This window comes from Mytilus californianus, unplaced genomic scaffold (assembly GCF_021869535.1).
Source record: "Mytilus californianus isolate M0D057914Y unplaced genomic scaffold, xbMytCali1.0.p SCAF_25, whole genome shotgun sequence".
Taxonomy (NCBI): Eukaryota; Metazoa; Mollusca; class Bivalvia; order Mytilida; family Mytilidae; genus Mytilus; species Mytilus californianus.
In genome coordinates, this window is record NW_026262674.1 from 4,878,122 (window position 1) to 5,022,300 (window position 144,179).

The following is a 144,179-nucleotide window of genomic DNA, read 5'->3' on the forward strand; positions in this document are numbered from 1 at the left end:
TGTAAAACCCATCCAAAACAAACCCTCCAGCCCCCCCCCCCCTCTTCCCCCCACCCCCAGAATATCAAATGGTCGTCCCCTAAAGTGAGGTGTCCGTTTGGCTGTGCGGGATGTATAAATACGCAGCCATGTCCGTTCAAAATGGAAACTGGAAACTTGAATCCAACGTCTTGTGTAACGCTCTCTTGCACGTTAAATATTTATTGTTTATTTGTTCTAGTCCTTAACATGCATGAAATAATTGCACTTTAAGCAAACATCAATCAATCATAAATACAACTGTTGTGACGTCTTGTGGAAAACATTCTTTGTTTTCAATTTTGCCACACCTCAACTTTAAAACAGACATAGCTTAAAATCATAAATCAAATATTCAAATTTAGGGAAAAGTTATTCCAAACAAGGCCCTTATCACACCCTGTTCTTTAAACGAATTGTGGTCTTTCGGACAATGCATGTCAATCAGCCGACGATACATCTGTTTTTATTCTAAGTGTATGTATAATATCAAAGATGATCCAAGTTTTTATTTTTTTTGGATTAATAATTTCAATTTACACCAGCGGGCGAAATGGCTTGAGTCATTAGAAAAATAAGAAAACATTTGCTCTCCCATTCTTTCCCTAGCTCGACAAACTACTTCCTCCGGCTCATAAGTTTCAAACTCACCACTCGAGTAATCAAATACTGAAACGGATCCATTAAATGGAACTTTCAAAATACCACTTTGTATTTTGTTCTGTGTGAACGGTCCCTTGAATGCATAGTGGGCAATCTCGCACTTAATATATTTTTCTTTACGTTTAATGACATCCAGAACCACTGAACAATGTAGAAGTCCGTAATATCTATACATAATTATGTCCCCTTGGTGTATGTCTTCTTTTTGTTGAACTTTCTTCCTTGTTATACTTAGCAATTTCTCATTTCTCTCGAAGCACATTTTGCACAGCATACCATGGTCGTATTCGACCTGGTTTCTTAATAGTTCGTTACTTAGGCCACGAAATTTGTTTCGTAATAGTATTTTGAGAACAACTGTAGCCTTTCTTATTTGAATGCTGAGCCTTCTTCCAGTAACGCACCAAGAAGCAAAATGTTCGCAATTATTATCAATAACACTGTACCGAAATTCATGTTGATCACCATCTAAAGCCTCAGATGCCCGTTTAACTACTTCGTCGGGACTTTTCGGTTTTATTCTTCCCCAATATTTACAAATCATTACTGTTTTTAAATCGACTGTTTCAGTTTTACGTTTTAATTTGACAATTCGTTCTCTACGACGAAAAATATCCCTAATTGCACCCTTGTTTGTCTGATGAATCAATTCTAAACTAATCTGCTGAGTATTATCATCCTCTGGTTCAATTACTTTCACTACAATTGCGTGATGGTCATAAAAACTCCTTAAAAGAATTATATGGTCGCCTTTGTTGATTTCCTTCCAGTTTTTAACTTGTACTGGTTTAATACAATCCATACAACTTTTACCAACCTCACTCTCATCATGCGGTATCGATTGTAAAGATGTGTCTAAATCTTTTGAATCCGTACTATCATCAGGAACGCCCAAAGACAATCGGTCTCTATTCGGTTCTATCCCATCAACATTTTTTGTTTCGAGTAAATAATTGTTTTCGTTTTCCACGAGTATTGATTCTGAGGTTGATTCAATGTTTATGTTGAATGGAGAGTTCCCCATCTCATTGCCCTTTTCAGTAATATCAGCACTCCCTGAATCATTCCTTTGTTTCTTTTTTGAATCATTTCTTATGAATGTATTGACCTCCTTATCACTTATTGCGTCTAAATCCAATGGTTTCACCTTTCTCGTAGGTGTGTTTTCCCTTGCCCAATTAGCAACAGTTATATGCGATGGGGGTCTCTGCATCATCGGAGAATCTTCTAGCTTAGAAATGTCTGTTGTTGGATCTAAAACATTTGGATCGCCTGGAGATTTGTCTGTTTTAATATTCTTGCCCATTTTATATTGATTTTATTTTTTGTTTTTATGATCAACATCATGATCATTTGACAGAGTTCCAATATCAGTAGCACCACATATGTCTCCAGTTCTTTGTTGTTGAGTTTCGTTTTCCTTAGATATTACAGATTCAGATTTATCGTTTATACTATAGATAAACACTTTGTCTTCTGACTGGTTTACAGTGTCAGTATCGTTTTGACCCAAAGGCTCAAACTGTGTTTCGTCATTTACAGTTTCTAAATGTTCCTCATTAAAGTCTTTCTGGTTGATAACCGCCTGCTGGCCGCTGTTAGTACTAGTGTCCCTTATTTGGTTGTCATCTTCAGTAGCATCTTTCAATTGACTTTCATTTTTACCAGTATCAAGTAAAATATTATCGTCCATGGTGTCTTCAATTTTATTCAGGTCGTATATCGTTTTAGTGCTTCCTCGGTAGTGATTTTAAGTTGATCGTTCTCTTCAGAAATGACTTCAGGCTTTTTTCTTCTTAATGCAATGCTAATTTCTCTATGACTTATCATTTGTAATTATCATGTCCATGTTGTTTTTTTTACTTTCAGTTGCATTGGTTGTGAGTACAGTTCAAGAATTTATATTTCCACTGAAAAAGAATGTGAATGTATATATCTTATAAAGGATGTCTGGTACTCTGTTTCAAAACAACAAGCTTTTTTAAAGACTTTGATACAATTAGAGTATTCATATAACAGAACTAAAAAACAAAAAAAATACAAGGACCGTGTGCTTGTTTTTGAAATATAAGCCATTGAAAATTTCATTGAAATAGTTTTCTCTATATTTTGCATACATTTAAAACTGACACCTTTTTGCTTTCAAAAACTCTGAAAACATAACGATTTTATAAGATTTTCAAAAATGACTTTTTACACCATATGTTTTAAAATGATGAAAAGAAACGTAAGGGTTAGCGGGCAAAATTTTTAATGACACCTCATTGATAAAACCAGAGAATTCCGAATATCTGGCAAATTTTCATCAGCAACCACCATTGATAAGTTATACCTTGTGGCACATTTTTCACATACTAGTATCCTCTTCCATTAGCTAGATCAATGTTTATTCTTTACATTGATGCAAATATTATTTTTCCATGTTTTCTCAGCAACACAAATAAAAGCTTCTTAATTTTGTGTACCAAGATTAATATTTAAGGATGTTCGCTTGTCTTGTTTTTTGACTTTTTGTCACAAGGTATAACTTATCAACTGTGGTAGCTAAGGAAAATGTGTCACAAGTATAAATTATTAATGGTGATCGCTGAGGAAAATGTGCCACAAGATATAACTTATAAATTGTGGTAGCTGAGGAAAATGTGCCACAAGGTTAAACTTATCAATGGTGGTCGCTCAGGGAAATGTGACACAAGGTATAACTTATGAATTGTGGTCGCTGAGGAAAATGTGCCACAAGATATAACTTATAAATTGTGGTCGTGGAAAATGTGCCACAAGGTATAACTTATCAACTGTGGTCGTGGAAAATGTGCCACAAGGTATAACTTATCAATTGTGGTCGTGAAAAATGTGCCACAAGGTTTAATTTATCAATTGTGATCGCTGAGGAAAATGTTCCGCAAGGTATAACGTATCAATTGTGGTCGTGGAAAATGTGCCACAAAATATAACTTATCAATTGTGGTCGTTGTAAATATGCCACAAGGTTTATCTTATCAATTGTGATCGCTGCAGAAAATGTTCCGCAAGGTATAACGTATCAATTGTGGTCGTGGAAAATGTGCCACAAAATATAACTTATCAATTGTGGTCGTTGGAAATGTGCCACAAGGTTTATCTTATCAATTGTGATCGCTGAGGAAAATGTTCCGCAAGGTATAACGTATCAATTGTGGTCGTGGAAAATGTGCCACACAATATAACTTATCAATTGTGGTCGTGGGAAATGTGCCACAAGGTAAAACTTATCAATTGTGGTCATGGGAAATGTGCCACAATGTATAACTTATCAATTGTGGTCGTGGGAAACCTGCCACAAGGTATAGCTAATCAATTGTGGTCGCTGACGAAAATGTGCCACAAGGTATAACTTGTCAATTGTGCTCGCTGAGGAAATTGTGTCGCAAGGTATAACGTATCAATTGTGGTCGTAGAAAATGTGCCATCAGATATAACTTATCAATAGTGGTCGTGAAAAATGGGCTTTAAGGTATAACTTATCAATTGTGGTCGTGGAAAATGTGCCACAAGGTTTAACTTATCAATTGTGGTCGCTTAGGAAAATGTGTCACAAGGTATAATTTGTCAATTGTGATCGCTGAGGAAAATGTGTCACAAGGTATATTTTATCAATTGTGATCGCTGAATAAATTGTGCCACAAGAACACACTAGCAATGTTTCTGAAAGAGTAAACCAATATGAACCTTGGAAACAAATATCATATCTAGAAACTCTGGTTTGTTGTTGCAAAAAAATAGTTGACACAAATGTGTTACAGGCGGACGGACGAACCGACGGATGGACATAGGTAACCCGGTATATCCCTACTTTGGAGATATGATGCAATTGTATGTTCTCATTGCTCAATTTATATTTCTAATAAACTATATATTAGAACGCATAAAATTGATTCCGGTCGATTGATAAGGTTTAAAAAGTATATTCACATATAACCGACAAACCATTAGTAACCATGGTAACACTAGACTGTTTTGATGGATGTGCTTTCTTGAAAAATCTACATCGGGTAAATGATACTGTATTTTACAAAAGACGTGTGTAGTCCCATATCAGGTAAATCAAAATGTTTAAAGTGTTCTACAAAAGATGTGTGTAGGTTCATATATTATGAACGTGGTTAAATCAAACATCAATTGTATCCAAAGTTTATTGACCGTTTGAACATATATGTTATTTTGAAGTTATTCAACTGAAAGTTATAAACAAACACATCGATGTTTTATTCACGCAAACACAAGTTTAACTAGAGTATGAGGTTTTCCTATAATACTATTTGTTAAATGTGTATGTCATCTATATGGGTCAACTATTTAATGAATACCACAAAAATGTATTAACAACCGTACTACAAGGTAAATCCAAAAGGGTTATACAAACTGACAAAACCAAACGCAAGACTATATATTAATCAAAATGAACAGCATACATTAAAAAAACAACAAACAACTCCTTCTGTAACAACATTATAGACATGGAAACAAAGAAAAACGAAAACGAAGAATGGTACAGACAGTCTGAGACAGGCTGTATGATAGCACTCTCAGACATATCTATTATACTCCTTATACCGGTCACTTTATGACTTGAAAGTGTTAATTAATTGTAAACAGTATGACAAGATAAGAAAACATCTAGTAATACATTTAAATGAAAGCATATTGCACAAAATGTAAATTAACAGAAGAGAGAGAGATTGAAAAATCTTACCGATCTACAGCATGGATAATTCAGAATGATTTCTTTCACTAGATATAAATACTAATGCCTTTGATAACTTGTCCCGCAACTGACTTATCCTACATGTTAGTTTACACACATATTCTTTCATAACGACAATCCTTGAGAAAGTCCTGTGAATCATTTGCTACTAAAAATACTCTCTCATAATTATATCGATTTGAGTTTCACAATGTGTTGTTCAAGTACTACTCTGGTGATAAGTCTTATTCGGTAGGTCACATTCGCGGAAAAGAGGACAGGATAGTGGTTTCGACAATTTGAACATAATTGTCTGTTGTCATTTGTAAAACAGATATTTCATAAACTTTACATCCTTTTTATCTGTCCAACAGCAATGTATATCACTAGTTGACACAAAAAATGTTATATTGATCCATGTGAAATTGTGAACTTGTTCCTAAACCATTGGCAAATAAAATAAAGGACGAAAACGAAAAGATGAACAAAAACATTTACATACGAATTTTTAAGGTGCTAGTTAACAAAAAAACAGTCCGCAATAAAATATGCTATGTTAAAACTAACAAATCATCTGATTCCGCGCGCACCAACTAATTTTTGTTTGTCGTATTAAATAAAGATTAAAAAGTAACACATGCCAATTTTCGAATCATGGGGTGCTTGCACGTGGATCGGATAAAACATTTATAAGTGACAAGGTTGCTATACACTATTTTCCGCTAAGGAAAGTTATTTCATCCTCTGCATACCGACTGCCTCGCATAAGTTTAACCTAATTAAAGCACAGATATAACAAACATAACAATCTGGGTATGAATTCATTACTTTTTAAGCCTTAATTTCACAAAATCTTCCAGAAGTTGTAGTATGGGAAAAGGATATAAAATCAGTTTGTGTATTTTAGATATTACATTGTAGTTTTAAAATTAAAAAAAAAATAAAACCAGAATAATTACAAAATATTTCATGTAACTAACATTATAAACGTGCAGTCATAAAATTAAGCAGAACATTAAAGCAGCCCTATGTTGCAAGGGTGAAATTTAAACATATAGATTATACACACAGCATTTAAAATGGTTTATATATAATCTAAAAAAAAAACAACAGTTGTATACATTTAGAAAAATACAGCTAAGAAATTTAAATCTGAATGATGGCACTACATTTATATCAGCTACCACACAACTGTTTAATCAAACTTTTAAAAATGACTTCTTGAAGGTTTAGTGTGTTTCATTCAGTGCATGCAGGTATAGCTTAAAATTTCTATCTTGCTTATATATGCATGTTAAATAACCAATTGCAACAACAAATTGCCCGTCCTTTATCTTATTCGACCTATCGTGCAGAGAATCCGGGTCGGTTCGCCCTAGTTCCAGTTTGCCCTAATACCTGTTCATCCTGGGCCTGTTCGATTTTATATCTGTTCTCCATGGGTCCGTTCGCACTGCTTCTTATTTAATTTTATTTTCTTGTTGTATATTATATAAATAAAGTATGTTATATTGTGTTGATAATTTTGAATATTTATGCTTTGTTGCTGCAACCAGATAATTATTTTCCTTTGATTTGCATTGAAGTCTACACGAAATAAAAGCTTAATATTGAAACTTATATCGTGCAGAAAATGTAAATCATTATGAGAATGAGAATGAGAGGTTGATTAATCTTCATGATCAAATGTATGGATTATTCAAAATGATTTATTTTAACGTGACATACTAATGCCTTTCATTACTTATCCCTCATCCATCCGACTTATCCTGCACCTTTGTTTTACACATTTCAGTCAACTAAGAACATTGCATAACAAAAATCCTCGAGAAAGTCCTGTAAATCAATTGGTTGCTAAAAAGTAAAATAACAAAAATACCGAACTTTGAAGCAAATTCAAAACGGAAAGTCCCTAATCAAATGGCAAAATCAAAAGCCCAAACACATCAAACGAATGGATAACAACTGTCATATTCCTGACTTGGTACAGGCATTTCCTTATGTCGAAAATGGTGGATTAAACCTGGTTTTATAGCTAGCTAAACCTCTCCATTGTATCACCGTCGCATAAAATTCCATTATGTTGACAACGATGTGTGAACAAAACAAACAGACACAAAATAGGTGAAAATGTCAAAAATAGGAGTACAGCAGTCTACATTGTGTTATAATCTTAATCACTATAAAAACAAACAAATATGTCAATAAAGAAAAACAAAAAGGCTGATAGACGAAGCACATTAGCAAAAACGAAAGACAAGAATACAAAAACTTACCATAGCACAATAACACGATGACGGGATATATAAGTACCGAGCCATGATTATGTCGATTTGGATCATATAGTGTGTTGCTCAACGATCTTAATTTGTATTTTATGGACCGTTGTTTGAATGATCCTCTTTTTTAATTAGTTGTTGTTTGTTTTTCTTTGAATTATTTTTTTTATTGCCCCTTCGTTTATCTCCACTAGCTTTCAAGCCTCAAATTATCGGTTAGTAAATTTATTATATTTTACATTTTGATCTAGCCAAGCTAAGTTTTTCAAATCACTCCGAATTATAAGATGTCAGGAGACAAGTGATACAAATCTTTTGATTCCATTGAAAATGAAGGACGGGGTTATTCAACATTGAGTTTAAAAATTATCCTCTATGTTATAGTTTTTTTTTATTAAAGTAATAAAAAATGGATTGTCCCAATAAGATGAATAGTTAGTACGTTTAACTTTAAGAAAATCGTTCTATTGATTTGGAGAACTTTGATAGTTCTAAAGATGTCACGATTAAGCAGGCTAAAACAGCCTAACAATAGGCGAAAAAAGAATTTAAAGAAATGATTGATTGTTTGATTGATTGATTGTTGGTTATGTAAAGGCCAGTGGTAAAGATTTCATGCATGTTCAGGACGAGAACAAATTCACAACAAATACAAGTAGGTCCTGTAATAAAGGCCGTCCGAGATGAAGATCGTGGCCATTTTGGACTGCCATTGGGAAATAAGAGTATATTGGATAGGGACAGAAATTGTTGTAACTTGCAACAGGACCCCTCAAAGAGTTGTTGCTAAGGTTTTTAACTTGCAAAGTGCGTGGCACTATCTCTAAGAGCGGACGTGGCTGCATACGTGTACATCCCGTTCAGCCAAACGGACGCCCCACAAAAGATGTACGGCCGATCAGAAGGAGACCTAAGTGACCATATTTCTATTCCCCAGTCACCAAAGGGGACATTTTGGAAATGAATAGTCTAGACTGGTACTAATCGTAAAAAAATAACCTTGTCCAAGAAATGGTGAAAATGAATATTTTGTTCTACAAAATGCAGGACTTTGCATGAAAAAATTGTGTAAAAATAGTGTGAAAATCATTTTCGCGCTACATAAATAAGCCGTACTATCAAGTGATGTAAAATGAATATTCTATTCGCCGAAAAAAAAAAAACCTCCCACTGAAAATCAAATGGTCCACTAAGGCTATTGAATTTTATCATATTTTAAACCGAGCATTTTTTTTTAGTTTTTGTCATATACATAGGTAAAAAACTTACTTCATAATATTATTATAATAATTCTTATTCAATATAAGTAACTATCCTTAAATATTCATAATGAAATCCAAGTTCCTAATATCTAGTGTAATGTTCGCATAACCCACACAAGGCCTACATAGACTATTGACTGCATGTAGTCAAAACCTGTTTTTTAACAATATGTAAACATTGATGTTTATCAATGGGAACGTAATATAGTTCAGTTTAAGTGTTCAATACACCTACACCAGACCGGGTTTAGCTCAATGGGAACACGGCCTCAGTCATCGTAATCGCTCAGCCTTTTATACATAATACAAAATGTACAACATATATAACATAGAATCAATTTTATTAAAGTTAAAAAAGTTTAAATATAGAAATATGTGGACTGTACCTCCCAAATCTTCCTTAAAGGCAAATACATGTAATAATTAATTCGGCTACAACTCTGGACAAGAAGCCTGATTTTATATACGTGAATTATTGATCATGTTAATTACAGTATTGAAAATACCTAATGAGACTGACACACGATACCCGATGAGACTGACACACGATACCCGATGAGACTGACAAACGATACCTGATGAAACTAGCACACGATACCCGATGACACTGACACAGATACCCGATGAAACTGACACACGATACCCAATGAAACTGACACACGATACCCGATGAAACTGACACACAATACTCGATGAGACTGACACACGATACCTGATGAGACTGACAAACGATACCTGATGGATGAGACTAGCACACGATACCCGATGAGACTGACAAACGATTCCTGATGACACTGACACACGATACTCGATGAGACTGACACACGATACCCGATGAGACTGACACAATATCTGATGAGACTAAAATATGATACCTAATGAGACTAACATAACACCTGATGAGACTGACACTAAATACCTGACGAGACTGACACACGATACCCGATGAGACTAACACTAAATACTCGATGAGACTGACACACGATACCCGATGAGACTAACACTAAATACTCGATGAGACTGACACACGATACCCGATGAGACTAACACTTAATACCTGATGAGACTAACACACGATACCCGATGAGACTAACACTAAATACTTGATGAGACTAACACACGATACCCGATGAGACTAACACTAAATACTCGATCAGACGAACACTAAATACCTGATGAGACTAACACACGATACCCGATGAGACTAACACTAAATAACTGATGAAACTAACACACGATACCCGATGAGACTAACACTAAATACCTGATGAGACTAACACTAAATACCTGATGAGACTTACACTAAATACCTGGTGAGACTAGCACACGATACTCGATGAGACTGACACACGATACCCGATGAGAATAACATTAAATACCTGATGAAACTGACACACGATACCTGATGAGACTAACACACGATACCTGATGAAACTAACACTAAATACCTGATGAGACTAGCACACGATACCTGATGAGACTGACACACGATACCTGATGAGACTAACACACGATACCTGATGAGACTAACACGCGGTACCTAATGCGACTAACACTAGCTACCCGATGAGACTAACACTAAATAACTGATGAGACTAGTACACGATACCCGATGAGATTGACACACGATACCTGATGAGACTGACACATGATATCGTTAATTATCACACGATATCGTTAATTCTGACACATGATACCATTAATTCTAAAATATTTGTAATGTCTGTAATGAATAAAATTATGTCAAGTAAAAGTCAATTGATATCTTCCACTTCATCGTCACTTAAAGTAAAACTTAAATTATGCACATATCGATGCTTTCAAGTTAAAGTGTTCTTAAAGCAACACACACCGTCAAACATGTCCCATAAACTTCCACAGATGATATGAAGTTTACATGCATAAATCGATTTTACACATGTTTATAGAATATGAAATCACAAATCAGTATCTTTAGGGTAGTTTTCTTTATGAAAGTCTGACAAATTTGGCAATAAAAAAAACATCAACCAAAGCAACAAATGGAACAAATGTATAATATCTGTCAAAATTCTCGTCCTGAATATGCATGAAGTAATTGCTAACAGTTCAATTTGTTATATTTCTGACAATATTAACGGTATCGTTTTAAAATTGAAGGGAAAATCATACTCATTAAGCACCGATGATATCTTATATATACATTATTTCCCAAAGATATGTTTACTTTTTTTTCAAATAACTACAACGGACTCATTTTTCTAGTAAAACTGATAAAAGGGACGTTCATTATGTTTATAACTAGGAAACTTAAGTTTCATTACTTTTCTCTTCAAACAATCCCTACGAGTAAACAGTTGTTCTTGTCCTCTGCTTCTGATTTGTAAATTGGTCCCCACACTTTGCTTCCTAAGTATACTAGTCCATGTTCCATGTTTTGCAAGACATATCTTAACAAAAGTTCTCAGAAAATCAATGCAAGACATATTTTACTAACTGCATACTCAAATTATATTTATGTGGACAACTGATCGCTGATTTATTTCGAAATTCTGTCTCTCAGACAACGAAGAATTATATATATACATGACTTTATTGTCATTCTATCTCACTTGTCATCTGTAACTTTCCTAGTTATTATAATCTAAAGTAAGTAACAGTATTCCATAATTATCTGGATTTTTCGTTCGAACCCTCCAGTAAAATACTTGGTATCTATAAAGTTCGAGTACATATCTTTTCACTACTATATAAAAACCACACACGTTTCATATATATGATGCCTTAAGTATCCGTTATAAGTCTATTGCGCAGGTGTTTTCGACTTATGAGTTTGAATGTCCCGTTGGTATCTTTCGCCTCTTTTTTAAATCAACGCCTTAACAACTGGGCAGCAAATCTATTTAATAAATATGATCAAGATGTGTATTTCCTGGTTAAACGTGTGTGTGCGTGTGTGTGTGTGTGTGTTTGTGTGCGTGTGTGTGAATGTGGTTGCTTTTTAAGGAAATTACCTGAAGCAGGTAACTTGACTGTTTGCATTCCTCGTTTAAATGCTGACTTTTAAGTTTTATACAAAAAACGTTAGGTATTCATCACATTCGCACGAAGCTTTATTCATTCTTACATTCATCCTCTGTACAACTTATGTTTGAACACAGCTGTTACAAACCCCCATTCGTCCAACAAAACTTGCAGCTATGATTTCGGATATTGCAAGTCAGTTTTGAATGTCCCTTTGGTATCTTTCGCCTCTCTTTCATAGCCTTTTCAAACCAGTTCGCATTGGTTAAGATGAAAAAGAAAAAAGGTCCTTTCTAAAACTCTCCTTTGCAAAACAAAGGTCTCGATGCCATCAACTTGGTCAATATCCGTCATCATAAATCAGTTCACTCGAAAATACCTCCTTGTTTTAAAGGTCAGTCTGTACATATCATGTCTTACAACTATACCAAACCAATTACAACTAAAATGTGTAACTACAAACACGTGTCGCAGGATCTCAATATTGACGACTTCAAGTTTAAACCTCCTGCTTGAACCTGTGCTAGTTCCCCGTTCATATATAATCCAATTGGCCACGTTATTACTGGTGACCTAAACATTGTCACTTCTCTGCGAAATGTGTTATCCAAAGGCCCATACATATTGCGAGCCTTAATCCATCAATTTGAAACACAACTTCAAAATACTGATGGACTCAGTCGAGGATTATACCAGGCAATGGGTTAAACTCGTTCCGAATGGATTAAGGCTGTGAGGTCGTTAAAACAAATCAGAATTAAAAAAACTGAATGGGTCTATGAATACCCATGCTATATCAATCTTTTTAAAGCCCCAAATGTTGCAAAACACATGTCCTACCTCCATGACAAATATGTTGTTGTCCCCGCATATAAAGCCCCAAACAACATCGTTTTGGTGTGTAAATCACATTACATTAACACATGTTTCATATGAAGATACCGCGAAATTTGTGTTTTATTGTCTTTGTCTATTATATATGAAACTGTTTTGTCGATTTTTGGTTATTAGTTGTATGAGCGAATATATTGCTTGACGCAATCGTCACCTCTTGTCTTTTCTAGGTTTCTGGCGCCTATCAGTTGTTGTATTTTGTTGGTTCTTAGGGTTGTCAATATGTTGTGCAAAGACCTACCGCAAAAGCACAGGCCGAACCCTCTCTACCAGTAACGTAAACGGTTGAGCTACCGGGGTATAATTCCATGAGACATAATATAGACGGAATATCCGTTTACCTATAAAAACCCGTTGCAATACATTACGGTAAACTTTTCATTTGTTTGCCTTTAGGCTTTCCTTGTGCAGATGAGTCAAGAGGTGCGATTCCGACGCATGAAGTAATCAAGTTTCGTTTTCATTTTCTTTACACTTGTATTTATATTTTACTTAATTTGTACCTTATCGGAAAATTATGTTTTAATTAACTGTATGTAATATCAACAGCAAAAACGTTTGTTGCTTTTTTGATTTTTTTTTGGCGTCTTTGTTTTTGTATGTACTATCAATATCAAGGACATTTTTTATTTGTGTCTTTGTCAGATTTGTTTTTATGTTTGTTTAACCCTTTTAATTCAGCTGTATAGTATGTCTGTAATGTATGTTTGCACTGTTTTGACTGCTGGAATCCAATAATTGTCACATTAACCAATTATGATTGTTTGGGTTGCTCGCCCAATTGTGTCTTTTTAACGGAACTATAAACAACTTGCATACAAGTGAGAGGTTTTGCTAGCTATACAACCAGGTTTTACCCACCATTTTCTTTAGATGATGTCTGTACCAAGTCAGGAATATAACAGTTGTATTTCCATTTGTTCCTTCGGTTGATATAGTCCTACGTTTAATTTTTTTAGTTTTTACGGACTTGTCCCTTTTTCGAATTTACCTTGGAATTCGGTATATTATGTTCATTTCAAGATTTAAGCACTATGTAAATGAAAATTTTGTGTGCAAATCATTCTAGTTCATTTCGTATGAAATTGATTAAGTGTTAGCAGAAATAATCGAAAATTAAACCATCCGTTTTCAATTCGTTCAAATTGATAAAAAAAAGCATGATAAGCCGAGGTGATTTTTTTTAAGGGATACTATCCGTATCTTCATCTCTTAATATTGGATTATCAACCATGATTTTCCATTGGACTGATCAATGGAAGTTTAGTACAAACTGCTATCCAGATACAAGAAACCAATTTGTTACAGTATTTTTTCATAAAGATTATTTTATTCACACCATTATCATCCTTTCCAACAAAACCAATATTTGTTTGCAACAATTGGATTCTCATATAAAAATAACTAATGGAAATGTGGTATGATTGCCAATGAGAGAGATATCCCCAGAGTTCAAATGACATTGCTGTAAGCAATTATAGGTCACCGTACAGCATTATGACAAAAAAGACCTACCATATAATCAGATATAAAAGGCCCCGGCATGAAACATTTGAAACAATTCAAACGAGAAAAACTAACAGCTAATTTAAAACAAATCAATTTGCGAAAAAAAAAAATATGACACACACGAACCAAAACTTGTAGATCCTCAACTAAGAGAACATATGTTAAATGTCCAACACTTATATCTCAAAAAGTAATAAATATCCTGACGAATCATTAGAAACATAGAATTGAATGTTTTAAGCAATAAATGCTCTCATTTTTACGAAATTAATTTTTGAAATTCGTTATATTTTCACCCACAAAGTAAGCATTATCAAGTCCTTCTGTCGTTATTTAGTTTGTCTGCGAGTCGGCTGAACTAACACTCTATTTGACGGAAATGAATAAGATTTCTACTGTGAAAATGCACCGCATATACAATTGAAATGAATCGCACCTACAGTGAAAATGAAAGTTATGTATCATTATTCGACAGTTAACATGAATCGCTTAACGTAAGCAGCACAATGGAATTTAACTCTATCAACAAACTAAATTAAAAAACCTGTTTAAAGTTATACAACATTGATGATTATGTTAAAAAGTATATTTTTCTGAAAATAAAACTTTACAGCTGATTCGAAATCTCCTGCACGCTCTGTTCGTGGAATATTCTCGATATCTACCTATTTGTGTATCGTTTTTACATCTGGGTGGCTGTAGGAGTGGTATATACCCGTTTGCATCTCTTACATGCATCATGAGTTATTAAAACAATCCATTTGATATATCATTTATCATTTTATTCCAAAATGATAAATTTTTCGTCTGTTTATTTATCATTCTACATTAGAAATGTATGGCATATACAGTGAAAATGGTATTTCAGGATCCGCACTTTATATACACTGGTCACTAGCAGTCTATTTCTACGAAAATTATTTGGACTGTTCCTTACATAAACGATTATGTTAACAGATTTACCATCATACTTAAGTAAGGCCCATCCTAAGACCATATTAGGACACCTAAATTGTTGTCATAAAATTTTAGGACAATTCCATATGAAATTTCCAAAGTTAGGACATGTTTGATAAGCCCACTTAGAACAAAGAAACGTCTTAAGACGATCTTAGGACATGTCCTAGTCCTAGTCCTAAGACCGCTTAGATAAACATCGTACATGGTACGAATATGTCTTGTACACGAACAGACATGCATGAGTAATTCATTACTTTGTGGTAGTGGTATTAACCATATGTGGATTCTAAAAAAACTCTAAAGAATTTCTGGATAATTTCAAATCTAGATCTTTCTCTGAAATTAATTCTATTAAAACTTTTGATTTTTCAACCCTGTAAACCACCATTCCCCATGTGAAATTGAAAAATCGTCTAAAAGAAATAATCCACTATGCTTTTGAATATAACAATGGTAGCTTACGCTATAAATGTATTACTTTGGGATACCATACGGCATATTTTGTTAATAGTGAACAAAAAGGTAAAACATGCTTCACTGCTGATGGCCACCTCCGAGTGCGGGATTTTCTCGCTGCGTTGAAGACCCATTGGTGGCCTTCGGCTGTTGTCTGCTCTTTGGTCGGGTTGTTGTCTGTTTGACATGTTCCCCATTTCCATTCTCAATTTTATTCACAGGGGAACAAGTGATCAGTATGCTCATTCGGTATTCAAGAGCTTGCAGCTGCTACTCAGACTATATAAAACGTCACCAGTGTTTGAGTAAAAAAGTTGATGAACCAGGGTTATGTCAAAGAACGTCTCGTCCTTTTTCTAAAAAAGTTCATCGGAAGATACCAAGACCTGGTTGATAAATATTCCGTATCAACTTCACAAATAATACATGATGGTCTTGAAGTATAAGTTCTAGGTACTGACGTTGTTTATCATCTTAATTACGTGTCATACTGTTCTTTTAATAGTCTTTGTAAATTATTAACCTTAACTGTTTAGTACATTTTTGGTAATATCCTTTTGGCGTGGTTCGGTACTTATACATCCCGCCATTGTGTTATTGTGCTATGGTCATTTTTTTTTGTATGCTTGTCTTTCATTTTTGTTTATGTGATTTGTCTATATGCCATTTTGTTTTTCTTTGTTGACATATTTGTTGGTTGTTATAGTGATTAAGATTATAATACAATGTTGACTGCTGTACCCCTATTTGTGACATCATTGCCTATTATGTCTGTTTGTCTTGTTCACACATTGTTGTCAATATAATGGAATTTTATGCGTCTTTCATACAAGTGAGAGGATTAGCTAGCTATAAAACCAGGTTTAATCTACCATTTTCTGCATAAGGAATGCCTGTACCAAGTCAGGAATATGACAGTTGTTTTCCATTCGTTTGATGTGTTTGAGCTTTTAATTTTGCATTTGATAAGGGACTTTCCGTTTTGAATTTTCCTTGGAGTTCGGTATTTTTGCTATTTTAGTTTTTCCTATCACCAGCTTCGGTACTGGCATGAAAATACGGATATTGTGTTATTAAAGATTTTATTTCAAAATTTTGAAAATTATTTTAAATTAAGGAATATATCTCCCTCATGCAAAGCTCTGATCCCATGTCGTCTTTGGCTATACTTTTTGTCCTTTATTTGTTTATAAGCTCTTCATTGTTTCAATAAGTTTTTGGATTTTCAAATATTTTGGCCTCGAGCAACACTGAAGAGACATTAATTGTCAAAATGAGCATCTAGTGCACAAACATTGGTGCCTTTAATATTATTCCTCATACAGAGACCAGATTCTATATAAATGTAATACCATAGTTCCTCTTTTTTAAAACTTATAGGGGAATATGTACTTATATCTTTATATTTATGTGTATAATGTATATTGTAAATTTTAATAACGATCCTGTAATATATAATTAGAAATATCTGTATTCGTATGCATAAAGCAAACAGGAAGCATATTAAAAATAAATCTGACAAGAAGAACACTATAAATGATGGACAGACGGAAGCACGAACGAACAAACGGACATGTAAACCATTATATCCCCTCCTTTGAAGATGAGGTGTATTTATATTGTCTCATTGCTCGATATCGCTAATTAACTAAATAATGCATGAATTCAGTACAAATTGCCAATGTTATTAAATGTTTTATTTCCACAAATTAAATTTACAAAGGTTTGGGTAAAACTTTTCGCAAATGCATAGATTCCCATCGCCAACATAATACTAAAACCTCAAGACTTGACACCGTTTAAATAGAGTCGTAAAGACTAATTGCCTATTAACAATAAGTATATATATTGTTAAATTAACGGTGTTACGGGAATTCTTTAGCTAAGTTCTATGACATACTTAGCAAGGGTCCCTTCTCAAAAGTCTTCCTATTTGAAAGTCTTGTTTTTGTTAGGTGCTCTTTCAAATTTTTACTGCGTTTATATGCTATGATAGGCATTTCTTAGAATGTTTTACAATATTCATCTCTTTGCCAAATCTGCCAAAATTCATGGATAAGTGTACGACAGACGAAGTTCATCTTCTACATCTAATAGATAGATCGTCCGAGAGTTTGCCATGCAAAATGTCAACAGAGTACACAAAATATATTCATCAATTAAACGATACAATTTCTTCAATTTCTCGGTAGCATGTATCAGTTGTACGCAACCATTTGAAACATGGCATACAGATTGGGTTTGGTCTACATCTCACTAAATGATGTTAATAGTCCTTGATTGTGTTGAAAATAGTTCGTACTACCTTCCTGATTTTCAAGTCGATCTATGTGAATATACATATTTCCCATTTATATGTTCATGCATCAAACAATCAGTAAGATCTACACACATTTAAAAAGACTCCTTTAGTAGAAACATCCGGTAATGGGCAACACTTAGGTATCTCATTTATCTCACATGTCGCTTAGATATTTGGTATATGATATCAAACAGTTTATACGCTTTTGAAACTGACCCTGTTTTACCAAATACTTTTCCTTGTAAGAGTTATCTCCCCGAACACTGTTTTTCTTGTTATTTCTAATACTTCGCAACCGTAAAAGAAACCGACAAATTTATTTTTCCAAATTGCTCGTTATATCCTCAGGATGTTCTGTTTAATTTTGACCGAAGCGGTATAGAGATTCCATATGAGAGTTATTTCCCCTTCTGTATTTGATATAAGTGAAATGTATTTGTAACTGGTAAACCATAAGTGATAGAGACCTAGGGTCTTTTGATTTGAGGTCCTTGGTCCATTTAAAAGAAAATGAGGTCAAGGTCAAAGGTCAAGGTCATGTTCTAAATTTTGATTTTGGCTTGTTATCATTTATTTTCAGAAATTGTATAAGATATCGACAAAATATTTTTACAGAATTGTTATTTGCGACATGTCGTACTTAAATTTTAGTTGAAAGGGTATGTAGCCATTAAATGGGAGTTTTCTCCCCTCTTATGTCTTATTTTAGCTGTATGGTAATATAACTTATTAACGATATATAGTAGAGATCTAGAGTCTTTTGATTTGAGGCCCTTGTTTTATGACCTAAAAATTGGGGTCATGGTCAAAGTTTGATTTGACGTTCTAGATTTTCACCTTTGCGCTAACTTCTTATTGGTTCAAGATAAAGTCAAAGGGTCTTTTACATTGGGTTACAGATATATATGACATTGATAAAGGTCAACCGGAAGTGACCTTTCGTAATGTTTGCCTTACTTCATGTATAATTTACTAGAACTTTATATTTTTGGAATCTGTGTGAAGTAAGGTTCAAATCTAACCGAAAGTAGCATTTTATAAACCAGACGTACCTTCTTATCTCCCTTATTTTTCGCAAAACTATAATAAAACCATATATATTTTTGGAATCAGCAGCATAAATTAAGCTATTATCTTAAACAAGAATAGACATTTTAAACCAAAATTTATTTTTTTCCCATCTAGATTTGTCTATTTAGGGTGGAAAACCTTAAATTGTTCAGAGTTTTTAATTATTATTAGGTCTTTCCACTTTTCGTGGAAAGACCTTTTGCTTTTCTTCTGATTATTTTTTTTTTCTTCTGCCGTCTGAGATGCTTTATTGTTTTACAACATATCGAAAGGATTTTTTGGCCAATGATGTCGTACAGTAATGGGAATTTCAAAACTCACCCTGTGTAACCGACCACTTATTCGTATAGGAGTTATCTCCCTGCGTCCCCTTTTTCTTGTTATCTACATATCTCTTAAACCGTAAAAGATTTAACAAACTGTTTGCACCAAATTGTTCGTCTGCTCTTAAGAATGTTTTGGTTAACTTAACTGATGTGATTGGATGACATCTTATGGGAGTTATTTCCCTTTGAAAATTTAACATAGGTGATATGTTTGGTAAATTCATACATAAGTCATAGAGGCCTAACGTCTTTTGATATGAAGTCCTGTGTCCATTTGAATGAAAATTGAGGTCAAGGTCAAAGGTCAAGGTCATGTTCTAAATTTTCAATTTTGCTTGTTATCTTTATTTAAAAGAAACCGTAACATTTAATGATATGATGTGTTTGCCAAATAATTGTTTACGATAGGGCGCAACTTCAACCCATTTAAGTCGAAGTGTTTTGGTCAACCCTTATAGGAGTTTTCTCCCCTGATGTATTTGAAATCAGTATTACTCCGCAATCATACAAGTGAATGACCTGGGTTCTTTTGATTTGAGATCACTGACCTATGACCTTGAAATTGAGGTCAAGGTCAAAGGTCAATTTGACGTTCTAGATTTTGACCTTTGCTAAAAATTCTTTATAAAACAATTAAGTCTTCTGCATTTGGTTGTAGATATTTCACCATTTATCAGGTCATCCGGAATGACCGTATTTTAACCGGAAGTAGCCTATTTCAGACTTATCCTATGAAAAAATATCAGAATTCTTATTTTTTAATATCAGTTTTAAGCAACAAATTACCAGGAGTGACATTTTCCAACACCGTTTTTTAAATTTCATTGTTTATTATCGAGGTGGAAAGACCTTCAATTGTTCTCTGAACAATTGGTTTTTAATTATTATTCCTTTTTTTTCCGCCAAACTTTGACAAAATTTCCCTCAGTAACGTACAACATGTCGCGTTCTGGTTCACACTTTGTATCGGTGACATATATACCTATCCGGAACTCACCCTGAGAGTCGTAAAATTTTGTCGGTCCGGAGTTATCTGCCCAAACCTGAAAACCTTGTTATCATTCAAACACCGTAACAATAATTAATAAGTAGAAAAAAAAACGAAGGAGTGGAATTTGTTCAGGACCAAACCCTGGGTCTTCGTTACATTTGGATCGAAAAGATTCAACGACTCATTGGTAAGGTTATGCCCTTTGAAAATAAACCGATGTCGGTTGGCCACTAAAACTCAGAAACCGTAAGTAGTAGTCACCTAGGATCTTCACCAATGAACATCAATAAATGTGACCATGAAAATGCCTCAAGGTCAAACTTTTACGTTGACTTTGACCTTTTACCTAACACCTTGTTATGGGATGATCACAGAAACCATGATTATACTTACGGAAGTCTTGTATAGCGGAAAATGTTTGGGTCATGAAGGCGCAACTTTGACCTTGCCGTAAGTGGCATAACCCCAGTTAACGGTTTCTGAAAAGACAAAATAAGCTTTAACTAATAAACTAAAGGTCCTAGACCCATGGGGGTCTTTGCAATGACATCGGGGACCAATGATCTTGACAGAGGTCACAAGGTCAAAGGACACGGTCATGTCCTAGATAGCAAATTATGTGTTTTGACCTTATGAATTGTTTTATCTGTGTTTTAAAACTTTTTTAAGGTTGACCTTGACGTTTGACCTTACTACTTGTTTTGGGATATCTCAGAAACCCATATTTGTACAGGAATCGTCAATAGTAAAAAATGTTTGGGAGAGATTTGACCTATCCGTAAGGGGCATAACCCCCGTTTACGGTTTCTCAAAAGACAAAATTAGCTTTAACTCATAAACTAAAGTTCCTAGACCCATGGTGTCTTCAGCAAGGACAACGGGGATTAATTACTTTGACAAAGGTCATAAGGTCAAAGGTCAAGTTCATGACCTAGATCCCAAATTTGTGTCTTTGACCATATTAAGAGGGTTTTATGCGTGTTTAATGCTTTTCAATGCATTTACATCTATTTAAACATATATTTTACATTTCGAAAAGGAAAGACCTCTCAATTGTTCACCGTTTCTATGTATGTTGGCGTTTGTTTTTGTTGCAGTTCAGTGTTTCTGTTGTTCCGATGTTTTCCTCTTATAGTTGATGTGTTACCCTCGGTTTTAGATTGTAACACGGATTTGTTTTCTCTTAATCGATTTATGGCTTTTGAACAACGGTATACTACTGTTGCCTTTATTTATCAGCAATCAGTATTAAAACATTTGACTTTTCTACACTTTACACAGGTATTCCCCATTCCAATCTAAAAGACAAATTGAAAGAATTGGTCCTGCTTTGTTTCATCAAAAAGAATGGCCAACGTAGATACAAGTATCTTGTCTTAGGGAGGGATAAATCCGACTTTGTAAAAAAATCACTATGATTCAAACAAAAAATTCTCTGAAACTGACATTATCAAGATGCTTGATTTTTTGACAACATATTTGTTACGTTTGTAGGGCGTGTTTTTCAACAAACAATCGGCATCCCCATGGGAAAAAAGTAAAATAACAAAAATACCGAACTCCGAGGAAAATTCAAAACGGAAAGTCTGTAATCAAATGGCGAAATCAAAAGCTCAAACACATCGAACGAATGGATAACAACTGCCATATTCCTGACTTGGTACAGGCATTTTCTTGTGTAGAAAATGGTGGATTAAACCTGGTTTTGTAGCTAGCTAAACCTCTCAATTGTATGACAGTCGCATTAAATTCCATTATATTGACAACGATGTGTGAACAAAACAAACAGACATAATAGGTAAAAATGTCAAAAATTGGGGTACAGCAGTCAACATTGTGTTATAACCTTAATCACTATTAAAACAAACTAATATGTAACAAAGAAACACAAAAAAGCATATAGACAAAGCACATTAGCAAAATGAAAGACAAGAATACAAAAATTTACCATAGCACAATAACACAATGACGGGATGACTAAGTACAGAGCCACGTCATATGTAACAAAGAAACACAAAAAGGCATTTAGAAAAAGCACATTAGCAAAAATTAAAAACAATAATACAAAAATATTACCATAGCACAATAACACAATGACGGGATGTATAAGTACAGAGCCACGTCAAATGGATATAACCAAAAACAGACTAAACAGTAAAAATAATATGCATAAAGACAAATAAAAGAATACTTAAACACGGAACCAACTGTGCCTCCCTTCTTGTCGACTTGTTCCTTTATTCATATGAGGCTGACTTCATACAGGAACTTCTTAGGAAGAAAGAAAAGAAGTTAGCAGTATCCTTTAACTTTACTCTCCGCTATATAGATGATGTTCTCTTGCTAAATGATTATGTTGAACGCACCTATCCCATCGAACTTGAGATAAAGGATACAACAGATACAGGTAATTCTGCCTCATATCTTGACTTTCATCTAGAAATTGACAATGAAGGTCGGGTGAAAACAAAAAGTTACGACAAAAGAGATGATTTCATCTTCCCAATTGTGAACTTTCCATTGTTATGTAGCAACAGTCCTGCAGCGCCTGAATACTGAGTATATAATTCCCAGTTGATACGATATTCCAGGGCTAGGATTTCCTTGATGGAGGGTTGCTGCTCACAAGGAAGCTATTAAACCAGAGTTTCAAGTGGTGAAGTTGAAATCATCACTTCGTAAATTTTACGGACGCCATCACGAGTTGGTTGATCGTTATGGAATATTCGTTTCACAGATGATAGCGGATATGTTCCAAATGTCGTAACTACAATCCCGTCCCCATTTCCCCGAATGTGACCTACTGAATTGAACTTATTACCGAGTTTGTACTAACATAAGCTACACAAAGGGTGCCACATGTGGAGTAGGATATGCTTACTCTTCCGGAGCACCTGATATCACCCCAGTTTTGGTGGGGTTCGTGTTGCTCAGTCTTTAGTTTTCTATATTCTGTTTTTTGTACTATTGTTTGTCTTTTGGTCTTTTTCTTTTTTGGCCATGGCGTTGTCTGTTTATTTTCGACTTATGAGTTTGAATTTCCCTTTTGGTATATTTCGCCTCTATTTGAGTGGACAATGATACTCGTAGAAGTTTGATTATAATTGCTGTTAGGGTGTTGTGTCCTGTCAAAAATCTATATCACATGATTGTGTTTACGTGTGACCTTGGATTCAATTTATTCAAGTAATAGATACAAAAATACCTCTTTAATTAAAACAATTTAAAAATAAAAAGACATGGTATGATTGCCAATGAGACAACTGTCCACCAGAGACCAAATGACATAAAAGTTAACAACCATAGGTCATCGTACAACCTTCAACAATAAGCAAAACCATACCGCATAGCCATTCATAAAAGGCCCGGAAGTGACAAATGTAAAACAATTCAAACGAGAAAACTAATGGCCTTATTTATGTACAAAATAATGAACGAAAAACAAATATGATATACAGCAACAAACGACAACCACTAAATTTCAGGCTCCTGACTTGGGACATCCACATTAGAATTTAGCAGTGTTAACCATGTTTAAAGGCGCCAACCTTCCCCTAACCTAGAACAGTGGTTTAACAATAGTATGTTCTCTCCTAAAAATAGGCTTAATATTCCATCTTCACTTAAATATCAGAATTATTTAACAAATTGAGGCTCATGTTAAAAAAAGTAGAGAAAATCCCTAACCCTAGGTCGTAAAACATATAATTTAACATGTAAGTGCTCTGGTTTAGTTATTAAAAAGTTCTTTTGTGAAGAAAACAATAATCTTGCTTTGAAGATTTAAACACAGTTCTATAAAAGTTTTAATGAATTTGTATATTAAACTAGTAACTTTATAAATACATTCACAAGGGTGACTGTAGAATAGAAATATTATCTCTTTGGTATTCTTCTGAACGGCAGCAAAACCCTTGCTCAAGTGGGCGTCCGTTTGGCTGTGCAGGTTGTATAAATACACAGCCATGTCCGTTCAAAATGAAAACGTTAAAGCCGATATCTTAATTGTTTATTTGTTCTAGTCCTAAACATGAAATAATTGCACTGGACGTTAATCAAAAATCAATCAATCATAAATACAACTGTTGGGACGTCTTGGGGACTATATTTTCTGTTTTTAATGCTGCCACATCTCAACTTTAAAACAGACATAGTAGTATATTGAAATCATAAATCAAAATTTTAAATTTTAGTTAAAAATTATTCCAAACAAGGGCTTTATCACATCCTGTCCGAATCGTGGTCTTTCAAACAATGTATGTCAACCAGCCGACGATACATCTATCTTTTAAGTTATATGTATGTATAAAATTAAAGATGATTTAAGTTTTTACATTTCATTGGTTTAACAATTTCAATTTACACCAGCGGGCGAAATGGCTAGAGTCATTAGAGAAATAAGCAAACATTTGTTCTCCTATTCTTTCCTTGGCTCGACAAACTACTTCATCTGGCTCATAAGTTTTAAACTCATCACTCGAATAATCAAATACTGAAACGGATCCATCAAACGGAACTTTCAAAATACCACTTTGTATAATGTTCTTTGTGAACGGTCCCTTGAATGCATAGTGGGCAATCTCGCACTTAATATATTTTTCTTTACGTTTGATGACATCAAGAACCACTGAACAGTGCAGGAGTTTGTAATACCTATACAAAATTATGTCACCTTTTTGTATGTCGTCCTTTTGTCGAACTTTCTTCCTTGTTACACTAAGCATTTTCTCATTTCTCTCGAAGCACGTTTTGCACAGCATACCATGTTCGTATTCGACCTTGTTTCTCAATAGTTCGTCACTAAGACCATGGAATCTTTTTCGGAAAAATATTTTGAGAACAATTCTAGCTTTTCTAATTTGAATACTGAGCCTTCTTCCAGTCACACACCAAGAAGCAAAATGTTCGCAATTATTATCAATAACGCCGTACCGAAATTCTTCTTGATCACTATTTAAAGCCTCAGATGCCCTTTTAACTATTTCTTCTGGACTTTTCGGTTTTATACTTCCCCAATATTTACAAATCATTACCATTTTCAAATCGACTGTTTCAGTTTTACGTTTTAATTCGACAATGGGTCTTCTACGACGAATACTATCCCTAATGGCACCTTTGTTTGTCTGATGAATCAGTTCTAAACTAATCGTCTGACTGTTATCATCCTCTGGTGGAATTACTCTAATTACAATTGCATGATGGTCATAAAAACTCCTTGAAAGAATGACATGGTCGCCTTGGTTGATTTCCTTCCAGGTTTTAACTTGTACTGGTTTAATGCAATCCATACAACTTCTAACATCCTCACTCCCATCATGTTTTAGCGATTGTAAAGATGTTTGTAAATCTTTCGAATCCGTATCATCATCGGGCATGCCCAAAGACAATCGGTCTGTATTTGGTTCTATCCCATCACCATTTTTTGTTTCGAGTACATAATTGTTTTCGAGTACTGATTCTGAAGTCGATTCAATATTTATGTTAAATGGAGAGTTCTTTTCAGTAATATCAGCAATGCCTAAATCGTCCGCCTTTTCACTTATTTTGTCTAAAATCAATGGTTTCACGTTTGTCGCAGGTGTGTTTCCCTTTGTCCAATTAGCAACAGTTATGTGTGATGGGGGTCTTTGCATCATCTGAGAATCTTCTAACGTTGAAATGGCTGTTGTTGGATCTAAAAAATTTGAATTGCCTGGAGATTTGTCTGCTTTAATATTCTTATTCATTTTATATTTTTTATATTTTTTGTTTTTATGATCAACATCATGGCCATTTGACAGAGTTTCAATAATAGTAGCATCACATATGTCTCCAGTTCTTCGTTGTAGATTTTCGTTTTCCTTAGATATTACAGAATCAGATTTATCGTTTATGCTATAGAAAAACACTTTGACTTCTGACTGATTTACAGTGTCAGTATCGTTTTGACCCAAAAGTTCAAACTGTGCTTCGACATTTACAGTTTCTAAATTTTCCTCATCAAAGTCTTTCCGATTTATAACCGCTTGCTGTTTGCTGTAAGTGTCTTTTTCTTTGTTGTCATCTTCAGTAGCATCTTTCAAAAGACTTTCACTTTTACCAGTTCCTTCCCTTCGATAACTATCTCCAGAGATATCTTCAAGTAAAGGGTTATCGTCCATGATGTCTTCAATTTTATTCCAGGTCGTGTTTCGTGTTGGTGCTTCCTCGATAGCGTTTTTAAGTTGATTGCTCTCTTCAGTTTGAAGAAAAAGTTATGGAAAAAACTTAATGCTTATTTCTTGAAATCATAATTGTGTCAGTTATACGAGATTACCTATATACGTAGTTTTACTGTTATTCTCTGTGACTTATCATTTGTAATTATCATGTCTATGGGTTTTTTTTTTTACTTTCAGTTGCATTGGTTGTGTGAACAGTTCAAGAATTTATATTTCCACTGAAATAGAAAACAACATGTTTCATGTTTCATGTAGATATCTATTAAGGATGTTCGCTACTCTGTTTCAAAATAACAAGTGTTTTAAAGACTTTGATGAAATGCGAGTATTTATAAAACGGAACTAAAAAAGCAGAAAAAAATACGCGGTCCATGTGCTTGTTTTTCAAATATAAGCCATTGAAATTTGGCTTTAAATGATTGTCTCTAGATTTTTCATACATTTAACATTGACACCTTTTTTCTTTTCAAAAACTATGAAAAATAACAAGGATTTTATAACATTTTCAAAAATGGCTTTTTTAAAACTATATGTTTTAAAGTAATGGAAAGAAAATTAGGGATTAGCGGGCAACATTTTTAACAGCACCTCAATGTGGAGAATAAACACTAAGTTTTCTCAATTGAATTGTTTCATAATTTTCATGTTGGGGCCTTTTATAGCCGACTATACGGTATGGGGTATTCTCATTGTTGAAGGCCATACGGTTGCCTATAATTGCTTACAGCCATTTTATTTGAACTTTGGTGGATAGTTGTCTCATTGGTAATCATACCTCATCTCCTTATTTTATATAGACAAAGGAAGATGATACTAGTATGTGCAAAAATGTGCCACAAGGTATAACTTATTTATTGTGGTCGCTGAAAAAAATGTGCCACAAGATAAAGCTTATCAAATGTGGTCGCCTAGGAAAATGTGCCACAAGGTATAACATCAATTGTAGTCGCTGAAGAAAATGTGCCACAAGGTATTACTTATCAACTGTGGTCGCTGAGGAAAATGTGCCACGAGGTATAACTTATCAATTGTGGTCGCTAATAAAAATGTGCCAACAGGTATGACTTATTAATTGTGGTTGCTAATGAAAATGTGCCAACAGGTATGACTTATCAATTGTGGTCGCTGTTGAAAATGCGCCACAAGTATAACTTATCAATGGTGGTCGCTGAGGAAAATTTGTCACAAGGTATAACTTATCAATGGTGGTAGCGAGGAAAATGAGCCACAAGGTATAACTTTTCAATGGTGGTAGCTGATGAAAATTTGCCACAAGGTGTAACTTAATTATCAATGGTGGTAGCTGAGGAAAATGAGCCACAAGGTATAACTTATCAATTGTCGTTGCTGAAGAAAATGCATCGACAATTTTTAATACGCACATCAATGAAAAAAACATACATGTATGTGGCAAACAGGAGGTAAATAAAAGGCGGATCTGAAAATTTGATACATGATTTAGCTTAATTACCAATGTGCAGTTTGGTACATGTACTAAATATCATGATATTCTGATTTGCTGAGAAAAAACTTCTTCTACCGAAATCAATGTAAAAAGAACACACTAGAAATGTATCTGAAAGAGTAAACCAATATGGACCTTGGAACCAAATATCAAGAAGCTTTAGTTTGTAGTTGCTAAGAAAAATGAGACACAAATGTGTTACGGGCGGACGGACGAAACGACGGATGGACATAGGTAACCCAGTATACCCCTACCTTGGAGATATGATGCAATTGTAGGTTCTAATTGCTCAATTTATATTCCAAATGAACTATATATTAGAACGCATAAATTGGATGCATATTGAATGACAATGATTATAAAGTATATTCACAAATAGCCTACAAACCATTAGTAACACTGGAATCTGTTTTGATAGATAAGATAATCTGAACAATCCATATCGGGTAAATGATACTGTATTTACACAAGACGTGTGTAGGTACATGTCAGGTAAAATCATAATGTTTTAAGTGTTTTACAAAAGACGTGTGTTAGTCCATGTTATGAATGTGGTTACACCAAACATCAAGTGTATCCAAAGTTTATTGGCCGTTTGTACATTATACATATAACGTGACTGTATTAGTTTGAAATTATTCAACTGAAAAGTTAACAACACATTGATGCTTCATTCATACAAACACAAGTTCTGATTACTCGATAGTATTATATATGTGTTAATGTGTTTATCTAGTTGTAATCAATATGGGTCAACCATGTATAATAAATAACACTACACTGGGGGTCTCATTGGGGGGTTCTGATCCCGCATCCCGCTTACTGTTTTGTCAGATTCCCGTATCCCGCTTACACTATGTACGTAAGCAATTCTCATTTTTTTGGTAATTTCCCGTATCCCGCTAGACATCATTTCCCGTTTTCACGGCACAATAATTTGACTTTCACGTGTCACGCTTACAAAAAATCGGCAATCCCGCGTCACGCTTAGACCCCAATGAGACCCACAACACTGTATTGATAACCTATGACGTACTACAAGGTAAATCCAAAAAAGGGGAAGTCCATAAAAACCGTCAAAAAAGCGCAAGACTATATATTAACCGAAATAAACAACATACATAAACATATAAAGTGGTAACAGAGAATCAGCTCAACAGACCAAACTCCTCCTAACCAACAAAGAAAAACAACAATGAGCAATACACGGACATTGTACAGACTGTGTCAGAGATGCTGTATGATAGCACTCTCAGACATATCTATTCTACTCCTTATACCTTACACTTAGTTACTTGAAGGTGTTACTTATACATGTTATAGTCAAATAGATAATTGCATGACAAGATTAGTAACGTCTAGCTATAAAGAGAGAGAGAGAGAGAGAGAGAGAGAGAGATTAATAAATCTTTCCGATTTACTGCATGAATAATTCAGAAAGAGAGAGAGAGAGATTAATAAATCTTTCCGATCTACTGTATGAATAATTCAGAGAGAGAGAGAGATTAATAATTCTTACCGATCGACTGTATGAATCATTCACTAAACATATACTAATGTAAGATAAATCATGCCACACGTTAGTTTACACACATAATACCGATATTCTTTCATAACAAAAATCCTTGAGAAAGTCCTGTGAATCATATATGTTACTAAAAATACTCTCAAAATTATATCGATTTCGGTCACACAGTGTGTTGCTCGACGATCCTTACTTTTCTGTGTTGTGTTGAACGACTTATTTTTTACAAAGGTATTTTCTGAGGGTATGGGTGTGGTTCCTTCGTTTCTGTATTCCTTCATTTTTTAGGTTATTTTTTTTTTTCTATACTTTATACTTTTTGCCGAATATTCTCTATCTTTATATTTTTAAACCCCCATTTATATTCCCTATGCTTTATTTGTTTGCCCTATTTTTCTCTATTCTTTATTTTTTTATCCATTTTTTTGTATATTTGGTCCATTATTCTGTATTCTGTAAACCCATCCAGACCCTCTTAAATGTCTGCAGTTTGATTGCTTTCTCGGTATATTTTCCCTTTTTTGTGAGCATAAAATTCCCTCTAAGGGTCAGGCTACAGTACATGGGCTGTGTTACAGATTTTGGTAAAATTTTGCATACAACTTTGGCTCGGTCATCTATATGAACTGACAATCGAAAAAATAATGCATTTATACATTTATCTTTTTTATTATCTAAAATATCACTGATTGAATTCTTTCAAAATCGATAAACATTTGTATAGAAAGCACATAAAATCGGCGAAAATGTTTTTAAATTTGTCTTAAAATCATAAAATTTCCAAAGATTTTTCTTTTAATCTATATGTTATTGATACATAAATTTCTGTTTTTAATGTAAGTCATCAACTTCGTTTTTACGGTATACATCGTTGAAAGAGGTGATCTCTAGGTGAATAAAATAATACCACAAAACGCCGAAATATGCGTAACGTCGTCCGTCGGGTTGTAGGCCGTAAAACGTCGATTTTGTTAACGTTTCTTCACTACCAACAAGGTAATAGATTGGTTAATAGAACAAAAACGAAGTCGGTGACCATATAAAATTGAGAATGGAAATGGGGAATGTGTCAAAGAGACAACAACCCGACCAAAGAGCAGAAAACAGCTCAATATAAAAAAAAAACATGTGGTATGATTGCCAATGAGACAACTCTCCACAAGAGACCAAATGACACAGAAATTAACAACTATAGGTCACCGTACGGCCTTCAACAATGAGCAAAGCCCATACCGGACAGTCAGCTATAAAAGGCCCCAATGGGTCTTCAACGCAAGGAGAAAATCCCACACCCGGAGGCGGGTTTCATCTTGCCCCTAAACACAAATGTGTATTAGTTCAGTGAAAATGGACGTCACACTAAACTCCGAAACATATAAATGAACTAAAATTAAAAAAAAAACCATACAAGACTAACAAAGGCCAGAGGCTCCCGACTTGGGACAGGTGCAAAAATGTTAAACATGTTTAGTGAGATCTCAACCCTCCCCCTATACCTCTAGCCAATGTAGAATAAACAAATACACAGCAGTACATTTATGTTTATTTTACACCATTGAAACAGAAATTTATGTATCAACAACATATATTTTTTTTTTAAATCTATGGATTCAACTTGTTCATTACTGTTCCTTGACCTTAAACGTAATCTCATGTCAATAAAAAAAGTTGAAACAGGAAACAACGACAAACGTAATCTCATGTGAATAAAAAAGATGAACCAGCAAACAACGACAAACGTAATCTCATGTGAATAAAAAAAGATGAACCAGCAAACAACGACAAACGTAATCTCATGTGATTAAAAAAGATGAACCAGCAAACAACGACAAACGTTATCTCATGTGAATAAGAAAGATGAACCAGCAAACAACGACAAAAGTAATCTCATGTGAATAAAAAAGATGAACCAGCAAACAACGACAAACGTAATCTCATGTGAATAAAAAAGATGAACCAGCAAACAACGACAAACGTAATCTCATGTGAATAAAAAAGATGAACCAGCAAACAACGACAAGCGTAATCTTATGTGAATAAAAAGATGAACCAGCAAACAACGATAAACGTAATCTCATGTGAATAAAAAAGATGAACCAGCAAACAACGACAAGCGTAATCTCATGTGAATAAAAAAGATGAACCAGCAAACAACGACAAACGTAATCTCATGTGAATAAAAAAGATGAACCAGCAAACAACGACAAACGTAATCTCATGTGAATAAAAAAGATGAACCAGCAAACAACGACAAGCGTAATCTCATGTGAATAAAAAAGATGAACCAGCAAACAACGACAAGCGTAATCTCGTGTGAATAAAAAAGATGAACCAGCAAACAACGACAAACGTTATCTCGTGTGAATAAAAAAGATGAACCAGCAAACAACGACAAGCGTAATCTCATGTGAATAAAAAAGATGAACCAGCAAACAACGACAAACGTAATATCGTGTGAATAAAAAAGATGAACCAGCAAACAACGACAAGCGTAATCTCATGTGAATAAAAAAGATGAACCAGCAAACAACGACAAACGTAATCTCATGTGAATAAAAAAGATGAACCAGCAAACAACGACAAACGTTGAATAAAAAAGATGAACCAGCAAACAACGACAAACGTTATCTCGTGTGAATAAAAAAGATGAACCAGCAAACAACGATAAGCGTAATCTCATGTGAATAAAAAAGATGAACCAGCAAACAACGACAAACGTAATCTCGTGTGAATAAAAAAGATGAACCAGCAAACAACGACAAACGTAATCTCATGTGAATAAAAAAGATGAACCAGCAAACAACGACAAACGTAATCTCATGTGAATAAAAAAGATGAACCAGCAAACAACGACAAACGTAATCTCATGTGAATAAAAAAGATGAACCAGCAAACAACGACAAACGTTATCTCATGTGAATAAAAAAAAATGAACCAGCAAACAACGACAAACGTTATCTCATGTGAATAAAAAAGATGAACCAGCAAACAACGACAAACGTAATCTCATGTGAATAAAAAAGATGAACCAGCAAACAACGATAATCGTAATCTCAGAAACGAGAAACACTTATGAACCACATCAACAAACGACAACTACTGAACATCAGATTCCTGACTTAGGACAGGTGCAAACAAATGCGGGTTATATTACATTTCAGCGCCCCATTATTCTCTATTCTTTACATTTCAGCGCCCCATTATCCTCTATTCTTTACATTTCAGCGCCCCATTATTCTCTATTCTTTACATTTCAGCGCCCCATTATTCTCTATTCTTTACATTTCAGCGCCCCATTATCCTCTATTCTTTACATTTCTGCGCCCCATTATTCTCTATTCTTTACATTTCAGCGCCCCATTATCCTCTATTCTTTACATTTCAGCGCCCCATTATCCTCTATTCTTTACATTTCAGCGCCCCATTATTCTCTATTCTTTACATTTCAGCGCCCCATTATTCTCTATTCTTTACATTTCAGCGCCCCATTATTCTCTATTCTTTACATTTCAGCGCCCCATTATCCTCTATTCTTTACATTTCAGCGCCCCATTATTCTCTATTCTTTACATTTCAGCGCCCCATTATTCTCTATTCTTTACATTTCACTTTACATTTCAGCGCCCCATTATCCTCTATTCTTTACATTTCAGCGCCCCATTATCCTCTATTCTTTACATTTCAGCGCCCCATTATCCTCTATTCTTTACATTTCAGCGCCCCATTATTCTCTATTCTTTACATTACAGCGCCCCATTATTCTCTATTCTTTACATTTCAGCGCCCCATTATTCTCTATTCTTTATTTTTTTGGCCTTTTTTTCTATTCTTTATTTTGTTGGCCTATTTTTCTCTATTCTTCATTTCATTGCCCTTTATTCAGCATCTTTTGTCTATTTCTCACTTCTGTTAATCCCATCCAGACCCTCATATAAACATTCAAGCTTCTTAGAGTAATTGAATGTCGATCCCTTAAGTTTAAGTTGAAGTATAGAGGAAATACGATAATCCTATAATACATCATCACACTCATAACTAGGTTCGTATAACATCCTCTTAAAAACCGTTAAATAATATTAAAGACGATCTGTGGTTTAGAAAGTAACTGAAAATCGTGTGAAAATCATGTTTCGAAAAACCGTCAAAATGCGGGATTTTGCACTGCATGATTTTACCAACAGACCCCTACCGCAAGGACAGGTAACCAACTCCTTGTAAACTGTTGGCCACGGGCCTGAAATATGACGTCCAACTGAACACTTTTCCACGCTAGTCTGATTTTCCTAAATAAGAAGTCGTGAAGGCTATTGGATTTTTCTATCAATAGCACTTTACATCCAGATGCTTTTAACATATATATAAAGCAAATATTTCCGTAGGATTTAAATATGACAATGTGTGCAACATATTCAGATTGATTTCAAATGAAATTATAATAAATGATTATGATTTTTTCCAGACTATCTTCCCATAAAAGGACCATGAACATAAACCAGGCCGTTAGTTTTCTCGTTTGAATTGTTTCAAAATTTGTCATTTCGAGGCCTTTTATAACTTGCTATGCGGTGCGGGTTTTCCTCATTGTTGATGGCCGTACGGTCACTTTATTTTAGAGAGTTATGTCTCATTAGCATTCATGCCACATCGATCCTCCGTTGAATTTTTATATTGAAATCAACTTGAGCTGATATTAGTATATATGCATTGTTCAACGATGCAAAACGTACAAAATAGGAATATCAGTCATGTCAGTGCATAAATTTAATTTAAAAAATAATCGTAAAAATGACACGGTCTTTATTTTTCTGTTGATTTTGCAACGGACAAATTGCATATTCACGGCCGACACTCGGCTAACCGAGAGATTGGTCGGTTAATCTATATTGAGTATGTGGCTATATGGGCGGTTGGTCTGTTAATCGGGTCGGTTATACGTCTGTTAAGAGTAAAACGCACAATTTAAATGTTCAACTCTGTTAAATATACAGATTTTTGGCATATTATAAGAACCAAATAAAAAAAAGAAAAGTGTCTGACAAAATGATATCTATTTTCCACTTGTAAAAACATTTCATAGTCTGCGCAAACTTCAGTAAAACTAAAAGGCGTCGCGCAAGTATGTGGTATTTATGCTTATACGCATAGCAATTGTTTTAATAAAAGGCGAAACAAACAATTTTAGATATCATTTAAAGGACACAAAATAGTACTTTGGTTCTAAAAAATAAATTGACATTAGTAAATATTTCATAATTGTAATATAACGTGAGTAATACCACGTTTTAGTGACTATTACGGGAATAAAGTCTGTTAATGGGTTGGACAATTAAAATTGTGTCAGTTAAGAGTTATTTAGCCACGACAATAGTTTTGCTACCTTTATAATTTCCCATTAAAAAAGTTAACAATGAGATGTACTTGAGTAAAAAAAAATACAATACGGTGCAACAGTATCCTTGTAGTAAGAGCATTTTTATTTTGACTTTCTTTGCATTTTATTGAAAGGTGTGTCACTGCAATATAGCGTGATATGGATTGGCCGCTGGAATATGCATGAATTTATTATTAACGTTTTCAATCAGCCTTGATTTTTGTGTCTGTTCAAAGAAGCACGTTCAAAAACCCGACTGAAAGTGTCTATCTTATACAACACCGGGTACATATAACGTGTTGTCGTTCTCATATGGACATGATATTTGCCACTGGACGTTAAAACCTTATTCGTCAGCATCATCCAATTGGTTCTTTTGTTCTATTACTTAATCATATGTTGTTTACAAAACATTCTAAAGAAGTAAATGGAAAGAAGCGAATGCAGCTACATTTGATTTTCTTAAGTTTTAATTCATTTTATTCCGTTTAGTTCCTTTCTACATAAGTGCAGAAGAGAACTGCAGTTGTGCGCTTGTAAAATTCTAGCATTTGTCACCAATTTGAGTACATCGCAATCCGTTACTGTTTCAACCACCCCCTCCCCCTGAAATTTTGTTTTGTTTGCACTTTACAATATTTACTGAGCTATCAGATTCAGCGGTTGACAGGAGGCCAATGTTTATCGGACTCCAGTCTCAAATAACATAAAGTAATATACAGTAAAAAAAATTGCAAAGCATCTATATAGGTATCGTTGTCTATACTATTAATTTAAAAATAAGGAGATGTGGAATAAATGCCAAAATTGTTTTAACAATCATCTTGGAGGGTCTAAATAGTAAAAAGGGGTGTTTCATGTCTGTATTCATAAACAATTGTTATTTTTCTCTCTTTTTTAGCAATGCATCACTCTTTACTGTCCTTATCTATTATTCTATATTCTGCGTCTCCATCCAGATTCTCGTGTATACCATGAGGGTCCGGATTGGGGGTGTTGTTTATTTCTGTATTCTTTAAATTGTTATGTCACTTTTCTCTACATTTTAATTATTTTTCTCATTATTCTTTCTCTATTCTTTATATTTAAGCATCGCAATATATTTTACTTACTGATGTTTAATTTAGTTACATTACGACGTTTATCTCTGATATAAAAAAGCAGATGTGGTATGATTGCCAATGAGACAACTCTCAACAAGAGACCAAAATGACACAGAAATTAACAACTATAGGTCACCGTACGGCCTTCAAACAATGAGCAAAGCCCATACCGCATAGTCAGCTATAAAAGGCCCCGAAATGACAATGTAAAACAATTCAAACGAGAAAACAAACGGACTTATTTATATATAAAAAAAAATGAACGAAAAACAAATATGTAACACATAAACAAACGACAACCACTGATTTACAGGCTCCTGACTTGGGACAGGCACATACATACATAATGTGGCGGGGTTAAACATGTTAGCGGGATCCCAACCCTCCCCTAACCTGGGACAGTGGTATAACAGTACAACATAAGAACGAACTATAAAAATGATGTATATACTGGTTACCAATGTAGATGACAAATTGGTGTCATTCATAACAACGAAACAGAATTCACATGATATATGCGACCATTCTTGAATGAAATTAATATTACTTTAATATTACACTTTTTGAAACCATTTTTATCAATTTCCAATTTCCATTCTCTAAATTTATGTTTCATTGTTCATGTGTTGTTTCCGTATATTTTAGCCACTCGTCTTGAGCCTACCCATTTGATCCGATAACTCCCCATAAAGCAATCAAATTATATTTTCATTGCCATTCATAACTCTTAACAGACCAAATAACAGACCGGGTTTTATACATCCGACCCATTAACAGACCAGGTTTTTAATAAAAATTGATTAATATCACCAAAATACAGATTTTCGTGTAGATTTTTCACACAATGATATTAATATGGTTATCAAACATAATGCCTGTCTTTTTTCGATGTTCAAAATATTGCATGCAAGTAAATTCAGCCAAGTTGTCATTTTGTGTACATTTTGTGTGTGTAAAATGTGTATAAATTTATTGATGAGTAACCCGCCTTTTCATTTTATTGATTGTTTATCGAAGCTAGAAAAAAAATAATTACACCACTGGATTCAGTACATTGAATTGTTTTGTCAGACATGAATAATTTTTATGATAAAAAGTATATTTAAAAAGTTATACAATGAAACATACTGAACTTGCAAGTATTTTCTCAATAACACCTGATTAACAGACTTTAGCCAACCCAATTAACAGACCAACCGCCGATATAGCCGCATACTCAATATAGATTAACCGACCAATCTCTCGGTTAGCCGAGTGACGGCCGTGATATTTGGGGGGTAAACTTTAAAGGTTGTGCTTAATACATTGGTCCAAGGCAAAAGTTGAAATTCATACGATGAGAATAAGATCCTTTATTTAAGTCCTGGATCAAGTGGCATAACCAAATGACATGAACATTGTTATCTTGATCCATGTCAAATTGTGAACTTGTCCCTAATGCCTAGTTCACACGTACATTTAATTCGAATTGAATTCGAAACGAATGCGAATCGAATTCGCTTATCGCGTTCACACACTCTTCCTTTTTAATTCGAATTGATTCGAAGTGGCTAATTCGCATTAACCAAATCGCATTAGAAATCCGTTTTGTTGATACGAATTAAAAGTTAACGTCGTTCGGACAGTAACTAGCAAACTTTGACGCGTATTGCAATTCGAATTAGAATTAACGTTTGGACGTAAAACGATTCGAATGCGAATTAAACTAATTCGAATCAGTTAATGCGAATCGAATTCGAATTACGTGTGAACGCAGCATAAAATAAGTACTTCTTCGGTTACAGATACCATCAACGTACTGATGTTTACTTTCCGATAATAGTATAATGACCAGTGGTTTAACGTCCAGTGGCAAATTCAATACATATATTCAGTACGAGAACATGTTACTGTGATACGAATATGAAACCTCATTTGGACTTGACCGTCACTGACGCCTAGTCGGATCTGTGTTGTGATAGTTCACAAGGTAACAATACACAAGAAGACATGTCACCCTTCCTGGACAAATATAGTCTGACTCCACGTTAATCAAGTTTTTGTTTGTCCTCTTGAATACTACGTGCGAAAAGAAAAGCAGTAAGTACCAATTTTAAAATCTTGAGATGACCTGGACGGTGATCGTTCCCACGTCCCCCTGCACTCGAGGCGAACACGCTACCAGTACGGGTAACAGCATTGATTAGTAGCAACGTTGCGATACATCATTTTCCGCCAAAGAAGGTTGATTCGTCCAATGGACCCAGGTCTAATATACCCGTTGGCTCGATTAAATGTTAACCGAATGAAAGCCATAAAACCTGCACATAATTAAGAAACAGCTAATACATTCCACTAAAATCTTTTACTCAAAAGGAATATCAAAGATTTTGGTAAAAGAGTTCAACATAGTTTAATTCCAGGTTGTGTCATTTTTATTTAATAGTTTAAAAAACGATTTCATAAGAAAAACAGAATAATTACAAAAATATTCATTTCACTAACATCATAAACGTGCAAATCTAAAAATTAAGCAGAGCATTAAATCAGCTAGTACAATGGTGCAAAAATAAAATTAAACACCTATAGGTTATACATGTTATTACATACGCATAGCATTTTAAATACTGTACATGTAATTTTAAAAAGACTATTGACGTATAAATTTAGCATAATACAGCTGGGTGGCGGCTCTTCATTTGCACCAGCTACAACACAACTGTTTACTACACTTTTAAAAATGACTTTATCTTTGATCTTCCGAGTCTTCTTGAACACTAATATAGTGTGTTTCTTTCAGTGCATGCATGTATAGCTTAAAATGTTCAGAGATCGCATATCTCCATGAACGGCTTCGTGTACCTTGCCGCACTCTCTGCAAGTTCAATAATCAATTTTTACAACAACGTTTCCGCCCTTCAAGTATCCCATTCGACCTATCGTGCAGAACAAACACTTTGTCCCTAATTTTGTTCTTAAATATATTCTCTAATATCAATTAATAAAGCGGTAATATTTGCCACTCGGGATGTAAACAATGATGTAGCTAGGATTTAACTTGACATGGGAACAGTTCTAAGGAGAAAGACACGTTAGCACAGTTTTTTTTATCTGAAAAGGCACAGCTTGATCATGTTTATACGTATTAAATAGAATCTTTTGAAAAAATGAATGCAATTTTGCTGGATTTAAACTGGGACAATTATACTAGTATAATAATATAATAGTCCCAGATTTAAAGTTATTTGCACTATAAAAAGCTGTTTCTAGCATCATTCGTTAAAAGGATATTTTTTTTTTTTGCTTTCAAAAGTATTTTGTAGGGGAACTCTAAATGACAGTTGTCCGCTCTATTTTGGGTTGAGCAAGCAACATTAAAAAAACAAAGATATCCTGTCTACATATGGCCTGATGAGATAGTTTTTCAGTGCAGTCTGGGACATAATAGTTTAATAGTCCGAGGAGCAATCAAGTTTTGCCACGTTTGGTTTAACAAACTCAATGCTAAAATGGATTATATCATTAAAGTCCAGATTACTATTCCCAAAAAATTAATCGCCAGGAGCAGCACAAGTGTGGTCTGGAGTATATAAAAAAATTTTTAACTTTAGACTCCCCCTTACCAGGTTCCCCTTTTTTCCTTCACCATTATTAAAACAGTAATGTGATGCATTGCTTACATCATGGGTAGTCAAGGTCGTTAAAGACCCCTTTAGTAGTATTGCATACAAATATAGCATCAATCTATTCAATTAAAGTCACGAATCTAATCGAGCCATTTAAATAACAAATCAATATGACACGTTTGTTTACTCTTTTATACGCACATGGGTTTGTTTATTTACATTTTAGGAAAAATTTTGTCACGTGATACACGCCTCCTTACAACTTCCGCTAATGAACGACAACTTTTGCAACGTAGGAATGCACAGATTCGGCAAAACTGTTCCATCGTGACAATGAAGAAAATTACAACACATAAAAAGATTGAAATTCCATGGCACAATCTGTAAACTTTACCATGGACCCCCAGGTTGGTCCCAACGTGAAAGCTATATAAAAATAACATTGCGTAATGCTATCATTATCTCTTGGCCCACAAAAATATTTGGCACAAATCACCTGATGAAGCAGTGCCATGATCTGTTAATTTGAGAAATAAGTAAAGTTTTCACCAATTCAAATAGAAAAATCCTATAAATCTCTTGTTGCACTGTACAGTTAAAATGGAAGAAAGTACTGGTCTTGCAGACTATAAAATTTTGTAATAAAAAAAAAAAAAAAAACGAAAATAAAAACAACAGCTGAACAGGAAGAAATAAATAAAATGTTCCTAAATTCCTAAGAATTCAAAATAAAATATGAATGATAGCCTTTGATTTAACTGGTACAAAATGTGTGCTGTTACATGATAAATTTGATAAGCTGCATCTCTGTGTGATTACGCAACAAAAACATTAAAAAAACCCGCTTTCGTGTCGATCCAGCCCCATATTTAGAGTCTTATTCAGCCCCAATTTATAAATATATACATACATGACATATATGAATTGTAATACATAAATTTCATCGTCTCTGTTTAAATCAGTTCTCAAACTACAACAAGCTGTGGTCTGCTTCCCTGCGAGCTGAATCTCCAGCGGGATTGCATACCTGCCAACTTTGAAAATCCCCATGGGGGTATTAGTGCGCGACATCAATTTCAAAGGTTACAATTCTTTGCGACTTTTTTTGCTCCTGCTGGTTTGTGGTCTAGAAAAAGTGTCATATTTGTATTATGAGCTTACAAGCCTTTTTCTTCTGTTTATTTGCATGATTCTAGTTATTATATCAGTAGAAAAGATAAACATGTAGCTAGAATACCAGGATATATTTTCTTGTGTAAGAATATTAAATGATTGTTGACTTTTCCAATTTAAAATTATGCACAAAGAAGAAGGACATTTATTTGGTCCTTGTGAAAAATAAAGAATAGAACATTGTACTTTAAATGATTTGGTAATTTAATTTAATAAAAAAATGACAACTGTAGTATATGATATGTTACAGCAAGTGTAATGTCAATAAGTTAGTGAATAAACTACTATTTATTATCTTTATGGTAGTACTGCATCATCAGTCCTCTACAATAACTTTTTTTCCAACTTGTCCAGTAGGACAAGTACATACCAAAACTTACTTGTCCGAATGAAATTGTAACTTGTCCAACAAAAATCTTAATAATAACCTTTTTTGCATTTTAAGTTGATTCAAGGAACAAAATGAATTAAAACAATAGAACAGAATTTGATTTATATCTTTTGAAATACCTTTTAAAAATATGAGTCGAGAACAACTGAATCTAGTCATGTCACAGGACTTATGTTCTAGATTTCATCAATGCCAAAGTCTCATCAGACTCTACACATGAGGCACCGTCTGATCATGCTGATAGGCCTGTCAATTTCCACTCATTTGATTTGTATCCTGGTTTTTTAAGTGGAAAAAAGTTTATTCAAATTCAATCAATAAAAAAAAAGAAGATGAGGTATGATTGCCAATGATACAACTCTCTGCAAGAGACCAAATGACACAGAAATTAATAACTATAAGTCACCGTATTGCAAGTATTGTTTTTTCTTCTATATATGATCAAATATGATTTGGGAATTTTATGGTAAATAATTTCTTCATTTTTATTTAAGATATATTCTTGTTAAAAAAATTACGGTATGGTTTTTGTCGAGCCTGCGACTTTTGTTGCAGAAAGCTCAACATAGGGATAGTTATCCGGCGGCGGCGTTAGCTAACTTCTTAAAAGCTTTATATTTTAGAAGGTGGAAGACCTGGATGCTTCATTCTTTGTATATGGATGCCTCATGTTAAGAAGTTTCTGTCAGTCACATGTCCAATGTCCTTGACCTCATTTTCATGGTTCAGTGACTACTTGAAAAAAAGTTAACATTTTTTGTAATGTTAAATTCTCTCTTATTATAAGTAGTAGGATAACTATATTTGGTATGTGCGTACCTTGCAAGGTCCTCATGCCCGTCAGACAGTTTTCACTTGACCTCGACCTCATTTCATGGATCAGTGAACAAGGTTAAGTTTTGGTGGTCAAGTCCATATCTCAGATACTATAAGCAATAGGTCTAGTATATTCGGTGTATGGAAGGACTGTGAGGTGTACATGTCCAACTGGCAGGTGTCATCTGACCTTGACCTCATTTTCATGGTTCAGTGGTTATAGTTAAGTTTTTGTGTTTTGGTCTGTTTTTCTTATACTGTATGCAATAGGTCTACTATATTTGGTGTATGGAATGATTGTAAGGTGTACATGTCTAGCTGGCAGGTGTCATCTGACCTTGACCTCGTTTTCATGGTTTAGTGCCTCAGTGGTCAAAGTTAGGTTTTTGATCTCCTGTCTCCTGCGTTGCCAAACTGTCTATTAAATATGTCTCCTACGGTGCCAAACTGTCTATTAAACTTGGAGCCGAATCGTTTCGAGCTGGTGAGGAACTGTCTTGTAAAGTTACCTTATCTACAAAGCGCAGCATCGGATCAGTAAGAGAAGTTGGATTAAATTTATTTTCTGCATAATAATTTAACTTGTCCCGTCGGACAAGCTTAATATAGCTTTTACTTGTCCGACCTTTTTTTCCTCTGGTACCGGACAATCGGACAAGCGTTATTGTCGAGCCCTGATCATTGAATTTTTTGTCAATCAGCCCTGCTTTTATTCTTAAGCTGAGTAGGAACCTCCTTACAGATGAAAATTCACCTGCCATGTTCACAATTTTACAAATCTGACTAACACACAGAGGAATACAACACAAGTTCAAAATCTAGCATGTCCCAATAATCTTGACAGAAAACGTTTTTGATTGGCTTATTAATTTGATCATGTGAAACACAGACTTTGATTGGCTGATCACGATTGTCTTCCCTTGGGAACAGTTCAAAATTGGGAACAATCATATTTTTCGTGTAGATTTTCACAAAATCGTGTTTTAAAGGTTTTTTCATGATCACGATCGTGCAATTGTGACAAGGGGTCAAAATCGTGTAGTACACGCCTAAATCATGAAAGTTGGCAGGTATGGGATTGTTCCTGCACATAAGAATAAAAAAGTACCAATCTTATATATTCATATTATTAATGCATTCGTATATGCATGCTACTAAACAAATTCTAATTAAAATGCATATGAGATAATTTAGGAAAATGTCCGAACTTCCCCATGTTTACCCTACACGATGATGCTGCTTTAAAAACAGTACTTATTATACTCCTTTTTGTATCGATTTAAAATAAATCATCTGAATGTTCCTCCAATATAAGGCATACTTCACTTACCCGCAGTCATTAATTATCGATACTTTGTGCAAATTCCATTTACCCTGAATCAAATATGTCACCAAATCCTCCAATATTGATATAAACAAGGATTTAAAGTTAAGATTACTATATTATTACTATATAAATCCTTGATATAAATTATGATTTATTGTCGAGCCTGCGACTTTTGTCGCAGAAAGCTCGACATAGGGATAGTGATCCGGCGGCGGCGGCGGCGGCTACGGCGGCGGCGGCGTTAGCTAACTTCTTAAAAGCTTTATATTTTAGAAGGTGGAAGGTCTGGATGCTTCATACTTTGTATATGGATGCCTCATGTTACGAAGTTTCCGTCAGTCACATGTCCAATGTCCTTGACCTCATTTTCATGGTTCAGTGACTACTTGAAAAAAAAGTTCAGATTTTTTGTAATGTTAGATTCTCTCTTATTATAAGTAATAGGATAACTATATTTGGTATGTGCGTACCTTGCAAGGTACTCATGCCCGTCAGACAGTTTTCACTTGACCTCGACCTCATTTCATGGATCAGTGAACAAGGTTAAGTTTTGGTGGTCAAGTCCATATCTCAGATACTATAAGCAATAGGTCTAGTATATTCGGTGTATGGAAGGACTGTAAGGTGTACATGTCCAACTGGCAGGTGTCATCTGACCTTGACCTCATTTTCATGGTTCAGTGGTTATAGTTAAGTTTTTGTGTTTTAGTCTGTTTTTCTTATACAGTATGCCATAGGTCTACTATATTTGGTGTATGGAATGATTGTAAGGTGTACATGTCTAGTGGGCAGGTGTCATCTGACCTTGACCTCATTTTCATGGTTCAGTGGTCAAAGTTAAGTTTTTGAGTTTTGGTCTTTTTTTCTAATACTATATGCAATAGTTCAACTATATTTGGTATGTGCGTACCTTGCAAGGTCCTCATGCCCGTCACACAGTTTTCACTTGACCTCGACCTCATTTCATGGATCAATGAACAAGGTTAAGTTTTGGTGGTCAAGTCCATATCTCAGATACTATAAGCAATAGGTCTAGTATATTCGGTGTATGGAAGGACTGTAAGGTGTACATGTCCAACTGGCAGGTGTCATCTGACCTTGACCTCATTTTCATGGTTCAGTGGTTATAGTTAAGTTTTTGTGTTTTGGTCTGTTTTTCTTATACTGTATGCCATAGGTCTACTATATTTGGTGTATGGACTGATTGTAAGGTGTACATGTCTAGCTGGCAGGTGTCTTCTGACCTTGACCTCATTTTCATGGTTCAGTGGTCAAAGTTAAGTTTTTGAGTTTTGGTCTTTTTTTCTAATACTATATGCAATAGGTCATCTATATTTGGTGTATGGAAATATTTTATGATGTACCTGTCAGTCTTGCAGGTTTTATTTGACCTTGACCTCATTTTCACAGTTCATTGCTCAGTGTTAAGTTTTTGTGTTTTGGTCTGTTTTTCTAATACTATAAGCAATAGGTCAACTATATTTGTTGTATGGAAGGATTGCAAGCTGTAGTACATGTCTGCCTGGCATTGTTCATCTGACCTTGACCTCATTTTCTTTGTTCATTGGTCAATGTTTAGTTTTCTTGGTTAAGTCTGTATCTTAGAAACTATAAACAATAGGTCAACTATATTTAGTGTATTGAATGATTGTTAGGTGTACATGTATTTCTTGTTTGGTTTATATGACCTTGACCTCATTTTCTTGGATCATGTTAAGTGTATGTGATAGTTGTAGTAAAGCTTTATATTTAGGACTATCAACATAATATCAATGATTAGTAAAGAAGGCGAGACATTTCAGCGTGTGCACTCTTGTTTATTATGGGCCGGATCGACTTGGAACAGATCGACTTGGGGCCGGAACGACCTGATACCAAAAACCCTATCTATTTGTCAATTTAAGTTTTCAAAAACCCTATTCATTTAAACATTGGTAAAGGAGAACACTGTTACAAAAATATGCGTCTTTCTAGTCGCTGTCGAGTGCATAATTTACACTAATAGATAAATTTATTTTGCATATTATTTTTTTTTTTGAGGTTGTGGGTTTGAACATACAGTCAGGGGTACTTCCTGTACAAGTAATATTTATTTACTTGAAGAAGTAAAAAAAATATACTTATATTTATATAAGTTAATTATAATGTTTGAATAATCTCCCCTTAATTTTCTCAAAAAATTCACTTGTATAAGTAATTTTTTTTTTACAATCCCACAAAAACTCTCGTTTTGAGATGTAAAAACATGCCTTTAGTGATTTTTCCCAGGTTAGCTCATAATTTTTGATTGGAGTTCAATGTTTCATTTCATTAATTCAACAAAGAAACTGATTGCGCAAAGATCTTAAGTATTTGCGCAAGGCCTTCAATCATGAGCAAAAACCCATACTATATAGTCACCTATAAAAGGCGGCCCCAAAAAAAGACAACAGTAAAACAATTCAAATGAGAAAACTAACCCTGAAAGACCATTGTTGTTTCCCAAAGCCATATTTAATATGGTCAACATGGTCAGGTACCAGTTATATTGATGATTTTGAGTACTGTAAATTCAGAAATTATTGCGATTTTTATTAATGCGAATTATGCGTCTGGGTGAATATTGCAATAATAAGAACTCACATTCTGATATCTTGTACTGTATCTGTATGCAGAGTTTCCTGAAATCACAATAATTAATCACATTTTCGTCCATTCTTCAGAAATCGCAATAATAAATGCATGTAATAATTTCACAGTATTTGTATCTTTACTAATTTGTCAATTATCAAAATTGCATTTTAGCTTCAGAAATGCCATTTTTAGCTCACCTGAACCAAAAGGCCAATGTGAGCTGTCAACATCATTTGGCGTCTGTCATTCTTTGTCAGTTAACTCTTTATAGAGTTATTCCCCTTTGATGATGATATTTTACTAAAAAGTGGCCATTGTTGAAAATGGAGGTGAGCGCCAAAGGCTCTTTAGAGCCTCAAGTTATGTTTTGCATGTTTTGTGTATAAAAACATGGCCAACTATTATTTAGATAGAGTTGTCTACCTTTTGCATAATTACAAGAACCATATTTATTGTCAGAAAATACCTTTTTATTAGTCCCCTACCGACGAAGTCGAAGGAGACTTTAGGTTTGCACTCTGTCTGTCTGTCCGTCCGTCTGTCCATCTGTCAGTCCGGCAACTCAGATTTCCACACTTTTTTTCTTCGTTCTTGAAGATATTGATTTGATATTTGGTATATAGTTTTATAATGACAAGTTATAGATCAAGTTCGAATTTTGTTCCGGTCTGATGATTAAGTCTAGAGTTATGGTCCATAAAAAAAATCCATAACTAATGTTAAGTACTATGTTAAACCATATATCTGTACAAAGGGAGACAACTCATTTTTTAAAAGACATTCTTTGGTAAATTGTTTGAGGAATTTTGTGGCAGGTTTATATGTTATTTTGTATAAGGCCAAGTAAATTTAATTAGTAGATTTTCATCCAAATTTTTGAAAAAAATGGGGTGGGTGGGAGGATTTTATTTTTTATTTTTTATTAGATATGAAACGCTCTTGTGACGTGTTCTTCATATATGCAAGTGTAATAATAAGGTTCTATCATGTATATACATGTATAACGAATCAAACATACAAAGAAATGCAAAAACCAAAATTTGAAACAGGATGTTATTAATGAAACGAAATTATCGACAGTTACCGGTAACAAAAATGAACAAAATCCGGAAATCGTAAATTTTTCAAAATAAAAAAAATTGGGGCGGAACGTTTTCAGAGGGGCGGGCGGGGATGAAAATCTATCAATTAATTTTAATTGGCCTAAACTAATTTTCTGAATGCTACATGTATATATATATATATATTTTTTTTTTATTAAGTGAAATCCTTTAATTAGATAATAATCTATTTTTATTAAAGTATATATTTCATTACATTACATTGTCATGATTGTGTAGATAAAAGTTGTTGACATTTTATAGATAAGTTACAAATCTATATTAGCATGATTAGTTTGTGACAAATGAAAGAAAAAAATATTTGGAACTTTTAATTATATTTGATTGTAATTCGAAAATAGATATACATTGTATTACATCATATCTAATGTTAGAGTGTTATAGGCTTTCCACACTTTTTTTCATCATGATTGAAGATATTAATTGACAATTGGTATATAGTTATATCATGACAAGTTACAGATCAAGTTCAAATTTATGTTTCAGTCTGATAATTTTGTGCAGAGTTATGATCCTTGGACTTGAAAAATTTCTCTCATATATTCAGTTTTCCACACTGTTTTTAGTCATGCTTGAAGATATTGACATGATATTTACTTTTTGTTTACACCATGACAAGTTATAGAACAAGTTAGCATTTTGTTCCAGTATAATGAATTTTTAACCGGTAGAGGACTATGTATTGCCATGCAATACTCTCAGAATGCTTGTTATATTATAAAAAGTTATCATCTTTGTTTTTTGCAGGGAAATGGTCATGCAGCTGGTTTATCAGCGAATGCAGCAGTATTTATACCTCGTAATTATGGCCCTCCGATACCACCCTTACAAACAATACCTACTTACATGACCAACTGCTTTCCGTTTGTGCAGCCAGATTTTAATGGAAACAGGTAAGAAGGGTTGTGAAGCATGTAGAATATAGTTGTCATCTGACAGTAGCTTGGTACATGTAGAATAGAGTTGGTTTTATCATCTGACAGTAGCTTGGTACATGTAGAATAGAGTTGGTTTTATCATCTGACAGTAGCTTGGTACATGTAGAATATAGTTGGTTTTATCATCTGACAGTAGCTTGGTACATGTAGAATAGAGTTGGTTTTATCATCTGACAGTAGCTTGGTACATGTAGAATAGAGTTGGTTTTATCATCTGACAGTAGCTTGGTACATGTAGAATATAGTTGGTTTTATCATCTGACAGTAGCTTGGTACATGTAGAATATAGTTGGTTTTATCATCTGACAGTAGCTTGGTACATGTACATGTAGAATAGAGGTGGTTTTATCATCTGACAGTAGCTTGGTACATGTAGAATAGAGTTGGTTTTATCATCTGACAGTAGCTTGGTACATGTAGAATATAGTTGGTTTTATCATCTGACAGTAGCTTGGTACATGTACATGTAGAATAGAGGTGGTTTTATCATCTGACAGTAGCTTGGTACATGTAGAATATAGTTGGTTTTATCATCTGACAGTAGCTTGGTACATGTAGAATATAGTTGGTTTTATCATCTGACAGTAGCTTGGTACATGTACATGTACATGTAGAATAGAGGTGGTTTTATCATCTGACAGTAGCTTGGTACATGTAGAATAGAGTTGGTTTTATCATCTGACAGTAGCTTGGTACATGTAGAATATAGTTGGTTTTATCATCTGACAGTAGCTTGGTACATGTACATGTAGAATAGAGGTGGTTTTATCATCTGACAGTAGCTTGGTACATGTAGAATATAGTTGGTTTTATAATCTGACAGTAGCTTGGTACATGTAGAATATAGTTGGTTTTATCATCTGACAGTAGCTTGGTACATGTAGAATAGAGGTGGTTTTATCATCTGACAGTAGCTTGGTACATGTAGAATAGAGGTGGTATTATCATCTGCTTGTAATTTAAGAGAACTTCCAAAAAATACTGGTTCAAAAATAACAAAGATAAAAATAATTATGTTAATATAATAGTTTGTATAGTGGATATTTAAGTCAGGTGCTTTGATTTTTATTATACGACCGCAAAAATTTTTTTGGGATCGTATAATGTCGCCGTCGTCTGCGTTGTCGTCCTAAGACACATTGGTTTCCGGACAATAACTTTAGTTTAAGTGAATGGATCTCTATGAAATTTTTGTAAGAAGGTTCAATACCACAAAAGGAAGGTTGGGATTGATTTTGGGGATGATGGTCCCAACTGTTTAGAAAAAGGGGCCCAAAACAAGAATTTTTCTAGTTTCAGGATAATAACTTGTGTATAAGTATTTCGATTGCTCTCAAATTGTTCCACAATGTTTAATACCACAAGTAGAAGGTTGGGATTCATTTTAGGGGTTATGGGGGCCAACAGTTTATGTACTAATTGTGTGTAAGTGTATGGATCTCTCTGAAATTGTACTACAAAGGAAAGGCTGGGATTGAGTTTTGGGGTTATTGCTCCAAGGGGGGTTTCAAAAAGTTGGGGGGGGGGGGGGGATTTTTTCCCCAATTTTTTTAAGGGATTCATATTTTTTTTTCAAAATGTTTAAAATTTCGAATTTTTGAAAAGTTTCAAGAAGAAATCTTCAATTGCACAGTATTGCGCAGTGGATTTTTAAGATCTTTGACCACATTTATTTTGTGTCAAAAACCTATATTATGTCAAAAATTTGATCACAATCCAAATTCAGACAGTATCAAGCTTGAATATTGTGTCCAAATTTGCCCCAACTGTTCAGGGTTCGACCTCTGCGGTCCTATCAGGCTGCGCTCAGCGAAGCATTTTATCTTGAGTCTTATTGTGCTTAAAAGAAAAAGGTTGAAAAAAAGTAGGTGAGGGGTTTAAAATAGGGTAGGTCTGGTGAAAGTGAACACACATTATTTTTATTTCTAAATCAACACTATTCATAAACACGATTTAAAATAAAATTGAAACAATTAATGAGGAAGTTTTTTTTGTTGATATGAAAAATTACGTTATTAATGAAAGATATGGATTTTGTTTTCAGACTGGGTGGAAACCATGGCAACTGGTCCAGACAACATAGACCAAACAGATTTGGAAATAGAAACAATTCAGGTTTGACATACATTCATGAATTAAAAATATGCCTGTTTAATTGATATGAAGCATAATTTTTAATTTTGAAAATTACATGTTAAAAATAAGATGTGGTATGATTGCCCAACGTCCCGTCAAAATGGGGACGTTAAATATGATGCCTCATGTAAAGAGAGTGCAACACTCTTTGCATGTTAAGAACCCTTGCAGCAATTCTTTAATGGGTCTGTAGGTGGCCTGTTGCAAAGCTAAATTTCTGTCCCTATACAATATACCCTACATGCCCTAATTTTCCCGTGGCAGTCAAAATTTCCATGACCTTTATCCAGGAAGGCCTCTATTACAGGACCTACCTATTGTATTTATTGTTAATTTGTTCTCGTCCTGAACATGTATGAAATATTTGCCACTGGAAGTTAAGCAACCAACAATCAATCAATGGTTTGATTGCCAATGATTTGTCTATTATCAAAGAAAACTATATTATATAGGTAAAAACTGTTGAAGGCAAAAATAATCAGCAATATAAGAAAGTTCTACAAAATGCCAATATCATTGGTTGACTTCTTATTTGATATATTTTCCTTAGATGATAATTTTGGACTAAATTTCAACTTTTTGTCCATTATCTCAGAAACTTTATCATGTTTATAGTTATTGCTGGTGAATGATGATTTATGGTAAACTATGATAAATAGTTCGAAACTGTAAACAGCAGAAATAATAAAAAATGTAAGATCTACTAATATGCCAATACAACAACAACGATTTTGATGACTCTGTTAAGGAGTTATAGCCATAAATGTTGATTTTTGTATCGCCTGTGTTGAAAGTCGAGGAAAGCGAAACATAGGGATTGATTTTCTGGCGACGGTTTCGGCGGCGACGGCTTCGGCGACGACGGCGTCAACAATTGTGAAAAGTTAGTTTGATAGGAACTACTTGCGATAGATCATTGATATTTAATACAAAGTTGCATTACTATCAGTACATATTAGTTTGATGACTATTTTAAGGCCCTACCCCTTAGGACAAGGTCCAGTGACTTTGAATTAGTTAGCAATTTTCAATGTTAAGTTTTCTTCTTAAGTTAGATTAATAGGAACTATTACAATTTAGACAACAATATTTCTATAATGTTACATTACTGTCTGTACATCTCAGTTTGTCGACCATATTCAGGCCCTGCCCAGTAGATCTTGGTCTAGCATCTGAATTAATAAGCAATGTTGGTGTCCATCAGATTGTCTTTTTCTGATTTTTATGCCGACAGGCGAGGCATATCTCTGTGTCAACAGTTTATTGTCTAATTTTTCTGTCTGTCATATACACTTTTTATCTCCAATGGCTTTTCCAATCACTTGGTGTCCTGCGTGGTCCATCATTAAATTTTTTAAAGATCTTCTCCTCAGAAACTATTTAACCAATTTTATGCTTTAATGTAAAAAAAATTTTCATAATAAGTGAATGATCCTAATGACTTTTAGTGTAAAGTTTGTGGTCTTTTTTCCCAGTTAGTTAAAACATGGCTGCCATGGCTAGAAATAAAACTGAGGTAAAAGGCATGAATTGTCCTATATTTTGAAAACATTAACATAACATTTAGAGAAAATCTGACATAGGCAAATATGTTCAGAATGTCAAGATCTACATACTTCCTATTTTCACCAAAATTAACCGATGACTCCTGAAATGTAGATTTATTACTAATTATCATTTTTATGAAGATTATCTCAAAAGCTATGTTAGATAGGTAGAAACTGTTAATGGCAAAAATAATCAGTGATACAAGATCTACAATAATGCCAGTATGATGGAAACCATGAGGATTTTTTATACGCCCTTTTACGGGACGTACTATGGTATACCGTTGTCCGTCTGTTTGTCCGTCGTCAAATTAACCAATTTGCATGAAACTTTGGTGAATTGTTTATATCTATTGAGGTGAGCTGCCTTTCGATTTTTATAAATTTTAGATTTTACGTTTCCGAGTTGTGGGGTTTTATTCATTAAAAATGGGGGATTTTCCAGTTTTCGGACAATAATTCAAAAACACTTTCACCAATTTGCAAGAAACTTTGGTGAGTTGTTTATATCTAATGATGTGAGCTTTTCGATTTTTATGAATTTTAGACTTTACATTTCCGAGTTATGGGATTTTATTATGGGACAATAACTCAAAAGTGCTTTGAGTAGTTTTCATGAAACTTTGGTGACTGGTTTATATCTATTTAAATAAGGTCCCTTTAGTATATTTTATAAATTTCTGATATGACATTGAGGAGTTATGGAATTTATTCTTTGAAAAAGCGACGGGCGTATCATGCGCTCATGGCGCAGCTCTTTATTAAAGGATGTATTTCCTTTAATTGATGATTTTGAAGTTTTTGCCCATTATCTTATAATCTATAACAGATACTGGTAGGTAAAACCTGTAAACAACTAAAATGATTAGCAATACATGATCATGAAATCAGTCAATATGGCAGAAATAGTTAACTTACTCCTTTTAGGAGTTATTGCCCTTGAAGATGATTTTAAATCATTTTTTTTCAAAAACTTTTTGCAGAAATTTCTCAAATAGTCAGACCTACCAAAAATAATACTTATATTTCAGCTAACACGCTGAAAACATTTAGGATAGGCAGGTAGATGAATAATTTTGACTGGTTTAAACTGACAAAACAGTTTGACTTTGATCAGTCAAGGGTCTAACTTAAATAAGTTATTAGAGAAAAATAACATACATTTGTTATTGAGGGCTAACAAATCAAAAATCTGTGATAACATATGTATGTTACATGTTTCAAAGGGGCATTATACATCCTTTATTTTGTTAAATTGTGTACTAGTTCTATTGATATTATATTTGTCTTTATGTATATTAAACTTTAGAAAGATGTAACAGCTCATAGTTTGCCAATCATGCATAACACACCCATGTTATTACAGAAAAAATATGCCTGTAATAACTAAAGGGTGTTATTACAGCTTCTCTACATCTCTTCAAAGCCTTTTCTCCTACATATATCACAATGTATTTTAATTTATTGTAATAAATAATGATAAGAGCATGTAATGAGGTTCTGCGCAAGCTTCCTAGTCATTCCCAAGTGTTTCATGTAATAAGTTAAATGCCTGTAATAACTAAGCCTTGTTATTACAGCTAAGTTATCTGACACTTAAAAGCCTTGTCTCATTGATTTACCATGGTTGATCAAAAATGTATTAATTGAATTGGAAAATGAGTTTTCAAGGTTATGTATTAAGTTACTGCGCAAGTTTCAAGAATTCCCAAGTGCCCACTGAAAATTAAAAAAATTTGGTGGTACATTTAACTGATAACAAACATATGTTACTACAGATTAAGAGAAAGTATTCGTAATAACACATGTATATTACTTTTCTCTAATAACTTATTCAGGAATCGATCGTGTAGGTAGGGTTATCGGAAACACAAATATTTTAGAAGGCCTCAAATTTTTTTGACCCATTTAATTTTTTGTTTAAATTTCTGGTTATAATCATTGAAACAATATCAAATAAATAAATGAGCAACAAGACAGATTTTGGTAACATAGTTGCCATTCAACACACACAATCCTTATAAACCTTTATTTGGTATGTAGAATCATTTCAAGGTCAACATAGGTGTCAGACATTGTTCACCTGATGTTGACCTCATTTCATGGATCAGTGATCAATATTAAGTTTGCATGGTTAATCAGTTTCCCATTATACTTTAAGGAATAGGTCAACTATATTTGATCATCATATAGACATGATAGAATGATTGTAATATATGAAATGCCCTTCTAACAGGTTTCATTTGACCTTTACCTCATTTCTTTGCATCACCTATGATAGTTGAGGGGTATTACATTTTCTGGTATGTGGATCTGTCTTCGTCTGTCCATTGATATCCCTATTAGGTTAAATTTTTTTGTTGTCACATCAACTTGAAACTTGATACCCAAATTTCTTTTGATGTTAATATTAAATTATGTGCCAATTTATGGTTATGATATAAACATAAGAAGATGTTGTATGATTGCCAATGAGACAATAATTCACAAGAGACCAAATGACATAGGTTTTCATACCATCTTCAGGGGCATCGGTGGCCGAGTGGTCTAAGTAGTTATTACTGTAATCACTAGCTAGTCAACACTGAGGTTGTGAGTTCGAACACCGCTTGTCCGGGTGCACTCGACTCCAATCTTAATTGACTAGGATTGTCAGTTTTCCTATCGAAGGTCGGTGGTTTTCTCCGGGCAGTCCAGCTTCCTCCACCAATAAAAACTGGCTGCCACGAAATAGCCCAAAAGCGGTGCTTAAAAGTGGTGTTAAAACACCAAATATCACAATCAAATCATACCATCTTCAGCTATGAGCAAAACCCATACAGCCTAGGAACCTATAACAGGCCCTGACATAATAAAACCCATACATCATAGGAACCTATAAAAGGCCCTGACATAACAAAACCCATACAGCCTAGGAACCTATAAAAGGCCCTGATATAACAAAACCCATACAGCCTAGGAACCTATAAAAGGCTCTGACACAACAAAACCCATACAGCCTAGGAACCTATAAAAGGCCCTGACATAACAAAACCCATACAGCCTAGGAACCTATAAAAGGCCCTGACATAACAAAACCCATACAGCCTAGGAACCTATAAAAGGCCCTGACATAACAAAACCCATACAGCCTAGGAACCTATAAAAGGCCCTGACATAACAAAACCCATACAGTCTAGGAACCTATAAAAGGCCCTGACATAGCAAATCCCATACAGCCTAGGAACCTATAAAAGGCCCTGACATAACAAACCCCATACATCATAGGAACCTATAAAAGGCCCTGACATAACAAACCCCATACAGCCTAGGAACCTATAAAAGGCCCTGACATAACAAAACCCATACAGCCTAGGAACCTATAAAAGGCCCTGACATAACAAAACCCATACAGCCTAGGAACCTATAAAAGGCCCTGACATAACAAAACCCATACAGCCTAGGAACCTATAAAAGGCCCTGACATAGCAAATCCCATACAGCCTAGGAACCTATAAAAGGCCCTGACATAACAAAACCCATACAGCCTAGGAACCTATAAAAGGCCCTGACATAGCAAATCCCATACAGCCTAGGAACCTATAAAAGGCCCTGACATAACAAAACCAAAACAGCCTAGGAACCTATAAAAGGCCCTGACATAACAAATCCCATACAGCCTAGGAACCTATAAAAGGCCCTGACATAACAAAACCCATACAGCCTAGGAACCTATAAAAGGCCCTGACATAACAAAACCCATACAGCCTAGGAACCTATAAAAGGCCCTGACATAACAAAACCCATACAGCCTAGGAACCTATAAAAGGCCCTGACATAACAAAACACATACAGCCTAGAAACCTATAAAAGGCCCTGACATAACAAAATGTAAAACAACTTAACCTTGGAAATAAACTTATGTACAAAGCAATAAACAAAAACCAAATATGATACACAGCAACCTGTTTTTACATTTCACTGAACATAAAAAATGTGATAGTGCAAGTAGGTCATGGTGTCCTGTGGACAGATATTCTTGGAATAAATCTTTGTGATTACTTTAGTAAAACTTTATCTTAAAGACTTTCAAAATAGAATTTAATCATGATAAAAATATAAGTAAGTAATGTTACATTTATTGATTTTTTTCAGGTCACCATGGAAACAGATTTCCTACTCCAAACAAATTTTCAGAACCACCATTGTTCCCATTCACATCACCACCACCTCAAGATCCATATTTCAATCAGTTCATGCCACCTCCAAATAATTTTCTCATCAATAATATGACATCTCTTCCTGTCATGCCCAGTGATGGAGAGTCAGGATTTGAAAATGATATCAACAGCAATAATTTCTCATCAAACAGCAGACGCAGACGAAATCAAAGAGATAAAAACAGTAACAATATTAATAACAATATATGGCGATCCAATGAGAGTATAGGAACAGATGATAGTGGGAGGAAAACAGACAGTTCTAATAGACAGGTAACATAACAAACACAGAGTTCTAATAGACAGGTAACTTAACAAGAACCTGTCTAAAATCACAGCAAAGCAGGTTTTTCTTACATTAATTAGCGGCATTGTTAAAACATTCAAGTGCCATAACTCATGTACGACTAATGTTATATTCAAAACAACTTAACCTTAATTTTGTCATGAGAATGAAATCTATAAGAATAAGGCAAGGATAATAAAGTGCCATTTGCCAATAACTCAAAAAGAAGAAGTCAAAATCTCCATTTTCAGACTTTACCTCAATTTTTGTCATCAATGTATTAAAATGAGAAAAGCATTTTTTGATAGTTATTGCATGGTTAGAGCTGAAAATGCCTGTCCACTGACTCTACACTTTTTGGACCATTAAATACAAATGGATTCCAGTTAAAATTATGCAATGCTATTTAAAAAGAAATGAGAAATGTCATTAGTTTGTAATTTATATGTTAAAAACATGCACAGAGGACTTATTTAAGTAGCATGCAATGATTTAATGATTAACTAAACATTATAATCCCAAGAAACTAGTTTCAGATGGCTTTTAAGACGTTTTCTTGTTTTTTTCAGCGAAGAAGAACAAATTCAGGCAAAAAGGGAGGAAGTAAGAAAGATTCTCCAAGAGCTCCTGTTTTAGTTCTGTATGAGCGAGAAGTGCAAACAGGTTTGCTATGTTTATTTTGGAGGATTTTTATACCAAAAAAAAACCAAATTGATTAACAGAAAAAAAATGGTGGTATAGAATTGTTTGGTTATTAAATACCAAAATTAAAAATAAAAATATTTTGCCGGCAAACTTCACTTGTAATTAGCCCATTTATACGGAAAAAAAATTAATTGTTCTTCAGAATTTTATGATGTTGAATGTAAATTCAGTTTATTTTAATTGCAGAATTAAGAAAAAGTATTCTGGTAAAAATTACATTTGTTATAAATAACAATTGATTGGTTTGTTCATTTTGTAGATTTTTCCGAGAACTTTGCATATAAGACTTTAGAGGAGCATCCGAGTTCATTATACCGTAAATCACATAGAAGAAATATGCGACAAAATGACAATAGAGAACGGGATATCAATTCAGACAGTGGTTACTCAAGTCCTCTTCATAAGAGAAACCAGATAACAATTGGTACCCAATCTGATTCTACACTGTCATGGAAGTTGACCTCTAATTCTATCCAATCAGATGATCCATCTATAGTTCATGCTGCAACAGTTCCTCAGCAAAAGTTTTCCTATGCTTTCATTGCTCAAAAAGAACCTAGTCCAAGACCTGTGATAAACCAAGATAATCAGAAGAGTGCAGAAAGTGTAAGAACAGGACAACAGAAATCATCAAATAATCAAAACAAAGGAAAACCAAGTTCTGGAAACCATGGAAATAGATCACATGATTCTCAATTAGCCAATAGGAACACTTCTAATACATATGATTTAAATAATCAACATATCAACAAACATGCCAACAAAAAATCAGAAGTTAGTGATAAATTTCAGGGAGATATTCAAACAAAAAGAAATCAGGTGAGAAAGACTGGACAAACAAACTCTGATGAGGAAACAAGAGGCTTCTCAAGGAAAGGAACTACTTCCTTAGATGAAAATGATTATGGATTTTCAAGGACTAAAAATTTACGCTTGGATAAGCAAGGTGAAAGAAAACAATCGCATGAATCAAATTTTAATAAAAACATTCTGAAGGAGGACAAAAAGAAGGAAAATGGAGAGAATTTAGAAAATGAATTTATTGGAAATGAAGCCGCAGGTGAAAGTGGAGCACAGGGCAAAAAGAAACGTAGACGACGAAGAAAACGAAAAAAGAAGAGCACAGATGACCCAGCAGATTCACAAGATGAAGCTGATCTTGAACCAAAACAGGAAGTGGAGCTACATTTTGAAGATGTGGAAGAATTTCCTGACTTAAGTAGTGCTAAAGCTTTAAGCAATAAGTCTTCTGCTGTAGGAATATCTTATAGTGCCATATTACAGACTGTAAGTTTTGATTTTTAGCCAGAGGTTAATGGAGGTTATTTTGATTTCTTTTTTTAATTGACTGAAGGCATCAGGGTTCTCACTGAGGCAAGTCCGTGAGTACTGGCATGGACTCGTGAAAATCTGTCTGGACTCATCATTTTGAAAACTGGTGAGTCCAAAGATGCATCAAAATTGTAAAATGCTATATCAACTGAGCACATCATTTTATAACAAGTGTTTATAAAATAATCTAAATTTGATATCATTTCCATGCTCAATTTCGTCTATGAGACTGAAATAATGAAAATTATAACATGTATAACAGCAGTAAAATTTCATCTTCCTACTTTTAGACTCCCCTGGAATTGCTTAAAAAATCCTTAGTAAGAACCCTAGGCATTTAATTTAATCCCATTATAATAATTTCAATAACGCATGCTTAAAAACCTGGAACTACAGGACTAAATTCTTTTTACAACATTTAGAATTTTGCTATGAGACATGTATCTGTGAAAAAATTTGGTCAAACCATGCACTACATTGTTTCAGTATGGTCTAAGGGAGATAACTCAACAAAATTTGCAGCAGTATTCTAATTCATTAAAAGTGCAATTTAAAACTTAACATGAAAATTACAGACATAAGGCAGGGACCACCACACTGTTGCTGAGAATAAAATAAAAATAAAAATAGTCATTTGAATTGAATATTGGTTTGTTGTGCTACATATATCTCAAGATTTATTCATTCAAATAAACAAGTTCTTCAATGCTTTTGATAGCATGTCTTTGCTTAACATTAGCTTATTATAGCAAAAATATTGCAAAATACAGTGCCAATATACAAGTACATGTATATATGTCATAAATGTTATGTGTTACCTAGAAATCAGGGTAGTGGGTCGAAATTCTCAAGTATCAGCTGTTTTTAAACTCATACGCTATGATCAATTATGATAATTGTAATGATGAATGAATATACCCTGATTTGTACTATAACAACATGCTCAGTAAGATTTTTTAAATGTTCTGAAGAGAAGCAGCATATTCCAATTTTTGAATCTTTGGTTTGACCCAACCTTAGCTCTAGATTGCTCTGAATTATAAAGGCCTGTTTGGAAAATGGTCAGAACAATGGCAGGACAGACCCTAGAAAACAATCTCAAAATTTCTTGGTTTATCTTTTAGGGCAAGATTTGTGCTCTCCATTGTTTATCATTCGACTGCCATGACAAAGTCATTACACTATTTACAGAATTAACTTTCATTTAATGATTGTATGGCCTACCAATAAAACTGCAATATTTTATTAAAGTAGATTTAACATTGAATTCTACAAGGGACAAGCGACAGTAACATTTGGAAGACCAAAAGCTTCATTGCACTTGTAGGATTGAATAAGTTTAAATTTTCATAGACTAAAAAATAATAATATCTGACATGAAAACTGGTCTCATGATTTAAGTTAGCAACAAAAAACAAATCTATGATTTACAAATGAAAGTAGAGTCCCTGAATTGGATACCTCGGGTATCTATAATTTGTTGAAAAAAAAAATTATAAATGACCTTGTGTTGATTTCAGGTACCTGTTAGCAGGCCTTCTACAGTAGAGAGGAATAAAACAAGTTCCTCCGAAGATTCTCCAAGAAAAGATAACTCTAGTTTGGGTAAGATAAGATAATGGTTTATATAAGTTATTATTTCTACATTACCTGTAGATTGACACCACATGCCATTGGTGGTTAATTTTGTAATAAGGCCAAACAAAAATATATGTCGAACTCAAGCCATAAAAAAAGGATCAGTCATTCTAATGTTTTTTTGGGGGAAAGTGGGAGAGCGTTTCAACTAAATCTGGAAATATTAGATGTTTTCACTAGAAAGTCCACTGCAGATTTACACAAAACTTCTTGTAATTCATGTAATTTCCAATGTTCTGACAAAACTTTCTCTTGATTATAGTCACAAGATAGTAAATCATATTACAAATTTGACTGAATAAAAGACCACATCCACAAAAATGGGCACCTGCTCACAATGGACAGTCTTGGATCCCCCAATGTATTTCTTTATTTGATTGTCCTTTATAGAGGGAATTTGCAATTTTAGGTCTGACATAAAAATAATTTCTATTTTAAAGCCTTGCATTCCTTTAATCATTCTTGATTGATTGTACAATAGCAGTGTTCCAGCTAGGATTTCAAAAGGGCAGGGAGCCAATCATGAAAAGGGCACTTTAGCACGATGATTGATATTTCAAAAAGGGCATGTCAAACATTGTCTTATGTTAACTGCAGGGGTTTCAGCTAGGAGTTTAGTCACTTTTACGCTAGATGAAAATCAACCTTATTTTGGGTAACAGTATTAAAGGGACCATGCAAGGACGTATATCACTAGCTCAGCCTTCCCTAGAACATTTGATGCATGATAGGTCTAAGGTTAAGTTGCAATGCAGAGCGCAGCGGCGTTATGTAGAATTATTTTTATTTCATTAGTGAAATGAATTGTGCATGTCCTTTAAAATACTACACTAGATCTGCAAAACTTTTTTCCAAGGGCCAGTAGAAATTTTAAGGCCCAACCAGGGTATTTTTACTACAGGTACATACTTATTTATAGTCTTGAATGTTCTTTTAAAGGCAATAATATATCATGTATATGTTTGAAATGCCTAATACATGTAGCCCAGTGTTTCTGATTATGATAAAAATAATAAATGAATTATAATAAACCACATTGAGATTTTCAGAATTAAAATCCATTTAACCATGTCTTTTCAGACTGTTAAACTTATATTTGTAATATTATATGTAAAAAATATATAAAAAATCCCCCCCCCCCCCCCTTCCTTTTCCATTTTACACATCCCTAGAGAAATATTGAAATTGAAATGCTGACTGACCGAATTAAATGAAAAAAATTATTATAATGGTCAATTATGAAGTTTCATTAACGGATTAATGAATTTTGACATGAATTTGACAGTTGGAATAAAATTAGCCCGATTATTGAGTCCTCATAAAAGTACCAAATGAACATGTTTCAACCTTTGACCTATATTATCCTGTTTTAGATTTTGCAATAAAGTTGATGGGTTCCTATAAACTAAGGTTAAAAAAAAATATCTATCAAACAAACACAAAACACATGAAAACATACAGATATGCAGGTATTAACAAAAATTAACAAGTTATGTGGTTCCATCAACAACCTATTTATAAACCTGTCTTTAAACTGCCTTCCCATGGGTGCCCTTTATAGACAGGTTTAACTGAAATGTTGTACATATGCTCTAACTATTTTATTTGTAATCCAAATTATTTTTTAGGTTTTCCCTCAAAGATTATAGACTTTGACATTTCTTTATGTGTGGGGAGGGTTATGTATCATTTTGTAAGCTTTGCAAGTAGTACCTCTAGTAATTATCTTTAACAGAAGACAAAGGTACAAGAGCAAGCAGAAGAAGAAGGAAAAGAAAAGATATACTCAATACGGCAGCTGAGAATGAACTGGCAGAGATAGGCCTAGAACAGCAAATGTTGAAAGAACAATGTCTAAAAACCCAAGGACAAAAAAGTCACAAAGATGAGAAAGGACAGACACCTGGAATATTGAAAGTTAATCCAAAAGCTCAGAATTCTGGAAAAAAATCAAAACAAAATGTGTCATTAGATCTTGGGGCTGTTATTGATGCACTAGAGGTAATTCAGTAACAAGGATTGCTTAGATGTGTCTATTTCTCATGTTTTCAAATCATCTCACTTTCTCCTAGGCTATCATGCATATCTGTAATAATAATTCTGTCATCTATCTGTATGATGATCAACCTCCAAGATGTATTAGTAAATATGAAAATAAGAAGATGTGATATGATTGCCAATGAGACAACTCTCCACCAGATACCAAATGACATAGAAGTTAACAAGTAAACATTGCAAACAAATTTTACATCATTGAGAGCTGTAAAGATTTAAAAACAAATTCATGATTTTGAAACATCAGCTTAGGGTTCCATTAAAGCGATAGGAAGAAGTACCAGTTTCCTCAAAAAGAAGTTCAGGAAATAATTGCCTAAAAGACCATTTTTATATTACCAAATTTTGACTCCAGAGCATATTGTTTTTCAACAGGTTACTTTCTCTGGGGTAGGACATTCTGGTATTCAGTCACGTAAGAGCAACTGAAAGAAGTAAATTGAAGCTTAAAAAGTAGTGCAATTTGGGATATAAATTATCTGTTTTCCAATAATTTTCCCGTGTATAGAAAACATAAAAAAGGTTTGTAAAAGGTTCGGACTGGACAATTACGAATTGATTCCTTTTTTTATTGGTAAAAAGTTAAATTGAAATTTATTAAAAAAAAAACATGTTGATCAAAATACTATTATCATTGCAGCAAAAAAAGACAATAAGTTTAACATCTGGTGCTAGAACAGAACAAAAAGTCAAAGCGGAACAACCAAAGAACAAAGAGGAACAGGTAGGTCAATATATCTAATTTGTCCAGTTGATTCAGGATATGAACAAGAAGAAAAAGGGGGTTTAACCTGCAACAGGGCAGACACCAAACAATAAGACACATAGACACAATAGAAATATTGTAATGACTGTCCCATATTAAAAGTGATTGTTTTGGAAATGTCATTTGTTAAACCTTCAAAGAATTGAATCCTTCATTTTGTAATTTTGTTGGTGCCTAAAAGCATTGACGAAATCACATTAAGTATGAAGTACAGAAACTAAACATGTGAATGTTCAACTTTTTTACAACCTGATAGATTTACAACTAGAAGCATTCAATTCATATAATTACATTTTTATTGTACAACCATTAAACTACTAGTTTGATCAAGCCTTTCATTTGTTTTTCTATGCATTGTTTTAATGTTGTCATGGATAGCATGTACAGTCAAAGATTTTATGCAAAATTGATATTTGACTTCTGGAATGCCTCAGCAAATCAAAATTACAGAATCATATGAATCTTCTATGCAATGTCAACATGGTCAAATGATACACCACAAAAATAATCCTGAAGAACAGCTGCAACTGATTCTTGACATTGGACAGGCTGAGAAATCCAGTTTTTTAACTTCCCCATGTAAAAATAATTAAACATACTTGATAAGAAATATTTGCTGTTTTTGTAGAAATCCAAAGGAAGTCACAATGTTTTAGATGCTAGTGCTCCTATAAAACGTGGAAAAGAGAGAGAAACGCCAAAGGCAAAGAAACCCAGTCCATTAAAAAAGGTTAGATTAAAACATGTGTCAGTGTCATATTTAGAACTTTTTATGCCCCCACCACTAGGCGAAGGGGGCATTAAGTGTTACACTTGTCCGTCCGTACGTACGTCCCAAAATTGGTTTTCATTCTCTACCTTTAGTTTGCCTCAACCTAATGTTATGAAACTTATACACAATGCTTATTACCAGAAAACACAGATCAAGTTCGAATTTGGATGGCATCACTTTTACAGTTCTCTAGTTATGTCCCTTTATAACGTTATATGCAAGCAAAGGCATCATCTGTGTCCCATCGACACATTCTCCATTTATTTCTTTTAATGCTGAAACCCAATTCATGTCATGAATATTACCTCAGTTTTATTTCTTTATGTTAGTATAGATACTACAGAGGATTAATGATTTATTGATGATATTTTGTAACAGCTTCTCTCTAGAAGGTATATTTATTTAGTCCAGCATCCCCCAAGTTGTTTTTGGTTCATGTCTGTCATATTTGGCTCTTAGTTTTCTCATTTAACTGTTTCACATTTTTCATGTCAGGGCCTTTAATGGCTAACTAGGGTTTTCTCATCTTGAATGCTGAATGGTGACTTATAACTGCTTATATCTTCGTTATTGAACTCTGCTAGCTAGTTGTATTATTAGCAATCGTACAACATCTCTTTATTTTTATATTTTTATGTGACCTTTTACCCCATACTTATTTTCCAATTTTTTTGTAGGTGATATTGAAAGAGAGAGAAGAGAAGAAACATTTAAAGATGTTAGAAGGAACAGAATCAGGATCAACAGAGTAGGTATTATAAAGGACAGAGTAACTCATCATAAATAATTACTGAAAAGAATAGAGAATGGAAATGGGGGAATGTGTGAAAGAGACAACAACCAAACCAACGAGCAGAAAACAGCTAAAGGCCACCAATGGGTCTTCAACGCAGCCAGAAAATCCATTTCACTGAGGCGAGCTTCAGCTGGCCCCTAAACAATAATGTATACTAGCTAAGCGAAATGGACGCCACACTAAACTCCACAATATGTAAATGAACCAAAATTTTTAAAAAAAAACATGCAAGACTGACAAAGGGTAGAGGTTCCTGACTCATCTCTTAGTCATGTTTACCTTTCAGTTTGTTGTTGGTAGAAAAACTAATATTTTTGGTAAACAACATGTGTTTTTTATTGAGTGATATATTTTTACTTACTGACCTCCTGTAGAAGAACGTTTGTTGTGTTTATTACTTGTAGAAAGACTGAAAATTGTGCATAAAAATTTAAGTCAAATAATGGTATATTTGTAATTAGGGCTATTCCATTAAAATGTATGTTAAAGGGTAGGAAGGGACTTTCAAAATATCCCTATAACCAAGAACCATTTTTATACGACCGCAAAAAAATTTTTGTGGTCGTATATTGGTATGACGTTGGCGTCGTCGTCGTCGTCTGGCGTCGTCCTGCGTCGTCCGAAGACACATTGGTTTTCGCACTCTAACTTTAGTTTAAGTCAATGGATCTCTATGAAATTTTACCACAAGGTTCAATACCACAAAAGGAAGGTTGGGATTGATTTTGGGGGTTATGGTACCAACAGTAAAGGAATTAGGGGCCAAAAAGGGGCCAAAAATAAGCATTTTTGTAACTTCCAGACATAACTTGTGTGTTAGTGTATGGATCTCTCTGACATTGTACCACAAGGTTCCATATCACAAAAGGAATGCTGGGATTGATTTTGGGGGTAATTGCCTCAAAATTTTAGGAATTAGGGGCCAAAAAAGGGGCAAAAAACAAGCATTTTTCTAGTTTCATGACAATAACTTGTGTGTAAGTGTATGGATCTTTCTGAAATTGTACTACAGGGTTCCATATCATAAAGGGAAAGCTGGAATTGAGTTTGGGGGTAATTGCCGAAACGTTTAGGAATTGGGGGCCAAAAAGGGGCCAAAAATAAGCATTTTTCTAGTTTCCAGACAATAACTTGTGTTCAAGTGTATGGATCTCTCTATAATTGTACTGCAAGGTACCATACCACAAAGGGAAGGCTGGGATTGATGATGGGGGTAATTGCCTCAATATTTTAGGAATTAGGGGCCAAAAAGGGGCAAAAAACAAGCATTTTTCTAGTTTCAGGACAATAAATTGTGTGTAAGTGTATGGATCTTTCTGAAATTGTACTACAAGGTTCCATATCACAAAGGGAAAGCTGGGTTTGAGTTTGGGGGTAATTGCCCTAAACGTTTAGGAATTTGGGGCCAAAAAACACATTTTTCTAGTTTCCAGACAATAACTTGTGTTCAAGTGTATGGATCTCTCTGAAATTGTACTGCAAGGTACCATACCACAAAGGGAAGGTGAGGATTAAGTTTGGGGGTGATGAATCATAAGGGGGTTCAAAAAATTTGGGGGGGAGGATTTATTTTTTTCCTTTTTTTTTTTCTTTTAAAATTTTCCATTTTAAGCTGGTTATTTCTGATTTATATTTAAAAGCAAATAATAATGATATGGTAGGAGATACACACCAAACAGGATGTGTAAATTATTATATAATAAGTATTGTGCAATAGCAAGAAATTTTCAATTGCACAGTATTGCACAATAGCAAGAAATCTTCAATTGCACAGTATTGCGCAATAGCAAGAAATCTTCAATTGCACAGTATTGCGCAATAGCAAGAAATATCCAATAGCACAATATTGCGCAATAGCAAGAAATTGTCAATTGTACAGTATTGCGCAATAGCAAGAAATATTTAATTGCACAGTATTGTGCAAAAGAAGATACTTCCTATAAATTGCTTATTTCTTGACCAATTTCAATGGGGTTTTATTCTTGAATTCTTGGGGTTCTTTAATATGCTGAATCTAACCGTGTATTTAGATTTTGGATTTTGGGCCCCGTTTTTAAATTGGTCCACATTGAGGTCCAAAGGGTCCAAAATTAAACTTTGTTTGATTTCATCAAAAATTGAATTATTTGGGTTCTTTGATATGCCCAATCTAACCGTGTATTTAGATTCTTAATTTTTGGTTCCGTTTTCAAATTGGTCTACATTAAGGTCCAAAGGGTCCAAAATTAAACTTTGTTTGATTTCAACAAAAATTGAATATATGGGGTTCTTTGATATGCTGAATCTAACCATGTATTTAGATTTTTGATTTTTGGGCCCCGTTATCAACTTTGTCCACATTGAGGTCAAAAGGGTCCAAAATTAAACTTTGTTTGATTTCATCAAAAATTGAATTCTTGGGGTTCTTTGATATGCTGAATCTAACCATTTATTTAGATTTTGGATATTAGACCATAATAGGTGAATGTCCAATTTAAAATTTTTAAGCTCTTAGACCACATTCATTCTGTGTCAGAAACCTATGCTGTGTCAATATTTAATCACAATCCAAATGCAAAGCTGTATCAAGCTTGAATGTTGTGTCCATACTTGCCCAAACTGTTCAGGGTTCGACCTCTGCGGTCGTATCAAGCTGCACCCTGCGGAGCATTTTATTTAGATAGTTTTGCATAATGGTAATAGACGCATACTGAAAAAAGACCCATGATCCACGTTCAATAATTAAACTTCCCTTCCTACCTGCCCACATACATTTTAATGGAATAGCCCTTACAGACATTGGTAACATCCACTTCATTTGAACTTTGGTGGATAGTTGTCTCATTGGCAATCATACCAAATCTCCTTATTTCTATATTGGTGTATAGTCATGTGCTTCTTTTAAATTGAAATAGTGCAGATACAAAACTTTACCCTTCTAATTTTGGTAATGATTGGTTCAAAAGATATTATCTGAAACTCTAAATAACAATTTTGGCTACTATATATTTACTTGACTACTATATATTTACTTGACTACTATATATATACTTGACTACTATATATTTACTTGGCTACTATATATTTACTTGACTACTATATATTTACTTGGCTACTATATATTTACTTGACTACTATTTACTTGACTACTGTATATTTACTTGACTACTATATGTTTACTTGACTACTATATGTTTACTTGACTACTATATGTTTACTTGACTACTATAATTATGTTTACTTGACTACTATATGTTTACTTGACTACTATATGTTTACTTGACTACTATATGTTTACTTGACTACTATATGTTTACTTGGCTACTATATGTTTACTTGGCTACTATATGTTTACTTGGCTACTATATGTTTACTTGGCTATTATATGTTTACTTGGCTACTATATGTTTACTTGGCTACTATATATTTACAGAGCAGCTGTTGGTATTGGTGTTGTAAGTGCTGAAAGTGATCTGTCTCAAGATGGTAAGTGCTCACAACATATCACAACACATGTATTTGTACATAGAAGATAGTAAGTGCTCACAACATATCACAACACATGTATTTGTACATAGAAGATAGTTAGTGCTCACAACATATCACAACACATGTATTTGTACATAGAAGATGGTAAGTGCTCACAACATATCGAAACACATGTATTTGTACATAGAAGATGGTAAGTGCTCACAACATATCACAACACATGTATTTGTACATAGAAGATAGTAAGTGCTCACAACATATCGAAACACATGTATTTGTACATAGAAGATGGTAAGTGCTCACAACATATCACAACACATGTATTTGTACATAGAAGATAGTAAGTGCTCACAACATATCACAACACATGTATTTGTACATAGAAGATAGTAAGTGCTCACAACATATCGAAACACATGTATTTGTACATAGAAGATGGTAAGTGCTCACAACATACCACAACACAAGTATTTGCAGTGATTTTGCTAGCGCTCGTCATTTTCGTCATTTACGAAACGGTTTTCAAAATGACGAAAGTATTCCAAATCAATTTCGTCACTTAAATTTGGAAAGAGTAAAAATATTTTCACATGAAAATACTATAATTCTACCTGTCTTATTGTTTCTGACAAGTTTATGACCCTCAGCTAATTAACATTTACAACAGGTGTTATAAGTTGTGATTACAGATAATCCGCTTATTGCCATCGGATGGGTCACTAATCCGTTAATTATTTATCAACCTCATAATTATTTTCCCCAGTAAAATCAGTCAGTCGGCATTTCAATTTCAATATTTATCAAACAAGCACAATTTGCAGTTCGTTTGTTGTAGTTTCGTCATTTGAGTTTTCCCTCAGACAGTTCGCATTTAAATTTCAATATTTCTCAAACGATCACAATTTGCAGTTCGCTTGTCGTAGTTTCGTCAAATGAACGTATTTTCGTCATTTTGATATAACTTTTAATCAAAAACTTTCGACAATTTGGATTAAAAAGATAAACTTTATTCATAACAATCAGAAATGTTTTCACGAGTCAAACAGGTGCTTCCTTTATGATGAACTGCGCATGCACGAAAGTATTCTTATGAATTTAAAGACACTAAAACGTAAAATATGAAATAATCAAGTATCAAACTAAAGGAGAGAGACAAATATAGTTCTTCTTTAGCAAATTTAATTTAAAAACTGATAATTTCCTGCCTTTTTTAAACACGAACCAATCCGTAGATGAATCCGGATTCATTCTGAATTTATTACCCACTTGTCACTTCCCGTTTTCATTTCATTTGGAAATCGAAAGTAAACGTGATCTATTCATGATAAATTTACAATTTAAAATCATTAGAATTGTTCCAATAAGGATTTGTACAAATCCTTGGTTCCAACTTTATAGAATTAATTCTAAATATCGATTTACAATGTTTTTAAGGTGCCACATCAGTCAAATCATGCAGTAACTGCAAAGTATGCCAAAGTCCTTCAAAGTCTGACAAAGATGTATAGATAGTAATATACATCCTAGGTCCCTTGTTGCTACCCAAAATAAGGTTGATTTTCATCCCGCGCAAAAGTGACTAAAGCCCTCAAAATCCTAGCTTAAACCCTGAGTATTTGTACATAGAAGATGGTAAGTGCTCACAACATACCGCAACACATGTATTTGTACATAGAAGATGGTAAGTGCTCACAACATATCGCAACACATGTATTTGTGCATAGAAGATGGTAAGTGCTCACAACATATCGCAACACAAGTATTTGTACATAGAAGATGGTAAGTGCTCACAACATATCGCAACACAAGTATTTGTACATAGAAGATAGTAAGTGCTCACAACATATCACAACACAAGTATTTGTACATAGAAGATGGTAAGTGCTCACAACATATTGCAACACATGTATTTGTACATAGAAGATGGTAAGTGCTCACAGCATATCGCAACACAAGTATTTGTACATAGAAGATGGTAAGTGCTCACAACATATCACACCACAAGTATATGTACATAGAAGAGGGTAAGTGCTCACAACATATCACAACACAAGTATTTGTACATAGAAAGAAAAATGTATCCATTGTGCTATATATAGGGTTATTATAAGAAGATTTTTCTATTTCTCATGCCTCCAGATAATCACTGATCTTTTTAATTTTAATGGTCCAAGGGAAATAACTCTAAAATTATTTATAGCTGCAGTAGTATTTTATTTAAGCAAATGTTTGCAGCCAGTTTAACATGGTTAAAGCTTGCTTGAAGAAGAATAAAACAATGTTGTCTGATTTTCATTTATTTCTGGAAACACACACATTTAAAATAATTATATAAATTTATATTTCATTATAAGGAGAGTTACAACTGTTTTATTTAATAACTTTGATGACTTGAACAAATTAAGATATTAATAAAAATTTTGACTTCATATATCCACATCATTTTATTATTACATTTTAGCCATGAGTACAAAGAGTTCAATTGATTACACTGGTACCCCAGGAAGTGCAAACCTGTCTCCAGTCAGTCAGACTTCACCTATTAGCATGAGTCCACTGTCTCCTGGAACCAGTCCATTAAGTTCAGAGGTCAATAGTCCTATAGCAGGGGCTGTTGGGAAGGATGTGGTTAAAAAGATACACAGCAGAAGATTTAGAGAGTGAGTTTATTCATCTATTCAGTTAGCATCATATTTAGAAATAAGGTGGGTTATATGGCAATAAGACAAATCTCCACAAGAAACCGGATGACAGAGAAGTTAGCAGCTATAGCTCACTGTACAGCCCTCTACAATACCGCATAGCAAGCTATAAAAGCCCCAGAAATGACAAATCTAATATAATTAAAACTAGAAAACTGATTTATGTACAAAATAATAAACGAAAAACAAATATGATATACAGCAACAAACAATAACCACTGAATTACAGGCTCCTAACTTGGGACTGGCACATACAGAATGTGGCAGAGTTAAACATGTTTGTGGGTGCCCAACCCTTCCCAAATCTTGGACATTGGTACAAAAGAAAAACACAAAAACAATCATTTTTATTTGACAGGTTGCTTTAAAAATTATTTATGGATTTTATAATATTATAGTTATATTTAAAGGTCCAATTATAATGGATTCTTTAGATAATGCAACAAGCAATAGAATAACTTGAAAGAATAAAAATTGTGCAAATAATATTTGAAACATTTTAGTTTTTTATTGTTCGTTTTACTGTCAAAGGGAGATAATGACTTGAAACTTTGAACTTTTAAATTTAATCAGATTTGAATTTTTTAATAATTTCGATGTTAAAATATGTTGATGAGTTGGAGCATGATGAAAAAAGAACAGTGTTAATTCAATGAAATAGAATTCAAAGCATGGGCTTATATTCATAGACAATATGGTCCGAGGACGCAGTCATAGTTCTTTTGATTTTAGTTGTCTACAAATATAGTTCCTAGTGTGGACAGTTTTTAACTTGCAATTTTTTTCATTCACCTTCTAAATTTATTTCTTTATATTTTATGCATAAAATATTAAGAAGGGGGACGAAATTACGTGTTAACTAAATTTTGGTGATGAATTTTTAGACAGGGTGATCATTTGGTCCAGTTAAAAAAAGGTCAAAAATTAAGTTTGTCTGAAGCTGTCAAACTGAACTATAGACCCCCTTACCATAGAATTGTCTATATTTTGAGTTAGAGTTGGTAGACTTTTCTATAATTTTGATATAATTCATCCCAAAATTAGTACACTACACTGTAAAAATGTTTTTGAGATAGAGCAAGTAGGACTTTTTTAATTTTAATTTATTATCTAAAAGAAATGCACTTCTTTTAAACTGAGTTTTACTGTGCGTATTGCTATGTGTTTCTTTATTCTACATTGGCTAGAGGTATAGGGGAGGGTTGAGATCTCACAAAACATGTTTAACCCCGCCGCATTTTTGCGCCTGTCCCAAGTCAGGAGCCTCTTGCCTTTGTTAGTCTTGTATGTTTTTTAATTTTAGTTCATTTATATGTTTTGGAGTTTAGTGTGACATCCATTTTCACTGAACTAGCACACAATTTTATTTAGGGGCCAGCTGAGGACCACCTCCGGGTGCGGGATTTTCTCGCTGCATTGAAGACCCATTGGTGGTCTTCGGCTGTTGTCTGCTCTTTGGTCGGGTTGTTGTCTCTTTGACATATTTCCCATTTCCATTCTCAATTTTATTGTAAATATAAAACACAGGAGAAATAGCTTGGTAATTTAATGCCTTATAAATTTCTGTTCTTCTATACTAAACTTATTTTGATTCAACTGACATAACTTTTAACCTGACTCAGCATAAATTGATTTTCTTTTTACAGATATTGTAATCAGGTGTTAGATAAAGATATTGATGAATGTGCCACTACTTTACTACAAGATCTGGTTAGATTCCAGGACAGAATGTACCACAAAGATCCTTCTAAGGTCAGTTGATAAATGTAATACAAAGATCCTTCTAAGGTCAGTTGTTAAATCATTACCATCATTATAGTCAAAGAGATGACATTGGAAGCACTTGTCTTTGTGGTATAGATTTTCCTGGTTTGTGAAAACACCATTGGTTGGTTGGGTTTTAAAGTTATGGTTTTAAGATTAACACTTTCGAGTCAATTTTAAAGCTTAAACAGTAAGATCTTTTAAATATGAGTGCAGTCTAAAGTCATCAAACCTTTTTTTTTTTTATAGTAAATTCTTTAGTTGGTAGTGAATTTCATGTGTTCTATATTTCAGATCCAAAAACTTTTTGAAAATTGACCAAAATATGGACTTTTTCATGATGTTACAACTGCACTGGCTCATTTGCTAATTTTAGTAAAATCCTGTATTGATATCAGTGCTGCAGTTGAAGAGTTATCACTGTTAATTAGGGATTTGACTGTTGCAAAAGCAGTTGTACTGGCAACACAGATTGCAACCATTAAAACAAATATTTACAATCATTAAATCTAAATTGATGGTGGCAACTCTTCTACTGTGATACTGTTATTCTTATTCTAATGCAAAACTGATAAATGTTCAAAATAAAACATTGACAGGAATTGTGTTGTTTTAAATGAATCTGACTAGCAACAATAGATTTGATGGAATGTGTGTGGTCCAATGAAAAAATAGTTTAACATATCAACTAAGACTTACAACCATAACTTTGACTTTATGATATGAAAATAAGAAGATGTGGTATGATTGCCAATGAGACAACTCTTCACAACAGACCAAACGACACAGACATTAACAACTATAGGACATATACCTGGGACAGTGGTGTAACAGTACAACATAAGAACAAACTATAAAAATCAGTCAAAAAGGGCTTAACTCATCAGATGGATACAAAGAAGAAATACATCTAACAAAAACACAGATTGGACGTGGCAGGGTACTTATACATCCCCACAACAAAAAGACACTAAGTACAGATCTGAGAGTACTTGCAGTTACTGACAGCTAGTTCAAAGCCAATAACAACTTATAAAAAAAATCATGCATCGAAGACTAAAATATCAATCAGTACACATCCAGCATCTAATGAATTTAGTGTAAAGACTTCATTAACAGTCAGAGAAAGACACGACATTGTGCAATGCATGTTTGTTTTCTTGTCATTTTGTCTCAATTTTCAATCTTCATGTTATCATCCATTATTAACCATAAAAGATTTATTTCAACACGATAATAACTCCTTGAAAACCAATAATAATTCAAACAAACTATTTGACAGAGAATGATTGAAATACATTTAAGTAAGTCCCCTGACTAGTCAAAGGGAGACAATCAAAACTGACTTGCATTTAGTTTGAAACTTTGTTACCAGTCATGATGACTTCTTATTTTCCTTTAGTAAGTTATATTTTTTCAGTTTGCTTAAACTAATTTGTTCATTTTCAGGCAAAGTTAAAACGAAGACTGGTGCTTGGTTTAAGAGAAGTTGCAAAACATTTGAAATTGAGGAAGATAAAATGTGTCATCATTTCACCAAATCTGGAAAAGATTCAATCAAAAGGTATAAAATTAATTTGTATCAGAAAATAAGCCTATGATTAATTTATTCAGAAGTTTTTGTGATGTTTTTATTAATTGTGGGAAATTACGACAGGATAAGTTTTGTAAAAATTAAAACTGGCATTTTAAATGTTGAAATGAGAAGGGTAGACTGTTAACCCCTGTCTGTCCATGCCATGAAATTTCCAACACATTTTTCTCAGGAACTACAAGTCAGAGCTTGTGGATAGATTTGATTGTGAAAACAGCTTTAGAATCAACATTTATGTGAGCATGATTTGTATGAGAAAAGAAGCTGTTGTCTGCTCTTTGGTCGGGTTGTTGTCTCTTTGACATATTCCCCATTTCCATTCTCAATTTTATGATGTATAGTGCGATATATTTTCACATACATTGCTCTCCAACTTTCTGTTTACTAAATACTTAAAAGTCTGGGAATTATTAGTAAGCAGTAGATCATGGTTCTACGTGTGATTTCATTTTTCACTCATTTAAATCTCCTACTGTATATATTTGTCTATATTGAAACATGGTATATGGTCCAAAAACCTAATAAGTGACAAAAATAAACATATAAGATAAAGTGTTCCATTGTATCTTGTAATAATAATAATGCCATACATGCAGCAAACAAGCTTTGAAGCACGACTAGCAAATAAGCTCCCATTTCTTAAGTTCCAACATTGAAGCACGACTAGCAAATAAGCTCCCATTTCTTAAGTTCCAACATTGAAGCACGACTAGCAAATAAGCTCCCATTTCTTAAGTTCCAACATTGAAGCACGACTAGCAAATAAGCTCCCATTTCTTAAGTTCCAACATTGAAGCACGACTAGCAAATAAGCTCCCATTTCTTAAGTTCCAACATTGAAGCACGACTAGCAAATAAGCTCCCATTTCTTAAGTTCCAACATTGAAGCATGACTAGCAAATAAGCTCCCATTTCTTAAGTTCCAACATTGAAGCACGACTAGCAAATAAGCTCCCATTTCTTAAGTTCCAACATTGAAGCATGACTAGCAAATAAGCTCCCCTTTCTTAAGTTCCAACATTGAAGCACGACTAGCAAATAAGCTCCCCTATCTTAAGTCCCATCATATTTTCCTGTCAGATTCAAATTGAGAAGTCAATTACTCCTATTAACTTTAATTAAAATCAGCTGTTTTGAGATCACAAAAGATGTATTAAAGTTTGTGAATTTGCTGTACCAAACTCTGAACATTACTGGTTCATCTTGCTCAGTCTTTAGTTTTGTATGTTGTGTTTTGTGTACTATTGTTTGTCTGTTTGTCTTTTTCTTTTTTAGCCATGACGTTGTCAGTTAGTTTTCGACTTGTGTGTTTGAATGTCCCTTTGGTATCTTTCGCCTCTCTTTTACTAGAAATAGAAGAGACAAAATGGTATAAGTTTATGGCTATCCCTATAACAAAGAATGTGATATTTTAGTAAATTTTTGTTCCATTAGTAGTTTTAGATCAGTCTTCATGATAAACTTTTAAATCCACAGGGCAAGAAGCTCAATTTTACAAACATTTTAGTAAGATTCTATTGGCCTGTATAGATGATTTTTACAGCCCGAAAGCAATGTGTCAAGCCTTGCCTGGTGGGCCTGTGCTTAAGTGTGAAGACTGTCAGATTCTATGTTATCAGTTTGTGTCATGTTTTTGCTATAATGGCAAAATAGACTACAGTGAGCTATATTATGACTTCGGTCTTTATAAAAAAATAAGGAGATGTGGTATGATTGCCAAAAGAAAATAAGGAGATGTGGTATGATTGCCAAAAGAAAATAAGGAGATGTGGTATGATTGCCAAAAGAAAATAAGGAGATGTGGTATGATTGCCAAAAGGAATTAAGGAGATGTGGTATGATTGCCAAAAGAAAATAAGGAGATGTGGTATGATTGCCAAAAGAAAACAAGGAGATGTGGCATGATTGCCAAAAGAAAATAAGGAGATGTGGTATGATTGCCAAAAGGAATTAAGGAGATGTGGTATGATTGCCAAATGAAAATAAGGAGATGTGGCATGATTGCCAAAAGAAAATAAGGAGATGTGGTATGATTGCCAAAAGGAATTAAGGAGATGTGGTATGATTGCCAAAAGAAAACAAGGAGATGTGGCTTGATTGCCAAAAGAAAACAAGGAGATGTGGCTTGATTGCCAAAAGAAAATAAGGAGATATGGTATGATTGCCAATGAGACAACTATCCACCAGAGTTCAAATGAAGTGGATGTGAGAATTATAGGCAAATGTACTGCGTTCAACAATGAGAAGTATGAAATAATTCAATCTAGAAAACTAACGGCCTAATTTATAACAAAACAACTTTGTCTGGTATAAGATATTTGTCAAACATATTGAAACTATTTGTAAATAGAAATCTCTGAAGGGCAAAAATGTTCAGAATTTCAAATTTTACTTCTCTCCATTTAGACAATGAATATTGAACTTTTGCATCATTTATGTTGGCGTTGTCAGCATAGTCGTCATCATCCGAACCCCTTTAAAAAATTCTTGGTGTACTTGGATATGCTGAATCTAACTGTTTATTTAGATTTTGGATATTGACCACATTCATTCTGTGTCAGAAACCTATGCTGTGTCAATTATTTAGTGTCCATACTTGCCCAAACTGTTCAGGGTTTCGACCTCTGCGGTCTTATCAAGTATGCTATTGTCTTGATGATTGTCTTAATATAGGTCAACATTGCCAAAATAGTCAGTTGACTCCTTATAATGACTCCTAATAAGAGTTATTGCCCTTTAATGATGATGTTTACTGATTTTGTGTTTTTATTTTGAAATTATAGTAGAAAGAGAGAAAAATATAAATGGAAAAATGCATTTGTCGCAGACTACTATCTTTCTGAAGATTAATGGTCCTTGATAAATCGTTTTATGTTGTTTTTTTGTGCCATAACTTGATAACTGTTCAATCAAATGCTTTTTAAAATTTAATTGATATATTGTTACTGATGACCAAATCGAGGTTAAGTTTGATGTAACAATTTTCAATTCTGAACATTTATAGAAAGAGCAAATCATAAATGTTCCGAATATCTACATACTGCTCATTTTGACCAACATTGTCAGACAACTTATCAGAATTACTGCCGTTAAATGATGACTTTTATCTTTTTTTTTTACAATTTTTGCATTTATTTCGAAAGTGGTTATAGAGAGAGGGCAAATTGTAAAGCAAAAATGAGCTGAAGAAGAATTCCTTGGTGCCTCTTGTTTTATGTCCAGTTACTGTAAATTAGGGGATGTGATTATGTTTTCCAGTCACTTTTGATAGTGTGAGAGGGGGATAATATAAGAAATAAGGAGATGTGGTATGATTGGCAATGAGACAACTATCCACCAAAGTTCAAATGAAGTGGATGTAAGCAATTAAAGGCAACCGTATCGCCTTCACCAATGAGAAAAACCCATACAATAATACATGTATTGCTGCTATTACCCAGCATCCATTGTAAGTGAACATTCTTGTAGACCTACCAGGACAAAAGACAGACAGCTTGATCTTAGTGCTTAGAAGGAATGATTTAGGTTTCAAAGATTTTATTTGATTACTAAATTGAGGGATAGTGAATGAAATCAGAAATCAATTGTACCTGTAATTGAACTATTATATATTCAATTTCATGATTTATTAGTTTTGTATAATTAAGACTCCTTCATAAATCAATGAAAGGTTTAGTAAATTATTCATATGACATGTTATTAGAAAAATGTTTTTCAAACAACTTTAAACAAATAAATCAATGATTCATTTATTTATTTTTTTATTTTTATTTTTTGAAAAATGATTATTGCACTGCAGTCAGTGTTCACCTTCCTACTCCATACAGTTAATTAAGTTGTGATAGTTTATTGATTAAATGAAAGCTCATTTAACATTTACCAGGAAAACTTAATGAAAGCTCATTTCACATTTTCCAGGAAACAATACAATGTCCTATAATAGAAACAGGAAATGGCAGTTAATTTTCATCTTATATCTAGGACAGTTGGAATAATCTATATTTTAACAATGAGGGAAAGCTGTGGGTTTATTTTTATCATTAACTTTAATAAAAACTTTTTTATATTATATTTCAACATTTTTTTATTTATATATATTTTACTTTATATTTTATATGTAATGCATTTTATAGTGAAAAATAAGAATATCCAAGGTAAAAAGCAATTTTTATACAACCACAAAAAAATTTTGCGGTCTGTATTGGTATGACGTTGGCGTCGTCGTCGTACGAAGTTTCATGACAATAACTTGTGTGTAAGTGTATGGATCTTTCTGAAATTGTACTACAAGGTTCCATATCACGAAGGGAAAACTGGAATTGAGTTTGGGGGTAATTGCCCAAAACGTTTAGGAATAAGGGGCCAAAAATAAGCATTTTTCTAGTTTCCAGACAATAACTTGTGTTCAAGTGTATGGATCTTTTTTAAATTGTACTGCAAGGTACCATACCAAAAAGGGAAGGCTGGGATTGATTTTGGGGGTAATTGCTTCAAAATTTTAGGAATTAGGGGCCAAAAAAGGGGAAAAAAACAAGCATTTTTCTAGTTTCAGGACAATAACTTGTGTGTAAGTGTATGGATCTTTATGAAATTGTACTACAAGGTTCCATATCACAAAGGGAAAGCTGGGTTTGAGTTTGGGGTAATTGCCCTAAACTTTTAGGAATTTGGGGCCAAAAAGGGGCCAAAAAAACAAGCATTTTTCTAGTTTACAGACAATAACTTGTGTTCAAGTGTATGGATCTCTCTGAAATTGTACTGCAGGTACCATACCAGTAACCACAAAGGGAAGGCTGGGATTGAGTTTGGGGGTGATGAATCACAAGGGGGTTCAAAAAATTTGGGGGGGGGATTTTTTTTTCTTTAAAATTTTCCATTTTAAATTGGTTATTTCTGATTTATATATAAAGCAAATAATAATGATATGGTTTGAATAGGTAAATTAAAATTTTTTTAAGTTCTTAGACCACATTCATCCTGTGTCAGAAACCTGTGTTGTGTCAAATATTTAATCACAATCCAAATTCAGTGCTGTATCAAGCTTGAATGTTGTGTCCATACTTGCCCCAACTGTTCAGGGTTCGACCTCTGCGGACGTATCAAGCTGCTCCCAGCGGAGCATTTTATTAACAGCTTGTATTTGAAATATGAATATCAAATGAAAGTAAAGCAAATTTATTTATTGATTTAAATTCACATTTTCTGTTGAAAAGGTCACAGAAAGATCAAAAGTGTGCAAGTCCAGAGTTTTTAACCTTTTAATTCTGTGAAACTATTATTTATAGCTTAAAATCAAGTCAAATAGGACTTCAGTTAGATAAAGTAATTTTTCATTCAACCGAGCTTTTGCAATCACTTGTCGTCTTCTTCTGTCTGTCTGTCCATCGTCGTAAACTTTAAAAAAAAACTTCTCCTCTGAAACTCTGGGCCAAATGTTACTAAACTTTACCTAAACGTTCCTTAGGGTATTTTGTTCAAATTTGTAACCAGGGATTTGATCCATCAATAAACATGGCCACTGTTACCAAAAAAAGAACTTTGGGGTCAAATGCAATTTTTGGATTATATCTCAAAAATTTAAGCAGTTAGAGTCATATAAAGCAAGTAGAATTGATCAACAGGTTAAGGACTTTCTCCTGAGGAAGTTGAAGAAAAATTGGACAACCCATTTTGGAGTTATTGCCCCTGAAATGTCTTTTTGTGCAAATTTCAGTTTTTGGTTATTATCTGGAAAACTAAAACAGACAGAGAGAAATTTTTTAACAGTAAAAATGACTAAAACAATAAGATCTACAAATAAGTCAAATGGTTGAAATTGTTGATTGACACCTTTATAGAAGTTATTGCCCTTGAAAGGCATTTTTTTACAGCTTTGCACACAAGCTATAACAAATAACGAGAAACAGTAAACAAGCAAAAACATTTAACAACAAACTAAAACAAAAACAAAAAACAAGAAGATCCACTAATCAGTTATAATTGCCAAAATTATCAACGGACTCTGATACTCCTTTTAGAAATTATTTTCCTGAATGAAGATTTTTATCCATTTTTTGCACTTTTGTCAAAAAATAGAGGAGTTAGAGAAAAACTTTAAAAAGTCCCAAAAAAAAAAACAGTAACAGTAAAATAAAATCAATAGATAACATAAGCCAACATAACTAATTGCAAGTAAGGAAAAGAAATAAATGTCAAAATGGCATATTTTTTACCAGGTTAGCGGTTCTGGCTCTTGGGTGCCTCTTTAAATTGAAAATTTTGCCTTTTGAGCTGTTAGTTGCTATTCTTCAGAAAAGCTTAAAATTTGTCTATGAATTTACATTATCAATGAAGTAAATCACATGTTAAAGCATACCAATAAATCTTTGAAAGAACAAGAAGTTACTACAAAACTTAGAAAAGAAAAGCTATGCAGTTACTAAAGGATTCTTTTCTTATTCAAACAAAGGAAGTTCTATTCACATAAAGAGCCTCATACCAAAGAAGCTTTATTCATGTAGAGCCCAGTGGTTGATCTAGTATAGGGCCTAGACGGCTTATCTCTTCAATTGCGAATAAAAATTAAAAATCTCATGTTTTTCATGATTTCTATGACCTTTTTATGTCCTTGCGTAGTGGAGGGGGCATTAAGTTTTACCCTTGTCTGTCCGTACGCCCCAAAATTGGTTTCGTTCTCTAACTTTAGTTTGCCTCAATTAAATGTTATGAAACGTATACACAATGCTTATTACCACAAAACTCAGATCAAGTACAAATTCGGGTAGCGTCACTTTTACAGTTCTTGAGTAATGTCCCTTTTTAATGTTATATGCAAGTGGGGGCATCATCTGTGTCACATGGACACATTCCCCATTTATTTTAGCATAAATTAGTCCAAAAGAGTATCTCTCACATTTTCAGAATTATGTACACACCCACACATCCCCCCTGCCTCTATTCCTTTTTCAAAATTCTTGGATTTGCTCCTGGAGCTTCATCGTTCCAAAAAGTAAGTTCTATTCATAGAGAGCCTCATTGTTCAAACCTATGTTTCTTTAACTCAGTATGTGGCAAATTATAAGTCCCCTACCGACAAAGTTGTTAACAGAGGGTCCTGAGGTATATTTAAAGGTCAATAACCATTTCAAATACAAATGATAAACACTAGACAACCTTTAAACCCTTTGTTATCCAGATGATAATATGTATAGAATTATAAAACACCCCTAACCAGTTGCTGCCCTGGTCAGTTTTTAGTTACATTATTTAACTTAATAATTTAGTGATAGACCTAAGAAAAAACTTAAGATAACTTGAGAAAAACATCTTAAATAATTTGTCCAACTCCTGTATCAACCACATCTACCTCATCATTTGGTCTCTGGTAGATATTTATCTCATAGGCAATCATACCACATCTATGTCATCATTTGGTCTCTGGTAGATATTCATCTCATTGGCAATCATACCACATCTATGTCATCATTTGGTCTCTGGTAGATATTCATCTCATTGGCAATCATACCACATCTACGTCACCATTTGGTCTCTGGTAGATATTCATCTCATTGGCAATCATACCACATCTACGCCATCATTTGGTCTCTGGTAGATATTCATCTCATTGGCAATTATACCACATCTACGCCATCATTTGGTCTCTGGTAGATATTCATCTCATTGGTAATCATACCACATCTACCTCATCATTTGGTCTCTGGTAGATATTTATCTCATTGGTAATCATACCACATCTACCTCATCATTTGGTCTCTGGTAGATATTCATCTCATTGGTAATCATACCACATCTACCTCATCATTTGGTCTCTGGTAGATATTCATCTCATTGGTAATCATACCACAACTATGTCATCATTTGGTCTCTGGTAGATATTCATCTCATTGGCAATCATACCACATCTACGCCATCATTTGGTCTCTGGTAGATATTCATCTCATTGGCAATCATACCACATCTATGTCATCATTTGGTCTCTGGTAGATATTCATCTCATTGGCAATCATACCACATCTACACCATCATTTGGTCTCTGGTAGATATTCATCTCATTGGCAATCATACCACAACTATGTCATCATTTGGTCTCTGGTAGATATTCATCTCATTGGCAATCATACCACATCTACGCCATCATTTGGTCTCTGGTAGATATTCATCTCATTGGCAATCATACCACATCTATGTCATCATTTGGTCTCTGGTAGATATTCATCTCATTGGCAATCATACCACAACTATGTCATCATTTGGTCTCTGGTAGATATTCATCTCATTGGCAATCATACCACATCTACGCCATCATTTGGTCTCTGGTAGATATTCATCTCATTGGCAATCATACCACATCTATGTCATCATTTGGTCTCTGGTAGATATTCATCTCATTGGCAATCATACCACATCTATGTCATCATTTGGTCTCTGGTAGATATTCATCTCATTGGCAATCATACCACATGGTAGACTTCATCTCATTGGTAATTATACCACATCTATGTCATCATTTGGTCTCCGGTAGACTTCATCTCATTGGTAATTATACCACATCTATGTCATCATTTGGTCTCTGGTAGACTTCATCTCATTGGTAATTATACCACATCTATGTCATCATTTGGTCTCTGGTAGACTTCATCTCATTGGCAATCATACCACAACTATGTCATTATTTGGTCTCTGGTAGATATTCATCTCATTGGCAATCATACCACATCTATGTCATCATTTGGTCTCTGGTAAATATTCATCTAATTGGTAATTATACCACATCTTCTAAATTTTTAAACAATTTCATTGTACAAAGATTTTTTTAAAATCTATACTCAGTAAAGAAAGTGACTTTTCTCAATTTGACTTCAATTACTATTTTCTCAGTCTTTTCACAATCAGATAGAAACCAGGAGCATTAACATTTTATCATCATTAAACGGGGGTCTAATTGGGGGGGGGGGGGGGGGGTCTGATCCCAGATCCCGCTTATTGTTTTGTCAGAATCCCGCTTATCATTGCAATAAAAGCGCTTGTTATTTCACGTGTCCAGCCAGACTTCATTTCCCATTTTCACACAAAATAATTTGACATTCACATGTCACGCTTGCAAAAAATCGTCCAATCCAGCATCATGCTTAGACCCCAATAAGACCCACTTAAACTAGTTGAGATATTTAAAAGGATAAATATGTTAATCATGTTCAATATTCCTTATGTAATACATTGTGTTAATGCATTCTGATTTGAGATTTATACAAATATCAACCATAACATGGACACAATAAGAGAGGGATTTAACTTAGTGCTAATATTGTCATACATCACACTTAAAAATAAAAATAAGCAAACTTTTTTTTTTCGTTTATAACCAACATTTTAAGTTTTCCTTTGTGTATTTTGTTGGATTTGGGAATTACTTTTAAATTGAGGGACTGCATGCTCGTATTAGCTGTCTTAAATACTGACCATTCTTCGTGTGTGGTTGGGGGGGGTGGACATAGAGTTTTTTTTTTTTTTAAATAAATTGATTGTAAACTTCTAGCGAAAAAAAAACTGCTAAGAAGGATAGTTGAAAAAAAATTGTTTCTACTGAAAGTTTGAAGAAAAAAAAATAATGTAAGTTATGGATTATACAAGATTTTATTCTACAGATTGAAAATGAGGGAGAAAAAAGTGGATAAATTAATTACTGTATCTTGTAACATATTTATTGAGATTTCTCCCTATTCTATTTGATATATTTTTTGAAATTACCCTCCCCCTTTTTTTTTCTATATGATATCCTCTACTTATTATTACATCTTTCTGCTTTGTCAGTAGATTTGACCTTTGGCCTGAGGATTGATAGAAATGAGTCTTAATTGAAATTTTCTAGAAGTCAGAATAAGTTGCCTTTTATTAAACTATTATTAAAATTATTTGTACTGTCTGAATGTAACATAGTGGAGAGCTAATTAACACTTTTCACCTAGAGTAGTGAACTTCTGTAGTACATAGGTACCTGGTGTGGACATGTGTACTGCCCAGGTTTGTATGTACTCAATTAGTGCTTTAGTTCTAATATGGATCATACCAGTGTCAAGGGGTGGTATGGTTTGGGGCAGTACCATTTGGTATATTAGGGAAGTTAAAGTGGAGCATCCTATATTTGTGGTGGGGATGATAGATACCGGTATTAAAGTATCAGTGAACTTGTAAATAGTTCATGGATTATTCCATCACCATTGAAATAACAGGACATGGATTATTCCATCTTAATATTATTGATGTAGTGTACTGGCTATTAGATGATTCTTAGATTATGTAAACCAGAAGATTAAAAATTAATCAAAAAAGGAAAGCAAGTTTTAAATATGACTCAGTGATGCAATGATGCAATATTAACAGACCAATGACTTCAGAGAGGTGGAAAGGGGAGGGTTATTTAGAAAATTAAACAGATAAATTTGTTCTGTTTAACAGACAGTTTTATTAAATAATCTAAAAGTGTGTAGATATGTTCTATAAATTTACAGGGAGAATAATAGCATCCTAATTATCTTGATTATATTATTGTGGCTTGGTAAATAACCACAATTTAAAGAAACTAAAACAGACCCCCCCTTTTTTAATGTTCACAGTCATAATATGTTGAGATGAGTTTTTGTCAATAAATAAAATCAGTGCAATCATTCCATACACCAAATAAAGTTGACCTATTGCTTATAACTTAAGAAAAACAGACCAAAACACAAAAACTGTACTATTTAAGGTTTAGTATTTGAGAGAATAATTGTGTGTGTCTGTTTATGTTATTAATATACAAATGTACATTATGTATATTAAATTCAAACTGTGACAAATACACATAAATAAAAGCCTAAAATAAGTACTTTAAAAAAGGCATAAATTAAAATGGATAATACAACAGGATGTTCGCTACTCTTGTTTCTGAATTTTTGTCAGATATTCAGAATCCTCTGGTTTTATTGATGTAGTGTTAATGAATATTTTGCCCGCTAACCCCTAATTTTCTTTTCATTATTTTATAACATATAGTTTAAAAAGCCATATTTGAAAATCTTATTAAATCCTTGTTATTTTTTCATAGTTTTTGAAAGAAAAAAGGTGCCAATGTTAAATGTATGAAAAGTCTAGAGAGAATCATTTCCCGCCAAATTTTCAATCGCTTATATCTCAAAAACAAGCCAAAGACCCTTTATTTTTTTCTGCTTTTTTAGTTCCTTTACCCATATACTTTCAATTTATAACAGTCTTTTAAAAAGCTTGTTATTTTGAAACAGAGTAGCAAACATCCTTAAGATGAGGTTGAGGGTTTATATATATATTATTATTATTCATTTTCTTAGCCAGTAAAACTATGGTTATAGCTTTGTGTTTTTTTGTATATATAAATATATATTACATGTATTATATGATCCGTTCATCCTATTTTGACTCTTTCAAAATTCAAGAGTCTATCCTAAATTGAGGTAAATCATATGGCCTTCCAATAACCGTTTCGATTCCTAACATCACTGAAGACACATTAATTGTCGAAATCTGGATATGGTGTACAAATTTGTGCACCCCCTGTTTGCGGTATACCATCTTTTCTGCAAGTTTATTGTTTTCGTCAATGGCAGTCAGCAGGGTTTAAGAACATCAGTTGTTCGACCTGCTAGTCAAATGCGTTTTGTTAAAATATACTTTTTCCCTCATTTGGTCTTTTGGAAAATGTTGTTTGTGCTGTATTTGGACCCCTCTACCAAGAAATTTGTTTTGCATGCACACGTATAAAAATTGAGGTATTTATCCAACGCAATCATAGGTTTGAACGTTGTTTTCAATTTAGACTTGTTTATATATATATATATATATATTATAAATTTTATAAATTAATAAAAAATGTTATTCAATATGGATAGTGTTTACCTGATTGGCCAAAATTTGCCAGTTATAAACCAAAAGCCAAAACACATGAGGTACATATATATAACACAAGTGTTGATCCTGATAGTTTTTGTCGAGCCTGCGACTTTTGTCGAGACATAGGGATAGTGAGGATGTTAACTAACTACTTGAAAGCTTCATATGTCAGAGGGTAGAAGAATTGGATGCTTCATACTTTGTATAACAATGCTAATATATTATGAAGTTTCTGTCTGTCAAATGTCCATTGTCCTTATCTCATTTTCATGGTTCATTGACTTAACTTGAAAAAAAAGTGAAGATTTTTTTGTAATGTTAATTTCTCTCTTATTGTGAGTAATAGAATAACTATATTTGGTGTGTGTTTACCTTGCAAGGTCCTCATGCCTGTTAGACAGTTTTCACTTGACCTCGACCTCATTTCATGGATCAGTGAACAAGGTTAAGTTTTGATGGTCAAGTCCAGATCTCAGATACTATAAACAATAGGTCTACTATATTTGGTGTGTGGAATGATTGTAAGGTGTACATGGTCCAACTGGCAGGTGTCATCTGACCTTGACCTTTTCATGGTTCAGTGGTTAAACCGTTAAAGTTAAGTTTTTGTGTTTTGGTCTATTTTTCTAGTACTGTATGCAATTAGTCAATTATATTTGATGTATGGAAATATTTTACGATGTACATGTCAGTCTGGTAGGTTTCATTTGACCTTGAACTTATTTTCACGGTCCATTGCTCTATGTTAAGTTTTTTGTGTTTTGGTCTGTTTTTCTTAAACTATGAGCAAAAGGTCAACTATATTTGGTGTATGGAATGATTGTAAGGTGTATATGTCTGTCTGGAAGGTATCATTTGACCTTGACCTCATTTTCAGCGTTCATAGGTCAATGTTACATTTTCTTGGTTAAGTTTGTTTCTTAGATACAATATGCAATAGGTCAAGTAAATTTAATGCTTGGAATGATTATAAGGTGTAAATTTCTGCCTGGCAGGGTTCATCTGACCTTTGACCTCATTTTCATGGTTCATTGGTCAATATTAAGTTTTCATGGTCGGGTCTGTTTCCTGTATACTATAAGCAATAGATCAACTATATTCAGTGTACGGAATGATTGTAAGGTGTACATGTATTTCTGGCTTGGTTTATCTGACTTTGACCTCATTGGATCGTGTTAAGTTAATATGAGAGACTTGTAGTAAAACTTTATATTTAGGACTATCAGCATAAAATCAATGGTCAGTAAAGCAGGCAAGACATTTTAGCATGTGCACTCTTATGATATGAGGCATTAATTTCTAGTCTAATATGAAAAAAAATATTCTGAAGAGACAATAGATCTGTAACCATAACTGGAGCTGCTTATGAAATTTAAAGAATATACCGGGTAATTGAAGATAGGCTGCATGACACAATGCAACAATAAATTGTTCATTTTTATAGGTGTATGATGTTTATTATAAAACATATTGTATACAACTCCAGAATAGAACCATAAAATGATAACATTTATACCTTTATACTGGTTATGTTACTGCTGATGGGGCATAAAGCAATCACCATTCATCAATCAATCAATTTATACTGGTTATACATTTCATCCTAAGTCTATAAACATCTAAGATGTAATTACTGAACTACATGTATATAAATGTTTTTTCATTAGTGAACCTTTTAACTTTAGGTATATTGGAGATGTCTAATAAATTCTGAAATATTGATTACATTGTTTGAATGATATTTCCTTGTAATTATGTGAATATCTAAGCCACCATATATATATACACCTGTCATACAAGTGAGAGGTTTAGCTATAAAACCAACAATATGACAGTTGTTTTCTATTTGATATGTTTGAACTTTTGATTTTGCAATTTGATAAAGGACTTTCCATTTTTAATTTTCCTTGGAGTTCGGTATTTTTTTTATTTTCCACTATGTATGGCAGTCAGCAGGGTTTAAGAACATTTGTTGTTCGACCTGTTAGTCAAATGCATTTTGTTAAAATATACTTTTTCACTTTTTTGGTCTTTTGGAAAATGTTGTTTGTGCTGTATTTAGACCCCTCTACCAAGAAATTTGTTTTGCATGCACACGTATAAAAATTGCGGTTTTTATTCAACGCAATCATAGGTTTGAACATTGTTTTTAATTTAGACTTGTTAATATATATATGTTTATATATGAATAATTTTTTTGGTCTTTTGGAAAATGTTGTTTGTGCTGTATTTAGACCCCTCTAACAAGAAATTTGTTTTGCATGCACACGTATAAAAATTGCGATTTTTATCCAACGCAATCATAGGTTTGAACGTTGTTTTCAATTTAGACTTGTATATATGAACTTTATATTCTGATTATTCAAATTCAAACCTTAATTGACAACTGATTTGTGACAATCTAATAGTTTAACAAACATTTGGATGGAGAGTTGTCTCATTGGCACTCATACCACATCTTCTTATATCTATTGGATGGAGAGCATACCACATCTTCTTATATCTATTGGATGGAGAGTTGTCTCATTGGCACTCATACCACATCTTCTTATATCTATTGGATGGAGAGTTGTCTCATTGGCACTCATACCACATCTTCTTATATCTATGTATAATAAAAGAAAATTATGATTATATAAGAATAATTTTAAGATAAGATATATTTTATTTCCAATAGAGGATCCTTTATGTGCAGGATTAGCACATTAAACATTTACGATATAGATGATAAAAAAGAAAACAACTCAAATATGGAATATAATATAGTTTGAAATATAAGCATGTCAAATACTAGTTGTGGTTTGTTGATGTGGTTCTCGTTTCTCGTTTTTTATATAGATTAGACCGTTGGGTTCCCGTTTGAATGGTTTTACACTAGTCATTTTGGGGCCCTTTATAGCTTGCTGTTTAGTGTGAGCCAAGGCTCCGTGTTGAAGACTGTACTTTGACCTATAATGGTTTACTTTTATAAATTTTGACTTGGATGGAGAGTTGTCTCATTGGCACTCATACCACATCTTCTTATATCTATATAAACCATATGTTCAGTGTTCGTTGACCCTGCACCAGAGGGTTGGCACCTGAAAACATATTTGACGACGCCACATTTTATGTGTGCCTGTTTCAAATCAGGAGCCTGTAGTTCAGTGGTTGTCATTGGATCATTTCTATCATATTTGTTTTTTCGTAAATTGTTTTGTTTAATATCATGTATATTAGGCCGTTAATTTTCTCGTTTGATTTTTTTCTAATTTTTCATGTCCGGGCCTTATATAGCTGACTATAAGATATGGGTTTTCTCATTGTTGAAGGCCCTATGTTTGCCTATAATTGCTTACATCCACCTCATATGAACTTTGGTGGATAGTTGTCTCCTTGGCAATCATACCACATCTCCTTATTTTTAGTCCCCTACCGACAAAGTCGAAGGGGAGTTTAGGTTTGCACTCTGTCCGTCTGTCATGCTTGAAGATATTGACATGATATTTACTTTTTGTTTACACCATGACAAGTTATAGAACAAGTTAGCATTTTGTTCCAGTAAAACGAATTTTTACCCGGTAGAATGGTCAGAATGCTTGTTATAAGATGATTTCTGATTATTTTTAGTATTAATTTTTATTAGTCCCCTACCGTCCACTCTGTCCGTCTGTCTGTCTGTCCATCCATCAGTCCGGCAAATCAGTTTTCCAGACTTTTTTTCTTCATGCTTAACGATATTGATTTGATATTTGGTGTATTGTTTTATCATGACAAGTTACAAGTCAAGTTCAATTTTCACGATTTTAGCTTTTCTCCTTGTTCAGTTAAAGCTCTTTCCCTAGAATTAAATTTTTGATGGAATACTTATAATTACTAGATTTCTGTTCAAAGGGAAATAACTCATTTTTTAATAGATTTTTAAAAGACATTGTATAAATGGTAAATGACATTTTGGATTTTTTCCCTTTTCTTTAGTAAATTGTTTGAAGAATTTAGTGGTAGGTTTGTTTGTTATTTAATGTAGTTTACATCATAACAAGTTATAGATCAAGTTAGAATTTCGTTCCATTACAATTAATTTTTAACCAGTAGGGGACTATGTATTGCCATGCAACACTCACAGAATGCTTGTTGTTTTCAGGAGGACTAGACGATGCTTTGAACAACATCTTGACTTTATGTAATGAACAGAATGTGCCGTTTGTATTTGCCTTAGGAAGAAGAGCTCTTGGTCGTGCCTGTGCTAAAATGGTTCCTGTTAGTGTTGTAGGAATATTCAACTATAGTGGCTCAGAGGTAAATAATAACTTGGGTTCTAAGAAGATAATTTACTACAAAGCTCTATCAATTTTGTGGTTCTGATGGGAATAAGAGATTGGTTTTAAATCTTGAGAAATTTAGCTAATAGCCTGGCTCAATTAAGATTTTGTTATTTTTTTTTTCATTAAAATATAATTATGAATATAAAAAGAATATGTTGAGTATATTCCAATGAAATAGCAACCCCCCAAAATTAGTCATCTAAAGGTTCACTACTGTGAAAGTACTTTTATTCGTGTAGGTTTGACGACATGAATACACCATTTGATCTAGAGAATACATCGATTATCAGCAAACACACTATGAAATATATATATATACAATTTCAGACATGATTTTACCCATATAATCATTAAAAATCATAAACTGTTCGACCATTAACCTTTTAATTCTGATGAAAAATTATTTTTGATCAAAGAAAATTCCGACTTCCGATAATGATATCATTGATATGTGATAGTGAAGTATTCTTTTTATCTATCAAAATTTTCATACGAAACAAAATAATAATAATATCTTACATTGTCTTATAGGGCTTACTTTTTTATTTCATAAATATTAATTGAATTATTCTACAATTCAAAGTACATTTGTAACATTTTTTATGTATCTGTTTTCTTTAAGTGACATGTTTATGGCCAATGCAGTTAACGCCTTTGATGATCGTTATACTGTTGATCATTCAATCTTGGGTTAATTAGTGTCATAACTTCTGATTACAAGTGTGCAACAATAAAATGTTTACTTTGTAATTTCCTTCATTCAAGATGATTTGTAAACATGTAATTTTTTTTTAAGAATCATCGTTTCTGATGGCTTCAAATTCTTCTCTCATTTTTGTCTCACCTTGACGGAGTCAAAAAGCGAGACATAGGTATGCTGTTTCCGGTGTCGGCGGCGTCAACAATGTATTAGCTTGTGATTAGGTCTAGTTTATAGTGAACCACAAGTGGTAGGTCAATCATATTTGGTATTGGTATGCATTTGTATTAGCTTTGGCACATCTCATTTCCATGGAGATAATTTGGCCCTGCCGGCCCTCAGTCATGGTCTATTCATTTTGAAACTTGTTTAGTTTACATTTTTTAGTTTGTGATTAGGTCAGTTTATGGGGAACCACTAGTGGTAGGTCAATGATATTTGGTATGCAGTTGTATAAGCATTAGCACATCTCATTTTCATGGCGAATATTTGGCCCTGCCCCCTCAGTCATGGTCTATTGACTTTGAAACTTTTGCTTAGTATACATGTATTAGTTTCTGATTAGATCAGTTTAAGATGAACTGCTAATGTTAAGTCAATGATATTTGGTATGCAAATTTATTGGCATATTAAAGTATCGTTTCTATGGAGATTATATAGCCTCACCCCCTCATCATGGTTCATTGACTGAAACTTTTACATAGTTTACAAGTTAATGTTTGTGTTTAGGTTTGTTTAAAGGGAACGACTTACGCAAGTCAATGGTATTTGGTATGCAGTTGTATTGGCATTGGCATATATCATTTCCATGGAGATTGTGTAACCATGTACCTTCAGTCATGGTTCATCGACTTTGAATATTTGCATAACTTACAAAATTGTTAAAGTATTGCTATTTTAATTTCAACATTTGCATTATCAAAATTACAAAAAGGCGAGACATATCTCTGTGATAACAGTTTATTTTCTTCTGAAAACTAAAAATCAACGAATTTAAGAACCCACAAACATGTAACTTTTGCTCAAACCACGAAAATTGGTACCCATGAATAAAAGTACTTTCAAGTAATAGTTTTCATAAAAAAAAATGTCTATACAAAATGATCCTGGGTCAAGAAATATGTCAATAAATGTTGATATACATAAGACTTTAATATAGATGAATTTCATTTTCTACTATATCCAATTGTTTAACATGATTTTACAGATATCTTTGACCATAGATGTATATACATGTACTTCTATACTTTGACCAACTGTGTTATAATGTTTGTCAATGTAAAAAGCCTTTTAGGAAAAGTATTATCATCGAGGATAAAGGCTGATCTTAATTATGTTTACTTAGAGGCAAAGAGCTTGAATTTTTTTTAATGTTAATTGGTAGTCCATGATTAATGAGTGAGCTCATGTTAAGGTCAGACAACATACTTAATTTTCTTGTCCTTGTGATTTTAACTTTTAAACAACATAATTGAATTGACATTTACAGTACATGTACTGTTTATTAAATAAGTTAATTTTAAGGTTTCTAAACATTATCATTTCCTGAATATTCATGAAACATTTGCCAGTAGAAAACACCACAAAATCAATCCTCATTCATACCAGTAGATCATGATTATACAAACATTTATATAGTACAATGTATATATAGTAATAGACCATTGCTAAAAGAGAGATAACTCAAAGGCTGAAAATAGAAGAAAAATACAAAACAATTTCACCTGGATTATTATAATATTTGTTGTCTTTCTACCTGTTGTGTCATATATAAATAAATATATAAAAAAAAAATTTTGTTCAAAAATGAATTTTTATGCCCCCGCCGTAGGCAAAGGGGCATTAATGATTACCCTTGACTGTCCGTCTTCCATCTTACTGTCCGTCCCATTTTCACTGCAAAGCTTGAGCAAGGGCATTCGTGTCGTCAGACCCATTTTTCTATTATTTGTTTCTATAGGTAGTCTGTTAGACTTATACGACACTAGATTGACCTAGACTGATCTTAATTTTGCTTTTTCAGCGTATGAAATTTCACTATATGTGCAATTTTTTCTAATGTTTACACCTGGAATTGAGTGAATTTCACATGAATTTCACCTCAAACAAGCTGATATGTGAAACTCACATGAATTCTCAAAATAAAGTTATTCAAATAACATCTAAATTTTCAAGTTTAATTAAAATCTTGAAAAATACCAATTATTTTTTGCAAAGTTCGCATGAAATTCATGTGAGATTCATGTGAATCTCATTTTGCTTGAAAATTTTTATGTGAGCTTCACATATAAGCTCATTTGATGTGAATTGCAGGTTAATTTATACATGAGATTTATGTGTGCAAAATTTGCCTGTATATGCAATGTCCAGATTGATGTTTACCCGGTAATCAGTCAATACAAGGAAACTAGGATAAATATATTTATGCTCAAAACATGGATTTTTGAAAACATTGGACTTTGATCCAGTCTTAAATCAATGTCTGTTCCTTTAACTGTAGCTATAGTCCAGTTGCCACCATTTCTGATTGAAGTCATTTTTGTCTTTCTCTTTTTGGTTCTCTAGCATGAGTAATCAGTATCCTTTAATTGCACTTATTCCAGTTATGTCACAATAGCAAAACATGAGAAAAAAAAAAACAGTTAAAGATACAAGCAACAAGTAATAATTTCAGCTCAACTGATACCAGTTGAATCACACTAGTAATGATATCTATTTTTGGTTTTCTTTACTTTTGGGAATTAATAATGTAAACAAGAAGTTTTATCAAAATATTGATATAAAATTAGATTTTTCTCTGGAAAGTTTGATAAATCTCATGTTCTATAAAAGAAAAGGAGTTGTTTTGCTAAATATAATACATTTAGAAATACAAACCGATTAGATTTACTTTAATAATTAAATTTATAAAAAAACACCTTTATTGTGTTCCTGGCTCTACTCCTTTACCAATTATACTGTTTTGATAGATTATTACTTTTTTATGCCCCCGCCGTAGCCGAGGGGGCATTAAGTTTTACCCTTGTCCATCTGTACGTACGTCCGTATGTCCATCCGTCCGTACCAAAGTTGGTTTCCGTTCTCTAACTTTAGTTTGCCTCAACCAAATGTTATGAAACTTATTCAAAATGCTTATTACCACAAAACACAGATCAACTTTGAATATTGGTGGCATCACTTTAACCGCTCTAGAGTTATGCCCCTTCACAAATGGGAAAATTGCTGAATTTTTCGTTTCCGTTCTCTTACTTTAGTTTGCCTCAACCAAATGTTATGAAACTTATACACAATGCTTATTACCCCAAAATACAGATCAAGTTTGAATTTTGGTTGTGTCACTTTTACTGTTCTAGAGTTATGCCCCTTTACGAAGGAAAAAATTGCTGAATTTTTCATTTCCGTTCTCTAACTTAAGTTCACCTCAACCAAATGTTATGAAACTTATACACAATACTTATTACATAAAACTCAGATCAAGTACAAATTTGGGCAGAGTCACTTTTACCATTCTTCAGTTATGTCCCTTTATAACTTTATATGATATGCAAGCAGGGGCATTATCTGTCCCATGGACACATTCCCCATTTATTAGTCCCCTACCGACGAAGTCTGTCTGTCCGTCTGTCCATATCCGTCAGTCCGGCAAATCAGTTTTCCACACTTTTTTTCTTCATGCTTGAAGATATTGATTTGATATTTGGTGTATTGTTTTATCATGACAGGTTACAGATCAAGTTCGAATTTTGTTCCCGTCTGATGATTTTGTGCAGAGTTATGGTCCTTGGAAAATTCACTTAAATAATCAGATTTCCACACTTTTTTCGTCAGGCTTGAAAATATTGACTTGATATTTGGTATATAGTTTACACCATGACAAGTTATAGATCAAGTTATAATTTTGTTCCAGTACAATGAATTTTTAACCGGTAGGGGACTATGTATTGCCATGCAATACTCTCAGAATGCTTGTTTTAAATTATGTTTGTAATTAGAAAGTGATGATAAAGAAATAGTAGGTAGTTTAAGATAAACTTTTTTATATTTCCAGGAGAACTTTAAACAGCTTATAGATCTGACGGCCAAAGCAAGGGAATCTTACGGGGAAATGGTGGCTGCCATTGAGATAGAAATCAAAGAATATCCAATGAAGAAACAGCAACCTACCATACCACATGTGTTTGCCCACATGGGCCACTCACGCACACCCTCGGGAGCAAGTGTACTTTCTTTTACAAGTAGTATCTTATCTGAACCTATCTCAGAGAACTACCCTCACTCTGAACCAGAGACTGATAGCAAAGGCTATGAAATAGTTAAAGATGATGCATTAATCAAACAAGGATTACCGACTGATTCCTCAGGGTACCAGACACAGATGAGGATTATTCATTCTAATACGAAAAATAACGACGATGATGGGAATGAGGCTGACAATGAGGAAGAAGGCGACAGAATCAACAAAAACAGTCTGCGTAAAAGTGAGGAGAATCTGTCTCTGGACGCTAGTGCTTTACCACACATTGATTCTATACACAGCGGTCCACATGATCTCAACACTGAAATCCTCTCACAACATTCGGGACGCACGTTGGAAAATTGTGAGGCAATGTCTACTCATTCCTCCAGAACGTTAGGTGACGGTAGCTCAACCATTCTGGCAGATTTTGGCGACCGGTCGAAACATGGCACACCAAAAAGTACCGAAAGTCCGAGTAATACGTTACAACGAGGGAAAGTTGTTGATGAAGAAAGAATACAGCATTGGGTTGATGAAACAAGTTCTAGGTTAGAGAATTTAGCCTTGGAAGAAGAGAGTTACGAGGATAGTACAGATGAAATGACGGAAAGTGACGAGTCGGACGAAAAATACAATTTTGAAATGCATAATGAAGATAATAAAAAAAAAATCATTGATTATTCTGCTGGTGATACAGAAAATAAAAATAACGAACTGCCCGAAAATTCTAAAAAGTTGTGTGATAGTAAAACTGATATGGAAAAAGTTAGTGAAAAGCTTCAGAAAATTGCTTCAGATAGTTGTGATGGCGAACAAATAAATAGTAATGCCATACCAAGCAGTTGTGATATTGTAAATAGCTCTGATAATTCAATGGTGGAGATAGAAACTGATTCTAAAAACTGTTCAGAAAAATCCGATATAGAGGATTCTAATCCCCTTTCTGAAAATTCTAATATGGCTGACTGTAAAATCAATACAGAAAAAGCCAGCACAGATATTAGTACTGGTGATGCAATAAAGTCCTCTGATCAACTAAATGTTATTTCAGATACAACTAAAGACCTTACTAGAGACACAAACTTAGATAAGAACACAACTTCACCTAAAAATGTTGAAATCCACTTTGATTAAATAGAATTCTGCATGTTGTATGTATGTTTTAGTTATAATTAACCACAATGACTACCATGACTACAGAACGTAAGTTGGAGAACAGGATTTATTTATAAATTGGCTTTAAACAAGCTATCAGTAACTGTGAGTGGTCTTATCTGTTAAATTTGAACTTTGTTTCTTTTGTCTTTATGTAAGTTGTTTGTTTGTGCTTTGTACCAATTAGCAACTGATTTTTGTCTCGCCTGCGAAGAAAGTAGCAGTATGCGAGACATAGATATTACTATCCGGCAACAGTGGAGTAAACTATTTGTATAAAGCTTTATATTTCAGAATAGAAGACCTGGATCATGTTGATGCTTCATATCTTGTATGCAGATACCTTATGTTACGAAGTTTCCATCAATCATATGTCCATTGTCCTTGACCTCATTTTCATGGTTCAGTGACTGCTTTTTGTCATGTGAATTTCTCACAGATATGAGTAATAGGATAACTATATCTGGTATATGGGTTCCTTGCAACATCTACATGTCCGTCAGACAGAGTTCACCTGACCTCGACCTCATTTAATGGATCAGTGATCAAGGTTAACAGTCAGGGATATAACTCTATAGGGTTATTACAGATACTTTCATAAGTTGTCTACTTTTTATTCCTTAAATTTTATAAATCTGTAATAACATATGTTTGTTATTTGTAAAATAAATCAAAAATATTTTAATCTATAGTGGGCTCTAGGGAACTCTTGAGACTTTGCACAGAAACTAAATGCATGGCCTTGATAACTAATTTTTTAATTAAATTAATGCATTTTTGATTAACCATGGTAATTCAATGAGACAAGGCTTTTAAGGGATAAACTTAGCTGTAATAACAAGGCTTAGTTATTAAAGGAATGTAACTTATTACATGAGACACTTGGGAATTACTGGGAAGCTTGCGCAGAACCTCATTACATGCTCTGGTCATTATTTCTTACAATAAACTAAAATACATTGTAATTAAGCATTGGGTTGATGAAACAAGTTCTAGGTTAGAAAATTTAGCCTTGGAAGAAGAGAGTTATGAGGATAGTACAGATGAAATGACGGAAAGTGACGAGTCAGACGAAAAATACAATTTTGAAATGCATAATGAAGATAATAAAAAAAAAATCATTCATTATTCTGCTGGTGATACAGAAAATAAAAATAATGAACTTCCCGAAAATTCTAAAAAGTTGTGTGATAGTAAAACTGATATGGAAAAAGTTAGTGAAAAGCTTCAGAAAATTGCTTCAGATAGTTGTGATGGCGAACAAATAAATAGTAATGCCATACCAAGCAGTTGTGATATTGTAAATAGCTCTGATAATTCAATGGTGGAGATAGAAACTGATTCTAAAAACTGTTCAGAAAAATCCGATATAGAGGATTCTAATCCCCTTTCTGAAAATTCTAATATGGCTGACTGTAAAATCAATACAGAAAAAGCCAGCACAGATATTAGTACTGGTGATGCAATAAAGTCCTCTGATCAACTAAATGTTATTTCAGATACAACTAAAGACCTTACTAGAGACACAAACTTAGATAAGAACACAACTTCACCTAAAAATGTTGAAATCCACTTTGATTAAATAGAATTCTGCATGTTGTATGTATGTTTTAGTTATAATTAACCACAATGACTACCATGACTACAGAACGTAAGTTGGAGAACAGGATTTATTTATAAATTGGCTTTAAACAAGCTATCAGTAACTGTGAGTGGTCTTATCTGTTAAATTTGAACTTTGTTTCTTTTGTCTTTATGTAAGTTGTTTGTTTGTGCTTTGTTCCAATTAGCAACTAATTTTTGTCTCGCCTGCGAAGAAAGTAGCAGTATGCGAGACATAGATATTACTATCCGGCAACAGCAGAGTAAACGATTTGTATAAAGCTTTATATTTCAGAATAGAAGAGCTGGATGCTTCATATCTTGTATGCAGATACCTTATGTTACAAAGTTTCCGTCAATCATATGTCCATTGTCCTTGACCTCATTTTCATGGTTCAGTGACTGCTTATTGTCATGTGAATTTCTCACAGATATGAGTAATAGGATAACTATATTTGGTATATGAGTTCCTTGCAACGTCTACATGTCCGTCAGACAGAGTTCACCTGACCTCAACCTCATTTAATGGATCAGTGATCAAGGTTAACATGGTTAAAGTTACACGATTAGGTCCGTTTCTCAAATACTATAAGCAGTAGGTCAACTATATTTGGTGTATGGAATGATTGTAATGGGTACATATTAGTCTGGCAGGTTTCATCCGACCTTGACCTCATTTTCATGGTTCATTGGTCGATGTTAAGTTTTTGTGTTTTTGGTCTGTTTTTCAAGTACTACAAGCAATAGGTCAACTATATTTGGTGTATGGAAAGATTGTAAGGTGTACATGTTTGTCTGGCAGGTATCATCTGACCTTGACCTCATTTTCATGGTTCATTGGTCAATGTTAAGTTTTTGTGTTTTGGTCTGTTTTTCGAATACTAATAGCAATAAGTCATTTCTATATGGTGTATGGAATAATTGTAAAGTGCACATGTCTGTCTGGCAGGTATCATCTGACCTTGACCTCATATTTATGGTTCATTGGTCAATATTAAGTGTTTGTGTTTTGGTCTGTTTTTCAATTTGCATACGCAATAGGTGGTGTATAAAAAATTGTAAGGTGTATATGTCTGTCTGACACAATTTTTCTGACCTTGACCTCATTGTCATAGATTTTTAAAAATTTTAAGTTTCTGTAATGCTTTTAGTAAAACCTTTATCTTTAAGACTTTCAACATAAAATCAATGGTCAGTAAAGCAGGTGAGACATTTCAGCGTGTGCACTCTTGTTACAGTTTGTTCTTTTATTGTGCTGTAGCACCACTTTCCCAGGTTAAGGGACATGTTGAGTTGTCACAAACATGTGGAGTTTAACCACATTCTTTGTCATTTGTTTCTGTCCGTCATATTTGATTTTTATGCGCCCTGCCTATGGCGGTTGCATTAAGTGTTACCCTTTACCATCCGTCTTTCCATCTTTCCACCTGTTGTCCATCCCATTTTTGTTGCAAAGCTTGAGATGGGGCATTCGTGTCCTCAGAGATATTCTTGAGCGGGGGCATTCGTGTCCTCAGAGATATTCTTGTGCGGGGGCATTGGTGTCCTCAGAGATATTCTTGAGCGGGGGCATTGGTGTCCTCAGAGATATTCTTGAGAGGGGGCATTGGTGTCCTCAGAGATATTCTTGAGCAGGGGCATTCGTGTCCTCAGAGATATTCTTGAGCTGGGGCATTCGTGTCCTCAGAGATATTCTTTAGCGGGGGCATTCGTGTCCTCAGAGATATTCTTGAGCGGGGGCATTCGTGTCCAGAGATATTCTTGAGCAGGGGCATTCGTGTCCTCAGAGATATTCTTGAGCGGGGGCATTAGTGTCCTCAGAGATATTCTTGAGCGGCGGAATCGTGTTTAGAGATATTCTTGAGCAGGGGCATTCGTCTTCTCAGAGATATTCTTGAGCGGGGGTATTGGTGTCCTCAGAGATATTCTTGAGCGGGGGCATTCGTGTTCAGAGATATTCTTGAGCAGGGGCATTCGTGTCCTCAGAGATATTCTTGAGCGGGGCCATTTGGTCAAGAATTTGAATACAGATTATTTCCATATACACGTACAACTGCATCAGTGGTGTTGTGCTTGTCTCGCGTAGTACAGGAGGACGTCAGGTCGATCTTCAATCAGTTCAAACAAACGACTTTGGTATTTGGTACTTGTATGCCAATCCAAGCAAACGACATTTGGAAGCAAGAGCTAAGACTGGTCACTCGAAGTGGGAATAATATGCCCGTTATTAGCAGCACGTTCACAATGACTATTTATAAAACGTAATTGCGTTTTTTTCACATTTCAGTACGCGTATAAATTTCAATTTATTCACGTGTCATTGTCCCAGTGTGTTGTAACAGAATTATTTTCTATTTGCTTATGCTATTAAACCAATTAAAATGTTGACCGATGATCGATTATTTGTTTAGCTGGAAAGAACAGAACACCGATAAAGTGTTATTTTGTTTTTAAGAGTTTGATTTTAATGAACATGCAATAAAAATCTAAATCAATGCTTTTAGAGTACACTCCCAGCCATTCATTGACATTTCAGTGTGTGCACTCTTTTTTATTTGCTTAACATCTAGTTACAATTGTATAGTAAATATTCACTGTAAGCCCATTCTGACGGCATTTGCCATCAGTTTTCATTGAGTTTAACCACCTTAATAAAGTATTCAATAAAGAACCAACTATAATCGATTGTACAATTTTACTAGGGATATTTTTACTTTCATCCTTCAGTGTAGATTAATAAAAACCAACATGCTTGGATACATTAAAGTTTTTTTTTCATTCAACTGAAATCTTTTCAGTGTTTGACCGTTCCGGAGAGTATATTGCGGTCTGGACATTTTGCTTTACGACGAGAGACTGTTCGTCAAATTATGTTTACCCAAGGGTGACTGGGGTATAGAAATGTATTCACTTTTTGGTCTTTTTCCGACCGACAGTAAAATCCTTGATAAAGTAGGGCGTCCGTTTAGTTGTGCGGGATCTATAAATACGCAGCCACGTCCTGTAAGAATTGGGGCGTTATTTAAATTCAACCTCATGTAGAGAGTGCCACACAGTCTGTACGTTAAGAACCCTTGCAGCGACTCTTTAATTGGTCCGTAAGGGGTGGACTATTGCAAGGCAAAATGTCTGTATCTATCCAAGATATCCTCGTTTTTGTGCAAACTTCCCGCCCTTTATCCCGGTTAATTCCCAATTACAGGACCTACCTATTGCATTAATTGTTAATTTGTTCTCATTCTGAATAAGATGTGGTATGATAACCAATTAACAGCTCTCCACCAGAGATCAAATGACGTAGAAGTTACTAACTGCAGGTCATCGTACGGCCTGCAACAATGGGCAGAAACCCGTACCGCATAGTAAAAGGCTCCAAAATGATTGATTGATTGGTATTCAATGCCACTTTCAGCACTATTGTGCTATTTCGTGGTGGTCAGTTTTTATTGGTGAATGAAGCCGGAGTGCCCGGAGAGAACCATCGAGCTTCGGTAGGAAAACTGGCAATCCTAATTGATTAAGATTGGAGTCGAAGATTCGAACTCACAACCTTAGTGTTGACAGGCTAGTTGTAGAGTAGTTCGACTACTCAGACCACTCGACCACCGAGGCCCCTGTCTCGAAATGACAAATGTACAACAATACAAACGAGAAAACGGACAGTGGTGTAACAGTACAGGCTAGCTGTAGAGTAGTTCGACTACTCAGACCACTCGACCACCGAGGCCCCTGTCTCGAAATGACAAATGTACAACAATACAAACGAGAAAACGGACAGTGGTGTAACAGTACAGGCTAGTTGTAGAGTAGTTCGACTACTCAGACCACTCGACCACCGAGGCCCCTCTCTCGAAATGACAAATGTACAACAATACAAACGAGAAAACGGACAGTGGTGTAACAGTACAGGCTAGTTGTAGAGTAGTTCGACTACTCAGACCACTCGACCACCGAGGCCCCTCTCTCGAAATGACAAATGTACAACAATACAAACGAGAAAACGGACAGTGGTGTAACAGTACAGGCTAGTTGTAGAGTAGTTCGACTACTCAGACCACTCGACCACCGAGGCCCCTCTCTCGAAATGACAAATGTACAACAATACAAACGAGAAAACGGACAGTGGTGTAACAGTACAGGCTAGTTGTAGAGTAGTTCGACTACTTAGACCACTCGACCACCGAGGCCCCTGTCTCGAAATGACAAATGTACAACAATACAAACGAGAAAACGGACAGTGGTGTAACAGTACAGGCTAGTTGTAGAGTAGTTCGACTACTTAGACCACTCGACCACCGAGGCCCCTGTCTCGAAATGACAAATGTACAACAATACAAACGAGAAAACGGACAGTGGTGTAACAGTACAGGCTAGTTGTAGAGTAGTTCGACTACTCAGACCACTCGACCACCGAGGCCCCTGTCTCGAAATGACAAATGTACAATACAAACGAGAAAACGGACAGTGGTGTAACAGTACAGGCTAGTTGTAGAGTAGTTCGACTACTCAGACCACTCGACCACCGAGGCCCCTGTCTCGAAATGACAAATGTACAACAATACAAACGAGAAAACGGACAGTGGTGTAACAGTACAGGCTAGTTGTAGAGTAGTTCGACTACTCAGACCACTCGACCACCGAGGCCCCTGTCTCGAAATGACAAATGTACAACAATACAAACGAGAAAACGGACAGTGGTGTAACAGTACAGGCTAGTTGTAGAGTAATTCGACTACTCAGACCACTCGACCACCGAGGCCCCTGTCTCGAAATGACAAATGTACAACAATACAAACAAGAAAACGGACAGTGGTGTAACAGTACAGGCTAGTTGTAGAGTAGTTCGACTACTCAGACCACTCGACCACCGATGCCCCTGTCTCGAAATGACAAATGTACAACAATACAAACGAGAAAACGGACAGTGGTGTAACAGTACAACAAGAAAACGGACAGTGGTGTAACAGTACAACAAGAAAACGGACAGTGGTGTAACAGTACAACAAGAAAACGAACAGTGGTGTAACAGTACAACAAGAAAACGGACAGTGGTGTAACAGTACAACAAGAAAACGGACAGTGGTGTAACAGTACAGCGAGAAAACGGACAGTGGTGTAACAGTACAACAAGAAAACGAACAGTGGTGTAACAGTACAACAAGAAAACGGACAGTGGTGTAACAGTACAACAAGAAAACGGACAGTGGTGTAACAGTACAGCGAGAAAACGAACAGTGGTGTAACAGTACAACAAGAAAACGGACAGTGGTGTAACAGTACAGCGAGAAAACGGACAGTGGTGTAACAGTACAACAAGAAAACGAACAGTGGCGTAACAGTACAACAAGAAAACGGACAGTGGTGTAACAGTACAACAAGAAAACGAACAGTGGTGTAACAGTACAACGAGAAAACGGACAGTGGTGTAACAGTACAACGAGAAAACAGACAGTGGTGTAACAGTACAACAAGAAAACGGACAGTGGTGTAACAGTACAACAAGAAAACGGACAGTAGTGTAACAGTACAACGAGAAAACAAACTATAAAAATCAGTTGAAAAGGGCTTAACTCATCAGATCGATACCATGGATAACAACCGATGTTCGATGGTTCTCTCTGGGCACTCCGGACATTGTTAAATGCCAGAGAAAAAACACGTGTGTCTACGTGTGTTATAGTGTGTCTTTCTATGTTGTGATGTTACACTATTGTTTCAGAAAAAGGGTGAAGGTTTGGTACCATTAAAACGTTTAAACCCGCTGCATTTGTTTGCACCTGTCCTAAGTCAGGAATCTGATGTTCAGTAGTTGTCGTTTGTTGATGTGGTTCATTAGTGTTTCTCGTTTCTCGTTTTTTATATAGATTAGACCGTTGGTTTTCCCGTTTGAATGGTTTTACACTAGTAATTTTTTGGGGGCCCTTTATAGCTTACTGTTCGTTGTGAGCCAAGGCTCCGTGTTGAAGACCGTACTGTGACCTATAATGGTTTACTTTTATAAATTTTGACTTGGATGGAGAGTTGTCTCATTGGCACTCATACCACATCTTCTTATATCTACGACCTTGTGCAATGCCAAAATAAAAGTATCGATAGATTGTATGACCGGGTATGTGCATTATGTGTATAACAATAATATTTAGTTTGGTTTTAATTTTTGATATGCATGCAATATTTGCAACTGCAACAGATTTGTAATTTTCTTAAGGACTGACCAGTTAACATTAGTAGAACATAAGGAAAACTATAGGCAATATTATTTTTAATAAAGAAAAGGCATCCGTACCAAATATACAATATCTTCGGAAGTCCGACGAAATGGTCGTAATATATTACATTTTGTAAATATTAACTTATACCAGAAATATTTATTGATTGAATTTTGTTTTCTGTCCAGTGGTTAAAAGTTCACGCTTACTCAAATGATGATAACAATTTGACACAATTAACTAAGAAGGGTTTGTAAAGAGGATCGATAGGGATGTGGAGTGCAGGAAATTTCAACTGCCACTTGGGAAAGAGGGCGTGTTCGAAAGAAGCAGATATTTTGCTTTTACGCCTACACACGAGAGCTGTTTGTCTGGTCAATATCCAGTCAAGAACGAGATAGAGAATAAGGAATGGTGAAATCTGTATCACAATCCGTTTTGTTCACTTTTTTGGTGTATTTTTAAAAACATGATAATTCAAGAGGTGTTCCCAATGGGTGTGTGTATTTTACTGTTATCTAATGGTTCTGACCGACTGAGTAGATCTAAAGCTTTGTTTTACTGTTACCTAACGTTCTTGAACGACTGAGTATATCAGCTTTGTTTTACTGTTATCTAATGGTTCTGAACGACTGAGTAGATCTAAAGCTTTGTTTTACTGTTATCTAATGGTCTTGGACGACTGAGTATATTTAAAGCTTTGTTTTACTGTTATCTAATGGTCTTGGACGACTGAGTATATTTAAAGCTTTGTTTTACTGTTATCTAATGGTCTTGAACGACTGAGTATATTTAAAGCTTTGTTTTACTGTTATCTAATTGTCTTGGACGACTGAGTATATTTAAAGCTTTGTTTTACTGTTATCTAATGGTCTTGGACGACTGAGTATATTTAAAGCTTTGTTTTACTGTTATCTAATGGTCTTGAACGACTGAGTATATTTACTGTTTAAAGAATAACAACAAAACAGATAATCATTTGCTTAATGTATTTTTCAGTAATTAGGTCCATCCATTTATGCTTTTCGGATCATCATGGTTGTTGTCTTTAATGAGTAGTTGTAACCCTTCCATTGTTTCCAGTTTACACCATCAGCAAACGTTGTGTGGCTTCCTTTATGATAGAGGCCATTTAAGTTGCTCTCGTGGCATGCACCATACCACCACCCACCCTTATACTTCTCAGCACAGTTTTCGCCAGATGTGTCAAGGTCTTTATCCATCGTTGAAAATCTGTTCCCATTTTGGTACCTCTTCATAGAATCACCTGCATGGTATACACGAATTATTGTATAAAAAAAACCCTAACCACATCTATTTATTATGTTCGTTCTAAACATCCATGACATATTTGTCGCTGGACGTTAAGCAACCAATACTCAATTAATGAATCAATGATAAAGAATTAGATTCGAAATGGTACCAACACAGTTACCAACACCTTATTAATTCTGTGCGTCCTACGCGCATTTCTGGATTTACCTTCATCAAGAACGATCAACATTTGAAAGTCAATATAAAAATAAGCAGATGTGGTATGATTGCCAATGAGACAACTCTCAACAAGAGACCAAATGACACATGTACAGAAATTAACAACTATAGGTCACCGTACGGCCTTCAACAATAAGCAAAGTATGTATAAGACCTGAACTCGTGAAGAGTTATATAATTAACAGGGACCTCTTTGGCATCATGAGTTCTTTTTATATTATCTCCCAAGTCTTAGAACAAAATTCGAAACCGTCTATGTTACAAAAATAAACCGAAGATTACAAATACTTAATTACTTTGTATAGATTTTCTGAAGATTACTAGCAGCAAGCAATTATATGTTATGTTCGAAAACAAAGTCATCCATTTATGTACATGCTTCGAGCATTTATGTACCAAATGGTCAATATTAATTATCTGACAGTGTGTAATTGTGTCTATGGGATGTTTGAAAAAATTCAACGGAGGAAATTTCTTGGCATGGGAGAATTCACAATTTGTCTAACCTATTATTTTTTATATTGAATAAAAAAATAATAAACCTTTCAAATATATATTTCATAAGATAAAAATATTCCCTGTGGAACCCCTCCTTTTGCTCCCTCCATTTTCACCCCTTGAATTAGGCTTTCCAATCTAATTAAAATTGAAACATTGCTTCTTAACCGATCTATTCATGTACAGGACCGGCAACTCTCTTTATCAAATAGAAAATATACAATGCCGTTATACACACGCATGTTGTCTGCTTGGAGTCCCCGCCTGAAAAGAAGTCCAAGATAATATATTCTTGCATCACGTGAACTTTACCACGTGGGGCTTACATTAGAATAAATACCGAATATAGAAAGTGAAACTACAATTAAAAACGTAGTATGCAGGACCAATTTTCTTCTAATAAAATGTAAAGTCCGAAGGCACCTAGAAGAAAAAAAAGATTTTTTTTGCAAAGGGCAGTGGCGGATCCAGGGGGGGGTGTTGTGTTCCGGGGGTTGAAACCCCCTTTTTCTGACAATCAATGCTTTTGAATGGAGACATATGATTGGAACGCCAACCCCCTTTATCCTGGGTTTTAACCCCCTTTTTAGAAATGGCCGGATCCGCCCCTAAAAGGGTGACGGGGGTACCCTTGAAATATTTGCCACTGCACCTTGTCTGTTCTATGAATTCTAACCCTGAGTTTTCTATGTTACATGCCAAGAAATCCTCGCTCAAAACTCCGGTGGACCTCCTACGGCACCCATTAGTATTTAAATGTTTGATTTCAACAAATTAATTTATGACCTGCATGTACGTGTCGCTTAGAACACGGCCATGTACCAAATGGTCCATATTAATCATCTGTGTAATTGTCTCTATAGGATGTTTGCAAAATTTCAACGGAGGAAATTTCTTGTCATGTTTGTTCTTAAGTTTGAATAAAGTGACAGTTATTCCATGTAAAAACTAAACCTTATCCTGGCTTGTGCTGAAAAAATTAACATAAATTTCATAGAATATATATAAGATCGCAATGGTTCCCGGAAGTTTGGTAATACAAAAATAGATACCTCTGATCTGAGCAACAGGCAACATATTCTTTCCTAATTTCACATTAATTATTTTGTGGTTACGACGAGGGGGAGGGGTTAGGTTTTTAACGATCTTGACTACCATCGAGGTTCTTGCACGGTCGGTTATTTAGTTAGAGAAAACTTTTATCAAGTATTTTATTTATTTACTGGGTTTCCGAACGTGTTAATGTTGTGATGTCGTTGTACAAATTGGAATTTAAAAAAAAATGGATGGGTCTATGAATACACATTCTACATCGATCTTCAAAGACCCAAATGTCGCTAGTAGCACATGTCCTTCATACATGACAAATATGTTGTTGTCCCCGCAGATAAAACCCTAAACGACATCGTTTATATGTAAATAACATTACATAAACTGCTTGATAAAGGAATAAGGTATTGACAATTCACTTGGAAACTGGGACTTGATCTTTCATCACTGTATTGGATACATAAAGTATATAAGTGACCTCACAAACAATGTTATATTGCTGGGTCTTACAATGGCTTCACGAAAATTTCTTTCTAATTTATTAACATCAGTTGTATCAGCAATTAAAGTCGGGTTTCAAAGTTATTGTGAAACTACCGACTCTATAAGGGCGGCGTGAATCAGATGTTGATACTTTAAAATTCGAAAGATCTGTTAGGGTACATATAATCTTAGTCTCTTTCCTCTTGCAATAGCATTAAAACATTCGACTTTCCTACCCTATACACAAGTATCCCCATTCCAAACTAAAAAACAAATTGAAAGAATTGGTCCTGCTTTGTTTCATAAAATAAATTGTGAACGTAAATACAAGTATCTTGTCTTAGAGAAGGATAAATCGTTTTTTATAAAAAAAAAATCACTCTGATTCAAACAAAAATTGTCTGAAACTGATATTATCAAGATGCTTGATTTCTTTATTGACAACATATTTGTTACGTTTGAAGGACGTGTTGATACGATATCCCAGGGATTTCCTATCATGATGTCCTTGGTAGAGGGTTGCTTCTTAAGAAAGCTATTTAACCATGAGTTCCAAGAGATGAAATTGAAATCATTCCTTCGAGAATTTTACGGACACTATCACGAGTTGGTTGACCGTTATTAAATATGACGACGTATATGTTGTTGTAATCAAAATCCCGTCCTCTTTTCCTCGAATGTGACCTACCGAATTAGATTCATCACCGGGTTTGTAATTGCATGATCAGCATGACATGTGCACCATGAAGCAGGATCTGATTAACCTTCCGGACCACCTGAGATCATCCCCGGTTTTTGGGTTGGGTTGGTGTTTTATATGTTCTTTCGGACCGTATTTTGTTTGTTTCAGCATTTGAATGTATTTTAAGAATCGAATGTTTCTATCTGGTATTTTTCAAGGTTGTTACAGCGTTGAACGTGCGCACATTATACCACCAAGTGCTTGCGATATAATAATGATAAAAGAGACTCCACTCACCTGTATCTCCAGAGTAGCCAGTGATGTCTAATTTATATCCTGAACTTTCACTTCCAACTGAGAATTTGCTATAAACAGCATGTCTCTTACTGTTTACAAAGTCTGACATGTCTACCCTAAGCATGTATTTTCCTTGTGAAGTCAGCTGATGCAAGTGTTCATTTCCTACAGAATAGAAAGAATCATTGTAAATCATCAATAAAATTTCGATCCGGAATAAAACAAGGGGGATTAATAATTACATTCAAATCAGACTGAAAAATAGAATTGGGTGACATTTTACGTGTTTTGCATGTTTTGTTGGTATGATTATATATGAACAGTTCTATTTTTGTGACCGGGGGGGCGGAGGGGGGGGGGTATCCCCTCTATATTGTCAGTTCTATTTTGTGACGTGGGTATCTGTCTCCCCTCTACATGATCAGTTCTATTTTTGTGATGGGAGTATCTGTCTCCCCTCTTTATGATGAGTTCTATTTTTGTGACGGAAGTAAACCGGTCTCCCCTCCCTATTATCAGTTCTATTTTTGTGACGGAAATATCAGTCTTTCCTCGTCTTCTTCTAAACTTACCACTGACGCCATATTATTTGAACTGATTGTGATAGACCCAAACTTATCAAGTCCTCTCCCACTCTGCTGACGAATCGATTAAAACGTATTATATCTTTCACGAAAAGCGTTTTTAAATACGATCGAAGAAATAAATTTTATCCTGCATTCGACTTTTTCATCATACAAATACAAGTGTACAGATATCATGAAGCAAATGATATATATATATACAACCTGCTGTTGTCTGTTCTATGGTCGGGTTGTTGTCTCTTTGACACATTCCCCATTTCCATTCTCAATTTTATATATTTAATTTTCAGTAATTTACTGATAAAATGAGTTTTTTGCAGTTAACTTTTACAAACAGTTTGGGATTACGTTTTTTGACATGATAAATTTGTAAACCTTCAAGGATTGTTATGATATTTGAATAGAAGCTGCTCTTCAAGATCAAGAAATAGCAAATAAAGAAAAAGTTATATTTTTTTAATTCTGTATTTTAATGAGAAATGGACTCTTTGCGGTCAGTGTTGCATTTTTACACTGACAACGGCAATCGCAGGCTAGACACAGGCCGGGATCTATGGAACCCTTGACGATTTTTTTTTATATGTTCCTACAATGTACGAATATTGTCCATATCATATTTTCATCTTTACAAAAAGCTTTAATTTTGGACTCGTTGCTGATAATTTAGAGTCTTAATATAAAAAAAAATACAATCGGTTCATATCAATTACTGACGGTAAAATGTTAACCTTAAGTCACGTTTTTTTTTTCTGATAAAAAAATAATGTTAAGGACATTATTGAACCAATGCGTGCATATATACTAAACTATGACCTCTGTGCACGTATTTTTACACTCTTGCGAATCCATAACGTATTATCGACTATATGTAAATATTGCATCATGCAATTGTTGGTCGAAAACCTTTGCTCCTAATTAACTTTCGGGATCCGGTGCCGAAGTTTACTGATCGTTACCTTTGATAAACAATCAACACAGAATAATTGAGCACGTGAAAAAAGTGAGTTGATCGAGCGATGTATATTTGTTTTAAAATATTTTCAATGGGTTCTCATTTGTTAATTAAAATTTATCATAACAGTTATTAATTGATTTGGTTTATTTTTTTTTCTTTCCGAATCGATTAATACTATCTTCATTCCACGTTTGTTTACCTTTTCTTTAATCACGGGGTTTTCCCTCACACTTCCACTGTGCAGCTGTCGAATTTTTATCAAAAGGTGTCACCGTTAGGGTCACTGCATACGGAATTAATGTCTGCGAATTAGAGTACGGGAAGACAATAATTCCATACCAGTACAATTCGGAAGATTTGAATAAAATAAAGGCTTTTCTTTTTAAAAGAACGTCTATGTACACGTATTTTGTAGGAGGACTTTAGCACTATTGGATATTTCGTGGCGATCGTGGAGGAATCCCGGAGAGAACCATCGACCTTCGGCAGGAAAACTAACAATCCTAGTCAATTAAGATTGGAGTCGATCGAACCTGCCAACGTGCGGGGTTCGAACCAACAACCTCACTGTTGACATGCTAGTGATACTGTAGTTGAACTATTTAGACCAATTCGCGACCGAGGCCCCTTTGTTAAATTTGAAGTATCATATGACTTTTAAAAAAAAACTAAGACAAAAGTTTGTAGAAAATTTTAAAACCCGAACGTGGGAAAACATGAACATTATTGATTAATAGTTGCATTGTTCATTACCTAACCAGTGTTCTCCTTTCATGTTACCAAATCCACGTTTATATGCTTCCCAGTCTCTATAGAAATTGATGTGGCCATTCATTCTGCGCTGGATCACTTAAAAATTAACATAAACACGCAGTCCTGTAGCAATTATATTTACTATCAGGTTTGTAAAGATACCCTAAGTGGCCCTTTAATTACTATAATTAACGTATTGTATTGTATTATGTTACAATTCCCTATTTCGACAAAATTTTGGTTAATAAAATTTCGACCATTTCTGCATTTTCCTAAATGCAGATGTAACAGCTTTTGTAGATACATATATTATCAAATAGTTTCGTCTTATTGGTACGTGTACTTATTTATAGTATCTTCTTCTTCTGTTCTAAACCCATAGATTATTTGTACTTTTTTCTCTTTTTGTTTGAATATTCCCATAATTCTTGCACTTGTTTTACCTTCAATCCTATCAATACTGTGTGTGGACATTTTTTCTATTATTATAAAAATAAGGAGATGTGGTATGATTGCCAATGAGACAACTATCCACCAAAGTTCAAATGAAGTGGATATAAGCAATTATAGGCAACCGTACGGCCTTCAACAACGAGAAAAACCCATACTGTATATAGTCAGCTATAAAAGGCCCCGTTATGAAAAATATGAAACAATTCAATTGAGAAAACTAACGGCCTGATTTATAACAAACTATTTTCGAAAAACAAATATATCAGAGATGAACCAACGACAACCACTGAACTACAGGCTCCTGACTTGGGACAGGCACATAAAGAATGTGGCGGGATTAATCATGTTTTCTGGTGCAAAATCTGATGTAACAGTACAACATAAGAACAAACTATAAAAATAAGTTGAAAAGGGCTTAACTTTACAGATCGATACAAAGCAGAGAAATAAAAACATATGTTTATTACGAAAGTTTTATGTTAATTCGGTTCACATATAACAATACAAACATAAGTTTCTTAGAGCTTTTCACCGAATATGAATAAAATATACATTACATAAAACATGTAAAAACAAAAAGCATGTAAATAAAGGATTTAAGCAGCATATATTAAAATGGATAGATACAGCACATTCATGTTGAATTACATGCAAAACAATGCTATTGTTTTTTTAGAACAATCAAACACTGAAACCGAATCACTACTACATTTAAGCACAAATAAAATCAAAGCACAATTAAAAATTAAACGAAACTAATCTTAAGCGTCGGTATATAATGATAGTCCGTCCGTCTGTTCCACTTTTGTATCTGCAACTGCTAATGGACTGCTTGACAGAATTATTTGAAACTTCCATAGATTCGTAATCACAAAATGTAATTTTGTACCTCCTATTCCAGTTCCCCATCTGAATCTTCTTTGGGGTTTACTTTAGGATGGCAAGGACTCAGTCACATTAGCATATTTGCTCACTATGGTACACATTGGGGGTACCCATTTTGTATCCGCAGCACCTTCTCAACCCCTTATTGTAATTTATTGAAGCTTTCTCACAATTGAACCATATAATGCTTTTGTGCACATCCTATTTTTTTCGTATCTCAATTATTTTTGGGGTTTCCCACACCCAGGCACGGACTTTGCAAGTAACTAGGGTATGAGAGCATTGCTGACAGTACCTAGTTTCTTTTAAGGACGCTGGATACAAACACTGACAAATCTTTGTATTACCATGTTCCACTGTTTACAATTTACTTACCGTCCAACCGCCACCATTCTTCTCCATTTCACAGAAAACGTTGAAACCGGAAGTCCTGTCAGGATAAATCTTGTAAATTCCACTTTTACACATCGATTTGTCCAAGTCACTACAGTCAGATGGTTTCTTGACTACAATAAAAGTATAAAGTATATTGAATGATTTAGAAAATGATTGATCGATGACTCCATTGCGCTGCTATTATAGTGGGATATCAAAAATAATTAAATAACGAAGTTTCAAATAAAGCTATATTATACAACTTTATAAAATATTTTATGAACACTTTTTTAAAATTCTTTTCCAGGACCGTATTGTTATAGGCGAGAGGCATTAACCATACAAGTTCATTTTTTATGCACCCACCTAACTTATATCTGCGGAACCGTAGCTCTTAGGTCCTTTTGATAGTCCGCAAATTGTCAAAAAATATCAAACGGACTTAAAAGCTACGGTTCCGCAGCTACATAACTTACGGCAATATCGTATACCATTAGAGAACTATCTGTACTATCTTTTTTGCCGGCGGTCGTCAAATATTCGTACGGTGCAATTTCCGTCAAATCAAGATCAAAGGTCAAGGATAACATCTTATTTTGTCACATTCATATTATGTCTTTCGAATGACAGAACAATTTATGAACACAAGAGAAAAATAAATTAAGGAACAGGGATATTGTGTGTTTTTGTTCATTTGTATGTTTCCGAGTTAAGTGTGTTGAACTGGTATACATTATTGTTAAGGGGCTAACTGAAGCCCTCCTCCAGGTGCGGAATTTTCTAGCTGGCTGCGTTGAAGACCCACTAGGCTGTTGTCAGCTCTTTTGTCGGGTTGTCGTGTCTTTGACACATTCCCCGTTTCTATTCTCTTTTCTATTAACAGTCACTTATCAAACGCATTTTAAAATCTTAATGGCATATTTTCAATGAAAAGCGACTTTTTCCAGAAATTCCAGCGAAACTGATAAAAATGAGCGATCGAAAAACAAAATATTTGTATGTGATTCAAACTGTTAATCAATAAATTGAATACCAACTAAAATCCTTATTCGGTTCTAAGGAAGTTTTTGACATCATCAATTGACCATAATCAAGCTTATTGCTATAAATTCAAAGGCCAATTAGAACAACTCATACAGTTGTCCAAAATTCTGCCATCTGCAAAAGTTCAGCCTTTTTAGCTGTTCTAAGTTAGACACTTCAATGTAGTCAATATAAGGTCGAAGAAACACAATTCTTAAAAATATAAAAAAGATCAAATGAAATTATACATGCGAGTTTTATACTTTAGGTGGGAATACAGGGGTCGAAACTTTGATATTGCAATATGTATTGATTTTGAAACGCCTCGGTGATTTAGTGCTCGCCTTTAGTGCTGGAGGTCGTGGGATCGATCCCCGGACGGGTCAATCCAAAAACTTTAAAATCATTTTTGCTGTTTCACTTCTAAACACATGACAATAAGGAGATAGAACAAAGATGGTCGACTTGTAGTCAAAATAATGTGTCCGGTAGAATGACATGTCTTCATGCGGACTGTTACCTTACGAACTTGCACGTTAAAAATCCGGCTCAGTATGTCAACTTGATTTTCTACTGACTTGTAGTAGTTCATTGACGTTAATTTTATATTTAGATTTTGGGTATAAAAAAATTATAGCAATTCGCAATACATTTAGTTCTAATTAGACTTCGTAAATTGTGTAAATATCAGTAGTATAAAGACAAAAAGTACTGTGTAGGTGTCACAACCCAATATCAACCAATCAGCAACAAGAATATTTTGTAAAAGTAGGTGTACTCTGACAAAACATAGAACTTTAGATGTTACTGTTTGATAAAACACATACAAAACAATTGCTGGAAGAAGCATGCTATTTGGAACATATATTTCGGGTATATATATATTATTTTTAGCGTTCAGCCATCTCTACTTGCACCGTTTATAGAAGATAGAAATTTATTATATTCGCGATTTTTTTTATCTTTGTTTATTAGAAATATCATCTTTCTATCATCGATTAAAAAGGAATCCCTCTAAAACTGTATCTAAAACTTCAGTAAAATAACCCTCTTTCAGATACAAATGCATTGAATCCTATAATTTTCTCTTTTGATTCAATTACTGCAATACGTGCCTCATATAAATATAGTGAACACAATCGTAAAAAAAAAAGAGATAACTTTAAAGTTCAGTTGCAGAGCTGATATGATGAATTTAGATTGCTTATTATTTCACGTAAATCATCATAGATAAAGTTTAAACACGGAAAGAATATACAGCCAGGGACAAGATGATTTCGACTTTTCCGCGAAACACATAAAAGTCCCATTGTGATGTCATTAACCACTGGACTTTAAACAAGCTTATTATCCTTCTTTCCTTTGTTAATAAATGGAAAAAGACATCAAGAGAACAATCATTACCCATGACATGAAGTAATATTGTATTCTCTTTTATAAGATTTTTGGAAAAAAAATATCAATAAGAACCAAAAAAGGTCATTTTGCTTATATTTTGAAAAATTTAGGAATGTTCATTTTTTACCTTTGACCTTGTTTGAACGGAAATTGCACCGTACGAATTATTGAAAACCGGTTAAAACAGAAAGACTAAGCCCGGATAGGAATAACAATACTGTGTTAGAAGAGTTGCCAACGTCCATTGGTGATTTGACGATGGCAAGTCTTCAAACACAGTACTGTTATTCCGTAAATTGTACAACCACACATGTGCTGATCGCAAATTAAACAATTAAATTCTTATTTAATCTTTAGAATTCTGCGAAGTATTAGAAAAAAAGATGTACCTGTACATGTTCCTTCTTGTTCTTCCTCCGAGTCTTCATTGTCGCAATCACACTAAGATTTACCTATACATGTTCCTTCTTGTTCTCCCTCCGAGTCTTCATTGTCGCAATCACACTAAGATTTACCTGTACATGTTCCTTCTTGTTCTCCCTCCGAGTCTTCATTGTCGCAATCACACTAAGATTTACCTGTACATGTTCCTTCTTGTTCTCCCTCCGAGTCTTCATTGTCGCAATCACACTAAGATTTACCTGTACATGTTCCTTCTTGTTCTCCCTCCGAGTCTTCATTGTCGCAATCACACTAAGATTTACCTGTACATGTTCCTTCTTGTTCTCCCTCCGAGTCTTCATTGTCGCAATCACACTAAGATCTACCTGTACATGTTCCTTCTTGTTCTCCCTCCGAGCCTTCATTGTCGCAATCACACTAAGATCTACCTGTACATGTTCCTTCTTGTTCTCCCTCCGAGCCTTCATTGTCGCAATCACACTAAGATCTACCTGTACATGTTCCTTCTTGTTCTCCCTCCGAGCCTTCATTGTCGCAATCACACTAAGATCTACCTGTACATGTTTCTTCTTGTTCTCCCTCCGAGTCTTCATTGTCGCAATCACACTAAGATCTACCTGTACATGTTCCTTCTTGTTCTCCCTCCGAGTCTTCATTGTCGCAAACACACTAAGATCTACCTGTACATGTTCCTTCTTGTTCTCCCTCCGAGTCTTCATTGTCGCAATCACACTAAGATCTACCTGTACATGTTCCTTCTTGTTCTCCCTCCGATTCTTCATTGTCGCAATCACACTAAGATCTACCTGTACATGTTCCTTCTTGTTCTCCCTCCGAGTCTTCATTGTCACAATCACACTAAGATCTACCTGTACATGTTCCTTCTTGTTCTCCCTCCGAGTCTTCATTGTCGCAGTCACACTAAGATTTACCTGTACATGTTCCTTCTTGTTCTCCCTCCGAGTCTTCATTGTCGCAATCACACTAAGATTTACCTGTACATGTTCCTTCTTGTTCTCCCTCCGAGTCTTCATTGTCGCAATCACACTCCTTATCTTTTCCACATCCATTGGAGAGAAGTTCTACCACTTTGTCGGCATTCTTACCGTGAAAGGTCACACCTTCAAATATAGTTTAGGAACCGTTGATCAACACTAATTACAACATAGTCATGATCATCAGAGGTTGATTTAAGTTTTTTTTTTTTACCCCCCTTTATGGAGCTACATTTATGGTTAATCCAGACATTTTACCTCTATCACCCCAAATTTTATCTCGTTTGGGGGCCCGCACTCCCCCCTCCCTTTTCATAATCCTGGATCCGCATCTGCATGATTATACCAGTTGTGAATGTAATCATTCAATAACATTTCATACGGAAAACTTTCAATTAATCTTAGGCCCGAGAATACAGTAATTTCGTAGTGCATTTCACTAGTGGGACAACATATATTTAAAATTATTGAAAAGCCTATCGACTCTAATTCAAAATATGGACAAATTCATGTTAAAGGGATCTATAATTCCGTTTGACAGCTTCAGACATACTAATGTTTTTACCTTTTCAAACTGGACCAAACCACTACTGAACCTAAAAATCCTTGCCCCAATTTCTTTTGATCCCACTACTTGCTATCTTATGCATAAAATATAAAGAAATGATTTGGAAGGTGTATGAAAAATATTTGCAAGTTACACACTATCCACACTAGGGACTTTATTTATCCTGACCATATTGGGACAGCTAAATGTTTGTGATCTTTAAACATTTTATGTGTAAATACACGAGATGTCAATTAAAAAACTTATCCACACAAATCAGACGGACATTCCTTCCCAAAGTTGAAATCTGCTAATGAATTAGTAACAGCCAATACTAATAACAACACAGACCATATAGTCATTATGCTATCTGAGGGAACTGATTCGTAACAAAAATATTATTCACGTATTTAGAAACTGTTAATAATTTATAGATTGACTTGTAACCATATAAACCACCATGTGTTACATACAACTCTAAATATCAAGTTTCCATGACAAAGGGAAATTCGGGAACTCTTTTGGTAATGTTCCAACTATATATAGTACATGTAATTCTTCGTCAATTCTGGAAACTTATAAAAATAAGAAGATGTGGTATAATTGCCAATGAGACAACTCTCCACCAGAGACCAAATGACATAGAAATTAACCGAACTATAGGTCACCGTACGACCTTCAACAATACGCCATATAGTTAGCATAAGTAATTCCCGAATGATTGATTGTTGTTGTCTGCTTAGTGTTCAATAGTCCACTGGACTAAAGCAAACAACTATAGGTCACTGTACGACCTTCAACAATACGCCATATAGTTAGCATAAGTAATTCCCGAATGATTGATTGTTGTTGTCTGCTTAGTGTTCAATAGTCCACTGGACTAAAGCAAACAACTATAGGTCACTGTACGACCTTCAACAATACGCCATATAGTTAGCATAAGTAATTCCCGAATGATTGATTGTTGTTGTCTGCTTAGTGTTCAATAGTCCACTGGACTAAAGCAAACAACTATAGGTCACTGTACGACCTTCAACAATACGCCATATAGTTAGCATAAGTAATTCCCGAATGATTGATTGTTGTTGTCTGCTTAGTGTTCAATAGTCCACTGGACTAAAGCAAACAACAATAGATCAATCCAATGGACAAATAGATAGTATAATAATTATCATAAGAACTTGAAAGTATAGTAGCATATTTAAAATTTATTATGGTTGGGATTAAAATAAAGGGTTGATAAACAAAGTTTGTGAATGAAAAATCGGAAAAACCAGAAGGGTTCGATAGTTTGAAAGGACTTGTGAATCACTGATTTTCACCAATTTTTCTTTGAAGAGAATAGAATATCAATACAAACTAGTATCTCAATTGTTTGTAAAACAATTGAAAGGTCTTTCCTGTAAAAGTGATGTTTTCGTAATGTACTTTTTACGACCTTTCATTTGATATACGACAAGCATACTGTCTGAAACTTTTCGCTTTTTACACTTAATGACCCCATCCGCCTAATTTTCGAGATCAGAAGTATGATATATGTAATGTAGACTTGATGATCTTTCATTTGATATGCGACAACACCATCCTCTAGAAAGTTTGATTTTTGCACTTAATAACCCCATCCAACTAGTTTTTGGAGAACAGGAAATTTGAAATGTACACGTTATGACCTTTCATTTGATATACAACAACCTTATCTTAAAAGAAAATTTATGTTTTGCACTCAATGACCCCACCCAACCCATTTTTTGGGGACGTCAGTTTGATATTTGAAATGTACGCTTTATGGACTTTCATTTGATATGCGACAACCTAACCATCTGAGAAGTTTGATTTTTTTGCACTAAATGACCCCACCCTTCCCACTGGGATGAAAAAGGGGTTTGAAATTTTTCATTTTTTAGTAGAGCTCATTTAGACGTTCAATTTGATATACATAATGACAGAATTTGGCAAAGAGCCAAAAATGATGCAATATCAATTATATAAATAGAACTTATGAAACTTACAAAGTCAATGTAAAAGATGAAAATTTCAAATTGATTTTTTTTTTTTGAGTTTTTCATTGAAAGTTTGTGGTAATTAGTCAAACATATAACCATGTTAAACTCATCAATTTCGGAAAATTCCAGGTGGAAAGTTTCTGTTGATTCAGAAATACATGCCTCCGCTTGCAAAATTTCAAACTGCATTATCTCTCAAATGACAATAGATATCTCAAATCTGTTAAATGATAAATGATCTGCAGTTAAAGGGCAACATTGTTTAAAAAATTTGGGACAATTCCAAAGTTCATCAAGGTCACAACGAATCATCAAATATATGATGCAAAACCAAACTTGAGAACCGGAAGTCGTAGAGACATGGGATTACCACGATTCAACTCTGGACAACTTGGCCTTTCAAATATTACAAGGTCAAGGTCATAATACACTTTGAAGGTCAAGGTAAAATTTCATCATGACCTGACATTGACCTCAAATTAAAGGTCTTAAAATACTGATCATTTTTCCAATTTATAGTAGGTTGATATCTGTTACCTTTAACAAGATCTACACACAATACTATACTTTTAAGAATTATCTCGTCGTAACTTTTGAACAGACGGTCGGACAGTTTTGAGCTTAATGAATGAAATATAGAGCTCGTCGAGAGGAACATTTTATACATAGTATGTATGCAGCAAACTCTTATAGTTTTCTTAATATGTAAGCTTGTAATTGCAGCGTAATTTTTTTTGCAATCTGTGACCTTTGACCTTAGGTGCAAATTAAAGGTCACATAAATTAAAGATTATTTGTGAAGGTCCCAAGTTTCTACGATCTCCGGTTCTCGAAATACAATTTTTAAAAAAATGAGTAAACTTTTTCAAGGGAAATAACTCCTTATGAGGATTGATAACATACTTATAGTTTATGTTTATTAACATTGCCATCTGTTCTTGTAGATGCTGCCATTTTCAATTCGATTCTATCTCTTATACTTTTTAAGGAAAATGCTAATAAAAGAAACTGCTTCAAGGGGATATAAATCTCAAAAGGGATGATGAAATCCTACGCAGTTTCATATGGTAATACATCATGATGAGATCTACCTATTGTACAAATAAGGTCATGATATCTTTAAAAACAACGAGAGGGGGCCATGCTGAAAAAACCAATAAAAGGGAGATAACTTCTAAAGGAGATGATGAAATCCTTAACAGGGTCATCTGGTAATACTTCATGATGAGGTCTAACTGATGTTGACCTCTAGATATGGTCTGACTGATGTTGACCTCTAGATATGATCTGGTTGATGTTGACCTCTCGATATGGTCTGACTGATGTTGACCACTAGATATGGCCTGACTGATGTTGACCACTAGATATGATATCACTGATGTTGACCTCTAGATATGGTCTGACTGATGTTGACCTCTAGGTATGGTCTGACTTATGTTGACCTCTAGATATGGTCTGACTGATGTTGACCTCTAGATATGGTCTGACTGATGTTGACCTTTAGATATGGTCTGACTGATGTTGACCTCTAGATATGGTCTGACTGATTTTGACCTCTAGATCTCAATGATGTTGACCTCTAGATATGGTCTGACTGATGTTGACCTCTAGATATGGTCTCACTGATGTTGACATATATGCTAGGTTTTCTTACATATATTTCGATGTGCCCCGTGCTGTCTATCATTTGTTGTTTAGTTTTATATGTATTGTCTTTCATTTGTTGTTTCGAAATTATTGGTCTTTTGTTGGGCAATGTTGACAAATTTATGTTGAAAAACCTCGCCCGGAATTATAAACTATGAAATTCATTGACCGTCGTACACAAGCATCGCACAAGTTGGCACTCCGAGGCGGGTGGGAACCAAGAAGGTGCATGAACTGTGGTTTATTTTTATCAATAGAACCGCTTAAGTCGACGTTATGGACCGTCTTGACCTTGTTGTAGGGTATGAATGATTCGTTCATTGTTGAAGACCATACATCAATTGTCAAGATGAAGAACAGGAATAAAAGCCCTGCTCATTGATAATTTTCTATGTTTTCTATGTATTGTGTGCGATTTTGTCCCATGTACATTTACTCCATATCCTTTCATTTTCTATCGTATAAAATAAGATAAAATATATGTTTATTCCAACGTATAAACAGATAAGATATATGTTTATCTTACCTCCTATACATTTCTAGGAATATGATTGGTTAAAAGCGTCCGCGTGGAGACCGTGTATATTCCATATTAGGTTAGTAGGGAGGCGGGGCTTATTTCATACACGGTTAGTAGTGGTGTTACGTCCCTTTATAAAAACAAAACGGTACTGAGAAAAAAATCTTAAAGGTTTCAACAGACGAAGAAAATTGATGATGAAGATTGAAATAAATTCATAAAACACATTTAAACCTAACAAGTTGTTATTGTTGGCATCTGTTTTTGTAGAATCAATGGAAGTATAGTTTCTTAATGCTAACGGTATTGAAGACTTGCTCATTTTGATAGGTCACTAGTCTAAATTTCACACGTTAAGATAGTCGATAAGATAAATTCGTTACATAGTGTGCTAGTGACGTAATACGGTATATATGGGGTCAGTAAATTCCATATCGGGATTCGAGCTTCGTTCTCACCCCATATGGAATTTACTGACCCCATATATACCATATTAGGTCACTAGCACACTATGTAACTAATAGTATTCCAAGAATAAAGTGAGATAAAATATATGTATATTCCATCGTATAAGGTGAGATAAAATATGCGTATTTTATAGCGTATAAAGTGAGATAAAATATAATACTGGGTTCAAATTGTATGATGAAAGAAAAGAAATGTTATATGTAACCTATAAGATAGGTACAGTGGACTTTGTAGAAGTTGTGTCCACTCTGAGTTCTCGCAAACCGGGGACAGGCGGAAATTACAGGATCATGCTCAGTCAAAACTGTCAAATGAAGTTAAACATGCGAAAATATAGTACGGTTAACCTTCCGACTTGTATGTATTTCGTGAATTAATCGGCCCAGTTTACACATCTATAACCTATAGAAACTAGGTGCTTTTTAGAGCCTGTACACGTATTGCTCATGCACTTAGGTCTATATGCATCCTCAATAATGATCACGCTCCAACATTGTGGACTAAAATATATTTCATTACAAAAATCTCTTGTTTGTTGATCTTGATTGCCGGCCTTTTTGGCGGCTTAAATTTTCTTTGTATCTTCTTTAGTTTTTTGTCCAAAATACAAAAAGGATAAAAATCGTCAATTTAGACCAATCACTTCTACAAAAAGTCTACTAACGATTTCGACAAACGTTTGTTTTTTCTACATTGGCTAGAGGTATAGGGGGAGGGTTGAGATCTCAAAAAACATGTTTAACCCCGCCGCATTTTTGCGCCTGTCCCAAGTCAGGAGCCTCTGGCCTTTGTTAGTCTTGTATAATTTTTAATTTTAGTTTCTTGTGTATAATTTGGAGTTAAGTATGACGTCCATTATCACTGAACTAGTATACATATTTGTTTAGGGGCCAGCTGAAGGACGCCTCCGGGTGCGGGAGTTTCTCGCTGCATTGAAGACCCATTGGTGGCCTTCGGCTGTTGTCTGCTCTATGGTCGGGTTGTTGTCTCTTTGACACATTCCCCATTTCCATTCTCAATTTTATTTAATTAATTTGAAGATCTTGTCTTGTTGATCATTTTTGCTATTCAAAGTGTCTATCTATCTTTTATAGTTTTCAAGATAATAGCCAAAACACAAAAAATGTAAAAAACGCAACTAAAGCACAAGAGAGCCTCCTCATGGGGTTTTTGATTATGTGATTACTTGGCCGTTTTTATAGTGATTATTTGATTACCAGACCAAATATTTCATGATTTTTTGATTATTTGATAATCTAGGACTGTATTTTTGATTATTTGATTATCTTGTTAAAAAAAATAATTAATGATTATGTGATTATATTGGCAAAAAAAATTGTTATTATGTGATTACTTGGACACCCCATGAGGGGCCTCACAAGAACTCCACATCTGATTCCAGCCATGTTGATTTATTTGTAGACCTTATCTTACTGATCATTTTTGCATTTAAAAGTATATATATCTGTTATAGTTCTTAAGATATTCGGCGCAAACGGAAATAAAAATGGTAAAAATCCTCATATAAGGGCAATAACTCCTACAAGGAGTTGTCTGACGTTTATGATCTTGTTGACTTATTTTATTGATTTTGTCTTGCTATCAAAGTTTATCTCTGTCTATCATATTTTCAAGATATGCAAAACGAAAAATATGGTCAAAATTCGTCAACTAAGGGCAATACATTTTTTAACTCCTATAAGAAGTCGTCTAACAGTTTTGATGCAAATGAACAGAACTAACATTTAATTCATATGTTCTTATTGTTTTAGGTTGGTTGGCATGCAAGTTCAGCAGACATTTTCTAAAAATATGTACCCAATGATGATTGATGCCAAGTTTGATTGAATTTGTCTCAGTAGTTTCAGAGGAGAAGATTTTTGTAAAAATTTACGGACGACGTCGGATGTCGGACCCAAAGTGAGCTACAAATGTGTTTATTTATAGTTAAAACGGACCTAAAACAATAGCCAAATCCATCTAAGGTCAACAAATTTAGGATTAGTGACAATTTCCTAAATATTAAAGCTTTGCCGAGTAGATATAAAATCTACGCAACTATCGATTATTCCAGTCATAATAAGTTCTGATTGATAAATTCCATTTTCAATATTTTTCAGAATTAATAGCGATTTAAGACGAGTTTTAAAATGACGTAAATATAGATATATATATATATTACCAATGCGACAACTATCGACCTAATGACGTAAAAGTCTTTTTCGATAAACAAAAATATGTGAAATCGTTTTTTTTTGTTTTTTTTTTTATAGAAGTGGATCAATATATATACATTTTGTATACCACACGAAATTTATCCACAATATATATGAAACCAATTCGAGGTGAAAATTTCTGCTAGAAATTTATCTTCGAACATGCACTTTGCTAATTTCGGAACAACATTTGGTTAAAACATAAAAATCTGGTTGGCAGATACAATTCATTTGAGAAAACTAACGGCCTAATTTATTACAAAACAATTTACCCCAAAAAATATGACAGACATGAACCAACGACAACCACTCAAATAACGGCTCGAACCTTACTTGGGACAGGCATATAAAGAATGTATGATACTTTTCTCTAAGACTTTCGACATCATTCAGTCAGTTAATTCAGCTTTGAAATTACTGCAGTTTGTGTCTGCTGGTGTATAATTTATAGCACAAACGGTCATGCATTTTTGTTGTCGTTCACACCGATGGGGATTTATGTCAAAAACATCATGCAAGACCATAACATAGACTTAATGTGCCATATTCCGGGTGTGAAACGATTAATCAATGCCAAAATGTTGACTGAATTTGTGTTTTTAATTGCTAATTTCTTCAAAACGACCTTTATTTCACACATGAAATTTGGCACACACATGCACTGTGTCTTATTGCTTTAATCAGAGTAAAAAATATCGTGATGATACACGTAATAATTTTGATTTCGATGAAAATGTGGTAAATTTCAGGTAAATTTTAGTCTTACTAAAATGCTGAAATACTTGTACTAAAATCACTTAAATACTTTCCGCTTTCGTTATTTGATATATCTCATATATAAACTATATTATAAGTACTATTCTAACCACCAACAAATTGCGCAATAATTTTATTTTTCATTTTAAAGATTCCCTGTACAATACGGTATCTTAGTCCGACTGATTGGTGCAGATATAGAGCAGAATTGCTAACTTGATGAGGAAAGCATGAGACTTTGCACAGTAGTTCTTGGTTGTATACCCTTTTCAAGATGGCGGAAAAACGTTATAAATATCAAGATTGTCCGCAAGGTATTCTATATAATTTCGGAAATTAAAGAAATGATTCTTTAAAAATGGTCTTCATGTTCTTGAATTTGTTATCAATTAATTTTAAAATATAAATAAAATAGTTTGGTTATTTCTAGAACGCATACATTTGCAAATATGGCAGCATATACAAAAACAAATAGTGAAAATCAAAATGTTAATCAATATGTAACATGTTATTGTAATTGTTCTTTGATCGCTTTGAGTTTTAATGGAATGAATGAAATAGGTTGAAGTGAGTCGATTGAACGTTGATATAGGTCGGTTAAATGTGGTGGCATATTAGGTAACTTATCTGAACTTTGAGGCAGTGCCGAGGGCACCTTGTCTTGTGTCTCTTCAATGCCACGTCTTACGTCACTTATCGGGTTTTCATCTGCCGTACCTACTATGTCGTCAAATTATTCTATGTAACCAATAGGTGTACCTTTCTTCAGGCGGATGTGACGATTGCCATCATTTAAAATGGTTAAGGGACAACTATTTCCTTTTCCAACTACGTGCGAAACCAATACGCAACTAGTCAGCGGGCATGGTTCTAAAATGAATTCCTGGTCAGCACTTTAATTAGTTTTAATAGTAAGAGTCATTTCAGAGTTTGGCGGAACTGTGATGGTTCGTTTTATGCAAACTTGCTGAATTTAAATCTCACATCCACTGTTAACAAATGCCGCATTTATCACTTTGTTGTTGATGGTAAGTGTGGGAGTACTCAGATTTATCACTGCGCCCAGTGTGTCCAAAATATCTAGCCCAAGTATAACATCGTCTGTTAACGGCGCTTTGCACACATCCCATTGTATGTTTACTCTATCAATGTCGAGAGAGGGGTTCTTTATAATCTTCCCAGTAACCAGCTGTTCACCTAAACCACGTAGCGTTATGGTCTCCGAATCTTCTTTATCTGCTGGAATTAATTTCTCATTCACTAATGTTATAAATGCAGCACTGTCCACAATCATGCTCACATTCTGGTCATATAGAGTACCTCGTACTGCTAGGCTTTTTCCAATGGTTCGTCTGATGACAATATCAGACGAGGACGTGGGCCTCTGTTCGGCTTTGTCATGAGGTGATGTTTCATGGCCAATAGACTAGGGAGTCGAGCGTTGGCCTACTGGCCTGACCCGTTGCTGTTTAAAGACTCCGTTGTTGGGATTGCGCTTTGATTTGCTCTGTATCCTGGTAAAGGTGACCGTTGCCTGAAATAACCGAGATTTCTGGAGTTTCTCCGTGGAGATGGTGACCGTTGTCCTTAGGGACTATATGATCTCTGGCTTGGTGGGGGTGTTGTTGGTCGATAGGCGTTAAACTTGTTTGTATTTCTATCTGGCGATCTATCGCGATTATATTGCTCAGGGGATCTTCCACGTGTATATTGATCAGGTGATCTTCCATTGATCTGGTGATCTTCCACGATTATATTGATCAGAAGGCCCAAGGTTATATTGATCGGCCAATCCACCTGTCTGATTAGTTGAAAGCATAACATCAGCTAGTTTTGTGACAATTTGAGTGAGATTACGCACCTCATTTTCCAAAGGACTGCTCATATTCCCTTTATCGGTCAGTGATACTGCGCCATCAGCAAAGAAGACTTGCCGATTGTCATAATTGGCAATTTTTTATCCATATATCGCCATCTGGTTGGCTATTGAGGTTTATCAATTGTTTTAACGCCTTGTTGATCGTTTCTGGGTTCCTCTCTATTACATGCCTTGCAGAATCTTTGTCTTTATATCCTCGGAGGAATGCTTCGGTTCCAATCTGGTCTCATCGTCTTTCTTGCTGAAGCGCTGCTTCAATGCTTTTCTTAAGGCCTTGGAATCATCATCTGTGTTTACCTTGCGAGCGTACTCCAAGGCAACATCGGCCAGGCAATCTAGGAGCCTACACACCGTTTTCCTGTTTTCCCATTGTCGTCTACCGGCAGTCCGTTCAAATTGGTAAATGAACGCCTCCCAAGTAATGGATCCTCTTGCATTGAATATTTGCATTTTTGGGAGCTGTGGGCTTCGGCTCCGGTCCCTTACACCGGAATTTTCTTGCCATTGGGTATATTCTCTCTCCAGAGCTAAGGTCAAATTTTGGCTTAGATGATGTGTCCATTGCAGGAATTTTAACTTCTTTATTTCGCTTGTCCACTAATTCACTTACAACAGATGACATTTGTTGGAAAGTACCCTGCTGTTCAAATGCACTTTTAAATTGAACTGTGTCTCCTTCCTCAGTTGTTGTCAGCTTGTCCATCGGTCTCACTACAACATTGAATTTCTCATTGGTCTGACCGTCAATTCCGACAAGCGCTTACCACTAGCCTTGTGGTCTATCCTGTCTTCAGTTGTCCTCAATTCCTGCCATTTCACTGATATGTGTTTATACAGTTCTCAAATCACAGTATAATATCTCAAATTAAAAAAATATTGCAACCCAAGAAATAAGATAGACACTGAATAATATCTTACGGCAGATAAATCTCAAATCACAGCTTTTATGTGTGACCCAAGACAAAAAATATTGCAGCTTTTAACGAAAGCTACTAGTGCAGCTTTTTACGAAAGCTACTACTTTGTATATGAAATGACAAGCCAGGCAAAATCAAAAGGACAGAACTGGAACAGAGACTAAATGACACTATACTTTAATAAAATGATTAAATTCAGGTCAATTCTCAATAATGAATATTTGCTTATTTTTCAAGGCGGCCATTTTGAAAATAGCCGCCATTTTGAATTTCAAAGATAGATCAAAACAAAATCTTGCTAAGTACATCAAATCATTCAAATATATTGAATTTTGTGCTTCCAGCATCAAATCAACTGTGGTTTGAGCAATACTGGAAAATATTTTAGAATGTATGGCGGCCATCTTGAAATAAGCCGCCATATTAAATGTTGAGAGTGGGTCCATAGTTACAAAAATGTACCATCATGCAAAATTTGGTGCTTTCCTCATTATTTGAGCAATTTTTTCACCGATCGGCCGGACTATCTTGGGGTACCCTGTAAAAACACGAAATTTAGAAAATCGTGACCACGGGAACTTACGACGACAATCATGATTGTAAAATATAATGATTTTCCGATAATTTGCAAAGAAATAGCCGTATTTATGATTGGTAGGTGATTGACAATGATACCTCTGAAGATTGTTTGTTGATAAGAATAAGTTGTACGATTGGTAGGTGATGGACAATGATACCTCTGAAGATTGTTTGTTGATAAGAATAAGTTGTACGATGGGTGGGTGATGAACAATGATACCTCTGAGGATTGTTTGTTGATAAGAATGAGTTGTACAATTGGTGGGTGATGGACAGTGATACCTCTGAAGATTGTTTTTTGATAAGAATAAGTTGTACGATTGGTAGGTGATGGACAATGATACCTCTGAAGATTGTTTGTTGATAAGAATAAGTTGTACAATTGATGGGTGATGAACAATGATACCTCTGAAGATTGTTTGTTGATAAGAATATTTAGTTGTACGATTGATGGGTGATGGACAATGATACCTCTGAAGATTGCTTGTTGATAAGAATAAGTTGTACGATGGGTGGGTGATGAACAATGATACCTCTGAGGATTGTTTGTTGATAAGAATGAGTTGTACAATTGGTGGGTGATGGACAGTGATACCTCTGAAGATTGTTTTTTGATAAGAATAAGTTGTACGATTGGTAGGTGATGGACAATGATACCTCTGAAGATTGTTTGTTGATAAGCATAAGTTGTACGATGGGTGGGTGATGAACAATGATACCTCTGAAGATTGTTTGTTGATAAGAATAAGTTGTACGATGGGTGGGTGATGAACAATGATACCTCTGAAGATTGTTTGTTGATAAGAATAAGTTGTACGATGGGTGGGTGATGAACAATGATACCTCTGAGGATTGTTTGTTGATAAGAATGAGTTGTACAATTGGTGGGTGATGGACAGTGATACCTCTGAAGATTGTTTTTTGATAAGAATAAGTTGTACGATTGGTAGGTGATGGACAATGATACCTCTGAAGATTGTTTGTTGATAAGAATAAGTTGTACAATTGATGGGTGATGGATAATGATACCTCTGAAGATTGTTTGTTGATTAGAATAAGTTGTACAATTGATGGGTGATGAACAATGATACCTCTGAAGATTGTTTGTTGATAAGAATATTTAGTTGTACGATTGGTGGGTGATGGACAATGATACCTCTGAAGATTGCTTGTTGATAAGAATAAGTTGTACGATGGGTGGGTGATGAACAATGATACCTCTGAGGATTGTTTGTTGATAAGAATGAGTTGTACAATTGGTGGGTGATGGACAGTGATACCTCTGAAGATTGTTTTTTGATAAGAATAAGTTGTACGATTGGTAGGTGATGGACAATGATACCTCTGAAGATTGTTTGTTGATAAGCATAAGTTGTACGATGGGTGGGTGATGAACAATGATACCTCTGAAGATTGTTTGTTGATAAGAATAAGTTGTACGATGGGTGGGTGATGAACAATGATACCTCTGAAGATTGTTTGTTGATGAGAATAAGTTGTACGATGGGTGGTTTAAGGACAATGATACCTCTGAAGATTGTTTGTTGATAAAAATCAGTTGTACGATGGGTGGGTGATGGACAATGATACCTCTGAGGATTGTTTGTTGATAAGAATTAGTTGTACAATTGGTGGGTGATATACAATGATACCTCTGAAGATTATTTGTTGATAAGAATAAGTTGTACGATGGGTGGTTGAAGGACAATGATACCTCTGAAGATTATTTGTTGATAAGAATAAGTGGTACGATGGGTGGTTGATGGACAATGATACCTCTGAAGATTGTTTGTTGATAGGAATAAGTTGTACGATGGGTGGGTGATGGACAATGATACCTCTGAAGATTATTTGTTGATAAGAATAAGTTGTACGATGGGTGGTTGATGGACAATGATACCTCTGAAGATTGTTTGTTGATAAGAATAAGTTGTACAATTGGTGGGTGATGGACAATGATACCTCTGAAGATTGTTTGTTGATAAAAATCAGTTGTACGATGGGTGGGTGATGGACAATGATACCTCTGAGGATTGTTTGTTGATAAGAATGAGTTGTACAATTGGTGGGTGATAGACAATGATACCTCTGAAGATTGTTTGTTGATAAGAATAAGTTGTACGATGGGTGGGTGATGGACAATGATACTTCTGAAGATTGTTTGTTGATAAGAATAAGTTGTACAATTGGTGGGTGATGGACAATGATACCTCTGAAGATTATTTGTTGAAAAGAATAAGTTGTACGATGGGTGGTTGATGGACAATGATACCTCTGAAGATTGTTTGTTGATAAGAATAAGTTGTACAATTGGTGGGTGATGGACAATGATACCTCTGAAGATTGTTTGTTGTTAAAAATCAGTTGTACGATGGGTGGGTGATGGACAATGATACCTCTGAAGATTGTTTGTTGATAAGAATGAGTTGTACAATTGGTGGGTGATAGACAATGATACCTCTGAAGATTGCTTGTTGATAAGAATGAGTTGTACAATTGGTGGGTGATAGACAATGATTCCTTTGAAGATTGTTTGTTGATAAAAATGAGTTGTACAATTGGTTGGTGATGGACAATGATACCTCTAAAGATTGTGTGTTCATAAGAATAAGTTGTACAATTGGTGGGTGATAGACAATGATACCTCTGAAGATTGTTTGTTGATAAGAATAAGTTGTACGATTGGTGGTTGATGGACAATGATACCTCTGAAGATTGTTTGTTGATAAGAATAAGTTGTACGATTGGTGGTTGATGGACAATGATACCTCTGAAGATTGTTTGTTGATAAGAATAAGTTGTACAATTGATGGGTGATGAACAATGATACCTCTGAAGATTGTTTGTTGATAAGAATATTTAGTTGTACGATTGGTGGGTGATGGACAATGATACCTCTGAAGATTGCTTGTTGATAAAAATAAGTTGTACAATTGGTGGGTAGTGGACAATGATACCTCTGAAGATTGCTTGTTGATAAGAATAAGTTGTACGATGGGTGGGTGATGGACAATGATACCTCTGAGGATTGTTTGTTGATAAGAATAAGTTGTACAATTGGTGGGTGATGGACAATGATACCTCTGAAGATTGTTTGTTGATAAGAATAAGTTGTACGAATGGTGGGTGATAGACAATGATACCTCTGAAGATTGTTTGTTGATAAGAATAAGTTGTACAATTGGTGGGTGATGGACAATGATACCTATGAGGATTGTTTGTTGATAAGAATAAGTTGTACGATGGGTGGGTGATGGACAATGATACCTCTGAGGATTGTTTGTTGATAAGAATAAATTGTACAATTTGTGGGTAATGGACAATGATACCTCTGAAGATTGTTTGTTGATAAGAATAAGTTGTACGATGGGTGGGTGATGGACAATGATACCTCTGAGGATTGTTTTTGATAAGAATAAGTTGTACAATTGGTGGGTGATAGACAATGATACCTCTGAGGATTGTTTGTTGATAAAAATAAGTTGTACGATTGGTGGTTGATGGACAATGATACCTCTGAAGATTGTTTGTTGATAAGAATAAGTTGTACGATTGGTGGTTGATGGACAATGATACCTCTGAAGATTGTTTGTTGATAAGAATAAGTTGTACAATTGATGGGTGATGAACAATGATACCTCTGAAGATTGTTTGTTGATAAGAATATTTAGTTGTACGATTGGTGGGTGATGGACAATGATACCTCTGAAGATTGCTTGTTGATAAAAATAAGTTGTACAATTGGTGGGTAGTGGACAATGATACCTCTGAAGATTGCTTGTTGATAAGAATAAGTTGTACGATGGGTGGGTGATGGACAATGATACCTCTGAGGATTGTTTGTTGATAAGAATAAGTTGTACAATTGGTGGGTGATGGACAATGATACCTCTGAAGATTGTTTGTTGATAAGAATAAGTTGTACGAATGGTGGGTGATAGACAATGATACCTCTGAAGATTGTTTGTTGATAAGAATAAGTTGTACAATTGGTGGGTGATGGACAATGATACCTATGAGGATTGTTTGTTGATAAGAATAAGTTGTACGATGGGTGGGTGATGGACAATGATACCTCTGAGGATTGTTTGTTGATAAGAATAAATTGTACAATTTGTGGGTAATGGACAATGATACCTCTGAAGATTGTTTGTTGATAAGAATAAGTTGTACGATGGGTGGGTGATGGACAATGATACCTCTGAGGATTGTTTTTGATAAGAATAAGTTGTACAATTGGTGGGTGATAGACAATGATACCTCTGAGGATTGTTTGTTGATAAAAATAAGTTGTACAATTGGTGGGTAATAGACAATGATACCTCTGAAGATTGCTTGTTGATAAGAATAAGTTGTACGATGGGTGGTTGATGGACAATGATACCTCTGAAGATTGCTTGTTGATAAGAATAAGTTGTACGATTGGTGGGTGATGGACAATGATACCTCTGAAGATTGGTTGATGATAAGACTAAGTTGTACGATTAGTTGGTGATGGACAATGTTACCGCTGAAAATTGGTTAATGATAAGACTAAGTTGTGCGATGGGTGTTTGATGAACAATGTTACCTCTGAAGATTGTTTGGTGATAAGTTTATGTTGTACGATGGTTGGTTGAAGAACAACGTTACCCCTGAAGATTGTTTGATAATGAGACTTAGTTGTACGATGGATGGTTGAAGAACAACGTTACCCCTGAAGATTGTTTGATAATAAGACTTAGTTGTACGATGGGTGGTTGATGGACAATGTTACCTCAGAAGATTGTTTGATGATAAGACTAAGTTGTACGATGGGTGGTTGATGGACAATGTTACCTCAGAAGATTATTTGATGATAAGACTAAGTTGTACGATGGGTGGTTGATGGACAATGTTACTCTGAGGATTGTTTGATGATAAGACTAAGTTGTACGATGGGTGGTTGAAGAACAACGTTACCCCTGAATATTGTTTGATAATAAGACTTAGTTATACGATGGGTGGTTGATGGACAATGTTACCTCAGAAGATTGTTTGATAAGACTTATTTGTACGATGGGTGGTTGATGGAGAATGTTAACTCTGAAGATTGTTTGATGATAAGACTAAGTTGTACGATGGGTGGTTGATGGAAAATGTTACCTCAGAAGATTGTTTGATAATAAGATTAAATTGTACGATGGGTGGTTGATGGACAATGATAACTCTGAAGATTGTTTGATGATAAGACTAAGTTGTACGATGGGTGGTTAATGGAAAATGTTACCTCAGAAGATTGTTTGATAATAAGACTTAGTTGTACGATGGGTGGTTGATGGACAACGTTACCCCTGAAGATTGTTTGATAATAAGACTTAGTTGTACGATGGGTGGTTAATTGACAATGTTACCTCAGAAGATTGTTTGATGATAAGACTAAGTTGTACGATGGGTGGTTGATGGACAATGTTACCTCAGAACATTGTTTGATGATAAGACTAAGTTGTACGATAGGTGGTTGATGGACAATTTTACCCCTGAAGATTGTTTGATGATAAGACTAAGTTGTACGATGGGTGGTTGAAGAACAACGTTACCCCTGAAGATTGTTTGATGATAAGATTTAGTTGTACGATGGGTGGTTGATGGACAATGTTACCTCAGAAGATTGTTTGATAATAAGACTTAGTTGTACGATGGGTGGTTGATGGACAATGTTACCTCAGAAGATTGTTTGATAAGACTTATTTGTACGATGGGTGGTTGATGGACAATGTTAACTCTGAAGATTGTTTGATGATAAGACTAAGTTGTACGATGGGTGGTTGATGGAAAATGTTACCTCAGAAGATTGTTTGATAATAAGACTTAATTGTACGATGGGTGGTTGATGGACAATGATAACTCTGAAGATTGTTTGATGATAAGACTAAGTTGTACGATGGGTGGTTAATGGAAAATGTTACCTCAGAAGATTGTTTGATAATAAGACTTAGTTGTACGATGGGTGGTTGATGGACAACGTTACCCCTGAAGATTGTTTGATAATAAGACTTAGTTGTACGATGGGTGGTTAATTGACAATGTTACCTCAGAAGATTGTTTGATGATAAGACTAAGTTGTACGATGGGTGGTTGATGGACAATGTTACCTCAGAACATTGTTTGATGATAAGACTAAGTTGTACGATAGGTGGTTGATGGACAATTTTACCCCTGAAGATTGTTTGATGATAAGACTAAGTTGTACGATGGGTGGTTGAAGAACAACGTTACCCCTGAAGATTGTTTGATGATAAGATTTAGTTGTACGATGGGTGGTTGATGGACAATGTTACCTCAGAAGATTGTTTGATAATAAGACTTAGTTGTACGATGGGTGGTTGATGGACAATGTTACCTCAGAAGATTGTTTGATAATAAGACTTAATTGTACGATGGGTGGTTGATGGACAATGATAACTCTAAAGATTGGTTGATGATAAGACTAAGTTGTACGATTAGTGAATGATGGACAATGTTACCTCTGAAAATTGGTTGATGATAAGACTAAGTTGTGCGAAGGGTGTTTGATAGACAACGTTACCCCTTACGATTGTTTGATAATAAGACTTAGTTGTACGATGGGTGGTTGATGGACAATGTTACCTCAGAAGATTGTTTGATGATAAGACTAAGTTGTACGATGGGTGGTTGATGGACAATGTTACCTCAGAAGATTGTTTGATGATAGGACTAAGTTGTACGATGGGTGGTTGATAGACAATGTTGCCCCTGAAGATTGTTTGATGATAAGACTAAGTTGTACGATGGGTGGTTGAAGAACAACGCTACCCCTGAAGATTGTTTGATAATAAGACTTACTTGTACGATGGGTGGTTGATGGACAATGTTACCTCAGAAGATTGTTTGATAATAAGAGTTAGTTGTACGATGGTTGGGTGATGGACAATGTTACCCCTGAAGATTGTTTGATAATAAGACTTAGTTGTACGATGGGTGGTTAATGGAAAATGTTAACTCTGAAGATTGTTTGATGATAAGACTAAGTTGTACGATGTTTGGTTGATGGACAATGTTACCTCAGAAGATTGTTTGATGATAAGACTAAGTTGTACGATGGGTGGTTGATGGACAATGTTACCTCAGAAGATTGTTTGATGATAAGACTAAGTTGTACGATGGGTGGTTGATGGACAATGTTACCCCAGAAGATTGTTTGATGATAAGACTAAGTTGTACGATGGGTGGTTGATGGAAAATGTTACCTCAGAAGATTGTTTGATGATAAGACTAAGTTGTACGATGGGTGGTTGATGGACAATGTTACCTCAGAAGATTGTTTGATGATAAGACTAAGTTGTACGATGGGTGGTTGATGGACAATGTTACCTCAGAAGATTGTTTGATGATAAAACTTAGTTATACGATGGGTGATTGATGGACAATGTTACCTCTGAAGATTGTTTGATGAGAAGACAAAGTTGTACGATGGTTGGTTGAATGTCAATGTTATCTCTGAAAATTGTTTGAAGAGAAGACTTAGTTGTACGATGTGTGTTTAATGTACAATGTTGCCTCTGTTTCAGAGAAAACGAACGAACAGACACAAATGAAACGGTTGTGAAAATTTGCCATCTCTTACATATTAAACATTGGGGGAAATCAGTCGTCAGAAGAAAAAAAAAACAGTTGACGGCCCGAATCTCATTTATAAACATTTCAAATTTTCCAGAACAGGCATTGCAACATCAAGACGATGATACAGGGATCTCATGTGGGAAGCAATCACGCACATAATTACATAGATTCCATAGATTCCATCAATAACATGACTGTGTTTTAATAGGGAATTAATAATTTCTGGGCACAAAAGTCTGTTATCCATGATAAACCTTCATTAGTTACGCTCTTGATCAATACGTTTTGACATTAGCAAGATGCTCCATGTTTTGATTGACAACATATTTGTGACGTTTAAAGGACGTGTTTTCAACAGACAATGACATTTCTATGTAAAACAACTATGCTCCTCTTTTTGCCGACTTGTTCCTCTATTCATATACTGACATTATCGAGATGCGTGCTTTCTTTATTGATAACATATTAGTTACGTTTGGAGGATGTCTTTTTAAAAACAAAATCGTCATGCCCATGTAAAACAAATGTGCTACTCTTTTTGTCGACATGTTCCTTTATTAATATGAGACAGGCTACATAAAGTAGCTTCTTATGAAGAATGGAAAGAAGCTAGCACTATTTTTTTTAACTTCATGTTCCGCTATATAGACGATGTGCTTTCAGTAAACAATTCAAAGTTTTGTGACTGTACTTAACACATATACCCCATCGAACTTGAAGAAATAATAGATACAACAGATATTAATTCTGACTAAAATCTTGACTTATATCAAGACATTGAAAGTGAGGGTCGATAACGAACGAAACTTTTCGACAAAAATTTCCCATAGTGAACTATTCATTTATATGTAGCAAAATGTAATCAGCGCCTGAATATAGAGTATATATCTCCAAGTTGATACGATATCTTAGAGCTTGCTTACAAGGAATCAATGAAATCAATGGTTCCAAGTGGTGCAGTTAACACCATCACGAGTTTCACAGATGACAACGGACATGTTTAAATTGTAGTAACCACAATCCCGTCCTTTTCCCCTCACATGTGACATCATCGAATAAGACTGATCACCAAATGTTTAACCCTAATGAGCAACACGAATGATCTGATGACCCTTCCGAATCGGTTTATTGTTGGGTTCCTGTTGCTCAGTTTTAGTTTTCTATGTTGTGTTTTGTAGACTATTGTTTTTTTCTTTGGTTATTTTTCGTTTTCTTGCCATTGTGTTGTTAGTTTGTATACGACATAAGAGTTTAAATATGTCTTTGATAAAATTGAGAATGGAAACGGGGAATGCGTCAAAGAGACAACAAACTTACTAAAGAGCAGACAACAGCCCACGGCCATCAATGGGTCCTTAACACAGCGAGAAAATCTCGTACCCGGAGGCGGACCTCATCCGGCCCATAAACAATAATGTACACCAGTTTAGCAAAAATGAACGTCACACCAAACTCCGAAACACACAAATGAACCAAAATTAATATAACATACAAGACTAACAAATGCCAGATGTTCCTGACATGGGACAGACGCAAAAATGCGGCGGGGCCAAACATGTCCTATGAGATCTCAACCCTCCCCCTATACATCAAGCCGATGTGGAACAAACAAACAAACAGCAACACGCACAGCAAACCTCAGCAGAAAAGAAGTCTAACGCCCTTACAGGCAACAGAAGAAACAAAGCAAAACGACAACAACCAACACAAATCAACAAATGACCACCAGCAGCCACCGACACGCCAGCCCCAGACCCAACCAAACTGACCGAAATACTACGTCTTCATCTCACGAAAATCAATGACAATCCCTCCCGCTAGGGACCCAGCACCACACCATCACATATACCATCTTCGGTATATCTCGCCTCTCCCTTAAAGAGTGCCACCGTCAATAAATCCCTTCTATCAATAAACAATATGTTTACAAATAGACAACAAAAAGTCGAATTTCTAGTAGTTATTTCATTCATCGTGGGGAACATATGTTTTCTTAATAACAATGCTTTTAGGGAGATGTTTAATCTATTATATTTGTGTCATGTATATTTTGTCTAGCATCGATTTTTAACTCAGTATGTTTCAGATAAACATTGACATAACTTTGGTGGATAGTTGTCTCATTGGCAATCATACCCCATCTCCTTATTGTTATATTATTATCTGTTCTACTATTAAGATATTAGTATATACAAACAAAATATTTGATTTGCATATATCAACCTTTTGTAAGGTACATTTTTTATGATGAATGAACACAGAAATGTCTGCCATAGATATACTGTACATCTGCTAGGAAATGCCACCGATATTTCCACTTATTCAAGACAATTTGTTAAATCGCAGTAATTATTTCACCATGGCACGGTATTATTTTTGGATAAAGTAGAGAACCGTTGGTTATTATATTTCGGCAAAATTAAAGTTTATTCTGGTATTGTTGACCAGGTCGGTTTTGCGACATTTCTTCTAATAACCAGACGAACGATTCAAATCAGTAATAATGTGAAATAGACATCAATGTAACATGAACATTATAATTTAATGAAGTTAATAAAAAAAATGAGAATGGAAACGGGGAATATGTCAAAGAGACAACAATCCAACCAAAGCGCAGAAAACAGCCCAAAGCCACCTATGGGTCTTCAACACAGCGAGAAAATCCCGCAACCGGAGGCGAGCTTCAGCCTGCCCCTAAACAAAAATGTGTACTAATTATTTCCATCTCAGAAACATAGATCGTTAAGAGTTGCTTTTTTAAAAGATAATAATTCTAGTAGTTATTTCATTCATCGTGGGGTACGTACGTTTTCTTAATAACAATGCTTTTAGGGGAGATGTTTAGTCAATTATATTTGTGTCATGTATATTCTTTCTAGCATCGAATAAAAAAAAGCATTAATAATACCGTGTAGTTTTATATTTCTTTTAAATTTTCATATTTACAAGTAATTATGTGAACTATTTTTTGTTGCTTTTACCTAAGTTGGAAACATATCACGTAATCAGGAGATTCGTCTTGCAGTCATTTACAAATCTGTATGTGTATGAATAGAGCACCTGCTGTGAAAAAAAACTATAAAAACACGTAGTGTAGATACCAAGAGTCATATGAACTGTTGGTTTTATTTTCTGCGAAGTTTCATTGATGTCTTTTTCATTCCTTCCTGGCTTTTCCAACTGTACCACATCATTGAAGCCCAAGAATTTGTTCCTGGCACCCATGGACCATTAAGATTCACCCAAGTACAGCCTTTTTACCACCATGCCCCCTGTCGGCCACTTGTACAGCTCGTAGTATCTTTATCTTTTGTACTGAATACGGCGTTATTGTTGTATGTAAATCCCGATGAATCACCTAAAAATATGAAATAAGTTTAAATTATTCATGTTAATAACCATGCATATGATAAGGCAAAGTTCAACTTAAAAATCATAAAGTATTAGAAATCATCCACAAAACTTTCTTAAGAGGTTCATAAGATATTCTGTGGATTCATTTATTTTCGTGGGTTTTAATTTTCGTGAATTAAGGAGGACTTTAATTTTCGTGAAAATTTGATTTCTTGGTTATGCCCAAGTCTGCGCACAAGCCTAGACTAGATAATTTTGTAATTCGTTGAATAATTTAAATCGTGGTTCGCCTGTACCCACTGAATCCACGAACATTGGTACCTCACGAATGACAATGACTCCACAATAGGTAAAACTGTTTTGAATTTCATCTTTACCCTTCCGGAGCACCTGAGATCATCCCCAGGTTTTCGTGGGATTCATGTTGCTCAGTCTTTAGTTTTCTATGTTGTGTTTTGTGTACTATTGTTTGTCTGTTGGTCTTTTTATTTTTATCCATGGCATTGTCAGTTTATTTTCGACTTATGAGTTTGAATGTCCCTTTGATATCTTTCGCCCCTCTTTTATCTTACGTATTTGATTTAGGCGGTTAAACTCACTAGGATATACTACAAAAATCTTCAATTTATTGTTAATATCTTTTATTAAAGTTTAAGGATAAACAACAACTTAAATGGGAATGATATTCTTTATGAAATATAAGTTACAAATCGATGTGAGTCGAACATATTTTTTTCGGGATAACGCTGTTCGTGTCATGTTAAAGATGTCAGGATGAGACCGCTCAAGACATAGCTGCTTTATAGTGGTCAGATTTTAATATCCTACTCATTGTTCAACCGAGTCACCACGAATATAAAAGGCTTAAAGAAATTTACTATATATTACTACCAAATGTTTTTTAATCGAGGGAGATTCTGCATTTTATTCATGTTATTTTTGCTATGTATTGTTCAATAAAGGCTTTTGGAATATTTAATCACATTTCGAAGTAGCTTTCCGAAAAGCGGAATTATCAAAGAGAACTGACGAATTTACGATTCAAGGTCTTCTTGAGCAGCTTCAGTTGATTAACTCATCTTATTACAATAAATAAAACCGCTTAATACAACCGATTGATACGTATGACTTAAATCTCCAGAATATCACGATGAATACTTATCACTTAAATCTCTGGAATAGCCTGATAAATACTCATTACTTAAATCTCTGGAATAGCCTGATAAATAATCATTACTTAAATCTCTGGAATAGCCTGATAAATACTCATTACTTAAATCTCTGGAATAGCCTGATAAATACTCATTACTTTAATCTCCGGAATAGCCTGATAAATACTCATTACTTAAATCTCTGGAATAGCCTGATGAATACTTATTACTTAAATCTCCGCAATAGCCCGATGGATACTCATTACTGAAATCTCTGGAATAGCCTGATGAATACTCATTACTTAAATCTCTGGAATAGCCTGATGAATACTTATTACTTTAATCTTTGGAATAGCCTGATGAATACTTATTACTTAAATCTCTGGAATAGCCCGATGAATACTTATTACGTAAATCTCTGGAATAGCATGATGAATACTTATTACTTAAATCTCAGCAATAGCCCGATGAATACTCGTTACTTAAATCTCTGGAATAGCATGATGAATACTTATTACTTAAATCTCCGCAATAGCCCGATGAATACTCGTTACTTAAATCTCTGGAATAGCCTGATGAATACTCATTACTTAAATCTCCGCAATAGCCCGATGAATACTCATTAAATCTCCGTAATAGCCTGATGAATACTCATTACTTTAATCTCCGCAATAGCCCGATGAATACTCATTAATTTAATCTCTGGAATAGCCTGATGAATATTTATTACTTAAATATCTGAAATAGCCGGATGAATACTTATTACTCAAATCTCAAACATAGCCCGATGAATACTTATCACTTAAATCTGTGGAATAGCCCGATGAATATTCATTACTTAAATCTCCGGAATAGTTTGATGAATACTTATTACTTAAATATCTTGAATATCCCGATGGGTACTTATTACTTAAATCTCCGGAATAGCCAGAAGAAAACGTACCGTAATCTCCAGAATAACCGAATAAAAATAATCAAATATCATAATATTTCGATGAAAACTAGCATGAATTTTTACTAATCTAAATCTCCGGAATTACCCGATTGATACCAACCTAAATCTCCGGAATAATCGGATACTGTTAGTCTGTATTCATCTTCTTCATCATTGATCATAAAATTGTTATATACAGCGTATCGTGTATTACCGGCTACATCCTCAAGGTCGAAACGAAGTAGATATGTATCCGATTTGGTTATCGAATGAATATAACTGTTGCCTGTGGAAAGACCAAATATTACTATAAAGAAATTGCATGAATTAACAAGTAATTTGGGCCTTTAATTTGAAAGTAAGAGTTTGGATCGATATGGAAAAAGAAAGAAATTGTAATGAATAATTCATATTAGACCATACTAGAGGATGTGGAGGGGGTCTATCATTTCTTTATTCTTTAATCTTTTAACTCATTTTTCTCTATTCTTTCTATAATCATCACATTATTCTCTATTCTTTTTGGCCTATTTATCTCTATTCTTTTTTCAAGCCCTTTATTGAGCACATTTTGCTAATTATTCTCTATTCTGTAAACTCCATCCAGACCCTCATCTAGATGTCACATTCATAAAACACAACCGATTCTATAGTGTTATCTTCACTAAGTCAGCATTGGTTCTGTTATTTTGAAAAAAAAAAAAAAAAAAAAAAAAAAAAACGTTAAAAGGGGTAAGATATTGAAAACACACCATACCATATCACGACTCATGGGCTGAGCTTTTAAATTGATTAAGACAGATTAACTATGATAAGATAAGATACGAGAAGCCCCCATTTTGTGGTCTACGTGTCAAATTTTTGATTTGCTGATTTTTTCAACATCACATAGTTAAATAAAGAAAACAAACAAATAATAAAATTTGAAATATCTTCCCCCATTTTAATATCAAACATCTTATTAGAATATAATGGTGTAGTTCGCTAATTCTGTAAGTTTAGGCAATAGTAAAAACATGTCGTTAGTGAGTTGAGACACAGACAAACAATACGGATCAATGAAAACTCGACTGTAAAACTTATGTAGTGTATATTTCAGTCGTATTTCCTCAAAACTCTGTTGGACTAGTTTTTGTATAAGGAGCAGATCCCTGTTAAAGAAGCCCTTAAAGTGGGAACTTGAATAAGCGGATCGTTTTTTAAGATATGTAGACGTTTAGCGATGGGGCAAATTGTACCGTTATGTTACTGCTGAGAAATGGGAAGTTGACAATTGGCAAGTCATCGCGTTTGTCATAAATTATAGTATGAAGTCGTTCCTTTGTTTTGATATAGTAAAAAAGAGATCAAGATATGATGTAGAATCCTTAATCTCAAGTTCACAGGTATATTTGAGGTGAAAGCATTCACTGAAATGTTTGTTATTTAGTGACCGGTTATCATAAATATATCGGAAGGTAAATCTAAAGAACTTTGCAAGATTTGTTTTTGTCTTTGAGAAGATTTATATTTTGCTTCATGTGAGTATTAGGAGTGTACAATAAATACACAATGGGTATACCGACTCTCTATTGAAATATCAATCATTCAAACTTAACTGAGATCACCCCCAGTTTTTGGTGGGGTTTATGTTGCTCAGTCTTTAGTTTTCTATGTTGTGTTTTGTGTTTGTCTGTTGGACTTTTTCTTTTTTAGCCATTCCGTTTTTTTCGACTTATGAGCTTGAATGCCTCTTTGGTATCTTTCGCTTTTTTTAACATATATCTGGTTGATCAAAAAGTCGAGCACGTTGATTATATTATCTTTGCTGTGGTTCTTAACACAATGAGGTTTGTCTATAAGTTACTCACCTAACCAGAACTCTGTGTTCAGATCCCCAAACCCATCTTTGTATTCATTCCAAGTTCGATAAAAGTCAACAGATCCGTCAAATCTATTTTGAATAACCTGTAAACAAAATTGTTATTTTATGTTAGGAAAGTGTAATTTTGAATTATTTCAAATATTGTTTCTTATTACTTTTTTAATTTCTTTAACCTTTCAAAATTACTGAGAAAATCACTAGCCATTCACATATAAATCAGCAAGACGTTAATGGCGAAATGGTACCTTCATTCAGGGATAATCCAGATGTAACACGGAATGCCGTGGTTCATATTGACTGAGATGTTGATGAAAGCAGTTTTTGTAGGGACAAATATTCAAGTCAAATAACATGACATATTTGTAAACAATGTATCACATCTTAATTGTTCCTCTAAAGAAAAGAAAATGATTATTCATAATAAATCATTTCTTGATCTCATGAAAAGGGATTAGATAAAAGCATATTCTAACAAAGTACGTTCACAATTATCATTTCTGTATATCCAAAGTAGTCGTATAAATTGTCCTTCCAAGTATTGAAGAACAGGAGCGATAAGAAATCGTAGGTTCTTCAGAAATCCCTTTATCAAGTCAGGAATATGGCAGATGATTTTCACTTGTTGCGGTGATTGATAGCGTTTGGGTATTATAGACTTCCCGTTTTTAAATTCGCTTTGGAGTTCGGTATTTTTGTTATACTTCTTCACCGACGAACATTTATCAAATTCTTTTAGATTTGGTGCGTTTAAATTTTTTTTTTAACATATCTTCATCAATAACGCACAAACCACAAATTTAAAAGCAAAGGACTTGAAATTTGATGAGCTTTATAACCAAACAAAAAGGGACGAAATTACGCGATTTACTGACTATTGATCGAAGATGATTGCAAATAATAAGAGCCTAACCATGGCTCAGAATACATTAAACAGTAAGCATATTTTGTCGTCATCTATTATATAAAACTTTTTTGGGCAATAGTTTTGCTCGGTGATAAATAAGTCAATATATGTTGAAAAGTATCCTAAATTCGCTAAACAAAAATATAGAAATCTCTCCTATGACATCATTTATGGCATGTATGACTAACGGAATTTAAAATTCAATAAGTGACGTAACAGTCGGATTTTGTCATGGCGGCTTTGCTTATATTCATTTTATTTCTGAAAACAATTCTTATGGTGCTTTAAAATGTGATTTGTAATGGTTTCATGATTATTTTCTGTGAATTTTTTATTCCCAAAAAGGAACTTACGATCCAGCCTCCTCCATCTATATCCATATCACAATACACATTGACTCCATTTGGAATATTCTCTGGGTATATCGTGTAGATTCCACTAGGTGACCCCATACTTTTTAGACCAGAACAATCGAAGACAGTTTCACTCTGCGTGACTGTAGGGAGAGACAGAATTAATTTTTTTTTTTTTTTTTTTT

The 144,179-nt window shown here is 34.4% G+C and overlaps 4 protein-coding genes across 7 annotated transcripts; 1 reads left to right on the plus strand and 3 right to left on the minus strand.

Moving 5' to 3' along the window:
- Nucleotides 1–468: 468 nt before the first annotated feature.
- Nucleotides 469–29,845, minus strand: LOC127732566 (uncharacterized). 3 transcript variants are annotated; one of them, XM_052241621.1, is made up of 3 exons: nt 29,642–29,845; nt 20,851–20,936; nt 469–2,591 (listed from the first exon to the last, which is right to left on the minus strand). In XM_052241621.1, exon 3 carries the CDS (start codon nt 1,985–1,987, stop codon nt 527–529), a length of 1,461 nt encoding a protein of 486 aa, XP_052097581.1. In that variant the 5' UTR covers nt 1,988–2,591; nt 20,851–20,936; nt 29,642–29,845; the 3' UTR covers nt 469–526. The 3 variants fall into 3 exon arrangements, with proteins under 3 accessions (XP_052097581.1, XP_052097580.1, XP_052097579.1); XM_052241620.1 differs by lacking the exons at nt 20,851–20,936; nt 29,642–29,845 and adding an exon at nt 5,414–5,762; XM_052241619.1 differs by lacking the exons at nt 469–2,591; nt 20,851–20,936 and adding an exon at nt 23,648–26,875 and having other exon boundaries at nt 29,642–29,841.
- A 10,123-nt stretch (nt 29,846–39,968) lies between these two features.
- Nucleotides 39,969–97,762, plus strand: LOC127732560 (selenocysteine insertion sequence-binding protein 2-like). Of its 2 annotated transcripts, XM_052241612.1 has the most exons (18): nt 39,969–40,133; nt 47,915–48,060; nt 50,150–50,220; nt 55,923–56,260; nt 56,843–56,936; nt 57,238–58,265; nt 59,831–59,915; nt 61,684–61,949; nt 62,644–62,727; nt 63,398–63,499; nt 64,219–64,289; nt 67,750–67,802; nt 70,267–70,465; nt 72,154–72,259; nt 73,721–73,835; nt 89,890–90,044; nt 94,819–95,555; nt 97,159–97,762. In XM_052241612.1, the coding sequence occupies exons 1-18, from the start codon at nt 40,098–40,100 to the stop codon at nt 97,742–97,744; spliced, it is 4,272 nt and encodes a 1,423-aa protein (XP_052097572.1). In that variant the 5' UTR covers nt 39,969–40,097; the 3' UTR covers nt 97,745–97,762. The 2 variants fall into 2 exon arrangements, with proteins under 2 accessions (XP_052097572.1, XP_052097571.1); XM_052241611.1 differs by lacking the exon at nt 97,159–97,762 and having other exon boundaries at nt 39,970–40,133; nt 94,819–96,159.
- Nucleotides 97,763–104,931: 7,169 nt separating this feature from the next.
- Nucleotides 104,932–117,238, minus strand: LOC127732600 (microfibril-associated glycoprotein 4-like). Its single transcript, XM_052241662.1, has 6 exons — nt 117,125–117,238; nt 116,301–116,426; nt 112,481–112,613; nt 110,770–110,864; nt 108,478–108,642; nt 104,932–105,240 (listed from the first exon to the last, which is right to left on the minus strand). The coding sequence occupies exons 1-6, from the start codon at nt 117,207–117,209 to the stop codon at nt 104,990–104,992; spliced, it is 855 nt and encodes a 284-aa protein (XP_052097622.1). The 5' UTR covers nt 117,210–117,238; the 3' UTR covers nt 104,932–104,989.
- A 21,417-nt stretch (nt 117,239–138,655) lies between these two features.
- LOC127732485 (fibrinogen-like protein A) lies at nt 138,656–144,093 on the minus strand. Its single transcript, XM_052241524.1, has 4 exons — nt 143,995–144,093; nt 142,724–142,820; nt 140,995–141,159; nt 138,656–138,792 (listed from the first exon to the last, which is right to left on the minus strand). Exons 1-4 carry the CDS (start codon nt 144,091–144,093, stop codon nt 138,692–138,694), a joined length of 462 nt encoding a protein of 153 aa, XP_052097484.1. The 3' UTR covers nt 138,656–138,691.
- Between the last annotated feature and the right edge of the window lie 86 nt (nt 144,094–144,179).

Coding starts and splice junctions, on each gene's coding strand:
- LOC127732600 (XM_052241662.1), bottom strand. CDS start 117,209: ATGACTATATGGTCTGTGTTGTTATTAGTATTGGCTGTTACTAATTCA. Junction 116,427..117,124: donor TGGGAAGGAATGTCCGTCTG/ATTTGTGTGGAT, acceptor CTATATTTGAAG/GTGTGACCTTTCACGGTAAG. Junction 110,865..112,480: donor AATGGTGGCGGTTGGACGGT/AAGTAAATTGTA, acceptor TAATTTTTAAGT/GATCCAGCGCAGAATGAATG.
- LOC127732485 (XM_052241524.1), bottom strand. CDS start 144,093: ATGGGGTCACCTAGTGGAATCTACACGATATACCCAGAGAATATTCCA. Junction 142,821..143,994: donor TAGATGGAGGAGGCTGGATC/GTAAGTTCCTTT, acceptor TTTTGTTTACAG/GTTATTCAAAATAGATTTGA. Junction 141,160..142,723: donor GAACACAGAGTTCTGGTTAG/GTGAGTAACTTA, acceptor GTCTTTCCACAG/GCAACAGTTATATTCATTCG.
- LOC127732566 (XM_052241619.1), bottom strand. CDS start 26,597: ATGGACGATAACCCTTTACTTGAAGATATCTCTGGAGATAGTTATCGA.
- LOC127732560 (XM_052241612.1), top strand. CDS start 40,098: ATGGCACAATCTGTAAACTTTACCATGGACCCCCAG. Junction 67,803..70,266: donor AAGTGATCTGTCTCAAGATG/GTAAGTGCTCAC, acceptor ATTACATTTTAG/CCATGAGTACAAAGAGTTCA. Junction 70,466..72,153: donor CACAGCAGAAGATTTAGAGA/GTGAGTTTATTC, acceptor TTCTTTTTACAG/ATATTGTAATCAGGTGTTAG.